The sequence below is a fragment of the Tamandua tetradactyla genome, chromosome 2 (assembly GCF_023851605.1).
Source record: "Tamandua tetradactyla isolate mTamTet1 chromosome 2, mTamTet1.pri, whole genome shotgun sequence".
Taxonomy (NCBI): domain Eukaryota; kingdom Metazoa; phylum Chordata; class Mammalia; order Pilosa; family Myrmecophagidae; genus Tamandua; species Tamandua tetradactyla.
Window position 1 is genome coordinate 68,203,842 of NC_135328.1, and position 144,179 is coordinate 68,348,020.

General features: G+C 36.9%; 1 protein-coding gene and 2 long non-coding RNA genes across 4 annotated transcripts; 1 reads left to right on the plus strand and 2 right to left on the minus strand.

Moving 5' to 3' along the window:
• Positions 1-16,609: 16,609 nt before the first annotated feature.
• On the minus strand, positions 16,610-34,124 carry LOC143660652 (uncharacterized). Its single transcript, XR_013164165.1, has 3 exons — positions 34,030-34,124; positions 17,922-18,205; positions 16,610-16,795 (listed from the first exon to the last, which is right to left on the minus strand). It is a non-coding gene; the product is annotated as an uncharacterized LOC143660652 (long non-coding RNA).
• A 98-nt stretch (positions 34,125-34,222) lies between these two features.
• LINGO2 (leucine rich repeat and Ig domain containing 2) lies at positions 34,223-88,717 on the plus strand. 2 transcript variants are annotated; one of them, XR_013164166.1, is made up of 2 exons: positions 34,223-34,530; positions 40,600-41,927. XR_013164166.1 is itself a non-coding variant. In XM_077133890.1 (2 exons), the coding sequence occupies exon 2, from the start codon at positions 86,205-86,207 to the stop codon at positions 88,023-88,025; it is 1,821 nt and encodes a 606-aa protein (XP_076990005.1). In that variant the 5' UTR covers positions 34,223-34,530; positions 86,170-86,204; the 3' UTR covers positions 88,026-88,717. The 2 variants fall into 2 exon arrangements, 1 of the variants encoding a protein (XP_076990005.1); XM_077133890.1 differs by lacking the exon at positions 40,600-41,927 and adding an exon at positions 86,170-88,717.
• Positions 39,499-43,203, minus strand: LOC143660662 (uncharacterized). The gene is made up of 3 exons (XR_013164168.1): positions 43,041-43,203; positions 41,532-41,633; positions 39,499-40,515 (listed from the first exon to the last, which is right to left on the minus strand). It is a non-coding gene; the product is annotated as an uncharacterized LOC143660662 (long non-coding RNA).
• Positions 88,718-144,179: the final 55,462 nt, after the last annotated feature.

Genomic DNA, 144,179 nt, shown 5'->3' on the forward strand with positions numbered 1-144,179 from the left:
TATTTCTTGATTTTTCTCTTTATTTCAAACCCTAGCCTCTGCTGGTTCACTATCCTTCTCCGACTCCTCACAGCCTCTCTCCTGGGCCACCAGGACATTGGTGCCCCTGCATATACATGCTTGATTTGAAGGAACTCAGGGAACTGTTATATATTCACCTATCTAGCAATCTCCACGAACTAGTTTGAACCATCACTCACTCCCCACCACTTGATCCTGAGTAGAATTTGGGGTTCTTCCAAGTTGAGAAAGGGAAATAGCACTGGGGCTTTCATTTTCTCTTCAACCTACAAAATAATCTCTTCACCCCCTAAAACATCTGCCTGAGAGGAGAGAAATCAAGACACATGTACTTCCCACCTACTTCTCCCAAGTCTTCTTCCTTCTTCTTTGCACTTTCTCCTGGGCCAGCATGGATAAGATGGCCCTTTTCTCTTCCTAAGTAGTTGAACTATCATACTGCATTTCCTGTGTTTTCTGTGCACTTCAAAAATAAATAAATAAATAAACCAGAGGAAAATAATTTTATAAGGCCTAGTTCTTGATCTGAGCAAAGAGGAACTTTGAAATTTAGACCCCCTTGCTGTTCTACAAATGGGACTTTTAGATTGTCTCTGAATATTCTTAAGAAAGTCTCTTTTGAAACTTAAAGTCAATCCATGATATCTGAGGCAGTATTCACAGACTCTTTGCCGGGAATAAGGAACCTCATTGTTCAGCTGCAATAAAATATGATTTAAGGGGGAAATAAAATGTCCATTTAAAATTTTTAAATATTTAACATGTTAAAATGATATTTAAAACACCATTGCATGCTGAGAACTGTGATAGGAGATTTATTGTGCTCTATTTAATCCTTGAGTATCATAGTTCCCATTTTACAAATGATACAATAACGCTCAAATATAACTTTATATAGTTTCATAGACAGGGACTTCTTTAATGACATCATACAAAATATACAACCAAAGGCATCACCCAGCTGTTGTTCATTTAACCATTTCTCCATATTTGGACATTTACACTGCCTCAGTTTGTTTCAAAGGCAGATTTACATCTTCTGTCACAAAGGCCTAGAGCTTAGCATTCAAAGGCTATATTAAACCAAATGGAGAAAATTTACAGATTAAAAGAAAATTGAACAACATATCAACAACCAATTTCAGTATAATTACCTTGGTTGGATCTTGATTCAAACACAATATTAAAGAAGAGAGAGAGAGAATTGGAGAAATTTGAATACTGAATAGGTATTTAATGATAAAAAATCATCATTGTTTTTCATAGATGTCATACCTTTTTAAAGAGTTCTTACAGAGATATACAGAAATAAATGAAATCATGTCAAGTTTACTTCAGTCTAATTCGGGGGAAGAAGATTGGTCAGGGGATAGGGGCATTGAATGGAGCAAAATTGGCCATCATTTGATCACTGTTAAAGCTGTCTGATGGGTAAATGGGGGTTCATTAACCCATTCTTTTGTATATGTTTGGACTTTTCTTTAAAGAAAAGTTTTTAAAAATGGAGTAAGGCTAAAATAGCACCCCCAATTCTTTCTGAATTTTGAGCAAGTATGCATTCTCTTTCTAATGTTATTGTGTAAACATACATGAGTGGTTGCCAGTCCCCGATCCCCCACTCCCTCATCTTCAACCACTACAGTAATCGCTGCATTTCTTTATACACTATATATTACTGGACAAATTCCTATGGGGATCCTTGGCAGATGAAATTTCTTCCTTAGTGCGGAGTAAAGAGAGATTCAGTTCTGCGTGTGTTAAGGGCACGCAGGCAATGCAGTGAGGGAGTACAGTGGGTCTCTGAAAGAGGCTTTGCCGAAGCCTTGTTATCCCACTTTGTGCTGCAGTTTTATCATGCGTCTGGGGAAGCGTTCCCCCTACCAGGCAGGGAGGAAATTTGAAAATAAGTGCCAGCTTCAAATGCCCAGGAGGCATAATTGACATCTTCTCCCTGTCTCATTGGCGAAGCCAGGCTGTCCTGCAGAGTGTCTCATTAGCACTAAGGCCTGGGACAGGCAGGGTGCCCCAGTTTGAGTGTGCATGCTATCTGGGCACAGTGTTTGTTCGATCCATGAGCTGTACTAAAGTCACATTGTATTAGCCCCCCAAGATGTATTTGTTTCCTGTAGAAATGTTTATACTCTTTCCTCCCCCATATTACTGAACCATGCATCTGGCAAAATCAGCTCCTCAGAAATGAGAGAGGAAACGTCTTATTCATTACTCTTCCCCTCTCAACATTATTCCAAATTTTCATTCATCTGATTATTGACATGTGTTAAAGAAGAGAGAGAAGAAGAGGGGTAAAGATAATTTACATGGAGTAGAAGGAGAGGGAAAGCAGATATATAAGATTATTTATTGTAAGCATGAGCGAAGCAAGTACATTATCATCTTGAGATTTAATGGAGTTCAGAAATGAAGACAAAACACTGAAAAATAGATTTAAAATGTAATGTTTCTATAAAGCACAAGATAAAATATAAAGTGTGGAGAAAAAACTCTCTTCAATTTTAGTTTTTAACTCACACCCTGTGCAAGGTAATGCCAGGACTCAGGATGAAAGATGGTGGACTTTATTTATGTCATTTTCTCTGCTATAACTTCTCTGTAACATTCAAAGAAAGCAGGACAATGCTATTTAAAATATTCTCATAACAGTAGAAGACATAACTCATAATTAAACTCCCAGTATATAGTAGTGACTTTTTCATATCTTCTCCCAAAACCCTTTCATCAAAGATTCACAAGTTTGACAAGTTAATAAAGGGCAGATTGATTTCCCCAGGGTAGAATGAAAGGGGGCAAAGGGCAGATGGAGCTGATGGTGAAGTAACAAGAGTTAATGCCATAAAATTTTCACTCTGGTTCTTTCATGAATGATCATTATCAGGATATGCTTCAGAGTTTTGAAGCTGAAAACTAATGAAAGAAATGCAAGTATGGAGTACCCAGAAGCTGACTCATTGTAACGCTTCATTCTTACACGGTTTGGATAGGAACAAACATTTGCACCAGTACTAAATTGGGTGTTTCACACATTTTATTTAATCAAATACTTAAAACCACATAGAGAATTAGAGTTGATTATCCTCATTTTGCAGATGAGGAAAGTGAAATTTTAGAGTTCAGTAACTTACCTAAAGTTATACAACTAGGAAGTCACAGAGCTAAGCTTCAAAACCCCCTCTGACTGTATTCAACATCTATTCTCTTTCTGCTGCAACTGACTCTGTACTGTAAAGGAAATGATGCTAAAGTGGTTCATAGATTGTGGAAGAAGTAAGCTTTTTACTTGTGTCAGATGCCTTATGTGCTGGTTTGAAAGGATATATGTCCCCTAGAAAAGCCATGTTTTAATCAAAATCCTATTTCATAAAGGCAGAATAATCCCGATTCAATACTGTATGTTTGAAACTGTAATCAGATCATCTCCTTGGAGGTGTGATTTAATCAAGAGTGGTTGTTAAGCTGGATTAGGTGATGACATGTCTCCACCCATCTGGGTGGGTCTTGATAAGTTTCTGTAGTCCTATAAAAGAGGAAACATTTTGGAGAAAGGAGATTCAGAGAGAGCAGAGCAGAAGGACATAGCTACAAGAAGCAGAGTCCACCAGCCAGCGACCTTTGGAGATGAAGAAGGAAAATGTCTCCCAGGGAGCTTTATGAAACAGGAAGCCAGGAGAAGAAGCTAGCAGATGATGCTGTGTTCACCATGTGCCCTAACAAATGACAGAGGAACCCTGACCATGTTCACCATGTGCTTTTCCAGATGAGAGAGAAACTCTGACTGTGTTCACTGTGTGCCCTTCCACTTGAGAGAGAAACCCTGAACTTCATCGGCCTTCTTGAACCAAGGTATCTTTCCCTGGATGCCTTTGATTGGACATTTCTACAGACTATTGTAATTGGGACATTTTCTCAGCCTTAGAACTGTAAACTAGCAACTTATTAAATTCCTCTTTTAAAATGCCATTCCGTTTCTGGTAAATTGCATTCTGGCAGCTAGCAAACTAGAACATCTTATGTCTATTCTACTTGTACTAGGCATTAGGAAGTTGTAAATTTTTCCAAATTGCAATAGTTATAACTACAAACTCATATCTTGTAGAGTAAAGTGCCATGGAAAAATATATATATATAAATTATAATCTGACCCTATCTGTGTGGCTCTAAGCAAACGTCTTAATTTTCTAGGTCCCAATCATCTCTGCCAAATATAAAGTGATTCTATTCAATAAATTCTAAATCATCTCCTTCTTTGATTCTCTTTTCTCATTGATAGATGGAAAACCTTGACTATACAAAGCTGAGTTGTTTTTTTTAATCTGAATTTTTCCACTGCACTGGATAAAAAAGTAAATCCTCTTATATTTTCCTTCCACTTTATTCAATACCTCTCTCTTCCCCTTTCAATCACTGTTTCTCTTCTCTCCCCCCTCCCTCCCTCCCTCTCTACTCTCTCCTCCTCTCTCTCTCATTCTCTCCTTCCCTCTCTCTCCCACCTCTCTCTCATTCTCTCTCTCCCTCTCTCACAGACACATATATATCTAGCACTCATTAGTTTTTTTAGAGGAATGATTATTCAGGATAGACTTCATATACAAATCATACAGATGAGTAGTTCCAGGCAAGTTCAATTATTCAGCACAGTTTGAACATTAAGATAATAACCCATCCATCCATCCATCCATCCATTTTCTTCTGCTGCCCCTTTGCCCCTTATGAACTCATGAAGGGTTCTTGACCTGGACCCAAGTCCAGAATTCTGGCTGTTTTTTTTTTTGTGAGCCTGCATGGGCCTCCTCTACCTCTGGGCTGTGAGGAAACAGAGTCGGTGATGTGCAATAGACAGAAGAGAGTTGTTAAATTCAGACAGAGCTGGCTTGTGGTGTATTTGGAGGAACAGTTTTTGAGCCTACCACCATGGTACCTTGTGTTAACCTCACTGCATGTAGATGGAGTGCTATGGAGGAAATGCTGACAGCCTTGGTGAAGTCATCCCTAACACAGACATGGTCAGCATGTAAGTGTCTTTCCTACCAAATAGGGCAGAATCTGCACTGGAGATATCCCAGTGCCTACTGCAGTGTCTGGTGTGTTGTGGGCAGTACAACAAGAAAGTAGCAGGGTATATTTTGTAATGAAAAAAGCATGAACTTTGGAGTCAGATGCTTTGTTTCAAGGTATGACTCCAATAGCAAGTCCGTGTGTCTTGGGAAAAGCTGGTAAAAGTCTCTGGTCTTCAGTTTCCGTATAAGTAAAATAGGAATAATAGAACTTATTTGGAATGTTAAGGTTCAGAGACAGTATAGACAAAGCAGCTTTTGAAAGGAGGCACACAATGTGTTATAGTAACACTAGCAATATTTAAGGGAGCAATATTAAAGTAGGCAGCATTCAGTAAATATTGAAAGAGTAAAATTATTATAAGTAGCTGGTTCATTTACTATGTCACAATAGGGAGAGAAATTGCCATGAACTTTTCAAGGAGAAAGGAAGATTCTCCCAACTATGAAGAAAAGCATTTTAATAATTAAGAATGATCTGTGCTGTGAGGTAGTAAGATACCTGCCCAAAAAAAAAAAAAAAAAAAAAAAAAAAAGACTTCAAGCAGTCTTTGAACAACCACTTAAAGGTGGGAAGACAGTGGCATTGGATAATTTGGTATCTTCTGATTCAGCAAATTTTGAAATCCAGGTTCATTTTTGGTAGTGAAAGCTTTTCAGTCAGACCCCAGTCACACTGTTCAAGACAGATTACTAGTAATTTGCCTTTGCTTGAATTACATAAATTATTTGGGGCAATCGAAGAGACTATAGCTAGTTTTTAATGAATCAATCCATTTTGCTAAGATCAACAACCACAACAACAACAACAAAAAAAAACAATTAAGAAGTCAAAATGTAGTTTGTAAGGAAGGGAGCGGTAATCATTCAACACTTGATTTATATTCAAAATGAAGTGAGTGAAGCAAAATGATTTTGAAAAATTTTCCAGGATGAAAATAAAATAGCTTAACTTATCTCCTGCTGATTAGCACATGGGCTTGGGCTTGGCATACATTTTAATAAAGCCTTGCTTTTAGGGAGAAGGAGAGCAAGTTCAGCACTTTGAGACCGCATGTTGCTGACGCTCTAACAGAAGGCACAAGGGGGTGGTACAGAGATGAGCACAATCCAGGAGGAAAAACAGCAGAAGTGGATCTTCTCATGAGTTCCAACAGAGATAAGTGGGGTGCTGGCATTTATGTCTATTAAGGAGCTGAAGAATTTTAATTGGGAGACTATTTAAAGACTACATTTGTTGTGTCTGGTCAAATGACATCAAATTGAGACTTCCCATGATGAGTTACCCTTCACGCAAAATACAAACCATATAAAGCTTCAAAAATCCTCATTCTTTCCTTCTCAAAGGTTAACCTTGGGACCATCCCCCTGTGAAGCTGTTTACTTACAGAACTATAAAGACTGAAATGAATTCAATGGAATCTTGAAATTACATTTTATTGTGTCGTTCTCATCATTTTACATGCATACACACACCTCCTACACTTAACCTTCAAGACAGCCTAGATGGCATTTTGTCTGTTAATGTCTTTTCTTTTATTTCTAAAAATTTCTTTTATTTCTGCACCCTACTTCACCTTTTATTGGGCCTCTCTTATGAGTTAGAATGTGTATGCAAAAGTGTTTTCTTGTGTTATGCCCAAGTGAAAAACATCAATCATACTGCATTACATCCTTCTAATGTGAAAAATCCAAGTAGTCTGTAAAATGACTTAGCAAAGTTTCATTGGGGATTGATGAACCCTTGTTATGGTCAGTGATAGAATGGCCACTTCCCTGATTACAGTGCCACTACGGGCGTTGATCTTCAACAAAATTACCACCTTCCATACTGTATATGAGGGATATCGTTAGCGACAACTCTAACAGGAAGAAATCTAATGTACCATACCAAAAGTGTTGCTTTCTTCAACAGATCAAGATGTGGATTTATATTAAGTCAGAAAGAGCCATATCATTTGCTTTCACATTCTGCTTTTTTCATAGAGATGAAAAAGGCAGGCATGGATATAACTGATGTGAAAATACACAGTCTGTATCAAGACACTTGTTATTTTAAAAGCACATCAAAATGTACACTTTCTCTTGCTACAAAAGTTATATGAATAGGGTACACAGGTAGTTCAGTGGTAGAATTCTCACCTGCCATGCAAGAGACTGGGGTTCAATTCCTGGCCCATGTACTTCCCCCCAAAACATACACACATGCAAACAAAAATACACATGAAAACAACAACCAAAAATTCAGCAAATGATGCTGCAATAACAGGATACTTATGTGGAAGAAGAATGAAATGTGATCCCCGCCTTACAGCCTATAGAAAAAAAAGATACATGAATTGCACCTGATATTTGAGAGCCCATCTCCAAGTGCAATAGGTTTGTTAATAAGCCAGAAAAAGATTCAACATTGATTTGTGACAGGGAGATACCTACAGAATTAACTTTTATAATTCAAGGAGTTCTGAGTCTTCATTCATTCATCCATCCATCCATTCATTCATTCAATCAGCACATATCCCTTCCCCAACACGTGGCAAGCCCTCTGTTACTACAAACATACTTAGAGGAATGAGGTATTATCTCGACTCTCAAGTTGTTTAAAGCTTCCAGTTGGAGAGTCTTAACATGTCCTGGATGACTGACACTGCTAAATGTTGTAGTTGATCTATTTCTACCACCCATACATAGGTTTGGCTTTAGCCAATAACCATTCAATTGGATGTTTGGTTTAAATTTTTCTCTATATAAATAACACCCTGAGGAACATCTTTGTATTTAATTTTTTTTCACATCTCTAATTATTTCCTTAGGATAAGTTCCTGAAATAGGACCTTTGGAGCTAAAGAGTATGAATATTTTAGGACTCTTGATATAAATTGCAAATTGTTTTTCAGGAAGTGTGTATAATATAATCATATTTTTCACAGGTGATATTGAATAATTTAGTATGGCTATCAATCATATGAAGTTCTTATTTTCTGGATTGTTTCATCCTATCATTTAACCATTAATCTGGTGGGCTTTAGTTTAGTTTGTTTTATTTTTAATTTGTTCAGTAAACTGAATAACCTTTCATATTTGTGGCATATATTTTTGGTTTATTTTTGTACTCAAATTTTAAATGCAGAACTTGAAAAACTTCTTTTTAAGTACAAAGTCAAATCTATTGCATTTTCCTTTGTTCGTCTAATTTCTTGAACTTGAGGATACAAAATCTATCCCTTTGAGAAAGATTTTGTAGAAAATTATGTTTATGAATATCCAGGTTGAAGAGTCCCAGAGATAGCTTACACTTATTTTGCAATTTTCTGAGGTGAATGAACAATTGTGACTATATAGAGGTCCACTAAAAGGATTCTGACTTTACCCTAAATTTCTTTTCCTTCTTTGCCCTCTGAGAACATTCTTGTATGTCAAGCTCCTCCTTTGGAGTTTCATAGTTCAGAATCAATAAGAAAAGTCATACAGGAAAAGGAAATTCAGTAAGGTCATTCAGAAGAAATTTGAAGAGAAATGCTAGGGAGCAAACAACCATAGTGTGTAAAGGAAGTGAATATGGAAAACAAACATTAGGATTTTAAGAATATCATTGTGGTTTGTGAATATCCTTAATGGTGTTAGAAAATGCAAGTAAAAGACCTGCATTTTTAAAAATACTTTTTTGTTTGTTTGTTTTGGAAGTACTTTTCTTTGATCGTAATCCTGCTGTGGTCTGCTACATGTGCTATAATGCTTTTTAAATATATGATTATGAGTATGAACACATCTCTATAATTTTCTATGACATAGATTGCCAATACCTCAAACTCTTGGTTTCCTACATCCTTTTGTTTTTGTTTTTGTTTTTCTCTCATTAGAGGCTTCTTCTGGTCTTAGATTGGTTTCCTTTTCCCTAACAACTTAATGAATAGTTACTTAAATGAGCCCATGTAAATGTCTGTCATGGCATGGTCCCAAATTAAATCCATTATAAATGTTGGACTGCTGAGACTTAAATGTCTCTTATCATCCCAGAAAATGAAATTATGGGGCTCATTTTTCAGAATTAGAAAAGAGAACCTATATGCATAAATCTTCTTATTGCAAGATAGTGTAACCTGGTGAGTAAGAGCTCAGCTCTACAGCTCACTGCTATGGTTTGAATACTTTTTAAACTGCTTATTGACTATGTAATCCTGAGAAAGTTACCTAAACTCTCTATGCCTCATTTACCTAACTGCAAAGGAGAATATTAATGATGCCAACTTCACAGGGTTGTTGATGAGTTAGTTCATTTAAAGGACTCATAGTAGTGCCTGGCACCTACCACAGTAACTTCTGCCAAAAAGGAGGCATTTTAAGAGGTTGCCCTACAAATATGGCATTACATATTGTTAAAATTGTAGCTGACCATTCTGATGAGTGTTTGAGTTCCTGGATTCTGATTCATCTATTTACTGACTTGATAGTGATTCATTGATCCCCTGTCATGGCACTATTGACTTTTGCCAGCGACTATGACACAAAGATAAGTAAGACACTAATTTCATTCTCAAAGAGTTCACAGTCTACAGAGGAAATAAGCATATTCTGAACAAATAAAAATGTAGTGAAAAAAGCTGTGTGCAAAAAGAAATGATTAAGACTGTACAAGAGCTCAGGGAGAGGAGTTTAAAGCTAAGCAGAGTTGTTGAAGGATGAGCAGGAATTCACCAGGTAAGAAAGGAGAAGAAAGCAATTCTGAGAAAAGCAAATAGTGTGAAAAGTCATGGAACAGCAAGCAACTTAGTCTTGGGTAGAGCAAAAGCAAAAGATGTTTCTGTGGAGGTGGGCAGAGGGCATAAGGACATTGTGGGCCCTGTTAAAGGATAGATATAAGTCAGAGATGGCTGTTCATTGCAAAACTAGTATTTGTGTAATTAGGGATCCAATTCTGAGTTGCCTCCATACCCTGAGCAGATACCACTTGTGACTAGGCTGTTTCACCAATAGTCATAGTCCCTATATCAATACCATTTGTGTAGAGTACTTGAGCTTGGAACCCTGGAAACAGAAATTCATCCAGATTAACAAAGTAGCATTATGGATGAGTTACATAGATATATCAAGATGTTTGCAAAGGCCCTTATATAATTAATATCAATAAGCATTATACCTCTCTCATTTAAAACATATACTTCATTTGTAGAAATTAATAATGTTCTATTTTCCTGGCCCAAGTTTTCTTTAGGCCTCCTTGTCCAGACTGAGCTAGTCATTATTTTCTGTCTTGAAATATTTTGGCTTCTTACACATCTGAATTTTCTTCAGTTAAGTTGCTAAGAAGACATACCTGAAGAAAATTCATCTAACTTTTCTTATCTTTTATCTTATACCTGTCAATTTGCATTTTTATCACTCATGACATTGAAAGAGAATCACTTTCCTCCATCTGATTATGACATTTTAGATGGGCTAAAGTCTTCTCTTTTCCTTTGTCATTCTTTGTGGCTTTCCCAAAGAAAAAAAACTTTTTCTTCGGATCCCTTTCTAAGGAAAACCACTTTTTGCCACAATATTATTGTCCCTATTGATTACAAACTCTGCCATCTAGACTAACACCCGTGGCCACAGGTCTACACTAGAACTAGATTGATGACTTCAGTCTTTCTGGGTTTTCTGGCCATCATGATTTGACTAACCAGGACCCACTGAAAAATCTGGCTATTCAGCTAAAATTAGTTCTATTCTCAATGTTACATGTCTCTGCCTGTTCTGATAATCCCTGTCCATTCCCATAAGTCAGGGTTCAACCATCCTCTTGCTTCAGGGAAGAAGAAATAAATAATTAGCTAATTGCTAATAAGAATATTATCTAACTAGGAACAACACATCATTTCCACATGGTCTTTGTTTTCCTTTCCAAAATTTTCTCTCTTCCCCTACAAATAGTGAGGATAAGATGAAGTAGCCTTGCTTAATATGTGATGCTTTGGCTTGTAATATAATTACTGTCCCACCAATGGAAAACCCCTTTGGGGCTCACTTAAATTCTTTAACTTTTTCCTGACATTCTATAGGGAAGTTTCCTAAGTTTTGAAGCACTTTACTAAATAAATAAATGATTTCCCTACCTTTGTTATGGTATTGGTCCAACAGTGAATAATTTTCAAATTTGACCGATTAGATATTGAATAACCACATTAGTTCAGCTATTTGATGAGTTAGTATTAAATTATAATTGTGTGTGATGCTTAGCTTCTGCTGTTGTTGTTTCTTCCTTATCTAAATAATACAAAATTCAAAGCAAGAGGATATATGAAAGTCAATAGAGATAAGCTTTTACATCCATATAATGCCCTTCCAACTAACAATAAATAATAATACATTTTCAATATACATACCCCCTACTGTGATGTCAGTTCTATATGCTTGAAAGATGGATTTCACTTCAAATGTATTGGCCTAAGAAATTATTAGAATATTTAAAATACTGTTACCCTTGAAATACAGTTACTATGGGGAAGTCAAGAATATACTTAAAATAAATGTTTCTATTGAACCTTCCTGTATAATATTTATTAATATTTATCACATATGAATCTTTAAAAAGCAATAAATTATAAGGCTAATTAGAAAATTATGTTGAATTTAACAGAAATTCTACTATTACTGTTCATAGTCACTCCCTGACATTCGATTCTATTACATATGGTAGCATACCAGAAACACTATTATAATTGTCATGAGGTAGTTATATTAACTGTGAAAGGCCTTCATAAATGAGACGCTGCCCTTGAAATATTTATTGGATTGTTTTGAGAAAGGCATTGGTACCCACAGTGAAAATACAAGTTCTGAATTCAAAATAATGTCATTTAAAATATGTCCTATAAGGAAATTTATGGCTTTTTCCATTTTGCCTATACAAATCCCTCTGAGGCATAAATCATAAAACAGAGAAAGAGCACGTATCAACTGAATAGCAGTGTGCTGACAAGAACCAGGAAAATAAAAGCAACTCCAGACCATTATACCCAAAGACCCTGAGGGTTGAATTTTCTAGAGTGCAGATGCTGCAAGCTAATACAATAATCTTTGCTCTTTCAAGAAGGAATTTGAATGTCAAAACAGACACATTAGTTAAGGAGCTGCATCAACATTGTTTACTCTGTGCTTTGCCATAGCTATGGGCCAGGGAGGGCCTGCAGTGATGGGTTCTGCTGACCTGATGGGTTCTGCTGACCTACACATATGCACACTTCTCACAGCCAGCCAGTCACCTTATACACTGTAAATCTGCAATGAATACTTATTAGGGATTCCTAACAGATCCACCCAAAATGGTGGTTTAGTTCTGCTTCAAAAGACTGAAGCCAAACAACTGAGAGCAAATAAAGGGTCTCATAAGAAGAGATAATAGCAATTAGCTTAAATATAGTTTTGAACCCATAAGAGAAAGTTGGCAGGACATCAAGTGTCATCTCTGCGAACTTGTTTCCCAGGATAAATCCTTGGTCTCCAAGCCAGGATGAGATGAGTTTTCATAGTTTGTTCTATAGCTGAGATACTATCATTGTTTTCTCATCTGATTTGCAGAGTCCTATCCTCCAAGTATCACACATAAGGGTACTTGAATTCTTTATGAGTTGCTAAAATTTTGGGCTTCTGGGATACAAAGACAAATGAGGCTGAGCTTTCCTAGCTTGGATATATGCAAAACCTCTGACTAACTGCCAGGTATATGCACATTTTGGAAAATTGACAGAAAATATTCCCTAGCAAGAAAGCTAAATGGAATGGGCTTCTGGGGAAACATTCTAAGTAGGAACAGAATCCCAAAACAGAATTTCCAAAAGAAAAAAAAAAGAATAGTCAGCTTTCTTCTGCCCTTCACAGCTGCCCCTCTCCTTACTCAACAACGGGCAAAGGAGCTGTGTTGTTACAACATGCACGCTGGGGAGCAGAGCGGCAGCTGGCCAGCAGCAGCTGAAGGAAGCCCTGGCCCCAGGAAACAAACACCTGGGAGACTCAGGGTAGAGAAAAAGGGGAAATGAAGCTGATGCACTTAGGAGGAGTCTCCTACACTGGGGAGAGAGCCAGAGACCTCCAGAGCAAACGGAGCCTCATTGAGGCAGCTCTTAGGAGGAAGACCTACAAAAGTTCATAAATATGAACTGCCCCTGCATAGAGAAAGTGCTATTTGGAGTTGTGTTTACCAGAATAGAACCCACAAGGGCCCAGGGGAAAGTGATGAACTGGGGCAGTGGTGAAATCAATATCTGCCAAACAAATGCCCTTCAAGGCAACTAAGCACATGTCTTAGGTCAAACTCATACCAAGCGCTAACTGAACACGGCAAAGTCTTCTGTTGTCAGCTTTATAAATTTAGCACATGGTCCTGGTTATTTTCTAATACTTCTTAGTAGTTTATATTCTACATGAGCCCAGTAAGATCAGCATTAATCCCAGGTAGAATGACCATAAAGGAACAATGGAAACACTTCAAAAATTTTAAGCTAATTGTCTTTGTTCTTGCTGTTGGTTCTTTGTTGCTGTTGTTTGCCATTATAAAAGTAATTCATCATCCAAATATAAGAAAAAACTAGGAGAAAAAAATCCGCCCATGAGGAAACTACCTAATTGACATTTTGCTGTTTACTTTCCAGGAGTCTTTTAAAACTATAACATAGCATAGCAATCTTTACCCCTCCTGCACTGCCTCCTCCTACACCAGCTGAAGCTGCCAGGTGGGGTCCCTCCTGCACAGGTTTCAGTATGGCAGAGCATGCAGATGGTGCAGGTGGGCACAAACCTCTATATGGCTTCTAATAAGAGAGGCTGCTCCCAGCTCCTAGAATTGCTACAGTGTCTCCAGCACTCTCCTAGGGCACTGGCTCTTGCCCCATCCCCAGCTTTCCTTCATCACTGAAATCATTTCAACTACAAGGACATTATGAGCATAGTCCAGAGCACATGCAAGAATTTCCATGAGCGTTTGTTGAAAGAATTAATGAAGTTCCAGTTGGTATAACATGTTGTGCTCAGCTCTGTGGATGTGTTCAAAGGGAACAGACACACTTGTCCCCAAGTAGACAACTGACACAACTGAAACTACTAAAGGCATCATGGCAGCAAATGCAGAATGGTGAAGATTTTGTAATGATTAATTGCGATATTACTAGCCACTGGTTGTGCTGTATTTTCTAGTTTACAACATATTCTTCTCAATTGCAGGCTGTGGGAATTTTGTTTAGATGAATAATCAGAGAAAGGATGAGACCAGTTAGGATACTCTTTCTTAAAACTTTCAGGCTAACTCACTTTCTCAGACAAGACAAAAAAGACTGTAGAAGACCTTAATTTAAAATTAAATCCCTTTTGCTATACACATTACCTACTGGCACCACTGAAGGAAGAATTCTGCCATGACTCAGCTAAACCAACGCAGAATTTTTGGAAGACTCAGTGTGCATTGTTTGAGTCCTAAAAAGGTGAAGAGTGTTTCTAGCAGGATTTGTCTATGTCAGTGTATGTTTTGTAGAGGGTAATGGGCTCTCACTCCAGGGTTTCAGGTCTGTCACTAACTAGTTCTGTGACCGTTGGTGGATTTCTTGACCATTGTGGCTCTCACTGCTTTCACCTGTTAAAGGGACTAAGGAAATGCAATCTGTCTGCCTCATCAAGCTGCTTTCAGAACTGAATGGGAGTGCCCAAAGGCACTGAGATAGAAGGTATTTCTACTACTTGACTCTCCATAAGTTATAACTAGATACACAAAGAGTTGAATGCCTGGAACCATGATACCTGTGCAGTTAGTTATGTGAATCATGCTTTCTTGTTTCAAGGGCAGTGCTTTCTCTGGTTATCTGCTGGTCAGCATTATTTCTGCAGCCTGGAGGCTGAAGAAGGGGTTGGGTAGCAAGGAACAGAGAGCGGTGTGTGCCCTCAAACCGAGTGCCAAGAGAAAACAGCTTACACCTGAACACCTGAACCTGGGTTTTGTCTTTTTTTAAGAATTGGATTAGGGCTTCTGTGGAATTGTGAATGCTCACATACCTACTACATAACAGGATAGCACAGCAATTTGTTTTCAAAGGCCATAGCTGTTTTCATTTTCTCCCAACTCTGTGGTTTTTCTCTCCTCTCTTCATCTCAGTGAGGCTTTTTTTTTCTTCATCATTTTGAGTCAGCAGCCTGCTGGTGACAAAGGTAACCAGCTGTTCTCTGAGCCCTAATCCCCAAACAACTTTTAATAGGTACTGCCTGCCTTCCACGCAGTTGGCTGCAGCAATAACACACCAGATTGCAGGTATTTTAAAGAGGATTCGGAGGATTATGGTGAGGTGTGTTTTGCCCAACAGTTTAAGAATAGAATTGCTAATATCTCTCTGTAATGATTTGTTTTCCTTTGATAGATGAGTGTGTGTTCTGGAGAGATTTCTGCAATTCAATCATGAAAGGGAACTGACAGAGTTCTCCCCAATACACCCAATCATCCCTGGACAAACAATAGTCCTTGCTAACCCCTAATTATTTCAACTTATCCCATACCCAAGAATGAAACTGTGTGGCAGATACTTCATTGTTCCCATTTTACAGATGCGTAAACTCGGTTTTTGAGAGGTTAAGTAACTAAGGTCACACACAGTAAGTAAATGGCAGTGCTCAGGTTCAAAGAAAGCGATTTGACTGCATCAAAATCTCCCAGCCACCAAATTGTTCTATAAAAATGTGCAGAAGCACCAATGGACTGTTCAATTTATAAAGACTGGAGGGTCACTGCAAAAACAAAGGAAAACATGGTGGGATAGTTCCGTTTTATTCAATGTCTTTAAAACCTAACAGAGCCTACCACTGATTGGGAATACAGAGAACTTATATATTCTATGGGTCTCAGTCTCCAGGAGTATCACTTCTTCCATTTTAAAGACCCATTTGTGACCAAGAAGAAACTTGGGTTTGGGAAGAGCTTGGTTTAATACCATGAAGCCTAATTGAACCAAATTTCATTGATAATATTGAATCAGATCTTAGAATTGAAAACTTTTGGAAGTAATTCTCTCTCTCTCTCTCTCTCTCTCTCTCTCTTATACACACACACACACACACACACACACACGCACACACACTTTTCATCTCTGTCATCTCTCTCTCACATGCCCAGTGCTGTATCATCCTAGGGAGTTCAGCAGCTTGTCAAAGATGTATGAGTAAATATGGCATTCAGGTTTTCTGCTAATCAGGGCAGGAGGATGGGCTGAAGTTTACCTTTGTACCAGCTAAGAAGGTAGTGCTTGCTAAGAAAATTAATAGGATAAACATGCTTGCAATGAAATATGTAAGCTACTTAATAGAATAAAATATTTTCAAGCACCCATTCACATGCAAATGATTAATACCTTAATTAGGAATCATTCTTATATTTTCATTAACTCCTGCTCCCTGAGGACCTCCATTAGGTACAACTTCATTAAGTCACCATTCTTGAATATATAGTAGAGCCTCTCTAGCTTATGAAATCAAAGGTTTTACTCAGATTAAATATTTTACCAAGAAACAGGCATTGAGTGCATCCTACTTGCCAGGTATTGTGCTAGGCTTTGGCAGTGCAAAGGTGGGTAAGAGATGATTCCTGTTTAGAAAAGGCCCACAAGGTTTCATTCTCTTCTTTTCTTTCCTGAAGGTCACAAGTTTTCCATTCATGAATGTTTAAGCAGAGGCTAAAAGCCACTTGGGCAGCACTGAAGTGGGGAGAGGAAATTAAAGAATCATCAGATATTTGTCCTTCTGAAGAATATGACAGATTAATCTGTACTATACAGATTAATGTAAAATGAATGGGTTTGTAAATAAATTAAGAAATTTATTTTTAATATCCATGATTAGCATTGTAATTCAATACCACATAGAAAGATCCATTAACTGTTAAAGGGAAAGAAAGGTCCTGATTTTGAATAACAATAGTGGTGTGTCTTCTGGTCAGTACATTTAGGAATTGAGAGTGAAGGTTTTCTATTTGCCTGAATCAGTTAGCCCTTTAGGAACCAAACTTTTTTTATGATATCCATTCTGAGTAGGAATATTTTTCAATGGACTTCCCTGCATTGTTGAACAACAGATACTGACTTCTATCCTTTTGGTAGCTCAGGTCAAAAGCCTAGGCATTAAACTCAAGTCCTCTCTTCTCAACTGCCTATTAGTTCTCCCTCAGCATATATTCCAGGATCTGACCACTTCTTGCCACCTTCACTGCCACCACTTGATGCGAGCAAACAATCCCTTTTCCTCCAGATTATCCTAGTAGCCTTCTAAAACTCCCTGTTTCTTCCAGGACTTCCTTACACTCTCTTGTGATTTTAAAAATGCGAGCCAAAACCTCTGTCTTAGTTTGCCAGAGCTGCTATCACAAATACCACCCAGTGGTTTGGCTTAAACAATGAGATTTTACTGGCTTCCATTATTAAGGCTAGAAGTCTCAAATCAGGGTACCAACAAGGCTTACTTTTTCCCATAAGTTTGTAGCATTCTGGTACTGGCTGCAGACACTGCTCAGGGTTCCGTGGCTTATATTTCTGCCTCCCATCATATGGCAGTATCCTCTTCTTTCTGGTTTCTGGGACTTTTCTGGTCCTCTTCATAAAGCCTCTGGTAATATGGCTTAAAACCACTCTCATTCAGTTTGGCCACACCTCAACTAAAATAACATCTTTAAGAGATCCTATTTACAATGGGTGTTCACTTAAAGGAAAGTGGATTAAGACTAAAAACATGTCTAAACTGGGGCATGTAACCGCATGCTCCAATGATTTCTTAAGGCTAAGACAAATAGCCTACAGAGGCCAGTAGGATTTAGCTCATCCTTCTTACCTCCTCTCCTGTTGCTTTTCTGCTCATGCCGCCTTTTTGCTGATTCTCAAACATGACAGGCACTTCTCCATCTTGGAACCTTTGCATCTGCTGTTCCTCCTGCAGGAACATTCTTCCTCCAGTTATCACTATAGCTGCTTTCTCACCTCCTTCAGATCTTTGTTCACGGTCATTTCACATTGAATGAGGATGGGTGTTAATCCTATTACTGGAGTCCCTTATGAGCAGAATGAAATGCAGACACAGAGAGAGAAAGCCACAGAAGGAACAACCAGAATCTGAGCCTAAAAGAGAAGCCAGAAGAGGCTGCCATGTGCATTACCATATGATAAAAAAGGAACCTCCCAAAAACCAAGAATCCCAGGCAGCCAGGCCTAGATCATTGAGGTTTTCTGGGAAAAAGCATCACCTTGATGATGTCTTGAGTTTGAACTTCTCCTAGCCTCAAAAGTGTGAGCCAATATATTTCCGTTGTTTAAGCCAACCCATTGCAGGTTATTTGATTTAGCAGCTGTGAAACTAAAACACTGCCCTTTTAAGACTGCAGCCAACCCACCTGCTACTCAACTTTCCTCCTTCTCTACATCATTTTTTTCCATGGTACTTATCACTAGCACTATCTGACGGACTCTATTTTGCTAATTTATTTTTTCATTGTCTTCCTCCCCCAACTAGAATGTAAGCTCTGTGAGTTCAGAAATTTTTCATCTTTTGTTCACTGCAGTGTTCTCAGCCTCTAGAATAATCCCTACCTCATAGCAGGGCACTTATTAAAAATGTGTTTCATCAATTAATCCATGAACTGAGGGATATTACTACTAACTTTTAGCTGAGTCCCTAAAGTACCCCAAAATATATGAATCAGAATCTCTGAGGGTACGCAGGAAATGTGTGTCATTTGCAAATAAGGCAAAGCTATGGCCCATTGCTTTGATTCGCTTTCACATTTATAAAAAGAAAATATGAGTTCATAATGTTTTAGAAATTGTAACTTACATGACCTCACAGTGTCATTTTTAATCCATGTGTACCTTTTACAATTTTTCTATTTCCTCCATCATTATTAGATTAGTACCTGTTACTTCTTACCATTGCTTGTATGACCTTCTAAAAGTACATTCTAATCTTTTGCTTATAGCATGTGATAAGGTCAGAATATATTAGAATTTCATCTCAAATAATGTTGCTTAGTTTCTGTGGTCATGTTTGAGTGACACACTTTATGACTGAAATGAAGATGTGCGCATCACTGCAAGACCACTGTGATACCAGGACCTGGTGCAGCTACTTGCTATCTGCTGCAATACTTTATGCATGGTAGCTATCAACGTTTCCTTTATTTCCCAGCTCCAGTCCAGTTTGTATATTTGTCAGTACCAAATATTTATCACATGGATGAATGACATATCTCTAGACCCGTTTTTGTTTCATCTTAGTGGTGGGATAGTAAACCTTTTATATTTCTTAGGAATTTTATAAGACATTATGAGGTAGTGGCTTCAATACCAGTGAGTCTAGGAGTTTAGTATATTATAGCTCTTAGTATATAACTATCAGCTTGATTAATTAAAATTCAACACTGTATGAAAAGGGAAATTAAGATAAAAGTAGATATCCACTTGGTTTTATACACTTTTATCTCAGAATCCCAGAAATGGTTTCACCCAAGGAAGGTATTTTCTCATGTCCCAGTTTGTACTGAACATGAGTCATTCCTGCTCAAGTTCAAACCTACCACCATTTTTTGATTCACCTGCAACCTCAGTGATGGCAGCTATGGCATGAAGTATCTGGAGGAGCTCACAGACCAAAATGCCTTTTCCTTGGGGATAATGTTTACCTTTGCTTTCTGATCTCTGGTGATCTTACATCATCCTCTCTGATTTCTGAGATACCAGGTTCATTTTCCTGTGCTCATCACTTGTGATGTGTTCTGTCCTCCAACCTAAATCGTGCTACATCTCTACAGACTGTGGGGAATATTGTGCCTTTAAGCTTTGCTTAATGACCTATAACCTTGATCCAACCACAAGGAAATAAATTCATGTAGTTGCATATTAATAATAATAAATACATTTTTTGAACGATTTCCACATTCCAGGAATGGTACTAAGAGCTTCTCACACATTTTTGTATTTAATCCTCACAGCAGCCATGAAATTTTTCCTCAGACTCTAAAACAACTAACAATCCCCATTACCCAGTGATGAAATTTATATGAAACCTATTTAAGCATCTGTTTGTGTGTATGTATATGTTCATATGTGAAAAAAAGGCTTATTTAGACAACAGTAAAAATATATTTATACTTTTAAATGTGAAAATAGCCCCCCAGAGAAGGTTTGAAAAAAAATATCTAAGTAACAATCTAGTATCTATTTTCTAATCATTATTGGCTTTGACTTATCTCAATATATGCTTTTTAAGTTTATCTCATAATATTATTACTATCCCCTCCTTCATCTTATTTTTGACTGTTCTTTGCATTATAAATGTGGTTCCTTTCCTAGCTCCTCCTTTTGGCACTTGGAGTGCTAAATTTCTCCAACCTGCCTCTCAATTTCGAACCTCGCCCGCTTATACCTCTCCTGCAAAAGAGGACAAGGCTTACATCTTCTTTCTCCTTTCTGTATTCTGAGTAGCTCTGAGCAGTACCCTGCCTGGTTTTAATTTACACTTTACTGTTTCTCAGTGTGTTGACCATAGATCAAAGGCAGCAGAACTGTGGGGATGCTTGTTAAAATTCAGATTCCTGGATCCCACCTTCAAGAAATGATTCAGCAGGTCCGACCTTACATTTTTACAAGAGTCCCTAGTGATAGTAATAGTCCCTAAAATTTGAAAATCTCTGTTCTAGATGAAAAATTCTACTAACACTTGACTTCTAAATGAGGCCTTGTTTTTGGGACATTTAAAAACCATCAAACAAATGTATGGATTAAACAAGCATCTTCTTAAGGAAAAAGGCAAAGTGCTGGAGTTACTCTGCATAGAAAGGGTTTATATACTTACTCTCATGCAGGGCTGCCAGTCTATTTCTGCATTTTCTGTGAGCTTTTATAGCGAGCACTAGTAAGTACTTGTCTGTACAGTGTTTGACGGTTGCCTTGGGGCCTGCTGCACAAAGATTAAATTGGTCCCACAGACCCGGAAGAGATAAATTTTGGATGATTACAAATGTGTGTGTGTGAGTGTATGTGTGTGTGTATACACATATTTACATATGTTTGTGCATATATATGTACATACAGATGTTACTTTCAATGATTATAAGTATATATTATGGGTGTTCTAATTTGCTAGCTGCTGGAATGCAATATACCAGAAACAGAATGGCTTTTACAAAGGGGAATTTAGTAAGTTGCTAGTTTACAGTTGTAAGGCCGAGAAAATGTCCCAATTAAAGCAAGTCTATAGAAATGTCCAATAAAAGGCACCCAGGGAAAGATATCTCGGTTCAAGATGGCCTATGAAATTCAGGGTCTCTCTCTCTCAAGTGAGAAGGCACATGGCGAACACAGTTAGGGTTCCTCTCTCATCTGGAAAGGCACATGGTGAACATGATTAGAGTTCCTCTCTCATCTGGAAGGGCACATGGCAAACACAGCATCATCTGCTAGCTTCTCCTGGCTTCCTGTTTCATGAAGCTCCCCAGGAGACATTTTCCTTCTTCATCTCCAAAAGTTGCTGGCTGGTGGACTCTGCTTCTCGTGGCTATGTCATTCTGCCCTACTCTCTCTGAATCTCTTTCATTCTCCAAAGTGTTCCCTCTTTTATAGAACTTCAGAAACTAATCAATACCCACCCAGATGAGTGGAGACACAGCTCTACCTAATCCAGTTTAACAACCACTCTTGATTAAATCACATCTCCAGGGAGATGATCTAATTACAGTTTCAAACATACAATACTGAATAGGGATTGGAAGAAGCAGCTGCCTTTACAAAATGGGATTAGGATTAAAACATGGCTTTTCTAGAATACATGCATCATTTCAAACCAGCACAATGGGCTTCTGTGTGTGTTATATATAAACATTTTTCTGAGCATATATAGTATATACAGAAAAAACATCCATATACACCAACTCATCATAACTCTATCGCTATAGAAGGCAGAATAGCTTGAAAAGCTGAGAAAGTGAAAGATGAGGACAGATGAAGTGTAGTCACTTATGACTACATTGTACTGGCCTAATTAGAAGGGCTATGTCAGAAGCTTGTCCACTCAAGCCTTCCAGATCTGTTCAAAGGTGAACTGATTCGTATGGATATTTTTTTTACTTCTATACTTAAGTTCTTTTTTAGTTAGATGTTACTCATTCCTTCTATTTAGCTTTTGGGGCCTGCACTGGACATAAATGGTATCTCATTTTAGATATATTGAGACAACTGTTTATAATAACTAAATTCCTAGTCCTGGAGTATCACTGTCAGCTTTTCTCTCTTGAGCTATATAGAAAGCTTCTTGTGGGCAAGGACAAGATGATAGCTCTCATCTCTTAAAGAGGCTCTATGTGTTTGTCACTGTGATAAGTGCTTTATATCTACCCTCACAATTAATCCTGGCAAAAATTTTAGGAAAAGGATTTCCTTTTCTTCCATTTTGTAGATGAGCAACAGAACACAGAAATGTTGAGTAACTTTCCCAAGGTCACAAAGCTAAGAAAACAATGGAAACTGGGTTCTTTAACTTCACACTATCAGTAATACTTGACTGCCTCCCACCCAAGAATGCTTTTTCCCTGGCATCAATTATGGCTCCCTATACACAGCATGTGCTCCACAAATTATTTTTTGTGTTAATATGTAGCACAAATAATTGGTGCAGTCACAGCAGATTCTTAGTGCTCTAAGTCATGTAGGTGTCATTTGGGCCAATCTTCAGTCAGCATAGCATGGTAGGTAACATCATGAACTTCTACAACCAAATCACTGGGGGGCAGTGCCTCCATTTCAGAGACCTTGGTCAAATTACTTAACCTCTCTGTGCCTCAATTTCCTTATTTGTAAAATGGGGATGTTTATTGTAAGGATTAAATAAATCAAGTTGTATAAAGTATATAGCAAGCCCAGTTTAAGTGTTTGCTAGGATTACTATTAGTGTGCAGAAGGGAAAATCTGGAGTGTTCAGTGACTTTCATCTGCTCAGTAATATTATTATGCAACAACAATCACACAAGTTTATGTTAGGCAGACAGGACAGATGTGGTGCATTCCTTAATGCAGATAACAGCCCATCAGGAAAGACGGACAATTTGGTAAGTGTGATAAGTTATGAGGAGTTTCGTGCTGAATTGAAAGCAGGTTGGCAGGACACATAACAGGAGGTTCAGGCTATAAAAAGCTTTGAATATCTCCAGCAAGAATTTAGATAAGGATATGACATGGCCCTAATGTTCTCTGAGGCACTTAAAACTGGCAATTAAATAAAAGGAGGATTCAAGGGGGCAGAGAACAAAGAGAATGAGTAGAGTTATAGTAGTCTAAATGTGAGGTTATAATAGCCCCACTTAGAAACATGATGGAGGAGAAGGAACAGAAAGATTCAGGATATCTCTGAAAAGAAGAATCAACAGGATTTATTGGCTGACCATGAAAAAATAACAAGTTGCACATGGACTCCTACCAGGTTAATTGAAGAGATGGAGCCACAGCACAAGTTTCCTGAATGTAGTTGCCGTGGTTTGAGTGACAGTGAGAATATTTCCCTTTATTCTGTGATTCTCAAAAAATCTGGGAATTCTTTAGGATTGCAAATTCTCAGGCCCTATGTCACTGAATCAGAAATTCTCATCCTGAAGCAAAAATAAGTTTCCCAGGTGTTTTAGTGTGTATGCTGCCAGAATGCAATATATCAGAAACAGAATGGCTTTAAAAAAGAGAGTTTTTTAAGTTGCAAGTTTACAGTTTTAAGGTTGTGAGCATATCCATATTAAGGCTATAAAAATGTCCAACTAAGGCATCCAGGGAAAAATACCTTAGCGCAAGAAGGCTGATGATGTTCTGGGATTCTCTCTCAGCTGGAAAGGCACATGGCTACATCTGATAGCTTTCTTTCCAGGCTTCTTCAAAGGTTTCTCTGGGGGGAGTTTTCTTTATGTATCTACGAGGGTCTCTGGCTGTGTAGGCTCTGCAGGTTCTGAGCTTTTCCCAAAATGGTTCCCTCTTAAAGGGCTCCAGTAAATAACCCCACCTTGAATGGGTAGGGACACATCTCCATGGAAACCATCTAAGCAAAAGTTACCACCCACAGTTGGGTGGCTCACATTTCCATAGAAACAATCAAAAAGCTCCCACCCAGCAATATTGAATAAGGATTAAGAACTTGGATTTTCTGGGTATGCAACAGATTCAAATCAGCACATCAGGTGAAAGTATGCTGTTGTGAAGAAGCAAAGGAAGATTTTCTACGTGGCTGGACTACACAATAAGGAAGGACAACTGGAGACTTGATGAGGATGAAGTATAAGTTGAAATCTGATCATGTAGCTCCTTTGGCTATTATCTCCTATGAAATGGACTCATTGAAGGGTTTTGGAGAGAGGAGAAGCTTGATCAGATTTGCATTTTTAGAAACCACTTTATCTCTATTTGAGTATATTATATTTAATACCATTGTATCTGTATGATATAAATTCAGCCATCTTCAGCAGTGGCCTGATACTTACAGAAGCTTCCAGTTTGTTAGGCCCCCTGCTTTCTGGGTCAGAAACCAAGTCTGATGTCCCTCTTACACTTTGTGACCCTACAATTCTCCTGGCTAGTTCAAAAGCAATTATTAGAGTTTGAGTTTTAAACTGGCCTCCAACCATGAAACCACCAAGAGTTTCAATTTAATTTCCCTTTCATGCCCATTCACAACTTGACTCCTTTTGAGAAAAACCAACTATTGATACTGATAATAAGTTCATTTTATGCTTTAGAGGAAAAAAAATGCTCAGCTGAATTCACCATTAAATACACTCCTCTCGTGATGGAGTCTCCATTTAAGTCAGGCTCCTATTAGCTGAGAAAAGAGTGTCCACTGAGGTATGAAATGTTTATTATAGCTAGTTTCTGCAAGCACTGCCAAAAGAGAGATAGTATTTTCAATGGCCAAAAGCCGCAATGCACAGGACATGAATTATGTATGACTGTCTCTTTAAAACAAATCACCATAAATTATCCCATAGGGCAGACTGCAGGAATTGGGGGCCCCTGAAAGAAATATTTTGTCTTGGTCTTCTCAGCATCAGAAACTTTGGGATGTGAAAGTGGTGACTGAATGAGACTCTAAATCACAAACTTCAATGTTTACAGGGACAAAAGGGAAAAAAAGGAGCAATGACCTGCATTTTTGAGCATCATCTGTCAAGGTATCAGTAATCAACACGTGATTATTATCCTCATCAGCCCAAAGCATGAAAGTAATTGAGTGAAAAAAATCCTCACATTATGTGAAATGATTACTGCCTTTGAGCCATAATAAACAATGATCTTGCTGTGGTGCACGGCAGCAAAACAAATGAGAACTGCTTGCTGCTGGTGCAGTGCCAGGATCATTACCAGATTCTATAACCATCAACTCCTCCCATCTAGGAAGGACATGATTTAATTATCAAGGCTGGGGAGACGCTTCACATATCCTGTTCTTAGATGCCCACTTTGACTCCACACTGGGAAGTTGACTGCTTTACATGAAAGGAGCCTCCTCCTCTCCTGAACTCAAATTCACATTCACCCCTTGATGCACCAGAGCTATGAGGGTATCCGTTACAAGGCAGCAATTGTGGAGCATGGGGACATACTTCCTGCTTTCAAAAGTCACTGGTCAAAGCAAGAAGGCAGATGGCAGAGTAAAGGTAGAGGAACTATCAAGGGGGGTTCTGGCCTTCCCGGACAGTGAGGTTTGAGATTAGTACAGAACCTGAAAGTGTTCTCTACTGGTAGGCCGGTTTGGTCAAGGTTTCAACAAGGTGAAGGAATTGTGGGAACATGTCTAGATGTACCCCGTTAACTCAGCTGGGCAGTGCCACTGGAGAGCTTCATAGGGAGGTAGAATTGATGAGATCAGGCTTGGATCTCCCTTGCGCCACCTGCAAAGCAGAGCCAACTGTTAGCTGAGGTCGCAAGGCAAATTGTCATTCCCCGAACCTAGAAAGACAATTTCATCCAGGGAGACACAGCCAAGATCTGCTTACTTGGAGCACACAACTGCTGTAGCCATAAACTGATAGGAAAACTTAAATGGTAGTTTTGATGAAATACAACCTAACAAACTGGAAGGTTGTATGTGGACTAACTAGAGAGTAAGAAACAACTAGGGCCCCCAGTCTTAGGGGAACTCCTATACTTCCATGGGTTTTACCTCCAGAAAACCAACCAGGTTCTCAATGTGAAGAGCCAAAAACGATTCTCTCAGCGCTCCGGCACAGGGAAAGGAAGAGTAACCATTGGGAAATATGCCCAGAACATTCTCCATAACAAAGATATACCCTCAAGGGAAAAAGACTTTACCTGAGCTTTATCCTCTGGGGGAAAGTACATGTCTCTAACTCCAATATCCTCTAGCCTTCCTGTTACCTGGGTTATATATATCCCAGGGATACATGCCCGCTAAAAGAGTGAGATTTAATCCTAAACTATAGAATACCTCTCCCTCCCCCAACATTTTACCAATGCACCAGCAGGGCTCCAGAATAATTACAGTGGATTACAACGAGGACAGCTGCAAGGTACAGACTATTTAAGGAAAAGACAAAAATAAGCATACTAGAGAAATTTGAAACTTCTCATACCTGCAGTTACAGCTAATATTAAACAGGGCCCAATTGCTAGCCAAAGTGTAATGAGTCTGCTTTTTTTGAAGTTTGACTGTTGATAGCTTTTGAGCCCCACTCCTTCCTCTTTCCCTTATTCCCCATAACTGGCAAATCTGATAAGAAAGCTGGATGCCCCCTTATTGGGAGCTATTGGGAAATTTAAACCATGCAAGCCCTTATCCACATGTGGAACTCTCAGCCCAGTCTTACCCTCTAACCATAGTAAAAACCCAAACCAGTCTCCTTCTCTTACTTTCTCAAGCCACTTCAGACCTGCTTAGAGGACTCCCTTGCTTTTCCCAGAGACCTCAATCACTTTAATAATAAATGCTTTCACACTTTCTGTGTGTGTGCATGTGTGTGTGTGTATGTGGTACCATTATTCTCCATATCCAAACAAAATTTTGGATGAGTATCCATCTGTCTTTGCATGTGACCATAACACAGAAAAACGTAAAACTGATAGGTAAAGGCCTGTTGGTCTCAGTTCATATTACCTGATTCATTGTGTGCACTTTTCACCAAAACAATTATAAGGCATGCTAAAAGGCAAGTGAAAAGAGAGTCTAAAGAGACAAAGCAATCATCAGAATCAGCAGTGGTATGGCAGGTTTTGGAATTATCAGGCAGAATTTAAAATAATTCTGTCTAATATGTTAAAGACTCTAATGGTAAAAGTAGAAAGCAGATGACCAATGTAAGCAGAGAGATGAAAACTCTAAGAAAATATCAAGTAGAAATGTGAGAGATCAAAAACCCAATAAAAGAAATGAAGTATGCCTTTGATGATGGGCTTATCATAGACTTGACAAGACCATGGAAAGAATCACTGAGCTTAAATACAGGTCAATATAAAATTCCCAAACTTAAATGCAAAGAAAAAAAAGAATGGAATATCTAAGAATTGTGGATAATTTCCAAAGATATAATATGCACATACTCTGGTATTTTGATTGGAATACCAGAAGGATCAGAAACAGAGAACAGAGCAGAAGAAATAATTGAAAGAGTAATTATTGAGAATTTTCCAAAACTAATAGCAGACACCAAACCACATCTCAGAGTAAACCAAGCAGAATAAATACTAGAAAATATACACATAGACATATCATATTCAAACTGCAGAAAAACAAAGTGAAACTCTGGAAAGAAGCCAGAGGAAAGAAATACCTTACCTGTAGAGGAACAAGATAAGCATTATTTAGAGCTTTTTATCTGGAACAGTGCAAGAGAGAAGAGCAAAATATTTAAAATATTGAAGGGAAAAAACCCCACCAAACTAGAATTCTATATCCAGTGGAATTATCCTTCAAAAATGAAGGAGAAAGAAAGGCTTCATTAGACAAACAAAACTGAAGGAATTCACCACCAGCAGACCTGTCCTGCAAGTTCTTCAGGGAGAAGGAATTTGAAATGTCAGAAACATGATTCTAAATCATGAAAGGAAGAGTACAGGAAAAGGAAATGGAAATAAAATAAAATTACTTTTCTCATTCTTAATTGCTCTAAAAGTTAGCTGTTTAAACTAATAATCATAATATATCGGTTGATTATGGCACCCAGGTAGGTGAAATGAATGGCCATATCATAGGGGAAGTTGGGATGAACTGGGGATAGTCAGATATAAATACCTGCGATATATGTGAAGCAATATGGTATTAATTGAAAGAAGACTCCCATTCATTAAAAACATATATTGCAAACTATTGCACAAACAAACTTTTAAAATAAAGTATAATCATATCTCAAAGAGAGCAGATAAAAGGAATCATATAAAATGTGCAGTTAAATCCAAAGAAGGCAAAAAAAAAAAGGACAGGGCAAAAAAGAAACCAAGAGCAAATGCAACAAATAAAAAGCAGTTACAAACATAGTAAATTATTAGTTCCACCAAATCAGTACTCACATTAAATGCCAGTGAGTTAAATAGGGCATTTGTAAGACAGAGATTATTAAAGCGGATTAAAAAAAATCCAACTATCTATTGCCTACAAGAAATCCATACTGAATAAATAAAAAGACTTAAATAGGGTTAAAGGTAAAGGGATGGAGAAAGATATACCATGCTAACTGACAATAAGTAATATAGGTCCCCTAAATTGTAAAATGATGTTTCTCAATATGAGTTTCTGCTTCTAATTGGAAGTGTCCTGTTGTCAGATACAGATCATATTTTCTTACTATTCCTAGATAATACATCTAAAATTTGTACTCTTCTTTCAGGGAATCAAAGATAGTACCAAAGAGGGTTTGGCCTGAATGTATGGGAGCAATGAGAACTTTACCAGAAATCCTGAGGATAATATCAGGCTTCTGCTCAGAGCCCCACCTCAGACCTTGTCATTGTTTCTCTTGCCAGGTTTTAATGCAATTTTAGGTCCCCCTTGGAAGCTAAAACATTTACTCTGAGATTACTACTCATGGATATTAGCTAGAGTGAGGAAGAAAAAGGAAATTGGAATCAGGATATGCAGGTTATTGGTCACAAAATTAAAATCAAAAGGCTACTTCCCCAAGGAAAGCTTCTTTGAACTTCAGAATATATACCATCCCCTAATACATCCCTGAAATTTCTTTTTTAAGTTTCTTTCACTTTTCTGTTAAAATAGTTATAACAATTTCTAATGAATTATTTGATTTATTTTACCGCCTCGATTGTTAGATCACAGCCCAAGTCTCTTTTGCTTTTCATTGAATCCTAAACTTCCAGCACCGTTCATGATCCATATTTGTTCTAATTATGTTTATTAATTGAATAAATGAATGACTGAATGAATAACGATGAATTTGTATGTCTTCCCATCTCCTCTCTCAACCCACATTAGCCTAGGATAAGCGGGGTCACCTGAGAGATGCTCATCCTAAAAGCACAGAAGGGGCATAGATAGCGCCAGATTTATGATTGTTGCTATTTCTTGAAATGCATATTCTGGCTTATTTTGTTTGGCATCCCTGCCTTTCCATGGACATGATCTCAGGTTCTTACTAAAACATGGGTTCTTAATATAACAAAAGCTTTGAAAATTGCCCACATTACACGTAACACTTCCTAGAATAAATTTGCCAGCCAATATTGAGCATTTAGAATTTTAGAAATAGAAGAAAAGATTAGTGGGCCACTCCTCTTATTTAAACTTTGAACCTTAAAATCCTTTCATCAATGTTTTGCTACTTAGGGGCATGGCAGAAAAGAAAATCTGATTTAATTAAAATTTCTCAACACTTTATTGTCCACTATGTGCTTGTTCTATGAATTTTATAATTAAAATTTTAAATAATTTTCCATTGGAGGCCAGAAAGCTTGTGGGCTCCCTGTGCAGAAGTGAATACTTTTCTCAATTTTACCAGAAACTCTTTTTGTTTTTTTAATTTTTATTTATTTGGCTATTTTTTATTACTGCAAACTCTCAATGTGAGAAATGCTTTGACTAAATCTTGGTGAGAGAATGAAGAATTAAGATACATTGTCCAAGAAAGAGGGGCTTTTTATCCTGTCTTTCGTCCTAGCACTATTCCCAATGATACAATTCTATTTTGTTAAAAGGCCTTAAATAGGCCTGAGGGTAGAATGGAAGGACTCTGTTGCATTTCAGGTCAAAGAATTTCCCTGACCTGTAATTTATGCATAAGTTTACACATTGGGAGTTATTACTCATTTCTGGAACTTTTTTTTCACTGCATATTTTTTTAACTTTAGTTTCTGAAGTACTAAAGGCATCTCGATATTCTATGTAATAATTTTAATCAAATGAATGCAACTTATGAATGTGCTGCATATCATCTAGAAAATTTGCCAAATTATAGCATTCTTAACTTTTTCATTTACATGCAATAATATTCATTTTGGGGGGCATATAATTCCATTTGCAGTAGCATAAACCTAGATTCTTATAACCACCATTAGAGACAGAATCATATCTTGTGAACTCTTTGAAATCAGACCCTCCCAACATGTAATTATCACATGTTTCAAAAATCCAATTCTAAACCTGGAGCCATGAAAACTTGTGTTCACATTAAAACCAGAACACAAATGCTTATAGAAGCACTATTCATAATCATCACGATTAAGAATTAAAGTATTTCCATAGGCTGTTACATTTGTTATGTTTTGTTCCTTTTTCATCCCAGGATAAAACCATTATCCAATGTAGCACTTGGAAGCTGCTTATCATTTCTCAGACTCTCAGCATTTGCTAAAAGGAAAATGGCTAAGAGTGCCATTGAATTGATCTAATTCGAGGCACTTGAGTGCAGTTAGATAATATTCTGATGTTCTTTCTTGTTCTAGTCAAGGTGTTTGCACATGTATGGAGGGTCCTAATGGATCCGTGGCAGGAATTATCAAAGCCATGAGTATCACTTGTATCAAGAGACTGTTATGCAATTATAATTAAAAACCATTAGCCATTGGAATTTTCACTGTTTTTTCCCCCTTTGGTGAATGTTCTTTATTTTCTTCCAGCTCAGTATGCTAATTCTAAAGAATAATTTTCCGAATGTTCAGGTGTACCAACTGTGCTCAAGCACATTTCTAAAAATGGCTTAATAAGGCCTGTAGATTAACTTGTTAAGATTTCTGGGTGATAATCACATCTTATGCTGTAGTGGTGAGAAGGCTGCGCATGCCACAAATTATGATTGACGTGGACTTCACTTCAGAAATACCAGAGTAGAATACAAGAGCATGGTCCTTTTAACCTTAGCAATGCTCAACTAGTTTCAGTCCTTTTAGGAATTGAAGAAAGAATTGAAAAGGAAATAAGGGCAGTGACTGCCCCATTCTTTAGCTTAAAATCTTTCACCTAACCATCAGAAGACTAGGGAGAACTCTATCATCTCCCAGTTTTCTGTGCTAAGAGGACAAAGGTAATAAATAATCTTGAACTTATTGATTTCCAACACGAAATGGAGAGACTAAGTACAGAAAAGAATAATCAGAAGTCCCTTTTTTTTTGTGGGGAGCCTCTACTTTTTAATGAACTAGGGCCCTAACATAGAGCAGGCTTTCAAAGTGGAAAGCCAGCACAGAAATAAAAAAACTAAAGGTAGAGCTACCATCAGTATCTTCTTATCCTTTACCCAACTTCTCCACAACCCTCTGGAGACTGGACTTGACAGTTGAAAATGCTGATAAATGGATGAAGCCAAATGTTTGCAGGATGTTTGGATGGTTGAATGATTGATTCCTGAGTGAGTAGGCTAGAGGAAGGAATGAAAGCAGCAGATTAGCTTTTCCTTGGTGCTTCTTTCTCACACCACTCCTGTTGTACATTTCAGTCATCTGGAATATGGGAAGCCCTTCTTTTGACTCAGACTTGGGGTAGAAAGAAAGGTAGAATAAAAGAGTCAGAAAAGAAGGAGGACGGGAGGACCAAGAGTCAGAAATGGCAGACATAGGGGAAACCGTATGTCAAAATGTCTTTATCACCACGCCTAAAAACGTGATTGGGGCTAGAAACTAAGGAATCTGAGGTGTCTTATGAGAAGATATAATTGCAAGAGTTTACAGGTTTAACATTTGTAAAGCAGTAGTTCTCAATATGCTCACCTCTGACCAGTGACATCAGCACTACCTATGAACTTATTAGAAATGCAAATCCTCATACCATACGATCCATCCAAAGTGTACAAACAATGGCTCTCAGTACAATCACAGAGTTCAGAGTTGTGCATTCACCACAATTTGAAAACATTCTCATTGTTCTGAAAAAAAAGTCCTATACTTCTTATACCCCTCTATTATTGATGCTTAGCTTTGGTATAGTAACTTTGTTACAAAAAAGACTATTATAATATTATTGTTTACTTTTTCATCAAAAAAGACTATTATAATATTATTGTTTACTATAGTCCTTAGTTTCCATTAATTGTATTTTTCTCATATACCACTCTATTATTAACACTTTGTAATAGTGCATTGTTCTAGTTCATGTAAGAACTTTCTTATATTGGTACAATTAACCACAGTCATTCTCCATAACAGGTTTTGCTGTAAGGTCCCATGTCTTATCTTCCAGCTTTCCTTCTAGTGACATATATAACCCTAAATTTCCCTTTCAACCATACTCACAGTCAGCACTGTGTTTACATTTACAATATTGTACTACCATCACCTTTATCCATTTTCAAACATTTACAACCAACTTTTTTAAAAATTCTGCATACCTTTAAGCATCACCTGTTCATTCTCTACCCTCTTACTATCTCCGAGCTAACTGTACTTCAGATTTTAACTCCCAGAGTCTGCTTACTATAATTAGTATGTATTGGTGAGGTCGTACAATATTTGTCCTTTTGTGTCTGGCTTATTGCACTCCCCATAATGTCCGCAAGTTTCACTCATGTTGTACACATCAGGACTTCATTTCTTCTTATAGTGCATAATATTCCATCTTATGTATACCACAGTTTGTTTATCCACTCCTCAATTGTTGGATACTTGGGTTGTTTCTGTCTTTTGGCAGTTGTGAATAATGTCTCTGTGAACATCAGTGTGCAAATGTCTGTTCATGTTTCTGCTTTCAGTTGTTCTGAGTATGTACTAGTCACAGGATTGCCAGATCATATGGCGGCATACTTAGCTTCCTGATGAACCACCAAACTGCCTTCCACAGCACCTATACTAGTCTACGTTCCCACCAGTGGTGGAAAAGTTGTTCCCATTTTTCCATATCCTCTCCAGCTGTGGTAGTTTTCTGTGTTTTGGGTTGTGTGTTGTCTTTTTTTTCTTTCTTTTTTTTTTTTTTTTTTTTGACAGTAGCCATTCTAGAAGGTGTGAAATATCTTCTTGTGGTTTTTATTTGCATTTCCCTAATAGCTAGTGATATTGAGCATCTTTTCCTGTGCTTTTTACCCATTTGTAGTTCCTCCTTAGAAAAAAATCTATACCTTTTAACCATTTTTTTTAATTGAGTTGTTTGTCTTTTTATTGTTGAGTTGCAGGATTTCTTTATATATTCTGGATATTAAAACCTTATCAGATATGTGGTTTCCGAATATTTTCTCCTGTTAGGTAGGTTGCCTTTTCACTATCTTGAAAAAATCCTTTGAAGCATAAAAGTATTTAATTTTGAGGAGATTCCAGTTATCTATTTGTTCTTCCAAAATCTGAGAACTATAGGAAAACAAGAGGAATTTACAGAAGGTGGTATCTGCTTTAATAGTCAATTACACATTGGCAGTGTTTGATGGCGATCTTGTAAACAAGAGAAAAAGAAAGTGGACCCCTTGGGAATATTACTGCCCAGGGATGGAGAAGCTATGAGCAAAAGGTCACTATGCTGGTTTGAATCTGTTACATACCTCAGAAAAGCCATGTTTTAAATCCTGATCCTATCTTGTGGGGGCAGCTGTTTCTTTTCATCCTGATTCAATATTGTAGGTGAAATCTTTGATCAAATTATCTCCAAGGAGATGTGGCATGCCCACTTATGGGTGTGGCCTTTGACTAGATGAAGATGTGACTTCACCCATTGTGAGTGGGTCTTGACTAATTTACTGGAGTCCTCTAAAAGAGGAAACATTTTGAAGAGAGCAAAGCTGACAGAGATACCAACACACAGAGAACAGAAACACAGGTGCTTGGAGACTAGCAGATGTCACCAGAAGATGTTAAGCAAATCAAAACCTAGAGAGAGCCAAGGGAAGCTGAGAGATTAAAGCCAGCCCTGGAGAAGCAAAGTGAGGGACAGGAACAGAGGCTGAAAGCAGTGGGACCCAGGAGCAAGAGATCAGCAGATGCCTGCCATGTGACTACCCAGCTGACAGAGGCATTCTAGACCCTTTGACCTTCCTTGAATTAAGGTATTTTTCCCTGGGGGCCTTAGTTTGAACATTTTTATAAACTTAGAACTATAAGTTTGTAACTTATTAAATTTCCTTTATAGAAGCCATTCCAATTCAGCTATATTGCATTCCAATAGTTTGCAAACTAACACTGTTGCTTTGGAAAAGATGTGAATCCCAACTAAAATAACTCTATTCTTGTTGTTCAGTAATGGGCTGTGGAATAAAGTGACTTGTACAGGCAGTATGAACAACAAGAGAACTGGGTGACAACAAGGAGAGGCTGGTGTCTCTAAGGGATAAATAAAAAAATTCTATTTATTTTGTAAATACAGGTTCAGGCTGAGTAAGTCACATGAAGTTATATGAGTTAGCATGGCACTCTTTTCACTGCCCTTGAATGGAGTTGGTGAAGATAGTAGAGAAGGCTAGAACCTAGAGACACCAAATTTGATTAATAAACCCTCCATTTTTTTTTTTTTTACCCTTTGGTGGGAAATCATGAGGAACCTCTAACTCTTTTGGTCACAACTAAATAGCAAGGAAAACCAACCTTTCTAAAATTCTCCTTTCACTCAGGAAGGGCATTAAGTCAGCATAAGACCAACCCATCCCTACCTTCACAGTCTACTCATGGGTGAACTAACATGTGTTAACTCACACATACATCTCAGAATTGCCCTTTTCCTCTATTCCTCCCTATTACCATCCTACGGTAAGCAAAAAGAAGAGAGAGGAGGTATCGTGCTTTATTTTGCAAGGTAGTAAGCTTATTCCAATTCCCTTTTATGAGGTTCTGACACAACTCACATAAAAAAGGAGGGTATTGTATTGACACTAAGCCGGCTTAAAAGAAAATGGTCACCAGTTTGCACTGGACTCTAGAAAAAGAAACGCATTTCATAATCCTCTGAGCGTAAGAGTGGCTCACATGGTGTGACTATCGTTAAGAGGGTAAGAGGTTTGGGATTGCCAGATGAGACATGAGACCTGCATTAATCAGGGTCCTCCAGAGAAAAAGAACCAACATTAATCTATAAAATAAATAAATCTCTTAATATTACATATAAGAACTGGCTCACATGTCTGTGGGGATTAGCAAGTCCTAATTCTAGAGGGCAGGCTGCAAGTTGGGAACTCTATTGAAGGTTTCATTGAATTTCCTGGGAGAAACTGACTGGCTGAGTTAGAGATAGAAATTCTTTCTGACTGCTGAAATCATCAGTTCTCCCTTTAAGGCCTTCAACTGATTGGATGAGGAGACTTCTCTCATTACTGAAGGCAATCTCCTTTGTTGATTGTAGACATAATCAGCCATAGATGCAATCAACTGACTAATGATTTAAACCTATGAAATACTCTCACAAGACAATCATGCTAGTATTTGTTTGACCAAAAGCTGAACATCATAGCTTAGCCAAGTTGACACATGAACTTAATTATTATCCCAAGACCCAAGTTCCCCAGGACACACAAGCAATTGTTGATACAAACAAGCTGTCTTGGATCTGAGTTCATGTCCTTCCGTGTCTTCTTGACCATTTACTACAGGAAGCATTCCCCTTATCAGGTCACCTCTCTTGCAGAGAATGACATCAAAAATGCTTAGCCTGAAGCTTGCTCAGTTTGTGAGCACAGGGAGGTTATTAAAGCTCGCTAGCAAGATGCACAGATCTCAGCAAGCCCTTTGGTCTTGAAGCTTCTAATCATCCGATAAATGAGATTTATCCATCAATTCTAATGCAAAAGAGTGTAGAAGTGGCCTATATAACCTCACCTATTTGCCTGACCTTCTACCACTAAAACACCGGTACAGCAAAATTAAGTCAAGATTTGGGGAGACTGGAGAAGGGTTTATATCACAGAAATACAAACTTCTTCCTCTTCTTAAAAGTTTTTTCTGCTATTCATCCATAATCCCAAATCAGGGTTTCTTATTCCTTTCTCTGCATCTATGTATTCCCAAATTCCTGCTCCTCTCTAAGATAGAACAATTTACTTAGTATATGATTCCTTTCCTCCAGATACTTCTAGTTTTAGGGTCTCACTTTCCATTCCCAAAGGACCTACAAAGGACTTTTCCTAATTAAATAAATTTGCCTACCTAAGAGGAATTCTGGTGCCAGCAGCTAATTTTTTTTCATGCCACAAATTTTTTTGTTCCTCACTGTTAATCTAAAAATCAATTTGACCCAACTCCTTACTTTTGACTTTAATCTTTACTCTCTCGTGTCCCTCTCTACTCATGCCCTCAACCCCCAAACCAATCAACTTCTTTAATGTCCCTAATCTTTACCCAGCTCTTTTCTCAGAATAGGTTGTACCTGCTTGAGCACCTGACCTCACACGGAATCACAGTAGGCAGTGGACATTATCATGGTCCATTATAATGAGCCCCTTCAGGCTGTTTTTTAAATAGAATTCTGTGGAGTCCATGGTGTTTTGTGGTTACTTGGGGATGATGCAAGGATCAACGCAGAGTACAATCCTGAATGGGTGGGATCTAGAACTCCTAACCCTATTTCAAATGGGCATTCTTCTGCTTTATACATTGAGCTTCCATGTGAGACTTTATTTGATTTAAATTAAAAAAAAAAAAAAAGGTTACTGGATTACTCTTCTTGAAAACTATTCACCTGGTATAATGTTGTTGAAAAACCAGGACCAGAGAAGTAAGGTAAATTGTCCAGGTTATAACCCATATTAAGGCAAAGTTTTATTGACTTGTTTCTCTTATAACCCAGACAAACTACCTCCCCACAAATCAGTTCTACTTAACTTTTGTTTTTAATTAGAACAGCTACTGCCAAAAGTTTTTTTTTATTATTAGAGAAGTTGTAGGTTTGCAAAAAAATCATGCATAATATAGAGTTCCCATATACTAACCTATTATTAACACCTTACATTAGTGTGGTACATTTGCTTCAATTGATGAAAGAACATTCTTATAATTGTACTAATTAACTATATACATGGTTTAGTCTAGGGTTCACTGTGTTGTACAGTCTTATGGATATTTTTAAAATTTCATTCTAATAACATAGATACAACCTAAAATTTCCCCCTTTTAACCACATCAAATATATATTTAAGTGCTATTAATCTTGCATATATATATATATATATATTCAAAGTGAACAATTTAATGGTCTTTAGTACATTCACAGAGATGTACAGTCATCACCACCATCAATTTTGAACATTTTTATCACCCCCAAAAGAAGGCTTGAACCCTTTAGCTGCCACTTCCCAACCCTCCAACATCCCATGCTCTGTCAAATACTAAGGTATTTTCTGCCTCTATGGATTTTCCTAGTCTAGGTATTTTGGACAAATGAAATAATGCATTATGTGGTCTCTGAGACTGGTTTCTTTCACTTGGCATGTTTTCAAGGTTCATCCATATTATAGCATGAATCCATACATTAGTCCTTTTTACGTCACTGCAGCTTGGGCCTTCTCCATCTTTACAGGGTGTTCTCCCCTGGTTCTGTCTGATTCTATGTCCATATTTCACTCTTTGTATGTGGATACCAGTCATATAGGATCAGGGCCCACCCTCATCCAGTTTAGCCTCATCTTAAATATTCATATCTTTTAAGACCCTCTTTCAAATAAGGTCACATTGATGGGGCAGGAATTGGGACGTGACATGTCTTTTTTGAGAGATGCAATTCAACCCATAGCATTCAACAAATGTCCATTGAACAATCTGCCCCATTCATGCACTGTGAAAGGTGCTGCATTAATGTTATAAGCAGAGAAAGAGTGATCTGCTGAACTTTCTGGTTATTACATGGTTTGTGAATGGCACCTTGATGAAGGAGAAAGACCAATCCAGGATCCCAAAAAAAATCTGGTCTAGAATTTTTATTTCTTTTGTGACTTTGACCAAATCACTTAAGTGTTTCTCATCAGTAGATTAGAAACCTGGGTGGTTGCCCATCCAAACTCTCAAAGTCTTGTTATGAAATGAAAATAAAGTTTGATAAAGCTTAGGAAGCCATGGATTGCTCTGTAGGTCCTGGGGATGACCAGTTTCAGTTGTATGGGCACTTAATAGGTGTGCATTAATTTGTTGGAAGTTAGCTTTATGAATGATAGAAATCATTTCATTTCCATTGTCTCTATCATTTCATCCCATTCATAACAGCATTTAGTGACTAAGAAAGGATCCACCAGGGGCATTTCATCTTAACTTTCCATAGAACCATTTCACTATTCCAGAAATAAAGATAGAAAAAGTTACCTTTGTGTAAACAAAATAATTAAAAGAGCAGTTTCACAGTAAGGTCTACTGCCCATTTTTGGAGTAGTAATCTGAAGACTGTATTTGGTAATGGACAATTTTTCTGCTATTGTCATACACAGCTTTGTCTTTTTCTTACCTGCTCCCTCTTCTACTCACACGTATATTTTCAATTCTTCTGAAAAGGAATCTCTTAGATTTCAGTTATAATTTTACATTTAAATTTACATTTACATTTATTTCCTGAGTTTTAGTCCTTGTTGTAAAACAGACTTGTGAAGCCCTGGACAAGTGATTCTAGATTTTACTTTCTTCCTAAAGTTAAGAAATGTTGGTGGATAACCTGCCGCTGAGCTCCTTTCTATCTAAACAAGTCCTTTACTCTATGCTTCATAAGTTTTTTGTTTGAAAAAGGAGTTCTTTGGCTTTAAAAAGAGTTTAAATACAAACTAGTGAAATGCAAGATTGCAATACGGTGGGGGTAGGGGAGAAGGTCCTTTTGTATGTTAGTTCATTTCATTATCCCCAGTACTTAGTCCACTGCATAACACGTAAGGTATACAAGAAGTAATTATTGCATGAATGAATGAGTGGCTGAATGAATGAGACTAGCTAAGTACACGTGAATTTGTTCAATCAAACAACCATTGCTGTTCAGTTTTAGTGAAAGGTATTTCTGAGACAAGGAATCACGAAGACTGATGTATGATAAATCATTTTAATATTCTTTGGTCTGTTAATTAGCTCCTAAGCTGGTTGATTCATTGAGATTTTCATTTCAGACTGGATGCCCATAAGAAAGAACACATAGTAAGACGTATTCCCTATTAGCTTTCATCTGTCCTTGAGAAACCATTGTAGACCCATTGAGGCAAAAGATAGAGTGGGTGGTTTGTTTGGAATTAATATGCATCAGCATCAACTTCATAATTGAAATTGCATCCCAAGGACAAGTTGGATTTCTTAATAAAAAATCTTGCTGTGTCCCTGGAGTTGAGCTTGTGCTCTATTTTTCAATGTTCTTACCTAATGTAAGCCATTTTGTGCAGTTTCATAAATTTTCTAGCTCGCTCTCAATGGCTGAATACAAACTGTATAAATTATTTCAATCTCAAATCATTTCTAAAGGTAATGTCTGCACTATTCCTTCCTTTCTATTTTGATCTCTGATAAGGAAACTTTTTTAAACTCTTAAATAATGATTTCTTCTTTTTAATTCTCAGAAGGTCCATGTTTTCTGTGACTTTTCCCCTTCATTTAAAATTGACTTTGCGATTGTGATTCATTTTTGTATTCAGAGTTTCTTGTTGGGTAAATGTTTGAAAGAAATATAATCTCCCCTTATACTTTTCTCTTCCTTTTCTTCTTCCAAGAAGGAGTTTTGTATGGGGAGCAAAGCTCTCCTGAGAACACTGGAAATAAATCTTAATGTCTTTGCCCTGTGATAGGTCTAGAACTTATCTTTCTTCTTTTTACCCCAGTGATACTTGCTTATCAGTACATACAGGCCTGTTCATGATTCTGATGCCCCTGGGGTGTACATCTCCAGGAAGGTACAGGAAAGGCAGTCCTCCAAATCCATTCTTAATGGCTTTAATAGAAATCAAACAAAGAAGGAATACTGGGCCAGTTTTAGTATCTCAGAATGATAAGGCCATCTATGCATTTTTGGATGCTTTTTCCTAAAGCTTTTTTCCCTCTGCTCTCAGTTTGCTGCCTTCCATAGTTGAGGATTTGAAAAATGTATTTCAAAGCTACAATCAAAATAAAAGATTAGGTATTAAAAATATATTCACATACATATGTCCTAACCTACTACCATTTTTTACTTCCCTCAGCATCTGAAAGAAGTTTGAGACAGAAATCACCTAAACATAACATACTCAAAATAAACAAGCCTACAGTCCAACTGGAAGCAGCCACATTCTTGGAACAAAAGTTTTTAAAAATTAAAATATTGAACTGTCTACATGCAAAACAACTTTGTACATTGGACAGCAAATGTCCTGCAATGTGTGGAGAATTAGATATAAACTATAGAGACCTGGCAAGATAAAGGGAAGAAGAAGGAGAATGGAAGACATGAAGGAAATATTTGTTATTGCTATCTCATTTATTCTCATATCATCTCAGAGAAGTTGAGAAGCACACATATGATTGTTCCTGTAACAGCCCAGGATAAAAAACATAGTTTCCAAATCGCCTAAGGCAAAATAGCCATACATGTTTGAAACTTCTAATATGTCTGTGTTGAATTCAGAACGTTACAGAATAGTGGAAAAGAGTTAAAACGACTACTGGGTTAAGGACCACAACCTTCTGGGCTGAAAACTGTTTACCCAATTTAAAAATCACGTGCTATTGGAAAACCTGGATACATTTTTTTTTCCTTTTTCCAGGGGAAGGAAATAATAGTAAGTTGCCATTTTTGGAAACACTGCCTAATTATGTACATTATGGAAATTTCTTCTTCTAGTGTAGTGAAGGCAGCCTAAGTCTGTAAGTATTTTTAAAAGCCTCCCATATCCCTGACTGTTCAGTACTACTAGGCATCTTGATGTTTCCTAAGAATAATGTCAGATAAATACACAAACCCATTTCTGGAAGGAACTCCTGCGGCATGCATACCTGCTACCAAGACATGAGGACCCAACTCTGTTAAGAATCCCTTAGGGATCTTCCCTAGTATTTCTGTCTCTATCATATATCCATTTCAAATTATCACCCTATTTGGTGCCCTTTTCTCATTCTGCTAGATCAAATCTCTCACCTGTCTTCAAAATGCAGCTCAGTTTCTTCTTCATTAATTCAGACTTCATTGATTTGTTCAGCTGCCTCTTAAGTATCTACAGACCAGAAACTGTGCCAAACTCTGATGATAAAATAGTACACATAAAGACTTGAACTCTGCTCTCATGGTCTTTATAGACACTGAGGGAGATGCACATTAATCAGATACCCACACAAATAAATAATTACAGAGGGGGGGCAAGTGCTATGGGGGAAGGAGTCTTCCTAAAGGATATAACAGGCAGAACTCACCTCGTCTAGCATTCTTCCCTGATGTGGGTATTATATAAGCCATGTTCTTCATAGTGTAAATGAATGTGCTCACCTCAAATTCCAACAAAATGATACAATAGAAAGGCCATGTGTTCTAAATCCTCCTGAGTCAGAAACTGACACAAAGTTCAAATTCAATAAAATGAACTTTCATTGAGCATATGCTATTTGTGCAATATTGTGCTATAAATTGTGAAGGAAACAAAAATGAATCAGACAGAACTCCCTATCTTTATTAACAAAAATGTTAAATTTAAATAATATGCTTTAATTTATCCTGCTTGGGATTTTATTTAAGAGAAATACAAATAAAGGGTGAAAGAAGTCATTGTGTTAAATGATTAATTCCTTTTTAGAGAGGATTGGTAAATACTTCATTTTTAAAAGACAAAGCACTGTATCAAAAAGCTAGATTAAGAAGCTGATTCAGATGTTCCAAGACAGATATTATATAAGTTGTAGTTCTTATGCTAAAGACTAATTTAGAGTTTTTCCATTGCTTTAAAAAGGAAACATGTTACCTTTGAGTTAAATTTTCCATTCAATGAGCTCACATTCTCATTTTTATTCAGATGGCTAATTTAAAAAGTACTTTGGAAACATCAGTGTTTGAATTTCCTCAGTGTTTGTATGTAGGGTGCTCATAAGAGAGAGAAACTTGGGACCAGTCAAAAAAAACTAGCGTTCAGGTACTTATATCTCTCCTTACACATTGACTTTGTTTTTAGTCTCCTGGCAAAGGAAACACATAACAACATAGACAAAGGCTTACAATATGCAAAGGAATTGAAACAGATCACAGGCTTACATGGCACAATGTCAATTATTTTAAAATATATAAGCATATAAGCACAGATTGGATGAGAACATGGGCAAATGGAAACAGTGATATAATGATAGAAAGATGCAGATGAATCTAATTATGTTTCCTTTTTGGAGAAAGTGTCATAGGCTTCCTATGATATCTGCCAGGCTTCCATGACAAAAATCACATAATTGGTTAGTACAGAAAACAGGATTTCATTAGCTCATGGTTTCAGAGGCCAGAAGTCCAAATCAAGGCATTGGCAAGAAGGCTTGTGTTTTGGTTTACTTAAGCTGCTGCAATGCAGCATGCCAAAATGGGTTGGCTTTTAATAATAAAGATTTAAAAAGTTACAAGTTACAATTCTAAGACCATGGAAATGTCCAAATTAAGGCATCAACAAGAGGATACCTTCACTAAAGAAAGGGCGATGGTGTCCAAGGTTCCTCTGTCACATGGGAAGGCACGTGGCAACATCTGCTGGTCCTACTCTCCAAGATGTCTCTGTGGGCATCTTCTTTATCTCTTAGCTTCTCTTGGTCCAGAGCTCTCTTCAAAATGTCTCTCCCTTAAAGGACTACACCAAGCAGATTAAGACCCACTTTGAGTAGGAGGGGGTCACGTCTCCATGGAAACAACCTAATCAAAGGGTACCACCCAACAATGGGTCTGTCCTCACAAAATTGGGTTAAAGGAGCATAGGCATTTCTGGGGTACATAACAGATTCAGAACAGCACAGCTTGTTTCCTTCTGGCTTGGTAGCTTTCTGGCAGGTCAGCAATCCTTGGGTTCCTTGGCTTTCCTATCACATGGCAATGCCCTCTCTTTCTCTTCTGGATACTGTTGACTTCTAACTTCCAGAAGCTTTCCTCTGGCTTCCAGTCCCTCTCTTTCTAAGACTTCCAGTAATAGGATTATGGTACATCTTGATTCAATTAGCCATACCTTAACAAAAAAATAACATGTCCACAAGAACCTATTTACAATGGATTCACAACCACAGGAAAGGGATTAAGATTAAAAATATGCTTTTCTGGAATACATAATTCAACCTACCATAAAAAGCTCTTTAATATCACTACTGTGGGTTTTAATAGAAAAATAAAAGTATTGCCATAATTAGAAAAGACTGCTTCTGGTTTCCTATTCCTACTTTAGAACCACTTGCTAATGAATGACACTTAATAGGAATGGGTACACCACTGTCTTATATATAAGCAGATATTTGAATAAACTGCTATTAAAGATTAAGAAAAAACGGTGAGTTTCTGTCTAGTTAATATGTAAACATAATGTGTGTATATGTATATGCAATATATGTACATATACATATATAAACAAGTTAAAGGGTGAAAGAGGGGTGAAAGGAATGGAGAAGAGAATGTGTATCAATTGACCACTAACTGTGTAAGTTCAGGGTAGATAAAGGTCATGCTGGTATATAAAACTGCCCTCACTGTGTGTTCCCAGGACTCATCCATCCATGTTCGTGGTTCACATTGGCAGTACTCACATTGTAAGACTCAGTTTGATCGATGGGGTTGGTTGTGCCTGACTCAGTTTCTATGGCTTGTGAAGCAATAGAGGACCCCTTCCAAAGTGTGTGAAACTTTTTCAATTGAGCAGATTTTATAAACGTGATTGTCAGATTATGATTTAAGCTTTAATTTTTAACTTCCTATGATTATTGAAGAGCAAGTCTTCCCTAAGGAACTGTATAACTTCTAAATTCTTTATCAAGATTTTAGGACTTTTTTTATCACTTGGAGTTGGTTTTTTAGAACATCACAGAAGTGGTAAACATTCCTTTTGCACATCACTGATTTTTCTAACTAAACTATAAGCCTCTTTTAGTAGTGACTTAGCTCCTACTCTTTTTGAATTTAAGATGGAACCATTAAGAGTTAAACTTTGCTTGTCCTTTCCTGTTTTCTTCCTTTATCCTACTATGTCTTCTCTGCTGCATACTTTCCCTTTAAATAATTCATTTTCAACATGTTTATACCATTTTCCCTGTATATAGTATTTCCAAGAGACTTGTAATAAGGAAGGAGCAGCATTGAACTGTGATAAAGGAGCCCTGATGGATCTAAGTAGCAATGGGAGTGAGGGAGGGACAAGTTGGAAAACCTGCTGGGCCTCAGTTTTCCTATCTGTGAAATGGGAGGGACAAACTGGTCAATCTCTAAGATACTTCTTGCTCTGAGCATCTGTAATTTGTGATAGTCTCTAAAATACCTTCTGAATTCGAAATTCTGAGTTTATGATTCTGTTGGATCAGTGAATGTTCAAGAATGTTCTATGGAGCCCTGGTAGTGTGTGGAGGTGCCTTGTGGGCTACTGGGGTATGGGGAAGAAGGGAAGGAGAGCCAAGCAAACAGCTTTAATCAGAGCAGCACTCTTTGATCTATTCTAGATATTGGTCTTCCTGGGTAAGGCTTCATTTGAAGAAAGGATTCTATGGCTTAAACAAAAAGGTCCTCAAAAACTTCTATACTTGATTAAGAAAATTTTCTTTTAAAAATGTGTAAAAAAGGGCAGGACATGGTGGCTCAGCAGGCAGAGTTCTCGCCTGCCATGCCAGAGAGACCTGGGTTCGAATCCCAGTGCCTGCCCATGTTAAAAAAAAAAAAACGGTGTAAAATATATCAGTGGTGATTATGGATCCCACACAGATAATCTATATGGATCCCACACAGATAATTATGGATCCCACACAGATAATCTATAAACAAGAAAGATTGAATTGATACTTAACAATAAGTTGTTAATCTAAAATTTTTAATAAAAGCAATTTGAAATTGCTTTGAAAGGAATATCACCTTTAGTCATTATTTGGCATGTCAGAAGAAGGAGACCTGGGAATATGTTTTATATTAATTTTAGGCATCGCAATTCAGTGGTTCCCAAATGGGAGTCTGGATAAAGTTTCTACCATGTAAAAGAATAATTATGAGAATAGGTGGAAGCTACATTATTTTTTAGTGCTTTCTTGGCAAATATAAAAGAATTGTGAACTTTTATGATAGTGCCACTACTTTTAAAATTTGTTAAGCCTGTGAAAATCAAAATCTCAGTGCTGTGAAAATCAAAATCAAAATCAAAATCAAAATCTCAGTGCTCTACAACACTTAGCACAGTATTAGGCATTCAGATAATGCTCAATAAATGCTTGTCTGATTTCCTAAAGTGTCAAGAATGCATAGGTTGTATTTTAGTAAATAAAGTTAACCATTTGACAAGCATAAAAGCCTTGTGTCTAAAGAAGGGATCTTCCATAGTAGCTTTATTAAATAATTCAATCAAGCATTATTGACTCAGGTATTTTTAAATTCATAATGAAGGGCCAGAAGGAAAATCAACTCTCGATCCCCCTTCTTTCTTTCTTCTTCCTTTTTCTCTTCCTTCTATTAGACTTATTAATACTACTGTTGACTCCATGATAATTTAAATATATTTTCTGAAGGTTACCCTGCAAAGTTAGACATCCTCTATAATGTATGTCATTTCAGTGGGAAAACATTACAAATTACAAAAAAAGAAGTGACTTATCAGTGGATTTTGGAATAGTGCCATGAGCGTATGCATGCCCCCACTTCTCATATTTTAATACACAGCCCTTTAAAGAACTTCTTCAGTGGAAGTACGGAATACAGGTTCTCTTTCATTCATATATGGCCTTCTCATTGAATATATCCTGTTAAGTATCTAAAACCAATATCACACCATTGTTTTATATCTGAGTTAGAGGTTTAAGGAAACAATCAAAAGTTTATTTCAAGTATCATAATAACAATTATTTGACATCATTTATAGAGAAGCTGATATTGGGTGAAAGAAGAATTGTCATTTAGAATCCATTTTGCCCTCCAAGTATTTACATACTATTTTCATAACTCTGTTAAATAACATGAGAGTTCCTAAGTCCTAGAAATCAGCATCTACCTCCCTCTCAAGGTATAGTATTCCTTTGGACAGTTTGTCTTTTATTAGACTTAGAGATATACATCATCATGTATACTGATTTCTCTGATATTTCAAAGAAAGACCTCTAGTAGAGAACCCTAGAAGCCTGGGTGGCAGCTTTGCCAGGGAAATATCAGAGGGAAAAAATTCACCCACCATAAGTTATTCCCTCCAGAGCAGAAAGCCACTGAGTTTCCTTCACATCAGGTCTCTCATACCCCTAAATGGGCACTCGTGCCCAAGCATGTGCATGCACACATAATATACACATGGCCTCGCAATCACACACTGGGATTGAGTTCTAAGGGGTTGTGGAGTAAATGTGCCGTCGGTCTGTCAGTAAGCTGGTGGTTTCATTTGTACATAGAGTGAATCACTCTCCCTTTTCCATACAAATCTTTCATCCAGATATGCCCCATTCTGGTTTATGTGACTTATGCTTTCAGATTATAGCTTTACTGAACTGTTTTGGCTGCTCTGTTCTTAGTTTTTGCTTTTCTTGTTCTAATTTCTGGGTCCTACCTGGGGACTGAGGTCCAGGGCCTGCTGTATCTTTCTCTTTCTAGGACATTTGAGCTTGGATTCAATGATTTCTGCCTCTTGATTATGCATTTCTTGGTGGCACACAAATTCTCTACTTTGTGAGGATGTTAACCAGCACAAAGAGTATTAAGGAATGACCCTCCAACTTGTACCCTCTAGTGGAACCTGAGGTACTTAAAGCATGTGAGAAATAAGTTCTAACTATTGTGACCTCCTGACCCAAGTGGAGTTTTATTTCTCTAGTGTGACATAACCTACCACTCCAAAACACAGTGGGTTAAAACACTAATTTAATCTTGTCTCTCATGGCTCTGGTAGTTGTAGGGCTTAGCTGAACAATTCTTGCTTGGGTCACTTATACACTTGCAGTCAGATGGTGGCTGAGACTAGAGTCATCTGGAGGCTTCTTCACAGGGTCCAGATTAGGATGCTGGAATAGCTGAGAGCTGGTCATGCTTCTTTCCAAGTAACTTCTTCATGTGGCTAGCTTCCTTAAAGCAGGTGGTCTCAGGACAGCTAAATTCCTTACACAATAGCCAGCCTCCTCTTAAAGTGAGCACTAAAAATACCTAAGTGGAAGCTGAAGGACTTTGTATGAACTCACCTCACAAGTCACACAGTGCCACTTTCTTTGCATTCTAGTTATTATATTAACTATCTAGTAGTTATAGGCCAGTGCAAATTCAAGTGGATAGAAGAATAGAACTTACTTCTCAGGGCAGAATGGTCTGTGTATATAGAGAAGAAAGGCTGCCATCTTAGAGGCAAGTTACTTCAGTAGTTATCTAATGAATTTTATTATAGAAGGCTAACATTATAATTTTCAACATAGCAACTAAATCATAACTGACTTTGCTTCAGAAAAATGCTTGTGTAAACTTCCTTCCCAAAACACATATAGAATATATACCTTGAAAGTGATAAAATTAATTTTTATTGCAATTTAGAATGTCAAATAACTTTTATTGAGCAATTCATGAATCGAGCAGCATCCCATTCAGAAAGTAGAAGGGAGTTCCACCAAGGAAGTAGAAAGGGGAAGCTCATACAGGGCAAATGCAGAAGCAAGTGAGGAAGTGTTCTGATTGGCAGACATCAAGTTTCCATTTTACATGGGGGGGGGGGGGGGAGTCTTACTAAGTGGAGAGCAGATATGTATTGATCCAAGATGACTTATTGTCTGCCTGGTTCACAGTGCAAACTCATAAAAGACTATTGCCTGGCACATAAGTGTACAGTAAAAATTATCTCAAAGTATTGAATTAATTGATAAAGAATCATAATCTGAGCAGAAAAAGTATTAGTGATTCAGTAGTAAAACCTAACAGGTTAAAGATAGGAGTCTGAGGATCAGCAAGGTAAAGGAATCTGCCTAAGGTCGCACAGCTTTTAAGAGCAAAGCTAAGATTGGAGCTCATCTATACTCAAATTCTCTCCTTTAGGATAGAAAGAATCACATTTCAAAAGGCCTAATGCTTAGGAATTTTACCTCAAAAAGAATGCCATTAAATTTCAGCTGGAGTTTGTTGAAATCTACAGAGAACAGAATTGACCATGAATTAATAAACACATGCACATCTTAAGTTTTTCACCTCTGCCAGGTGGGTGCAAATGTGGGTAATTAGGCCTGACCTTGAATACATTTGGCCCAATTATGGATGTTGCAAAAAATTATCTTGGGCTTTGACTGAATTTGATATAAAACCAGCCAAAACCTTTATGTGTCAGCTGTAACTATAATTTTACAAAGATTTTGCTGAATATGTGTATACAAATATTAAATTCCTCTTTGGGAGATTAAAAATTGAGTTTGGCTTATCACTGCATGAAAGGTTCTTTTAAACCTGAGTCAACTAAAGCTGAAAATAATCGGTATATTTGTGTGTATATGTGAAAATAGAAATCACAATCTTTAAAAAAAACTAAGTATTTATTGAGCTCCTTAAATGTTGTGGCCTATTCAAGGACTAAGTGGCAAAAGGTAGAATTACCTCCCTTTAAGGAATTTATAGGTAACTAAGGTAGATTGATGCTCATAAATACTTAGACACCAATAAATTATCAATTTTCAACTGTGCTTAAAGAAACAGGAGTTAAGAAAAAGAGAAAATAATCCATTTAGAGTTTGTTGTTGACAGGAAAGATTTTGTGTAAAAGGTGCAGGTCAATCTGGACCTCTAGTGACATATACAGGATTTGAACAGGTAGAAATCAGAGTTTCTATCAATATTCTCGTTCATGACGAATGAAGGATATTACTAACACTACCCATAATCCAGTCTCAAAATGTTACTGCCACCTAAAAAGAAAAGAGAAGCTATTTCTTAACCTAGGACACGTGTGAAATGACAAAGTATTAAGGAGTAAAGGGAAAGAGGAAAAAATCACCAAAAATAAGGTAGAAACATTAAATATGTAAGGAAGCTGTCAGTTTGCTTTTTTGCTACCTCTTATTTAGTCAAGATCCATCTTAAGAAGTGATGCTTTACACAAGGCTCCATTTACCTAGCTAATGTTCCCTCACCAAATTTCACTTATTACAAAAAATAAAGAGAAAGAACAACAGCAAAATCAATCACATATCCACCACCTTAACATATCAACTTCATTTTCCCTCATTGCCATCCAATGCTTATCCATATGTAAACATAATTATTACATAGCTGTGTCTAAAATTATTACTTTTATGGCCACCCTGATCACTCCTTCTATTCTCTCATAGCATACTATTCTACTCATTATTATAACATTGTATAACTTTTTAATTTTTTTGCCTTCCTTTCCCTATCCAGACTATTTCCACCAATGGTAATTCCCTTTGCCCCTGCTCTACCAACTTGGACAAGGCACATAGATTCAACAAATAATTGTTGAATAAATTGTTGAAAATGCATATATTACATTGAGTCAATATACCTCAATTTAAGTAGCCATTCTTTCTATGGCTGAGAAATAGTTTCTTTTGTCATCCCCCCCCCCACCCGCCCACAACACACCTGTGTATACTCCTTTTCGGATTACTGTTCAAATATTGGAAAGTGTAAATATTTACTAGAGTATATAGAGTAAGAACATTGTCAATGATAGATTAGGGCAGAGGATTGGAGGGCGTTTTCAACTGAAAGCCATCAAATTGTGACTTATTTGGGATTATAGCCTACTGTGCTGTCATCACTCTTGCCAGTAACTTGACAAAAGCAGCAACATTATAGAAAGCGATATGAATACCCAGAATGGGAATTTCCCATGGTCAGGATGTGGGTTTCATGGTGATAACAGCAAAAATAAATGTTTGGACTTGGTGTCAATATAATCTTGTGGAAGTTGAAAGGCAGGTAAAAGATGATTTGGGGGCCAAACACAAATATTTTTAAAATGGTACATGGGTTAGTTAGATAGCAGCAGTCATTGAAACACCTAATATTTTAATGTGAATGCCTATTCGCCAACAAAATAACATAAGTAACTATGGGTATTTACTTTGACTTAAAGAAAATGAGATGTGTTCCTCAATTTTTGTCTTCTAAAATGTTCTGTTATCCATGGAGTTCTATGCGGTGGGAAAGAAACCTACTGGCAATGTCTACCATATGTGAAATTAAATGATCCCTATATTTGCAAAATCAGTATTTTAGTTGTGATCTTACATGTTCAAAGTCGCCTCTCATTTTGTCTGCTCCTCTCTTACTGTGTCTATATCCCTTGCAGGGAAAACTGACTACTATTTCTAACAATAAGGATGCCTTGGCACCTGGCCTTTCCTGGGCCTTGAGAGAACTGTTCTAAATGTGGTGGTGGAGAAGGAGAGCATATGTGAAGCTCTAAAACATCATTTTTGTTGATTTATCACCTGAGCACAGATTTTTGAGGGCTTTGCAGTAACCTTGGGCGGTCACCTAGTCCAATTGCTTGCTCTGAGGTGCAAAGACTAAAACCACAAATGAATTATCCTAGAGAAAAAAATTACCCTCTCTCTAAGATCTTGAGAGAAAGCTGAAGAAACCCTCAATAACTCACCTTGATACTGAGGAATCTTTTATTTTGTTGGGTATGTCAAAAACCAAATTTCTTACATAATGGTGAGTACCTGAATATAAGTACTTTGAGAAAGAAAAACAAACTTAGAATAATCATTAAGGTTTACATTGCTTTTCCTTGTTTTTTTATGCTGTTGTTTTCAGCACCCCTGCTCTTTTTTGTTGTCTCCTCTGCGTACCGTGAGGTATATCTGTGGTGACCTTGACTTGCCCAGTAGTATTGATAAGAAGTAGGCTGAGGGAAACTTTCTCCTGTGTGGGAAGTGGTTCTTTACATAGATGTCCTGAAGCATTTGGCTGTTCTGCTTTCTGCTTTTAGACACAGTAGGAAAATGGATAGCAGAAAGCAGAGTTAGTGTGTGATGCTCATTTTCATGACAGCCTAAACATCTTGCCCATAGAGGGAACAAAGCACTTAATGCCTTTTGGCAGAGATAGCGTAGTGGTCAGAGTGGTTAAGCTTGTAGACTTTGTGTCACACAGAAGTGAGTTTTAATTCTGGTTCTTTCACCCACTAGCCTTGTAACATTGGTCAACTCAATCTCATCTATGAACTGGGGATATTATTACTCCTTCTTGCTGGATTGTTATAAAGACTCATTGTAATAATATATTTACAGTGATATCATAGTGCCTATTATGCATAGCAAATGGTGCATATTGGAAGTCTCTCTTTTCATAACTGTTTTTACTTCCAACTGTTTAAATTAACTACTTCATATATACATTTCTGGGAAACTTCAGGAGGTGAAGTTCTCTATTGAAATAAAATAAATAGGGATAATGAGGCAGTTGATGTGGTACTTTTCAGAGACACTGAAGCCCAGTAACGTTTATAAAGTATACTTAGTGTGCTGAGAAACATAGGTCATTGTGCCTGTCCATCATCTATTTATATGAGGGACAATTACATATCCATTATCATCAATCACAAACAAATACTGATCAGCCAGAAACTAATAGAGGCAAAGGGACATAAGATGTGATTCCTGCCTTCAAGGAATTCTCATTTTATTAGTTGTACCACATTGAGTTACTATTTTTAGAGGTCAAAATTGATAAAATGCTGGCAATTTCATAAGAGTCAACCCAATAATTGGGCAAACATTATATGTATAAATAAAAATCCATAAGAGTAGAAGAAAGCAGATGCTATTTGCTGAATGAGAAGTACTAGCAACTAATTCAAGGAAAGACTACTTAACATAGGCTGGAGCAATAAAGGAGAATTCATGTAGACGTGGGCTTGATAGGGGCCCCTAAAGTTGGGATTCCTCCTCATTCTTCCTTTCTTCTCTTTCCTTCCATTGAACTTGCCTAACACAGGTAACAACATATAAGCAGCAAGTTTATGGAAAAAACAATAGACTAGAAGTCATAAAACCTCTATCACTTTCTTGAATGAACTTGGTCAAATCATTTAACCTTTCCAGGACTTCAGTTACTCATCTGGAGTGAATTAGAAAAATATCAGTCTTGTTGGGTAGACAACTAAATGAGACAATATATATATATGAAATTGTGCAGGTCAGTGTATGGTGCATATTTATATTTTCATTTTCTGGTCATAGGTCTTGGGTTCCAGCTGCACATAATTATGATGCAGTGCTGCATAAATAATGATGATGATGATGGCCTCCCAGAATGACCTCATATCTTCCCAAAGCATTTCATCCCCCAGAGTCTTCCATTTGTGGTGTATTTCCTTCTCTAGTTCCAGTTATGTAGGTGCCTGCATGTACACACCCAGTTCACTCCTTCATTCATTCAACAAATACTTATTGGGTACTTTAGTATGCTGGGCACTGTGTATGCCTTGAGGATGAGCTGATGACTAGGATAAAACTTATATTCTATACAGAACTAGGTAATCAGTAAATAAACAGAGGCTCTGAAGAACAACAAAGCAGGGTGAGACTGGGACATGAGAAGAGCTGGCTCTTCATGGAAGTCCTGAACTTAGTGAGGGAGCAAGCCATGCAAAGATCTGGGAAGAACTCTCTAGGAAGAAGGAAGAGAGATGGCAAATGCTTCAAAGAGGAGAGAATATTGTCAGGTTTCAAATGACTCTCTACATAAGAGGAAATAAAGGAGAGAACAGGAAAATGGGGAAATAAGCCTTGTAAACCTGGTAAAAATTTAAGAGTTTCTTATGCATAATTGGAAATAATGGTGGGGTGAGGAGTGAGGAAATAGTGGCCCAATTGTTCTAAATGCTGTATGGAAACTAGAAGATCCTGGTTTATGAGCAACTGTGGAGTCAGGAGATAAACTAAGAGTCTATTGCAGTTGTCTATACAAGTAGTGATTGTGATTTGGATTAATGTAGTAGCAGTGGAAATGATGAAAAGGAGAGTCTCAATTTTTTTTTTTAAGATAGAGCAATTGCTAGTCAGAAGAAGACATACCTAAAGAGACATTTACCCACTCCAGAAGAGGTTTCAGGGCCACCAGCAAAAGTATGACTCACACAGCTCTGGGGGGAAAGAGATTTTACTCACATGGAGAAGAAACAGAGCAAGGTCAGTTTCATTAGTGAGTCAGTTTTCCATAGTGAGCAGATATCAAATCCATGGCTGATGCAGGGAGATGTTCTATGCACAGCACTCCTCTCTTGTGTTCCTGTGCTGCTGCAGTGGAGGAACCCCGGACCCCCTTCACCAGGGACATATATATCACTGGAGTGTGAGCTAGAGGTGAAAAACATGCCATAAGAATCAGACTGTCTCCAGTCAATATGGTTGAGATGATAGGGGAAGGAATGCACTGGCAGTCTCCTTATCTAATAAGGATTTGTGTTTTATCACCGCTAGGTGGACATACCTGGTCCTGAGCACAGACTGTATTTGTGGTCCTAAGGAAAGGTAGCAGGCAGACTAGGACTGCCCCTGCCACAGCAATCAATCCAGTTACTGACAAATTGGATAAAGGAACTGTGAGAAAGGATGGAATCAAGGATAGCTCCTGAATTTTTGCCTTGAGCAATTGAATGAAAGATGGTACCATTTACAGAAATAGGAAGAGTGAGGAGACATCAGTTGAGTTTGAGTTTGTTGTTTTGTTTTGTCATGATCAAGAGAGTCATGAATGAATCTGGTTACCTCATTCCATTGCAAGTGAGACTTTATGGAATCCTTCTGAGTCCATAGCCTGGGCAACAGATGATTCATTCATATATGAAGTCAGGGAATTGCCTGTAGATATAACTGTACTTCCCCCTGGCTGAATGATTTGCTTCAGCATGCAAAGAAAACAACTTCAAAGCAAATGTCCAGTTTATTTAATATAACAGTGATCCAGAGCTATTAGCTCAGCTGTTTGGGTCATGGTACTTACAAAGATGAAATTGAAAGTCTAATCCATACCTACACCAGTTCTTTTTCATAAGTGAAACTCCCCTCACTATAGACATACTCAGCCACCTTGCAAATTTGTATTTCTCTGATTCAAAGCTAAGAGCTACCTATTAAGAAGGTTGACATGACAAATTACATTCATTTTTAAAGTCCTCTCATTTTATCCTTATAAGAACCTATGAAGTCCTCTATTTCATCCTCTAGGAGACCAAAATGGAGTAAGGTTTGTAATTGTCCCATACTCATAAAGCAAGCTTATCATAAATGATATTGAGAGGAAAAGTAGAAATTATTATTCCTCACTCTCACCAAAAACAGCCCAAAGAGCAGCAGGTCTTTCTGACTCTAAACTGAGAACATGATGGGGGGACAGCTTCTCCAAAAGGTGCCACGCATTTTCTACTTTTCTATCTATTCTCACCATCTTCTAGTTCCTTTCATCACCACCCTCTAGTTCCTAAAAATCACGTTATATGTTGCCTTTTAAAATGTTGATTTTAGTATATATGCTTCTGAATCATTTGGAAAAAGTTTCAGAGCCTTTTTGGAGAAAATGTTCAAGGAGAAACCTTTCCTCACTGCCCCATTCATGCATCTGCTCCCACTCCATTCTGTCCCCTGTCAAAGTTAGGCCTGGGCCTGAACTCTTGTTTCTTTCCTTTGCATTTCTCCACTCATAAGCACTCTGGTTAAATTTTGTTCAAATACCCGATCTACAGAGTAGTGTGTTAAACTCTCTCCCAGTAACAGCTGTGAGGCTTAGTTACTTCCTCAGACCTCCTTGTATCAGTGACCACCTTGGTTGCTGTCTCCAAGATAACTCAGTCCTCCTTGCCCCATCTCTGTCAACTACTTCTTAGTGTTTTTCCTTTCTTTTCCTTTGAATTTTTGGAAGACATACTGAATGTAGTGTGTATATAGGTGTTGAGGGGAGAACAGAGTATCACTGGAAGATGTCACACCAGGCCATGGGCTACCTTCTATTCTCTTCTCCCTCCAAATGCTTTGGCTATTTCTTCTCTCCCTCTCCTTTTTCAGAAGCCCATTGTGTGGCAAAATACTTTTCCCACCCATGCAGTTTTCCTTTCTAAGAGGGATCCTGGATAATAAAATTGACTTTCCTCTGTTGTAAATTTGGTTGTAAGTTTCCCATTGAAAAGTTTCTCAAGCTAGAAAGGAAATTGAAAATCCTCAGTTTTGTCAGTCAGAATGACTCAAGACCATGTTCAGTTTGATATTACCATCAGCCTCTTACCAGTGTACATTTCACTTCACTGCAATCTATCTGCAATTGATACGCTATCCACTTTTCCCCCACACTGTTGAATATTTCAGATGGATTGAGAGGTGCTGGAAAGCTGCAAGAATGTTTTCCATATGCAGACTGCTGTTTCCTCTCAGGCAATAGATATAATACTAATACTAATCATAACAATAATAATAGTAATAGTTAACACTAATAGAGCCATAAAATTTTTAAACGTACTATGTGTTTTACATTGTGCTAAGCATTTTCTCAAATTTTGTCACTTAATACTATAGATTTTGTCAATTAATACCTCCAATACCCCTGAAGTTTAGGTATTATCCTTGATTTACAGATGAAGAAATAAAGAGTCAGGAAGTTGATATCCTCACATTACCCAAAACGGTACAGCTACTCTGATGGACAGGATCAAGTTAAGGGCTTCCTGAATCCAATCACAGTGTCTTTTCTGTATATTAGAACAAAGGGGAAAAATTGGTGGGGGGATTATTCTTTTTATGCTGGATGAATACTGTGAACTTCATGTCTAATGCCTTGGTGTAGAGCTGCTAAATTTCGAAATACTATTTTGGCTGACTAAAATTATCACATTTTCACATCAAAGCAGATTCAGAACCAAAAGAAAGTGGGAGAAAAATAAATACATGTTGCATATACACGATGCACATGGCTGATGTGTTATGACACTCGTCTTGAGGAGTGAGAAGCTCCTGGTTAGACCCACCCTCTCTTCTCATCAGAATAGAAGAATGTCATAACAGTTCTGTTGTCTCATTTCCATGTATTTACATCACACCTAAGCTGTCAAACTAAAATAATCCAGAGTCAAAAGACACATGTGTCTAGTTTACTTTTTAAGACAGAAGCGCTTACTCTGGTTGAACCTTTTCCCACAAAAACTCCACCACTTATCATACATATCTAATAATCAAATATTCCAATGTCTTCTCTTGCTTAACATGAACCATGACAAATGCAACTTACTATTTTCGGCAAGCCAATTAAGCTTTCTAAGTTTTTCCTCATGTGTAAAATTGGGGAGATAGCAATATTATCAGATGGAATTGCTGAAAGGATTTAAAACAATAAAAGATGATGAATATAGAGTGGTTGGCACATAGTAGATCTCAGTAAATATCAATCTCCACTCCCTTCTCTCCTTCTAGAATGTAAAATGCTAAAGGATAGCATCTAGCTATGACCACTATTTCAGAGCTAAGAGCCTAGAAGTGAATTAAATGTTATGCAGATTTTCTCAGAGTCCTAGAATAGAATTTCATCTCCTTAGCCCAGAAAAGAGCAATAATCTTTCCATATTCCTCCCAAACCCTTCCCCAGAGCTCATATAGCGCAGGCCTGTTGATTGCTAGTTTCAACCACCAAGGGGTATGATAGTGGAATGATAGGTGACAGGTATGCTTCCTTTCTAGCCCAGTGCTTTGAAGGAAGTTTTGAAGTAGGTAGTTGTACTTAAAAAAAAGTGTTCAGAAGTCCTGATTCCATTTGCTGAAACACTTTCCCTGGAAGATTTCAGCTAGTTGTGCTGCAGCTTAGTGCTCACCTATTAAAGCTTATTTGTTCTCACATCCAAAATGCATTTGGAAAGCTTGTGTATAGCCTTCCACAGCAAATAGGATGAAGTCATCTGCCATTGTAAGCTGTATAAACCTGTGACCCTCAAAGATCAGTTTCAGGACAGTATTGTGCTTAAAAGACCACAGTCAAAGACCAAGAATAATTTCAAAACAACCCAAACTAGCATTACTCAGTATTAGGAAGGGGACAAGAAATCTCTCAGCAATAAATCCTAAAATCCTTTCTTGGCTTCTTTCCAAACCACTGCCCTACACACTTCAGCTGTCCTCAATTCCCTGAAAATTCTTGCAGCCCTTGTTTTTGCTTCCTCCTTATTGCCCTCTACTCTGTTTCCTTTCCTGCCATTTCTCCATTGGACAGCCCAAGAACTGTTCAAGACTAGACCAATCTTGGAAGGCATAGAGGGGAGGGCGTTGATGCTGACCTCTACAGAATTTCCTCATGTGTAAATGAAGAGGAAAAACTGAGAAAACTTTAAAAATCATAATAATCACTTTCTCTCATCATATTGTAGCCAAACTCAAAACAAATGAAAGAAACTGTGCCTCCAATGGCAAAAGTAATGATGAGATCTAGTAAGGGAGAGCACTGCATTGGAAGACTGAAGTTTCATTCTAGTCCTTGTTGTGCCACCAGTTAGCTGTATGAACTTTAAAAATTGACTTGGCTTCTCTGATTTTTCCTTTTGCTCCTGTTTAATGATATGATAGAAGGATGGACTAACTTGAGGTCACACAGATAGTAGGTGGACAGGTGCGCTCTAAGGAGGAAAGGGCCATGTCTTTATATGCTTTTGTATCTCTGCTGCCTACCTGATGGACAGTTTGGACATGGAAACGTTCCATACCTTTTCACAGATAGATGACTGGAACTTCATTTTTCTGACTCCAGAACCAGTTCCCTGTGGCCTATCCCATTCCATCTGCTTCTTCACTGTGCCTCTTTTCTGTTAAGGCCCTACCCACTTCAAAGGATTCACAATCATTTTTTGCCTGTGCATTTAGGGTACAGAAAACAAGTCTCATTGTTTTGCTGATGCTAGTATCTCTACTATTAACAAATTTTTTTTTAGTGAGCCCTAGAATTATAGAACCTCTAATCTATGTATTTCCCATTATACATGGCAACATTTTTACCCACTGCTCTGGAATTATTATATCCACGTTCTCTGTGAGATGCAAAATGTGGTTCTCAAACAATTATTAGTTAGCATTATGATTATTAAAAATATTTCAAGGACCACTTAGATGTAGTTAATCATAACTGTCAGTTTTAAGTGTTATGGGTTCTTATGTTTCAGCCCATCATGTGGAGGTGAGGGGAAGGGCAGCAGGAGAGAACAAAGTGAGAAAGACATTGTATATTGTGTGCTGCCTCTACAACTGATTGATGACATTATATAGCACTTTACTTGCGTTTTCTCATCGACTCTCCTCAACCATCAGATGAGGATGTTATCAGCTACAGTTTTACAGGCAGGGAGCCCGAGGCTAAGCTTCATTTAAGTGACTTGTCAAAGATCACAAAGCTGAAGTTGAGATTCATAACAGGTCCTCTGCTCTCACAACAAATCTTGAGTCAGAATAGCAGAGTGGGTGAGAGTATATCCTCTTTAATTAGGTTGTTCAGGATTAATATCTCAATGTTGCTATTTATTTGCTGTATGACCTACATAAGGCAAGTTACTTAATTTTTGTGTTTCTCAACTTCCCATTAGCAAAATGGGATGATGATAGAACCTGCCACATAGGGTTGTAGGAAGATTATGTTAATACCCACAAAGTTCTTAGAACTATACCTGATATGTAGCAAACATTTTTAAGTGAAAAGTCTTGTGTGTGTATATGTGTATGTACATATCTGTGTATGTTGTCACTACCCTGAACAGTTTCTTACTCATCTGGGAATCTCTAAGTAAATCTTATTTCTTTTTTTTTTTTTTTAAAAAAAGAGCTGATTCCTGGTGAATGCCCGATCTCTGAATTATAAGTAATGTATTTATGAGGAGACTGTGAACTTGTCTGTGACTGTTCATTTGGCAACAGAGCTCAACCTGTAGAAGAGGAATAGAGACAAACCTCTGATCTAGAATGCAATCTTCATTAAAGTGTTTCTCTGATAAAACCTGTATACTTCAGGAGCAGATTGCCACATAAGCCCTGCAGCCCACTCACCATAATGTCAGCTGCAATTTAAAATTTCAGGTCGTAAGGAAAAGTTATAGTCTTCACAAAGACACTGTAGATCAAATACAAGATGAGAACTAAGTATTGTCCAGTGCATGAAGCATGGAAGTAGTCAGTGTGGCTTTTTTGAGTTTTTCCTAGTCATTTTTATTGATTAAACCTCAAACTCTCTAACATGGTACATGTTGCTTAGATGTCTAAAACCTGCCTTTGAACAAAATGCGGAGACACAATCCAAACAGTCAGGGAATAGAAAATTTCAAAATACTGTTGTAGTCACTTTACAACTGCTAAAAAACAATGGGCCAATCTGACTCTCTAAAGATCTGAGGCTCACATAAGCAAAAATCTATCACTTCCTAATCTAGATAGGCATGAAGCTCTGCTCTCTGAACAAGGCAGGAGCAGCAGCCTCAGGGCCCTCGTGGGTGAGGTAAGATAACTCCTGGGCAGCTTGTCCAGGTACATGCCTTTGTCCTCTTCATCGTTCTTCCTTTCTCATCATCTTCAGCCAAACAAGGCCATACTACACAACTATTCTGATTCTGCCTCCGGGAGACAATACGGGGCTACAGAAATAACATAAACTTCAGGGTCAGAGAGAACCGGGTGTGTTTGATTACATACTATGCATTTTATGACCTGTATGATAATGGGCAATTTACTTAGTTGCTGTCTTCCTCAATTTCCTTATCTGTAAATGGTGATAAAATTATTATATAACAATTTCATTGTGAGGATTCAATGAGATAATTATGGGAAAGTGTTTGGCCATATCAGAAGCTTAAATTTTAGTCATTTTCTCAAAAGAGAAAGAGAGAGAAATAGAAGGCAGGAGTATCAACTGGCTTTTGAAAAGAGAGAAGAACTTCTGGAAAAATACAGATGGGTGTCTGACTTGTTAATAAAATTTTAATTTGATTAAGATCAATGAAAGGCCCATGTGTTGACTGCAAATATATACTCATCAGTAATCCCAAGGAAAATCTATCAGGTTATTTCCTTTCATTAAAGAGTAATATAAATATTGATCAACTCCCCTAATTGACCTGTTTGCTTTCATATAGCGAATTTCTATTCCACGCAGAGGGCACAAATCTTCCAATTACTTTTAGTTCATAATTAATTACGTCACATTAGAAGCTAAACGTGAACATGGGGTCCTCATCAAGAAAATATACCACATAAGGAGCACTTTGATTGCCTTCATATTCCCCAAAGCTGTTTGAGCCTCCTCAGTGCTGACCTGTACAAAGGCTAAGGGAATACATTCATTCATCCCAGACATGCCAACTTCTTAACATCTATACTCAAAGCAACTGCTTGGCGGGGTCAAGAAGCAGCCCCTTCACTGAGGACCACAAATGAACAGCACACCAACTAATGAGAAATGAATATTAGACTTGATGACATGAGGAGCGCTGGAAAAATGCCAAAGCAAACATCTGTTGTCTCATAAAGATGGCTAAAGCCATGTTAATCATGTTGTTAGTGGTCAAAACATTGAAGTCATTTCCTTTAGAGACAATGGCAACATATTCTGCCTCGTGCACCTGAAAGCAAAACAAAACAAAAATGTCTACTATCATATGCCCAGAATCCTAGATGGTGTGCCTCCAATGGCTATCTCTTGCTATGACTCTCTGATAAGTCAGTTTACCCTCTGAATGCTGCATATTTTACCTGCAAAGTATATTATTAATGAATGATTATCTGGCCAGTTCATTGTCAGGAACTGAATGAGTATTTGGCATGGATAGCATGTGGCATACCCTGCAAGTTTGAGGGCCTTATAACTGGAGCCAGGCCTTTTTTACCTCTGTTTCATACTGGCTTCATCAATACACATTATTATGTTTCTCCTGACTACACATTAACCCTTCCTTTGCATTTTTGCCTTGCGACATTAAAGCGAAATCCCTGCCACCAAGTGGAATGTAAGCTAAAGCACTCTGAATAGCTGGTGTTGGAGAGAGGCACTGGGTTGGTCAGGCCTTGTCCACCTCCTATGTCAAAGTAAGAGGGAACTGGAATCCAGCCTCCCTAATAAATGAGAGATAGTGACTACCAATATGAAATTTGATTCCTCCTCTAAGAAACCACAGTTTTATGGATGTAAGATAATACTGGTTTTCATTGGTTCCCATTTACACTGAGTTTGATTTGCTTAAATCTGAACAAGAGTCAGTTTGAATTACCTCCATTGTAAGACTTTGTCCTTTATTATGTGATGACAGAGGCCTTCCATTTCTTGAAATAATATTTTTTGTTTATTTTACCATGTACCAGAGTACAACATTAGGTGGCACAGTATAGGTAAGCTCCAGTGGAAGAAAGGATTCTGCTTTATATAAAGATCATATATTTTATTGTACTTCTATTTTACTTTCCTCTTAATTTTGGTAGATTACTAGGAAGGACTATAAAACAACTATTCAAAAGATAATTTTTTAAAAATATTCTTTATGTTTAAAGAATTTTAAAAATTCTTTAATCATGAAGACCAACCAATTTAATTACATCAGGTCATATTTATAAGACAGAGAAAGAAAGTGGCAAGCCCAAGATCAGCTGGTAAAATAGTGATCAAGAGTTACACAGAGTTCTAGGTCTTCCCACTTTACTTGCCTCCCACAGAAGTTAAACTCCTAGGAAAATATAATAAGATACAGAAATTAGCAAGTGAGGGACAGGTAAGTGGAAATAAGAAGGCTAGCACATCCTGGCACAAGAGCTGCCTCTACCCTTCCATAGCTAATTGATCAGGCAAGACTTCCTGGTCAGTTGATATATTCAGCCTAGCCCTCCAGATGGCCATCCCCATTGATGAGAGTTGGTATACAAGATAAAGCATGTTCCCTATCTCTCTGGTTTAGCAATTGAGTTCACAGGGTTGAGTACCTGAAAGACCTAAGTCCAAATTGCAGTACCACCATTTACTAGGTGTATAAGCTTGGAAAGTGACTTAACGTCTCTGAGCCACAGGTTCTTTAAACTGTAAGTGATACCATTTTCCTCTTAGAATTCTTAGACAAGTACTTAGCATGGTGCATGGCACATAGAAAACTCTCAATCTATAGTATCTATTATTACTCCAAAAGAATCAACTACTTTATATAGTTTTCCACTTTACAACTTTGCAGAGTTAGGTTCAGTGAAATGTGGTGGTAGTGATGAGGGTGGTTTATAGAGCTACCTGATAGTGCCTTGGTCCTTGGTGCTAGATTCTATATTAGAGGTCACTGTAAATTAGTCTAGGAGAGACCCTATTTAGAAATAAGACCTAGATGTTTAGAACAAGTTTGGTCCATTTTAGTCATGTGTTTAATGTCCCTCCAAGGTATCTGTTGCATTGAATTGCAGTTCTGCTAAAGATTGCTCATTTAGTCTAAAGATGCCTGAAAACTTTTTAGAATTCAGATTGGAAGTGATGTTAAAACTGGAGAGGAAGTGCTTTTACATTCCATCCTAGGGGCAAAAAGTGCACAGGATAAACACCCACGGAGTGTATCCAGGTCTAAGAGGTGCTTTTGTGAGATATCCTTTCCAGTAACATCATCAATGAAGAGGGAACTAAAAGCAGTTAAGCATACACTAGACTGAACCAAAAATGATATTTTCATTGAAACCTATGGGGGCTGGTTTGCAGTGCCTGAATCTGGGGCAAACAGCTTGCTGCATCTCAATTCCTATCCCAGCAATTATTTGAGATCTATTTCTTTCCCATTAAAAATAAAAACAGTTGCAGTCACTTTTTGACATGAATGGTTTTCTGGAAAGCATTGTGCCAACATGAGATTGTCAGACTGTTGTTCCGGATAGTGACATATTCAGGCTCCCATGTGAGGAGAGAAAGAGTTCAGATAATTGGTGTAAATATTTTACTGACACGGTAGTAAAATATTTAAAAAGTGTGTAGTGATAGTGCTGCTGTTTGCCATATTCACACTCCCTTTCTTCCTAATAAAACTTGTCTTCTGAGGATATGCAGTCAAGCACTCTCCCTAGATTATTATCATTTGTAACAGATGCTCTTACATAGTTTATTTTTATTTATACTAGTAACCAGGGAGTCAAGGTAACGTGGAAAAGTGCAAAAGCAAATAAACCCAATAATTTCTATTGAGATAAGGATAAGACACACACACAAAGTTTATTGGGCACCCTCCAAAGTTCTCTATCTCCTAAAGTAATTAATTAGTCATCCAGAAGAGTGTGAATAGTCCCAGCAGTTGAAGCCTCCCTGCTTGTTTAGGAGGCTTAATTCTCAGATATTTACCATTAGGAGTGCCTCTCCCTCCCTTTGTCTCAGTCTGTGGTTTTGAGCTTCTTTTCTTTCTCCTGGTCTTCTACTTTTTGAAAGAGAAAAAATGTAGGCAATATACAATCTTTGGCATGAGGCATATAGTCTGTTTCTATGAATATTGCATAACTGTTGAAAGAGATTATCTTATGAGTTTTCAGGTATTTCTCCAGATTCTTTTTTATCCATTTGCATTAAAAAAATCAGTTGGAACAAGAATTTTTGTTGCCGCCTCAGTAAAATCTTCTCATGGGATTCCATGCACAACTTCGTACGCTTGGAACCCAACTTAGATAAGAAAGATATACAGACGGTTTTGCAAAATATCATGGGAGTGGCCCAGCTCATAGAATATTTCCTGTCACATAAATAATTTCTTTCCAGCTAAGCTGATTCCTGGCCCAGCATCCACTCTACTGAGAACTGTATAAAGGGTATTTAACACTTAAAATTTTACCTTCCTGCAACTTAATCATCTTCCTACAGCCTAAACCATTTAAAAAAAAGTAGAGGTGTTATTTCTGAATATCACACTTTTAGAGAGATCAGATAATATTCTGTAGTGGTTAAAAGTACAGGAGCTGGAGCCAGAACTTTAATAACATGTGACATTGAACACGTTTCTTAGGGCTTCTTGAGAATCAGTTTCTTCCTCTGTAAAACAACGACAACAGTGGTATCTCCTCCATGAGTTGTGAGGAGTAAATGAGGTGATGCACATAAAGTACCCAGCTTAGTGCCTGGCATCTAATATGCAGTCAATAAATTATAGCTGTTTTTTTTTTTTTTTTTTAATTATTAAGGGGTTCTCCTAATCCAGGCCATTTGGTCTCAAAAACTATATTATGGAAAAGCAAACTCTGGAACTGTCTGAGGAGAAAGAAGTAGTTTAAGTGGTAAGGCAGCAATTCTGTCACAAAGAAAAGAAGGGTCTCTGTTTCAAAGCTGGAGAAGAACTTAATGTCTTGGAAGGAGTTCACTTTCCTTCCAGAAGGCAGACTTCAAGCAGAGGTGATGAGGACAGCAGTCAGTGTGGTAAAACCAAGCAGCTCTCCAGGAAACATTCAAACCCAGATGCCAGCTTCATCTGCTGCAACAAAAGGACAGTGAGGCAGGCTATGTGGAAGGAAGGAAAAGTACCTTCCCCGCATGGCTTTATTTCATCATTCAATCACTTCATTGACTTTCCCCTTTTATTTGGGCAGGTTTACATGTGGCAGTTTTATAGCCCATGGAGAGCTAATTAATAATTCAGATAAACTGAATGCTTTTCTTTGGGGGAGGATATTGTAGATCAATTTAACCTGATTGTATCCAGCTCTGTTGGGATAATAAACTTTTTCTCAGAAATTGGCCACAGAAATTGGCAAAAGCTAGAAAAAAGGGCTTTTTGTTTGTTTGTTTGGAGAGTGGGTTGTTAAACATTACCAGCATATCACTGTTCCGGTGGGTTTTAAATCCCATCCCAAACCAAATACACAATATTCTTCTTAGTAGGGACTTTTTAAAAGAAAGGTATTTTAATAATACATTACTAAGGCTGGAACATTAAAGAGAATGGTAATCATAGTACTGGCTTTTTAACTTTAATCACTGATTTCTTGCCAGTAATCAAAAATGTAGAATAGACATAAAATTTTCCTCTCATCCCTTTGCTATTAAGAAACTAAATAATTATTCCTGCAGTCAACATCCCTAAAGCTAAACACATGATGAGGAAAAAGTCTCCCCCAAGTGTTCATTCTGATAGTTCTAGAATGCAAATCAGAAGTCTAGATTTTTAATAACTCCTCTGGCAATGGAATGAACAACATGGGGTATATGTGGGCAGGTTTGATAAGTGAGTGTAGTGCTTCTAAAATTCCTGGCTTTGACTTTTCTAACAAGCGTTTCCTAAAAGCAAACAGTGTTTTGGAATTTTCTTACATTAAAGAGGCTTGGCATTCTACCAAACAATTAGGTTGGGATTGTTTAGACATCTGTCCTAGTGACCCTTGCTTTAGCTGAAGTGATAAACAAAAACTTCATCTTTAACTCACTTTAATGATGGCTGTAGTTTTCAACTTTGGAGCAAAATTAAATGTCTTTTATGGTATTTCAATTACTTACTCATCATTTGTAAAATTCAACTACCGATGATTGAAGAATCCCATTCAGTAATCAGAAAAAAATACTATTTAACCCTGACAACTCTTTTTATTAAAATTATTTTATTGAGATAAGTTTACATAACCATACAATCCAGCTAAAGGGTACAATGTCTTCTGTTATACTCACAGAATCGTGCATTTATCACCACAGTCGACTCAAGAACATTTTCACCCTGAAGAGCATTCACTATGTTTTACACTCCTACGTTTCATAATCTGGCTTTCCTTCAAGTGCCATATATGACCCTAAAGTTTCCCTTTCAACCACAATTGCACCCACACATCATCGCAGTTACACTCATGATCATGTGCTCGTGTCACCTTTATCCATTTCAAAACATTTACAATCAATCTTATTACATATTTTTCAAAAATTAAGCATCAGCTACCCATTCTCAGCTCTCATCCTGTTTTCTGGTGACCTATGTTCTAGATTTAACACCATATGTTTGCTAGTTGTATTTCCTTCATATTGGTGAGGTCTTATAATATTTGTCCCTTTGTGTCTGACTTATTTCATTCAATATAATGTCCTCAAGTTTCATTCATGTAGTCAGATTCATCATGACATCATTTCTTCTTAAGCTGCATAATATCCCATTGTATATATATATATATATACCACATGTTGTTTATCCATTCATGGGTTGTTGGACAGCTAGGTTATTTCCATCTGTTGGCAAATGTAAAAAATGCCACTATGAACAGTGGTGTGCAAGTGTAGGTTTGAATCCCTGCTTTCAATTCTTCTGAACAATACCTAGTAGTGAGATTGTTGGATCATACAGGAGTTCTATACTTAGGTTCTTGAGGAACCACCAAACTTGTCTTCCATAGAGCTGCACCATTCTATATTCTCTCCAGCAGTAAAAAAGTGTTCCTATTTCTCCACATCCACTCCCAACTTTAGTTTTATTTTTTCAATAGTGGACATTCTAGTAGTTGTGAAATCATACCTCATTATCATTCTTATTTGCATTTCCCTAATAACTAGTGAAGTTGAGAATCTTTTCATTGTGCTTTTTAGCCATTTGTATATCCTCTTTGGAAATATGTCTATGCATGTCTTTTACCACACACACCCCCCTTTTTTTATATATGCTGTATGGTAGGGTCACATTTCATTCTCTTTCCATGTAAGTATCCCTTTATTCCAGCACCATTTGTTGAACTTTTATGTTTGTTTTTGTTGGTTTCTTTTATTTGTTTGTTTCAGAAGTGCATGGTCTGGGAATTGAACCCATTTTGCCCATTTTTTTATTTGGGTTTGTCTTTTTTACTGTTGAGTTGTAGGATCTCTTTATATATCATGCATATTAAACCTTTATGAGATACATGGTTTCCAAATATTGTCTCCCATTGAGTAGGCTACCTTTTCAACCTCTTGACAACATCCTTTGAAGCACAGAGGTATTCAGTTTTGAGGAGGTCCCATTTATCTATTTTTGTTACTTGTGCTTTGAATATAAAGTCTAAGAAATCATTGCCTACCACAAGATCTTGAAGAGGCTTCCAAATTCAATCTTTTTTCTCAACATGGTTTTGGCTATAGGGGGCCCCTTAGGCAATTCAATGCCCAAGGCTGCCCCTCTGTACCTTTTCTGTTGATGCATTTCCTTCCTTAAGTGCTTTAGGACTATACTCTTACAACCCTTCTCAAAAGTCAGAAAGATGACTCTACCTGCTCCTATGCAGTGTGAATTCCTTGGATCACCTGAAAATACTTGTTAAAAATGAAGATTTGTGGGCACCTCCCTGGACCTGAGGAAGCTGGATAAACACTTTTCCCTCTGACAGATGATTCCTAGGTGCACTAAAATTCAGTAACCCAGTGCTTTAAGCCAACATGCATAATTCTGTGGGTGTCCCTTACAGCAGTGCTGACGAAGTGAAGAAATTAGCCAAGTGGAAAAGACCTGTTTGATCCCCACCCCCATAAGCCTGGAAGCCTCTCTATATGAAGTACCAAGAAATTTCCATTTTTATGAAAAAGATAGTGAAGGTTTGTATTCTTTAAATGGTCCCCACTGGTAGATACATCTAGGATTGGTGGTGGTGGTGAATAAAGTACAAATCCCAAGGTTCCCATCACTGCACAGGTCAGTGTTATTCGAAATGTTGCACTACGAGGCAGTGATGTGATGGACAGAATTTGTTAGAGGACTCGGACGTGGAGATTGAAGTGGAACAGGAGGATTGTGTAAGAAAGGGAATCTTTCCCTTGGTAAATAAAATTGCAGAGAATCTGGCTTTCTTGTATCCCAGGTTTCCAAAATGTTGCTGTTCTCCTTAGGCAATTTTATCTAATTAACATCTATTTTTCACTTTACACAGTAATCCGTATTCAATTACAAGAACCCAGATGCTGATGCTAAAACTGAAAAATCAAATGCATACAATAAATCTTTATAACCCATATCTAAAACCAAGACAAAGAAATGTGATTCTCCAACTACCCCCTCCTCCTTCTTTTACCTACATGCCATTCATTCCCTTTTTATAAATGCTTTTGGTACTTTGGTTCCATTCCAGAAGCATTATTGAACACCACAGGAAAAGGGTTAAAGAAAAGAAAAGAAACCAGTATGAAAATTAACATAGTTTCCACTTTCTGAGGATGGGTCCTTAGTGCTGCCCTCAAATATTTACATATTACAATATTTTTTATTTGCTTTAAATAATGCAATTAATTTTAAGAGAGCTCTAACCAAAATTAACAGAAAGATTGTTCAATTGTCTGTTTGCTACAAAGAAATTTATCCTCTAGAGGAAAAATGTTAAGTCATCACTTTGTACATCCTTAAAGTGTTGATTTTATAAATGTGCTCATTGAAATTCTTCCCCAAAGGCCTTATAAACAAATTTGACTTAGGCTTAATTAAATGGCTAATTATTTTGGTAATAAAGATTAATTTTAAAAAGGTCAAATTTCTGATTCAGTCAAATTAGTTGTCATGCACATTATGTACATTTTATAATACTTTACCCAACTTAAGTCTTTGAGTAAGAAGGAAAGAAGAGAAGGGAGGGTGGGAGAAAGGGAGAGAATGAGGACCAGAGAAAGGAAGAATAAGAAAGAAAGAGAAGAAAGATGGAGTGAGGTGGGATAAAAGAAAGAGAGAAGGAAAATGGAGGGAGAGAAGAAAGATAGATTGCGACTTATATGGTTGATATGAAAAACACAGTTTACAGTGTAGTTGTAGAACTCAGAGTACGACTTTTCTGTAGAGGAGAAGAGAACTAATATTTGTTAAGCACTTTCTACATGTCAGCTACGTTATTAATTAAGTGATTTAACCATCACAACAAATAGTTGAAAGATAAAGATATTATCCTTGATACTAGGAAACTGAGGTTCCATAAGTTTATGTAGCGTGATTAGCATAGCTTTACAAACTGCAAAACTAAAAATTAAATGCAGATATGACTGTTCAAAAAGTTTCCATTCCATTCGTATTATATCATATTATCTTTTCTCATGATTACATCTCTATTTCCATGGCATTCTCATTGTATCTATGATGTCTTGATTATTAATTGCTGATTCTAAGTCTTTGATTAGGAATTCAGCCTCAATTATAATATCACCGATATGAAAATAGTACAGTCCACTGCATAGCAAGTTCTCGCACTGGAGTTCAGAGCAAAGATTGTGAATCAAAGGCAAAATCTTTCCTCAGGTGTTAATAGAATTCATAAGTATCATTCCTCCCAGAGCAAAAGCGGAATGCAAAAATCAATATCGTGTCTCAGGGTTAAAGTATAGACTCCTTAATGTTAGTTTTCTTGCTGCAAAAATACAAAGCTCCTGAAAGGCAGGAAAGTCTGCTCAATTTTATTTATCTAAAATTTATCTTTCAAATATTTGTTGTGATGGTTAAATTAGTTAAATAATGACGTAGCTTACATATAGAAAGCTCTTAACAATTACACGTATTTTACTTTATCTCAGATAATTTTTTTCTTAAAACTAGATTAACCAATTGGGATCAAAGAAATACATTATTCAGATTTCTGTTCAAAGCACTCAACTGACTTTGAAAGCAGCATTCAGGATAAGAATAGTTAGAATGCCGAGGCCAAGGAAAACACCAGCCTGTGAATATCAGGAGAGAGACTCTGTATGTCCCAGAGATAGTGCCAAATATCCCGGTGTGCCTAGACAGTCCTTATTTTTCACCTGGCACTTGGCATTATTATGAATAGCATCTTCACCACACCTTCACAAAGCGGTCTCTGTTTAAGTGGTATCGTTTATTATTACTCCAGCTGTGGAAAACGTAGATCACCAGAGCAGATACAAATGTCCTTCCTTCCTATCTTGGGTTTTTACTGTGATGAGAACATGCAATAGTCATAGACTACTATAAGACCTTTATAAAGCTAAAACTAAAAAATATAAATGATGCTTATGTGGTTTTTAAGATGTGTTGAGAACACTTCGTTCTTTCTCTGCCAAAGTAGATCTTCATTTTGGCAAAGATGGCTAACAAGAGCTCAGACCATGGAGTCAATGGCAGACCTGGGTTGGAATCCTAGTTTTACAACTTAATAGCTGAATGACTTTGATCTAGTTTTTCAGATCTTCTTAACCTCAATTTTATGGTTTGTTACAGGGATAGGAATAATGCCACCTACCGTTCAGTGTTGATTTAACAAACTAGGGCTTTAGACCCAGATATATCTGAGTTTTAATCCCACTTCCACCACTTCATCACTGCATGATCTTGTACAATTTAATTTGGAGACTCAGTGTTCTCATCTATAGAATGGCAACAAGAACAGTTTCTACCTCAGGAGAGGGTACTTTGAGCACTGAATAAGATAATAAATATAAAGAAAGTAAAACAAATATTTTATCATAATTTTGAAATATAGAAAATAGCTAACATTGCCTTTTTTTCTGGCTACACATTGTTAGGTGTCAATGGGTCTAATTTAAATCAGTTTTCTTATCTGAAAACCAAATTAGGACTTTAAATACTTAAGGAAAGATTTCATATAAGCATAACCTATGAATTATACCACTGAAGTAGCTAAGTTACTGCCTCAAATAACATTGTTTTCTATTAAATGCAGTTAGAATTGCCAGGATTCATTTCTTTATGGGAACGGTTTCATACTTTCTCAGAGCTCATACTTTAAATTCACACTTTATCTGTTTTTCACCTTCAGTTTTATTCATGACTATCTCAGTTTGCTAAAACATTTATTGGTTTTCTTTCAAGACAATTTATCCAGATGAGGATAATTAGCTTGTATATTGCATGACGGTAAACATAATAGTAAAGAAAATGTGATTTCTTCTGATTCCAAGAATGTTTACCAAAATTCAAATAAACTGGCAAAATAGATGTACTTGAGCTTTACATACAGATGTGTGTGTATGTGTAATATACAATCTATATATCCAAGGATATATATATGTGCCAAATTAAATTCAAACATATATACATGTGTATATATTTATTAAAATTTTCATCTACATGTGTATCTATATATGTTTTTATTTTTTTGATATACTTTCAAATTTAAAGGACAGTTACAAAAGTAATTCAGACCCCATACAGAAAATTCCAACATATTTTTATCCCCCTGCCAAGATACCTAAATCTACAACATTTTGCCACATTTGCTGTATCTATATTTTTACCCATTTTCTGAACACTTGAGTGTAGGTTGCATATATGGCTCTTCTTTTTTTTTTTTTTTAACATGGGCAAGCACCCAGGAATCGAACCCAGGTCCTCGGACTTGGCAGGCAAGCATTCTTACCTGCTGAGCCACCGTGGCCTGCCCGCTCTTCTTGAACACTTAATATTGCCATGTACATTTCCAAAGAACAAAGATATTCACCTATATAACCATCAGAAGTGCAGTTATCAAGGTCAGTAAGTTTAACATTGATATGAAACAGTCTACATCCCAATAATGTACTTTTGAGATTTTTCTCCTCCCTTCTTATATCACATATTACAAGCAATTGTCAGTCTCTTTAGTTGCTCCCTTTTTTAAAATTGTGGGAACATATAAACAATGTAAACTTTCCCATTTAATTACTCCCAAGAATACCATTCAAGAGGATTAATGGCATTTACAATATTGCAGTACCCTCACCAATTTCTATTCCTAAAACTGTTTCATCTCCCAAAACAGAAACCCGATATCCATTATGAATAAATTCTCCATTTGCCCTGACCCTGCCATCCTGTACTCTAATTTTTGCCTCTATCAGTGGTCTATTCTCTGATATTTTCTTTGTAGTTATCATTGAGCTTACTAAATCTATAAAACTCTTATTTGCTTTGGTATACCAATTTATGTTCCTGTACCCTTCTATCCCCCCCACATTTATATAGTTCTTGTCACAAATTACAGGTTGATACATTTGAATCCAAAACCACTGATTTATCATTACATTCCATGCTCTCACTTTTTAGATCCTATAGGAAGTAAAAGTAGAGTTACAAACCAAATATTCAACAGTACTGGCATTTATATTTATCCATGTTGTTACCCTCACCAGACATTTTTACTTCTTCATGAGGCTTTAATCTCTTGTCTATAGCCCTTTCCTTTCAGCCTACAGAACCCCCCTTAGCATCTCTTATAGAGCTGGCCTAGTGGTGACAAATTACCTGTTTTTGTTTTTCTGGGAATGTCCTAATCTCTCCCTCATTTTTGAAACAGCTTTAGGTATTTTTTTTTCTTTCAGTCATCCCCTTGATCTGTTGTCTCCATGGTTTCAGTGAGAAATCAGTACTTAATTTTATTGAGGCTCCCTTGTGTGTGACACAGTGTTCCTGCTTTGAGCTTTCAGAGTTCTCTCTTTAGCTTTGGCATTCAACAGTTTATTATGACATGCTGTGGCATGGGTCTATTTGGGTTTTATCCAATTTGAAGTTTGTTGAGCATTTTGGATGTGTATATTCGTGTCTTTCATTAAATTTGGGAAGTTTTCAAGCCATTTTTCTTTGAATATTATCCTGACACTTTCTCTTCTCTCCTTCTGGAACTCCCACATATTGGTATGCCTGATGGTATCCCACAAATTACTAAGGGTCTTTTCATCTTTCTTCATTCTCTCTTTTCTGCGTCTCATATAGGATTATTTCAATTATCTTTTACCTTCAAGTTCACTTATTCTTTCTTCTGTCAGCTCCAGTCTGCTGTTCGCCCCTCTAAGGAATTTTTAAATTTCTATCAGTGTAGTCTTTAGCACTGTTTGTTTCCTTTTCATAATTTCCATCTCTCTATTGATATTCTCTTCATGTTCATCTATTTTCCTGATTTCCTTTAGTTCATCATCCAGGTTTTCTTTTTTTTTTTTTTTTTTTTTTTTTTTTAAGAGAGAGGGAGGAAGGGAAGGAAAGACAGAGAAGGAAGGAAGGATGGAAGGAAGGGAAACATCTTTAAACATTTTCTTGTTTTATTATATTTTGTTTGTTTGTTTGTTTTTTACATGGGCTGGGGCCGGGAATCGAACCGGGGTCCTCCGGCATGGCAGGCAAGCACTCTTGCCCGCTGAGCCACCGCGGCCCGCCCTCATCCAGGTTTTCCTTTAGTTCTTTTAAACATATTTAAGACTCTTTTTACAAGTTTTTGTCTGGTATGTCCCAGGTCTATTTCTCCTCATTGATGGTTTCTGATGCTTTAATCTTCTCCTTTGCTGGGACTTTGTTTTGTAATCTTTTTTTTTTTTACATGGGCAGGCACCGGGAATCGAACCCAGGTCCTCTGGCATGGCAGGCAAGCATTCTTGCCTGCTGAGCCACCCCCGCCCTGTTTTGTAATCTTTTATGGAAATGTAGGCATTTTGATATTGTAACATGTTACCACTGAAATGTAGACTCTGAGGTATCTGTTCCTTAAGCTTGTATCCAGCTAGTGTTATGATAGCGCTTTCTGTATAGGCCAGGAACATTTTTTTAAAAGAAAAATAAAAAATAAAACACACTTCCTAAACTTAGTAAATCAACCTGTGTGAGTGCTGTTCTCCAGGGCTTACCCAGGCAATGAGTTTAGAGAATAGCTTGAGAACAAATGTAGGTGCCTCCATGATTCTTTCTGTACATGCATCTTGTCTTAGCTATGCATTTGTGGCTCTAGAAATTCTCCATTTACATCAATATGAACATCCCCTCTTACATAGAAAACATTTTCTTTATAGTCCCAAGCATTGCACTGTATGCCCTACAGCCAGCAATTCTTACCCCAGGCAGCTGCGGTTTGACTGCTGTCTCACAACATTTTATAGGAGAGTTCTATGCACTGCCTTCTACACACAGAGTAAGTTCTGGAATGGTGAGACTGCGACCAATGTCTTGGTTCAATCCCTCAGTCTGCTACCAGATCAGAGAAATTGTACCAGACATAAAGGCTCTCCCCACATGTGCATGGCACGTGGGTTACTCTGTTTCCTCTGGAACCAAGACCAGGGACCTTCCCTGGAAGCCCAGAACAGCATTATCCCAATCTAGTAAGCGAATGGGCAGGAAACCAGCTGGAACACCATAAGATTCTACCATTTAAAGTTGCCTTTTTCTTGGTTTGGTGTTCTCTGTGCCCTGTTACTGTAGTCCTTTAATTATTTTCTGGAGTTTGATAAAAATGTTTCTGCCAGTTCTTGCTAGTTGTTCAAAGTTACTGTAGGGTAATGGAACCCTGAAGCTTCTCACTCCACCATCTTGATCAGAGCAAGATGTATGCATTTTCTTAACTGAAAGAAATAAATCAAGAAATCAATTATAATGTGATTTCTCTATACCCATATTATAAATGGCACAATTGAGAAGCAAAAGAATATTCATTAATGCTTTGTCTATAGTGATTTATGTCAAGTGATGATATGAATTAAAGATAAAGAAACTACATTGAGAAGAGAGAGTATTAGAGGAAGGACATGGGAATGATACAGTGTAAACAAAAGTCTTGCATTTATGTCCCCATTCCAGCATTTGTTAGCTATTTAACTTTAAGAAGTTATCCTTTCTCTATTATTGTTTTCACATAGTTCTGGTAAATAAAATATTGAAAGTAAAAAGCCCATTGAAACAGTCTTTAATTGTGTATCCCAAAGAATGGGGTGCAGTCATTCCAATGTAGTACTCTAATTTTAGATGGTGGGAAGTGTTCAGGGACACTGAAGCAATGAGGAGAAACTTACTGACTTGTAAATTTACTTTCAGTTCATCCCTCTGGTCATACAGATAGAGAGTAAATTTCTGGTTCAGAATCTTGGAAGAGGAATAATTAGCTTAGACTTATTATTCTGTTACCACTATTCATATTATGTATTAATGGATTTATGGCAAATGAATCTGGTTTTCCATTTAAAATAGAACATAAAATTTTATTTTTAGTATAAGTTTTTACATTAGTTGATTAAAAAACATTAAGTAAATAATAGTGTAGGTATCACACAGATTAAGCAAAAGTTATAACAGTGGTAAACAAAGAGCTAAAGTTTGGAGACACTGTGGTATTATTATTGCAAACTCAATAAATAATTATTGCCTGTTTTGTGTGAGATATTGAGTTAAGCACAAGAATTCTGTCCTCCTCCACCTTTCTTCCTTCTTTAGGACCACAAAAAAAGGAGCTAAAAAGCACATTCGTATATGAAAAGAGGCTGAGGCTTATATGCAATTCCTTCATAAATCTACGACTTGATTTATTTCCCACTGATTTTCTCTACGCTTGATTTTTGGGGCACCATGGTTGGGAACTACTATTCCAAAGAGACACATAGGTCCCAGTTCAAGAGCATAGACTCTAGTAGAACAGATAAAACATGTACATAAATAATACATTGTAGGAAATCATAAGTTACTGACAACATATTACAATATTCACAGGGAGAATAAAAGTAGTAAACCAAAAGGAAACATATTCTGTGCTAACTTTGTAATGTGGCTGATTAAATAATTGATTAAAGATATAACGGGTCATATCAAGATACCAATTATCCATTCAGAACAGAGGTTTAATATGATGAAGTTTCAAAGACTTTCCATTATATTTTTTATAAATGCAATCCGATGCACATTTTAAAAATATTAAATACTAAAAAAAGGAAAGATAATAGAACACCTAGACCTGAATGCTTAATATTTTGGTAGATTTCCTTCAAATCTTTGTTTATTGTCTAATGACCTCTTTTTTCTTTAGCTATACTCATGATATACATAAGAATTTGTATCCTACTTCTTTTACTTAACATTTTTTCACTTATATCCTTTCCAAGTTATTAAATTTACCCCATAACCATCATTTTAATTCTCTTGCAATTATTGATGAGATGAGTCATAGATAAATTATTTCCACATCACCAGGCATTGTTTTTCACAAATTTTCACAATATTAAATAATGTAACAATGCACATCTTTGCTGTTTGTACTTACAGTTTGATTCCAACTTGGGCAAACCAAATTAGTAGCAATGACTTGTACACTGATCTATAAGTTATTTGAAAACAAGAATTATATTTACTCAGCTCTATGTCCCCAGCTCTGCCTTACATATAGAAGATGCCTAATATGTGTTTATTGAATGACATTGAATTGAATATACTTCCTTCTTTGGTAGTTTTCCACATTTTTTAGAGGAAATTCAAGTTAATTAGTTGGCAGCCAAGTAAAATCAAATTTCCCAAGCAGCTGCTAACATTACATGCAAAAATCCAATATGATTCTCTGGGGAAGTAAAGAATTACATACTCTTGCTCACCTTGATTGCTATATAAATATATATATATATATGTGCCTTATAATAATGTATATTATTCACTATATATGTATATACACACACACATATATAGTGCCTTTATTTTCTTATTCAGAAAGTGAATAGAAAATTGAGAAAATTCCTACCGCCTAGGACTTTATTGATGATTTAGAATAAATTAAGAAGAAGCATATAAACAGGAATTTTTTGTGCAGTTTTTTATCCGGCAAAGATGTCTACATCAAAAAAAAAAAAAAAGCTAAGCTTTTTGCAAAATTTAATCTTATTTTGGCAAGAAATAATTGTGTCTTATTTATTTCTCCAATATTCTTAAAGAAAAACCTAAATATAAAATTGCATCAGGAATAACTTTAAATAAACAAAAATAAGAACTTAAATATATACATATATGTTAGATTCATACTTAATATCAATTTATATTTATTTTGGCAGAGAATGACTAGCTCCTCACAAAACCCACTTATTCGTCTTGGGCACTTAGTTAAACTAAATTTCCTAGCCTTCCTTGCCATTCTATATGACCACGTGGTAAGTTCTGCCTAATGAAATAAGAGCATAAATCATGGTGCTACCGTCAGGTCTGATTCAAGAAAGCCTTCTACACGTGTCAGAAAGCCTCTACACGTGATCCTCTTTGTCGCTCTCCATTTGGAATGGAAAGAGGGTCAAAGGGTGAAGCCATAAAATAGAATCCAAGTCTCTCAGTGTCTTCATGGAGTAGAATAATGAATTTCTACTATCTTAAGCCATTAAGATTTCAGGATTTATCTGGCAGAAATCTTTATTTGTTCATTTCTATAGTTCCAGACAGGATTTAAGGCAATTGTCTTGTCTGCACAGATTGAAAGAAAAAGAAGCAACTATTTAAAACCAGTTAATCTCCAGAGAGTCCCCTTTATTTGTAAATACCCCACACTTCAAAGAAAGAGGAAAGCATCCAGTTTTTCATGGAGCAATTGATAAAACTCAGGAAACTGCAAGGGAAACCACTCAATAGAATTCTTCATGTGATCTTATTTTCCCAAATAAAATTTAATTAACATCATGCAGAGGAGTACCTGTCCACTGTGGTCACAGGCTTCATGCAGATTACCCTGGGCGTATCTTGAGGACTGAGAAATTGCCACGGAAAGGCAGCCAACCCTTTTGGACTCCAGTCAGAGTAAGGCATGTATTTCAAAGCTTTTCCTGACCCTGTCATCAGGGGGATTTAAGTAAATGTTGGCAAGAATTTTTGCCCTGGGTATGATTACCTCAGTTTTGGCATCTGTAATATGAGATAGTAAACAGGCCATCATACCTACATTAATAGACCAATCCAGTACCCTCCAGTCTGCCTTCTCCTGAGGTGATTATAGCAAAACAGGTTTTAATACTTGCTTCAATTGAGAGATTTCATATGCCTAACATTGTTTGCAACATTTCCCCTAATATAGATGGAGTGTTGACTTTTATATGCTATCTCATTTCATTTTCATGATAATCCTGTAGGGTGAATTTTATTGTTCCTAGTTTGGAGGTGAGAAGACTGAGAATCAGGTAGGGTTAAAATATGAACATAGTTTTATTGTTGCATATCTGTGTTCTCAGCCATTAGCCTATAGTATCCTACAGGTTTGGGACTTTCTGCACCATATTTGTGAGACCATCAGCCATTTTAAGCCAACTATCCTTTAATTAATAATATTAATTTCAAAGAAACCTGGAAGCTAGACAAAAATCACATTAATCTTTAAAAGGTTTAAATGGAATAGGCATATTCTATATGTACAACCATTTCTATGAAGGCCAAAAGGAGACTCAGAACTGTAGGAGAGGAGCAAATAATTTACATTTCAAAGAGATCAAAATAAACACAAGAACAGAGGGCTCTCCAGTTTCAGGAAAGATTAAACAGAAACTATTAATTAATGACTTAGGACAAGCTTTGCTAATTGTTCACTATTCACTTGCATATAAGATGAACTCATGTTTTGAAATAGATATAGTCCAGTGGAAAGATGATTCAGAACCATGGAAAAAGATACCGAAGCATAACCCAGAGGGAAAATGAGGAAAATTTTTGTTTTACACTATTTTTAAAAGGAAAAGTTATTATTTTTTAAAAAATCAATTATTAAAACATATTTATGGTTGCTATCTATTTGAAATGAGCTGTGTTCAGTCATAAGGTGTGAAGAAGGTTGGAGGAAGTACAGGGTAAATGTCAAGGGCTCTGCCTTTGGAGTTAGGAAATCCTAGTAGAAGTATTGGCTCCATTACTGAGCAGAGCTATAACCTTAGGAAAATGTGCAGTAAACAACAAAGGTGCCTCCTTCCCTGAAGTCAGAGAGAAGTGCTTCAACAGGGTTATATGGAATGCTTAATCATCTTCCCCTTATAGTTAAGGGCAGAGCATAGACATCTGTCTGATGCCTTCCTTCCTAGGAAGCGTAGGGGACCTACATAACTGGGCAGCCTCTTTGGTGTCAAGCAAGGGAAGTTGCTGCTGGATTGGGATTGGTCTGCCTTTCCAGGTTTTTTTCTGGGCAAATGATGAGGACTACAAGTGTGAGAGAGCTAGCATGGGGGGTGTCTGAGGTCTTTCATAATAAAGTAAATTGGAAGGGCAATGGGTCCTCAGCAAATGCAGATGGACCTGAACTTCTCTATCCTAGAGATTGTGAAAGACTACTCAGCAAACGAGATTAGAGAATCAATCAAACAGATGAAGAAAGCCACACATGAGATATTCCTTCATTGCTCATCACCAAAGAGCCTTAGAAATTGCCCAAAAAGCAGTCAGTTTAAAAATCTACCAGTCCCAGAGAACACTTGTTATCTATGACAATGCCAGTTAAATAAGTACATTCCTGATCCCCTTAAGTCTCTTGAATAAATTATAAAGGGACAATGGAAGAAAAAATAAAGATGCCCTCTGAGTATATCCATGAGTCCTGTATGTTAAATTCATGAGTTTTATGCCCATTTTATAAAATCAATATAAATTTTTATTACATTAGATATTAATAGCTAATTTTCATACTGAAGGCATTTCACATCATCTTCAAACTAAATCATTGCCAAGCATCTAGCCAAGTAAGTACAGATCAGAATGCTATCTTTAGTTGATTCACAGAGTTGATGATACCTCTCAATTAATTATATGCAGATTAGCAGTAACTGTCTACCCACCTGCCTAAACCATTGAGTAATTTTATCATTAATTGTTTGGTTAGAAAGCAGTTATTTTATATTACAAAATATGCCAGATTGCTGTCTGGCCTTAAAATATTGGAAATTCCCTTTCCTGCCTTGAATGCTCTCCAGGTTCAGCCTCAGAATCGAGAAGAATTGAGTTTCCAGTTCTTCCTTAACAAAAACAAAAGGACTAGAGAGAAAATGGTACAAATGCAAAGTTTTGGGGGATAATCGAAAAACACATAGAAGGATATAGAAAGAGTTCAAATCCAATGTTTCTGGCCAAGTTTGGGATTTGGGGGGATTCAATCTCAAGTTTTGGGATTTTGGGGTTCAATCTCAAGTTTGTTTTGGTCCTTCAAAGAACTGAGGTAACCCTCGTGAGTTTCAAGTCTTGCTCACGTGAAAATTGATTTCTCTTAGTTTTCAAATGTTTTGTTCTCTTCTCACAACTCTTCAGGTATCTGATTTTGTCACAGATCAGTATTTTTGTACCTACAGTTTTAGATACCTGGAAATTATAACTCCAGGTGCATTTTGGACCCCTTTATTCATTAAATCCTTTGCTTTATTTTCTTTCCTACTTTGTCCCCCTCTACTGCCCATCCCACCCCATTTGGGAAATAGCTTTACTAAAAAATTCTTATCATTTCTAGTGTGAAGTTTAAAGAAATTTCTGTGCTATCCATTTATTGTGTTGTGCCCTTGTCAGTCACCAGTCAGAGAACTATATTAATCATAGAATTCCCTGGCTAAACAATTTGTCATTACCTTATCATCCATCAAAGCAGCTGTTCTCTTCTAAACTTTTTTTAAGTAACATACAACCATCATCTGTTTCCTTTCTTGTGATTTAAAAATGTTTTTTTTTTTAAACTCTCTATTTCTCTTTATCCATTTTACCAATCTCTTCAGTTCTCCTTATCATTGTACCTCTTGAAGGACCTCTTCTCCAGTTTTCACTGAATATGTGTTCAGGGAAATTCATGTCATTTGGGGGCATGCTTTCTCTTCTGAAGGACACTTTCAACAAACCAAACCATTACGTGATAAATACGATAATACTGACAGCTATTATTTATGAGCTAAGCACTTTACATAAATTAACTTTAATCCTCATATTTACTATATTTTATTATCACAAATTAACAAAGGAGATGATGAGAATTATAGGCATTATCAGCCTATCCACATGTCACAGCTAATAAGTATCACATTCAGAATTTGAGCCAGGTATGTTTGAGCCCAAATTTTTGCTTCTTCTATTCTTCCATGTTGCTTCTTTAAAAGTCTACTCCCTGATGTTTTTGTTTGTGTTTCTCACATTTATAGAGTGAACAGGGAATAAATACCCAGTGTATAAAAGTGTAAGTATGAAAATATCCAACTTCCCACCCTAGGTTTAAAAAGGTACTAATCATGATGTTTGAGAGTCCCTTTGATCAGAATTAATGGAAAGGCTCTAGTCAGCTTCCTATAGATTTTAGTTTCAGGCTTTATTCTTAATGAAAAGAAGTTCATCTTGTCAAACCTTGGTCACAGTCGGACATTACAGGCAAACTTTGATTGTAAGACTTTTGCTGACTGTGAAAGCTAAATGGAGCCAGCAGTTTGCCCTTCTGAACAAAAACTGAAAAATATTTGTGATGAGAGTAATAAAGCACAACTTTCCTCCATAGTTCCTAGACAACATCAGAGAACCGGGATGAGATATGGCCACAAACTATCTACTTCTGTCTAGCTGAAGAGCAGAGTGGAAGAGGTGGCCCAAATCTGAAGGGGAGCACACCCGCAGCCCACTTGCTCATACTTGTTCATCTGCCTTTTTAACAGCCCTTCACTTTGGAGCCAAAATAACCACATTTGAAAGAAAAAGAAACAAAAATGCAAATAGATATTATCCCCCTTCATTGAGCTCCTTTATCGTTTAATTGTACTCAAGATTGAATCGAATGTTGTCATTTTCTACAGTTGATAAACAGCCAGGTTAAGGGGGTTGGACTATAGGAACCTTCCCTAAATCATTATTGAAATAAATCAGAAATAGGATGCCAATTATCTTCTTATTTAACTGGTAAGATATAAATTGGGCAAACCCTGTCAAAGAAGACGGTACTCTCTAGTGGAGTTTTTTAAAAAATAACTCATTCCTTCCTAAAATAAGCCACCAAATAAGCTAAAAAAAAAAAAATACAGCATGTAATAAAACTTTTATCTTAAACATAAAGATCCATATAGTTGTAAAGGAAAATACATTTTCCCTGCCTTATGGAATAAATTCTAAAAAATAATTTGAAAATATTGTTTTCAAGGAGTGGCACATTATTAATCTACCCATGGAAACAATACCAGTGCTGGACACATTTGAAGGAATCAGGATATTCCTTGTCCTGTTAATTGCTCCTAAACTCCCCATCTGAGTGAATGGTGAGACGTCCCACCCAGTTGCCAAAAACCTGAAAACTCATCTTTTTCTCCTCCACCCCTGTATTCCCTACAGTGAATCTGTAACTACACTACTTCTATTCTGTCTCAGAACTCCTCCTGAGTCCATCATCTACCCTCACCCAGACCACTCAATCACTGGTTTGAAGCAATGCGCCAGCCTCACGACAATTTCCAGCTTCAAGTCTTTCCCCTGAATGTCTGTTCTTCACGCTGAAGTCGGATTAATCTTCCCAAAATGTAAATCTGATCATATCACTCTTTTACATAGAATAATTTAATAGCATACCATTACCCTCAGGATAAAGTGAGAAGAGCTTTAGGCTAAGTTTACAAGTTTCTTGTAAATCATTTCCCTAGCTACCTCTTCTGCTACTTTTCTCCATTTTTCTCCTCAGCTTTTGCAGCAACAATGCTGAACTACTTTTAGAACCCCAAAATGAACCCCAAAGTGTTCCATTGTTGCTGTGACTTTGCACATGCACACACACCATTCCTTTTGTATGGGACTCGCTATACCTCCCCCAATCAAGGATCTGAATGGAAATAAATTGTTGCAAGGCTCCCATATTTTACCTGACATAAGTAAACATTAACTCTAAATAAATAATGACAAGTTAAAGATGCATAATGTAATCCCTGGAGCAACAATTTTAAATAATGTAAAGAAATATCTGTAGGACATCAATAAAGGAATGAAAATGTAATAACAAAATTAAATTAGAAATCATGCAATTTCTATGTTTTATTGTAAAATACATCCATGACTTCTAAAGTGTCAAAACAATTTCAAAGTAAGATAGGTTTATTTTTATATAAAAGTAATACAGGCATACTGTAGAAGAAATTTAGGAACACATATAAGCTTATAAGAAGCAAGTACAAATCACCTTTAATCCACACCTGCAAAATAATTACTATCAACATTTTCATGTATACCCTTTCAATTTTATCCTTGCATATGTATAAATATTTATAGAGATGTATATATATTCATACATATTAGTACACACACAATGGGAATATATATCATGATTTCATCTTTCCACGTTTATAAATATAGATCTAAGTCTTGAGTTTTTAATGGCCATATAGGATATTATATGGATATATACTAATTTATATAAACAAGCCATAATATTTATGAACATTTATGTATATTATTTCCTTATGATAAATTTATAGAAACAGAACTTCTAGATCAAAGGGAAAAACATATTGAACTTAGATATATTAACATTTTTTATATCAATTAACCCACTGAAATGATGTGTCGGTTTATAGTCCTTGTATCAGTATATAAATGTTCTTTTCATTCTATACTTTTTAACTTAGGGTAAAATAAAGTACTGAACTTTGTCATTCTGACAGGAAAAATTGATATATCACTATTGCTTAACTTGCATTTCTTTGATTACCAATGAAATTGATCATCTTTTCATATACATTTTAGCTATGTTTAATTTTTATTACATCCCATTGTCTACTTTTCTATTGGCATATGCCTGTTTTCCTTATTAATAAGAGCTCTTTATTTAGTAATATCTCCAATTCCTTTTCTATTATGAGTTTAAAAGATATTCTCCAGTTTAGCAATTGCTTTTGTGCATTATGTTATTTTTTATATCAATATTTTAAAATTGGCCATCTTTTCCTTCATGGTTCCTAGCTTTATTCATAGAAAGGCTTCTCAATTTGAATATTATAAACATATTTTATTGAATTTTATTCAAGTATACTTTTCTTTTTACATTTTAATCTTTGGTTCACCTGGGTTTTATTTTATTGGAAGGCATGAAATTGATATTTGACTACCCCCCTAAATATCTAGCCAATAATTTATACTTTTCTCACTGACTTCAAAAGCCACCTTGAAGATAAACTCACTTTTCAAATATATTTGTATATAATTCTTTAGTCATTGTTTTATTACCTGCGTTTTTTGTGTCAGTATCATGCTGTTTTATTCTAGTATTGCACCATATATTTAAATATATCATAGGGTCTTTTCTCGTTGGCATTTTTTAATGCTTCTGATTATTTTCATGCGTAATCTTCCAAATGAACTTTAGAATAGACTTTTCAAGTTCAATAATAGTATTTCTTTAATGTACAGCTGTACTGAGAAATGATGAATATCTTTGTAATATTGAGTCTTTCCAACTTGGTACATAATGTATCTCTCTTTTTAGCAAGTCTTGTTTCCTCAGTAGAGCTTAAAATTGTGATAGTAGTTTTGCACATTTCTAAGGCATTTGATATTTTTAGTGATATTACCAGAATAAATTTTTGTAGTAACATTTTCTAAATGCTTTATTTTCGGTGTATAAGAAATTATTTTAGTTTTGTAAGGTACTAATTCACTAATTCTCCTATTCATTTAAGAGTTTTTCAGTTGGTTTCCTTCGGTTTTCATGGCAGACCCCAATTTGATCTGTAAATGATAGTTTAACCTCATCCTTTCCAAAAATTATAATTCCTATTTTAATGTTTCTATCTAATTCATTTGGATAGCATTTTTTTGAGTCTTTACCTTGTTTCTACATTTTGGGGGAATTTTTCTAGTGAGTCAACATTAAGTTTAATCGTAGTTGTCACTGTTGAGTTTAATCCTAGTTGTTAATTTTTATGGATAGATTTGTTTCTCTATAGCCATAGCTATAGATACAAAACATCTATAGACACTGTGATTGAGAAATGTTCTTGTTTATTTTGCTAGCCATTTTATCAGGAGTAAGTGTTAAGGCTTGTCAAATATATTTTATCTAAAAATAACATTTGAAACTACTTAACCTTGAGTAAAATAGTGTTTGAAGATTAATTGTCCCCTGAGAACCTCAGGTTGAGAAGCACAGCTCAACAGTAAATCTCTTGCTATTCAGTTGCGCTGTGAGTTCAGTGTCTGCTTTTCTCTCTGCCTTTATAATTCACTCATTTCCAATCTCATTTGGGGCCTACTTAATTTCACTTTAACAGTTCCACTCTGTTTGGATTTGAATATAAGAGAATGATAGTTCATGTCTCACAAAATTTTTTTTTCTTAGAATCTGTCTCTACAACTCTTCAATATTTAACCATAAAGCTTAAAGAAAGCATTTTCATCATAGCCGTCATGGTACCTTGAGTCTGCCTCATTCAAAAAAGCACAAAGACAAATTTTGAGGATTTTTGTTTGCCTCAAATAACTGCACTGAATTCTGAAAAAGAACCTTAAAATAAAAGATTTTACATTAAAGAAAATAGATAATTCATATGTGAAAGAAAAGATATGCTAACACTTCGTATTGAAAGTATTTGGAAACTAAAGGTCTGATGTTGCATGTAATGTCTGCTAGCTTCGTTTTGAACAGAAGAATATCCCAAACATTAGAGATGCAGTCACTGATTCCAAATGACAGGTTTCCTCTTAGCCATTGACCTCTGTTTCTCTCATTTGAATCCAAGATAGACACTTTTGTGAAGTGTGTGCTGTTTTGCCTGACAGTCTGTGCCAGATACTGTACTAGGCTCTCTATGATTATCACGTAGTAAAATTGTCATGACAACCCTAGGATGTTATTACTATTATCCCCATTTTTCAACCAAGAAAACTGAAATGCTGAGAGTGACATAGCTTGTTCAAGAATGTACAGTAATAACGGTAGCCCTTGGTTTAACCCAGAGCTGATTCCAAAACCAGTGTCCCTGCCTTATTCAGTCCCTTCACCCATCTCTATCCTGACTCAACTTCTCTCCCTCCCTCCTTTCGCCCTTTCTCTTGCAGGCCCGTGACCGAGGTGTAGACTAAGAGGTGGAGTCATGCTTCACACGGCCATACCATGCTGGCAGCCATTCCTGGGTCTGGCTGTGGTGTTAATCTTCATGGGCTCCACCATTGGCTGTCCTGCTCGCTGCGAGTGCTCTGCCCAGAACAAGTCTGTTAGCTGCCACAGAAGGCGGCTGATTGCCATCCCAGAGGGCATCCCCATCGAGACCAAAATCTTGGACCTCAGCAAGAACAGGCTGAAAAGTGTCAACCCTGAAGAATTTATATCATATCCTCTGCTGGAAGAGATAGACTTAAGTGACAACATCATCGCCAATGTGGAGCCAGGAGCATTTAACAACCTCTTTAACCTGCGTTCCCTCCGCCTGAAAGGCAATCGCCTCAAGCTGGTCCCTTTGGGAGTATTCACAGGGCTGTCCAACCTCACCAAGCTCGATATTAGTGAGAATAAGATTGTGATTTTACTAGACTACATGTTCCAGGATTTGCATAACCTGAAGTCTCTAGAAGTGGGAGACAATGATCTGGTTTATATATCACACAGGGCCTTCAGTGGGCTGCTTAGCTTGGAGCAGCTCACCCTGGAGAAGTGCAACCTAACAGCAGTACCGACAGAAGCTCTCTCCCACCTCCGCAGCCTCATCAGCCTGCACCTGAAGCATCTCAATATCAACAATATGCCCGTGTATGCCTTTAAAAGACTGTTCCACCTGAAACACCTAGAGATTGACTATTGGCCCTTATTGGATATTATGCCTGCCAATAGCCTCTATGGTCTCAACCTTACATCCCTTTCCATCACAAATACCAACCTGTCCACTGTTCCCTTCCTTGCCTTTAAACACCTGATATACCTGACCCACCTAAACCTCTCCTATAATCCCATCAGTACTATTGAAGTAGGCATGTTCTCTGACCTGATTCGCCTTCAGGAGCTCCATATAGTAGGGGCCCAACTCCGCACCATTGAGCCTCACTCCTTCCAAGGGCTCCACCTCCTTCGCGTGCTCAACGTGTCTCAGAACCTGCTGGAAACTTTGGAAGAGAATGTCTTCTCCTCTCCTAGGGCTTTGGAGGTCCTGAGCATTAATAACAACCCACTAGCCTGTGACTGCCGTCTCCTCTGGATCCTGCAGCGGCAGCCTACCCTGCAGTTTGGTGGCCAGCAACCCATGTGTGCTGGCCCAGACACTATCCGTGAGAGGTCATTCAAGGATTTCCATAGCACTGCCCTTTCTTTCTACTTTACCTGCAAAAAACCCAAAATCCGTGAAAAGAAGTTACAGCACCTTCTGGTAGATGAAGGACAGACAGTCCAGCTAGAATGCAATGCAGATGGGGACCCGCAGCCTGTGATTTCCTGGGTGACACCCCGAAGGCGTTTTATCACCACCAAATCCAATGGGAGAGCCACTGTGTTGGGCGATGGCACCCTGGAAATACGCTTTGCCCAGGATCAAGATAGTGGGATGTATGTTTGCATTGCTAGCAATGCTGCAGGGAACGACACTTTCACAGCCTCCTTGACTGTGAAGGGATTCGCTTCGGACCGTTTTCTTTATGCGAACAGGACCCCCATGTATATGACTGACTCCAATGACACCATTTCCAATGGCACCAATGCCAACACTTTTTCCCTGGACCTTAAAACAATACTGGTGTCTACAGCCATGGGCTGTTTCACATTCCTGGGAGTGGTTTTATTTTGTTTTCTCCTCCTTTTTGTGTGGAGCCGAGGGAAAGGCAAGCACAAAAACAGCATTGACCTTGAGTATGTGCCCCGAAAAAACAATGGTGCTGTTGCAGAAGGGGAAGTGGCCGGACCCAGGAGGTTCAACATGAAAATGATTTAAGGGTCCACCACTCATACTATTGCTTCTGTGTCATTGTTGGTTACTAATGACACAGTCTGGCACTGCAAATTACTAGGTCAAGAGGCAGCACTGTGCAGCTGCCCCTGTGTCAAAGCAGGGTCCGTGGACTCTGGAGGACTTCTTAAGGAAACTTTCTACCTGGAGGCTAGCAGGCCTCTGTGTGGAGCCCTTCACACAGTGGGACACTAATTGTTTGCATTGCAAATACTGGCATTCTGGGGATCTCAGTAATGAACCTGAACGGTTGGCTCACGCTCACGGACAGATACTCAATATTTTCTACCACTGCAAAAACAAAAGAAAAATTTAAAAAGAACAACCTACAGTGTAGGATTTACATATTAAAAGGACACATTTGCCTAAAACATACTCTACAGAAAAATTTGTACCTATGATTATCATTTGTTAAAGCCTTGCATCATACCATATTGTTGGTTCAGCACCACAAAGAAATCAATATATTCTTTACTTTTTTTGAAACATATATGCTGTATATGTTTTAAAGCAATATGAATGAGAGGTTGTGCTTTTAGTTACTCACCACTATAGATTCAAGTGTGATTTCTCCTTTCTTTGCATACAGATAACTCTGAGACTAGATCCCTGGAGTTATGGGTGGAGATACGTGTTTGTCTGAAGTAGGATGCCGAGAAACAGGACCCAACGCAAAACTGCTCAACTATGTTAACTTCTGTTACTATAAATAAAGGCATGTGCCTAGTTTTGATACAGAATGGAATATTTTTTATACTTGTGATATTCACAATGGACCAGTTTACTGTAACAAAACCCTTGGTTTCTCCAGCAGGTGGTGGGCCACTAGACATAGTTGACCTGTAAAATGCAAGGTAGGTGTGAATAAAGAAAACAGTCCATTTAACCACAACTTGCTTTTGCTTTCATCAGCCCAGGCTAATGTGTTAATAGAAAATGCAAGAAGAGGTGATGGTTATAAAATCATAGTATAATAGCTACCTTGTAGCTAAGATCAAGAATCCATTAGTCAAAAGGTCTCTAGATAAGGAGTTCTTCTCAAATGCCGACACAAACCAGGGTGATCCATGCATAACATGACATTAATGCAACTAATGATTTACTTAAAAGGTGATGACTCCCTGAAGGGGCTGCTGCCAGTCAAAGGGAACATTCAGCTGCTGCACACTCTGGTGTTGTCTATTCAATTACAATACACAGCAGTAGTACCTTGAATGGGCAACTTCAGGGTTTCTCCCTGCTTCCTTATCAAGCAGATAATATTTCTATTTTGAAAATTATCCTGGGTAGACAAGAGGAAACTTGTTTTCTAAAGAGGTAAGATTATAAAGCACTCTCAGATTTTTTTCCACGCCAAGGAAAAACTATAGTCCTATAAATGTGTTAAACTATACTGACTCTTTTAGCCCTCTGACCCAAAGATATCTGCCCAATTTGTATTTATGATTATTACTCAAAGTTGAAACATTCTAGTTTGTTTTTTTTTAATGGCATCATACCATTATCACCAGTGATCTTGTTTCAATAATGGATTATTTCATTTAGCTAAATGTTAGTTAATGACTTTCAAAACATATTCAAATCATCTGAGAAAGCATTGAATTTGAGCATATTCATGAAATGGGACATATATAATCAGCATGGAACAAATAGGAAATTTCTATATTTCTCACATTTTGAGAGGGATCTAAAAATCAGTTCCTTTTTAGATAACATGCAAATGGGAATAGAAATTCCCTGGATTTGCTATTTGACATAGCAAATTGGAGATCTGACTTTCAAAAAACTTGGCATTTTTTAGCATTTGAAACTTTGAGGAACTTTAACAAAATTAAATTGACCTCAATGATATAGTGACAAGCCCAGAAATTGTTTTTGCCAATTGGATAACAGCAAAGTTACACCCTTTTCCCCCTTACTAATGGGTAGAAAATTAGATAGATTGAAGAATTGCCTGTTCCATCATTTTCATTTGTTTTTCCTAATTGTTATCATAGAGCTTTTAGAAATTCATTTCCCACTTGTGGTAATTATGTAATTTATATCTAATAATACAAATGAAGCTCTGCATTGAATTCTATCACAATTCCAACTGGCATGCAAATGGAATGGGGTCTTTCAAAATATAAAGAAGGACAAAGTTAAAGTAGAGATAGTCTTTCAAAAGTAAATAGAAAATAGTTCCTCTTAATTTTGTAGCATATTATGGAGCATTTAACCAATACAAAAAAATAATGAGAGAAATACTGAATAGAAGGAATTTGTGCTTCTAATTTTTTCAAAATAAAAGTTGACCTTCAATGAGTGAAATGCAATTGGATTGAAATTAAGCCATTTAAGAAAACATTCAGTCAAAAGATTTAGCTATTACTCAATCTGGAAGAAAACAGTATCGAGTCTTTCAGGGGTTTCCATACTCTGATCCATGGAACACCAATTCTAAAATACTAATAAATGTTCTTCCAAAGTAGATATTTTCATCGACTAATAAAGTTGGGAAAATGCTGCATTCTATAACCACATCTTGGCAGGGCAAAATGCATATGAAACCAATTTTCTGAGAAGTCTTGTAGAAAACAATCCTGTTTAATATTGTTTATCTTGGGGGTTCTCTGAATTATTTTGTGCATGAAGTACCTCTTTCCATGATGTAGCTATTAACATCCTTAGGAAAAACTAGAGTTCTGCAGCACCCAGTTTGAACAACATTCATCTAGAGGACTTCACTGATGTATTTCTAAACCTTATGTTCTAAGAGACTACAAAAAATATATCACCTGCATAAATGTTCAGATCATAAAAGTGGCCTGATAATTCCATGCAAATCAATTACTTCTTACCTGAAGCAGCATAATAATGAATTTATAAAGGTCATTTAATTTTCTACATTCTCACTATTGGTGCAGATCTTGGGTTCATTTTTATACCTGCAAAGCTCTGGATTCGATTGACTGGTAGATCCATGGTCCACCATTCAGTTTCATAAAAGAATCACTGGCATGAATTTCCCTTATGACTTCAAAATACCTCTCTTTAGATCAAACTAGAGCATAGTAGAAAATAAGAGATCAGTCCAGCTTTTCCCCTTAGTCATCATCACTGAGTTATTAAATCTCTAGAAGGAATAGCTCCCTGACTAGAACCCCCATGGTCTGAGAGAATTTACTCATGTCCCCAAATGCCTCTATGTACAGACATTTGTTTTTAACTTCAGGGATTATGCTCAGAAACTGTTCAACAACAAAAAATGTGTCTTGAGGCTTTCTTGGAAAAAAAAAAAAAGATACATTGTTTTCAGCTTAGAATGTTAAGACCTGACAAAAAAAAAACATACCAAGAGTTTAAAGGGAGGGTCAGGAAAACACTTGTATTCATTTTAAACCTATTTCTTTTATTGCTATTTTTATAATTATCTTTCAACTGAAGAAGAATAAGAAATTATGCTCTTTCATTAATTCTCATCAGTGTCTTTTTTTTATCACTCTCTTCTATGGCCTGGTCACTTTACATAGCTCACATGAGCTTTTCCAAATGAATTTTGTGGCATGTAGGGAACAGAACTTTTGGGGCTACAGCATTCATTCTATTTGGTGCCTAGGTAAAGATGTTTTATCTTTCTTACTGGGATTACGTTCCTAGAAGCATTCTCAGACTAATATATCATGTGCCTGGTGATTTCCATTGACTTCATAAGCTCTATCCCAATTCCTTTTTATTTCCCCTAACCTCCTGGATGTTTCTTGTTTGAGAAGTTTTGGAGTTATTCTGCCTTTGTATTGAAAGCCCTGAAGAATGAAATGTTATCTGACTTCTTAATTTTAGAGTAGCATGTTTGGGTTAGGCAACAGAAGTTGCTTCCTGGTACTTTAGCAAGCACTTGGCATGAATCTCTTAGTAACTCTCCCCTTTATCCCCTCAAAAGCCATTACAAGAGAACCTTCTCATTCTCTCGCTACCAAAATATTTCTATATGGAAAGGACAGGTTCAGAACATCTGTTTACAAGATCAAAATAATTGCTGATTTGCCATATTTAGCAAAGTTTGCCCATTTTAAACTGCGTCCAAGGATCAGAGGCCTGTGCTGACAAGGCTTAAGTCAAGTAAATTATGTCTTAAACCAACAATTGATGACAGGTTTTCAGATCTGAAGTTGGTTTGTCTGTTTGGGAATCAGTAATTATAGCTGGATACTTTCTCAGAAAAAAGGTGGGGACTGGAAACTGCTTATCTCATGTCAGCTTTTCAACAGAATGCCTATGATAATATGTTTGCCAAAAGATGTGGTTAAGAATTTTATAAAAGGTTTACTTTTTGAAAACAGGCTTGGAGCTGGGAAATACGGGAAATTAATCAAGACAATCTTGCCTGTTCCCCAGACTGCCCTTCTCGAGTCTGCCAAGGTCTTTAATACCAACCACTCCTGTCAGTCCATTTCCTTGGAGAACACCTGAATAAGGGGGAGGGAAAGAGCAGGGACTACCAACTCCCCTGGGATGGCCCATAGAAGAAAGCTTTGGTATTCCCCTACATAACTGTCTCCTTCCCTGACACCACAGTTGAAATGAACCCTCATTCTCCTGCTCTCACCAATGTCACCTCGCAACTGCTGTCAGGCATCATCAGTGAATGCTTTCTCCAGAGACAAGTCTGCTTTCATTGGAACTCAGAAAGTTTTGGATAATTGTTAAACTGGAAATTGCTTTAAAAACAAAAAAACAACTCCACATAACACTGTAAAAGTTAAGACTTACCATTCACATAATCACAAGCTGACAGCAATCTGCAGGTTGAGTGATTCTGAATTTTTTTCCCTCCTCTATGAGCAGGTGGGTTGATATAATGCCAGCCTTAAATAGAAAGCTTTATTTATAGCCTTAGCAGAATGAGAAAAGAGCTGGTGTAATCAAGAAAGCCCTTCACATTTTAAGGAAAGCTGTAGTTTTAGTATGCAAAGTAGCCATTAAAGGACAACAAAAATGCAAATTTATAGTCTACTGAATTGGTTAAGTACATTAATTCCAATAAAGATCAAAAGCAACTGTCCATAATGAAATGTGTTAAAGTCAAAGATTTTGTATCTATTCTAAAAGGGCCAAAAAAATGCAGAACATTTTTGCCATGTTTACTTTCTACATTTTGTTGCACACCTCCTATTCTAAATTGCTTTAATATCTAGAGTACACTGCAACATAATCATCATATAATGATTAAGTAAGAGACAAATTCAGACTGGCAAAAAAATACTCCCAATCTTTACAACATATGTCCAGCATCAAACTGATTCGCTTAGGTGTTAGTTGTGTTACAACAAGAGATCAGAAATGAATCAAGAACAAACTTTGTATAGAGGCTATTTGGAAGAAAAATATGTTCTTTTCCTCTCCAGTTATAAACTCAGGTGTGCTACACACACGGGGTGCTTAACTTGCAAGTCAGCTGTCTTCTCATGCTTTTACCATAGGTATGGAATGGCCCAAATCATAATTAATTTTTAAAATATTGTTTATATATACATATATAAATATATGAGGTGGTAATTTGATTTTAAGTGTTTAAAATGTAACTGTTTTAAAAGTTGATAAGCTTGAGCAGGAGGGGATAAAAAAGAAACAGAATGTTTGTATTTTGTTTTCCTTTGTGTTTTATCACAATCGTACTCTGGGAACATCCACGATTGAAAGCTAATCAACAGCTTCCAAAACATTTTTCTTTTTTAAAGCCTGATAGCCTTTGTTCTAAAAAAAATTAGTGTTAATGACAAAAATATCTTGATTTTGGTCTGTGTCTCATTGAGTGTTACTATTGATTTGTGTTGTGGGCATGTTGGTTTCTTATAACAAGTAAAAACAAGCTAACTTATCTTATTAATATGCAAAACAAGTTAAAATAATTCTTTGGTTTATTTTTACTGATGAAAAGGGCCTAAGCATCTGACATCTCAGTTAATTTCAGTAGGGTATTATTCAATGAAATGTAATAAAAGATCATTAGAATCACGTAGAAAACATTTCCATACTGAGAAAGGTATGAGCTTCACAAGGGGCATGACATTGTTTAAATCACACACTGCATTAGTCAAATAACCTATAAAATGGTTCACGTCAAGGAGATGGCAGTTCCGCTGGCATTTGATTACAAAGCTGGGGTAGGTGGAGACTACTCAGAGGTCAGAGGCCAGGCTATCAGGTTCTCCATATGTAAAATATCCAAGTCTATGTAATATCAAGCACACTAAAAAGTTATTCTGTTAGTGAAGATAAATCCTGTATCACTTGTAAAATCCTGTCAAATTCACTTGATTTGGTTACATAAGCAAAGTAATGGACAAGACCTTAGATATGAAGTATACGTGAGTAAGAATGAAAGGGTTTAGAGTAAGCCATTCATACAATGCCATCTAGCTTTTTTCTCTTGAATTATCCTTCACCCAGCCAACTTTTAATGATTTAAGACATCAAGTTAGATAGAAAGGCACAACTAATTAAACTAAAGAAAAATCTCTTATCTGCAGGCAAATTGGTAACAAGGAAAAGAGAAGGTCATCTAGTGTTAAAGAGGAAAAGAATAAAACATGAAATAAACTCCCCTAGCACAATCTTTCTGCTGGGAGTGAAGTTCTCTATTCTTGTCTTCGGTAGTTAAGGGAATGGGCTTTAGGGAGATGTGCTCAAATAGCTGCCAACCTCAATGGTATCATCTTCAGCCGCTGTAACTCTTTTGATGCTTCTGGTGAAGAGCAAGTAGGCGGCACAGTCAGTAACAACCTGGAAGCTATGCTGTTAAATGGCAAGGAAGCCCAGCATTCACTTCCAAGCAGCAGCAAAAATATAAGTTTTGAGGCTGCTAGTATGAAATTCAGCAAAGAACCCTTTGCTTGTCTTCAATTGCAAAGCAAAGAGTTTGCCACCAGAGAGGGGCTTCCTTGTCCTTGAAGATTTCCTGGTAATGCCAGAGCTGCCTGAGTAGGAGTCCCATCTCTGACAATGGGCTTTCATTTCATAACACTAAACGAGTGCAGCTAAAACAGAGGTTTTCCTTAGACAGTTCTGAATGTGTTGGCTATATATCATTGCCAACTAATATCACAACTTAGACTGTCCAATAATCTCACTGTTCAGGGGGAGGATGGCTCAACACTTCAGGCCTTGTTCTTCATGAATAGGAAGAACATAATATAATGGAGTCAAGATTTTAAATGAAGCTGAACATACGCTGACTCAATGGACTGGCTTCTGGCTTTGTACTTATAAAGATATTCTGGTCATGTGCTGCTTCATAAATGTAGAAGACGACATAGTTCAGCATTTCCATTTTGGTTTTGTTTTTTTTTTCTCTCATTTTCTCATCATGAGGATACTGTTCCAAATAACTGGCTAGCTATTGTTTCTGTATCATTTGATATATTCTAAATAAAAGTTATGATTTCCACCTACTCCCTTTAAAACAACTGAGCTTATTGTAGAACCCAATATATTTTTCCTAATTACCTCATTGCCAGACTCCAAATATAGGCCACGGAGACTGAATGTGGAATAAAGCCAGTTCGGGGAAAAGTTGAGAAACTTTAGTGGGTTCCTGAAGGGAAATTCATTTTAGTATTTCTACTTCTGATTGCCTCTAGGGTTTGTCACCTGGGTGCCTTTCATCAATTCTTATAAACAACTAAGTGCAAAAAAAATTCCCTTCTATTCTCTATTAAGGAATTTAGATTGGGAAGGAAATCCTTCAATTATAGCTACATAGGTATTGTTTCATTCCATAATACTCTGAGCTCAGTTTATCAAAGTGTTGGAATTTGTAAAAAATTTCACTAAATGTTTCAATGTTTTATATATATATATATATATATATATATATATATATATATATATATGATACTAAGAACCATCTGGAGAAAAGGCAGAGAAACAGAAAAGACACATGGAAATATGATTTATCTGAGGATTGGCCTCTATAAAAAAAAACTAAAAACACAACTCAACCACTGAGGAGTCAGGGTCTGAGAGAAGAAAATTCAAGGAGTGCTCCTCCTTCCCCACTCCCCCTCCACAAAAAAACCCCACTACTAGAAAGGTTAATTTCTCACTTGAAAGACCTAAATTTTGTATGTGATTTTAAAAGTTAGAGCTATAATGAATAATTTTATCATTTTTATTGTCATATTTGGAGATAAACTTATTTACCAGATACCACTGTAAAACAAAGGAAACATTTTTATGTACATTTTCTAACCACAGAATCACTAGTCATTATTTCTAAGCATAAGAAATCAAACATGCTAGTACCCTAGCACAGGCCAATTTCATTACCTGTAATTGATTCCTTTAGCCATAGGGTATTAGCTGGATGTACAAAAGACTAATAGGTTGAGTCCATTATATACTCAGGTCTCTCATAAAAGCTATATCAACACTCCATTAAGCATACACACACACACACACACACACACACACCATGGCAGCAGGAGTTTAAGCCTCACAGTTCAAAAATCCTACAGGGAATTAATTTGCTGAACACAGAACAAATGAGTAATGCAGAGATTATCAAGTCAACTCCACCATTCCACCACCTTGATTTATATAAACTCTCCTATTTTAAGAACACCTAACAAATCCAGCTGCCTTTACTTCAGTGATCTCAAGAGCCTGATACTAAAGCACTGCTCTAAGAAACTTGTAAGTATTAATGTAGGACTGGGTTCAATACCGGGTAGCTGTTTTCTGCTCTGTCTCCTGGAGTGAGAAATGGGCTCATAGAAATGAGACACAATTGAACAAATGTAGCCTGGCTGGTGAATCTAGAGAAGTGTAGTTCAATGTATTTTCAAAATAGCAGTTGATAAGAGAGACAACAAGCTTTTCAAATGAATAGCAATGAGTGAATAGGTACATACAGGAAATGTTCATTTTAGAGGGAAAGGACGGTGTTTAGATATGTGACACTGCCTATAATGTTGATTTTCAAGGTCTGGGTTCCAAACTGATAAGTAAAGACATTCTATATTAACAAATATTTTAAATGCCTGTATATTTATAACCTTATCAATGCTGCCAATATTAGCCAAATATCTACCCAGAGAAAATTCAGGAACCTACTTAATTATTTCATTTTCATCCTTGACTAGCCATTGGAAATCAGAGTTTTTAAGCTTTTGTCTTAAAAGACGTAGGAAATTTTGTTTTCCCCTTATCCAAGCACAATCTCCTTTCATTCATGCATGCATTCATTTAATCATGCAACATCTACTGAGTATTCATTATCATAGTAACTTAACAACTCGTCAATAAATAAAGCACTCATCAAATTGTGGTCCAAATTCTTATCCTGCATTTCTGCACAGTAAGTCTTTCCATATCCGTGTTGATCACAGCATGGTTTTCATTCTACCATCCAAACCACATGGTTTAGAGATGGGCCTTAGTGTTCAAATGGCCAGACACAATTCTGCCCATAAGGACCTACCTGCTTTAATGATCCACTCTCAGGGAGTCAGAATAGTTAAGTACTAAAAGGACCAGGATCTGGAATAAGAGTTCCCTGGGCTCTCTCACCAGATTCATGTTTCTTTTTTGGCAAGATACTTAACATCTCTGCATCCCCATATCTCAAAAATACCATAAAACAACCTACCTCACAAGGGTGCTGTGAGGCTTACTGTGAAAAGGATGAGGGAATGGTACATGGAATTGGGGGTCTACTACAAAGGTACTACAGGATTTTGAGTAGCTAGAAAGAGTTACTGAGTATGAGCCCCACTCCTGGGAGCCCAAGTTCTACCAGGACATCCCTGCTCCCTTTATAGCTAGAATCTAAAATGGCATTGGCCATCAAATGACTTGGTTCATCCTTGATATCACTGACCTCTACAAAACTCCTAACAAATCCCCCCGCTCTTTGAAAGATGCTGGCTGCAGAAAAATCACTAAATTAATTTTAGTAGAGGAGAATAGAATGATTCACTTTCAGGTGTTGGGTGTTGGGGGGGGTAGTTATTTCAATATGAAAAAGAGAGTCTAAATGGATGTCTTCAAGGGGATGCATTTTATTGGAGAAATTTATTGCCTAGGGCTTTCTGTTGTTTTCAGTCTGACTCCCCAGCTTTCTGTGTCATTGTTTAACACACATTCCCTTTTCCCTTTTATTGGAAGAGAAGCTATAATTCTCAATTCATGATGATTCTTTCATTCAGTCTGTTTTGCTCAAAGGACAAATTCTTTTCAATAACTATTGTAATTATTTTCTTAGAGGGCCATTTTAATTGCCATATTGTTTAGCTAAGCCCTATTGTCTTGGTGTCCTTCAAAACTGTCAGTTGCTTTAAAATAAGGGGTGGGAGGGGGGAGCTGATAAGCACATTGTTGTAATTGATTTGTATGTTTGAATTGTCTTATCAGAAAACAAGGTTATGAATTTCATCTGTTGACATACAAAAATAAAATACTTTCCTAAAAAAAAAAAAAACTGAAGTTGCTTTTTGAATGTTCTAAGACCTCATTTATTCTTCTCTTCATCTTTTCAATGTTTCATTATTACTGTTGCATTATTAATCATACTTAATAATGGAAACCTAGGCTTTTCCTACATTCATTGTTATAGCACAATTCTTACACTTAGAAAACTGTAAAAAGAAATTATTCAGGACCAAGAATTGAAAGAAATCAAGAAGAGTCAATTCTGAGGGGTCTGCTTTCAGGCCTAACCATGATATCTGTAAGATAGATGGGTATGAAAAATTGGCTTTCCAGGGCATTTGGTAACATCACCTCTTTTTTTTTTTTTTTTCAGTAAAAATATCATTGCAAATGATGGGGAGAAGCCAGAAGATATTATTTCTATCAGTCAGAAAACTTTAAGAAATGAAATGAAAATAATGGAACTGAATTGAAACATTTCTCTGGGATAAGATTCAGCCATAGAAATTCAGAGAAAAATTTAAAAACGTTATTGGTTAATGCACATTAACTGAAGTGCTACATCATTTTTATTTACTATGAGCATTAGAAAGAATATATAAGGTTAGGAAAGCAAGTTAGAGAAGTTGATATAACCTAAGAAAAATGGGATGAAAAGATTATTAAAAACTAGTAAACATTCATCCCATTGTTTAACTTACCTGATTATTGCATGCCATTTTGAGACTTCAGCCTGGCCATCCTGAATTTTCTCCAATTACTTATGTCTTTTTGTTCTATATCATAAATGTCCTTAAAAAACTGTCTTCTGATTGCTCATAGTGCATCCCCAGGGATATGTTATCATTTCTCAAAAATAATTACATTTAAATTTCTTTCTTTTTTATTCAATATCCTTAGTCAACTTACTTCTTTCTGGAATACTTCATATCTAATGCTCCTTTCAAACACTTCCTCAAGTTTCTTCTACTGTCTCCACGTCCCCAGTCAAGGAAATTTTGTCCCCATCAAAGAAAGCATCATACAGATTCCATTTCAAGAGAAAAGAGGCTTCTCATGCTCAGAAGTTTACACAAATTCCATGTCAGCTGTACTATTTCCAGCCTATGGTTTTTCTTACCCAGGTGAGTCCACTGATGGGCTATTTGCCCTTCCCCATAGTCATTTTGGGGTGGAAATGATAATAATCAAAGCCTTCTTATTTAGAACACCACAGAATTAACTGAATCCATTTCCTTGTCCAAAAAGGTCCTGATACATGAAATCCAGAGTCCCAAACTCCCTGTTTAAAGGAGATAACTGCCTAAATTAAACATTCTTCAAGGTACATGTTTCCCTTTAGCTGTTTTCTTGGGTTTTCTGACTTTACAGAACCTCAGTGTGATAACCTATATTTATAATGTTACTTAGACTTACTTACATTCCCAGACAATGTAAAACGCAATGTCAGCGGCTAGGCCACAAGGACTTTGTCCCCACACTAGAATAAAATATTCCAGATATTTTATTGGGGAGACAAACTGGGGAGAGGTCAGGGAGAAAAGAGAATCCTCATTAAAACAATATCACTCTTTCCAGAAAGAGGACATTTGTATTTGCTAAACTAGACTCCTATATTTGCCTTTTATGAACAGCCGTGTCTTGACTGTGGTGATTTCTTAGGCTGGAAAACTTGAAATTTTAAATCCTTCTCCTCCTTGTTTATGTGCATCTGACCTTCAGTTAACTAAGTTTCTCAAGCCTAATGCTTTCAAAAGATACAGAACCAAACATGTGGCACTGATGGAATTGCCAAGGTGGTTACTTAATTTTTACTTAATAAAAATGGGTATGCCTGCTCAATATAGAAAATTTGGAAAATAAAGAGAGGTCAGGTAAAAAAAAAAAAATCTATCATGCTCCACACTTCAAAGACAACCATATTAATTATTATAGTGTAATTCCCTTCTGTTAAAATAAAAACTAATTTTTTAAATAGAAATTTAAACTGTTTCACTGACACCACGACAACTTATTGCTCCTGCTGCTTTTTCTCCCCCCAAGCTCCCCTTCTCCTCCTCTTCTTCCATTCCTTCTCTCCATTAAACAATTAAACATTCTAAGACCTCTTACCAGATACCAACCAATCACTCCTGCTCCCAAAGCAGAAATAACATGCCTACTCTCCCACCCATGGCCACAGAAAAGATTCCTCTTTGGAATGTGAATTGTCCCCTTAAAAGTTTCATATTCTTCATAATTTTTTTTTGTACTGTTCTATTTTAATTCATATTCTTCAAAAATTAACTCTTACAGAGTCCTCATGTCTAACTCTCTGACACAGTATTTTAAATTCTCTGGGAACTTCAGTAAGCCCAAGCACCTCTGATAAATGCAGGTTATTATACTTCCTCTTCGAAGTTTATGAACTGAAACTAGAGGCGATGACCACCAATTGCCAAGTGCCTACCACGACGTACTGGGCTCTTTATAAAACCAGTCTCATTAATCTTTCCAGAAGCATTAAAGATTAGCAACATCTTTCCCATTTTATACAATTTTCACCTGGTGCTAATTCGAAAATCCATATTTTTTCCACTCTGCCCCACACTGCCCCTCAGCTGCAATTCTTTCCTAAGTAGAACAAAACCTTAAAATCATTTCACAAGGAGGACTCTGGTTTTTGGTGTATACATGTACGGTTCTGCTTCCAGAGCTCCCTTTGCTGTTGAGATTCATTTCTTTCTTGTGCTCTCCCTTGACAGCAGTCCTGGATTTCTTAGTCATTTCTATAGTGTTCTTTGCAATAACAGCCATCCGAGTGAGCTCTCTTACTGCTAATGTGTACCTAACGAGGGCTGCTCTCAAAATGCAATTGTAATTTGGTATTAATTAAAATCTAAATGATAGTTAGTTTGGTTGCCTGATTGTAAAAACCCATTGACTGTCTGCAAGGGCAAAGGGCCACTTTTCTTCCACTCGCGTCATCATTCTTATGATCGCCATCACAGCCACCACAAGGGAAAAGTTGTCCTTCCTCATCACCTTCAACCTCTCCTGCCCTCATGTTAATAAAGCCACTTTCTATTAGCTAGCTTGGAAAACTGATTATGTAACACAAATGCAGCTGAGTAGCCTGTTTTTCTTCTGATATATTAATGCAAGTAGGATTTTCTTGGAATGGAAGATTCCAGAAGACAACTGGATCATGCTACCTATGTGTCGAAGGAAACCATATTTGCTTTTTTTCAAGAAATCACCTATGTCCACCCTCAAGAACTTCAGTGTTATATAGGACGGAAGTAGATCTTGGGCTAAGTGAAACATAGGAGTATATTTGCCTAATTTGGGGATATTGGGAATTCAATAAGTGTGGAAATTTCCCTTAATTGGGAAAGGAGAGAGGTAGCGACTGCTCTCCTTCTCCCCAGAGGTTACTGATGCAGATGGACAGGGTATGCCAACTCTGGACCAAGCATCACAGCATCTCCACCACGAGAATAAATGCGCCTCTCCCACGAGAGTAAGATCATTAACAGTGGTCACCGGCTGGTCTTGGATAAAGTGATCTGAGCATGCCACTGGACCTTCACCTCATTCAGGGACAGATAAGCCAATGGCAGAGAGTGCTTCCAACACAGAAAGCTTGATATATTATTTAGGTTTCCAATTAAACACTCTCATGTTAAGCAAAGACAAAGCCAACTGTCCGTGTGTGCGCTCACAATCTTTACAATGCAGCACGGATTATTTATGCTCTTTCTCATTTCTGTATTTTGCCACAGCATGCTTTCATTTGGAAGGGTTATTATACCCACAGTACCCTTTCCAGATTCCTTAAGTTTTCACATGTCCCTATCCCTAATTTGGGATGTGGAGAAATCCAGATAAAGGAGCCTACTCTCTGGTGCTTTCGGGGAGAATAGAAACAAGTGAGCTGACACCTGGCCTCCTTTTGCATCATTTACCCAAGCCTTTTTTTTGAGTGCCTCCTCTGTGTCAGGTAATAGGCTTGACTCTGGGGATTCCCACAGTAAACAAGATACCTGGTGAAGAACTCATTGAGCTCCTGACTGTTCTTTAGCTGCTGCTCTGTCTGGGAGTCATTAAGCAGGTTGCCTTATATTCAGCTTTCTGTCAGCCTTGTAAAGTGGAGAACAAGGTAAGCATACCAGCCCTACCATGGAAAGCTCAGTGACACAAGGAGGAGAAGATCTCAAATAAACCAGTTGTAGGCCAAAGGTTTGGTTTTGCTACCAAAGAGCAGCTTTCTTGTGCAAACAAACAATCAAACAAAAATCACTTCAGAGTGGGACTGTCCAAAGTGAAAAGCCTTGGGATTGGATGAACACAGACACTTTCCATTATAGAAATACTTACAATGATGGTGAAGGATTGTGCGAAGTCAACTTCTCTGTGGTGAATGGAGGCCTCGTACAGAGCTTGACATGCAGTAGGTGCTCAGAATACACAAATTTCAAAATACAGACCTTAAAAAGACAGGATGCATCAGGAGGAAGTATGGTCACAGATAAAAACGGAGCATATCCACATGAAATTAATACATCATCCACTTTTGTGGGGTTTATTTTTATGTATTTTTAACATTAGAAAACAAAGAGAAGAAAATCTTAAAAAAATAAATTTCTAGTCACTCCAATACCAAGAGATAAATACAGTTAACATTTAAGTGGTTAAATCTATATACTCATAGGCCATTTTAAATATATATACATATATAGAATTTTTAATTGACATGTATATGTATTAAGGTTCTCCAGAAAAGCAGAACCACTAGACTATATAATATTATATAAAGATATTTATTATAAGAAATTGGCTCATTTAACCTTGAGGGCTGGCAAGTGCAAACTCTGTAGGGTGGCCACAAGCTGGCAAAATCATAACGTATTGCTCAAGTCCTTTTCCACATTCCCCAGGGAAAGCTGGCCGGCTGGAAATTCCAGCAAGAACCAATGCTCAAGTTGAGGCAGAAATTCCCCTTCTGATTCCTGAAATCCTCAGTTCTGCCTGGTAAGATTTCCAGCTGGTTGGATGAGGAGACTCCCCACAATGCTGAGGCCAATCTCCTATATTAACTAACTGTAGATGAGTTCAATCAACTGATTATAGGTGAAAATTCCATCTACAAAATGCCCCCACAGTAACCAACAGACCAGTGCGTGACCAAACAACTGAATGCCATAACCTACCCAAGTCGACACACAAAATTAAACATCACAATATTGTTTTGTAAACTTTTTCATTTAGAATTTTATTATGAATCTTAATTGACTATACAGAATTCCATTTTCTGATTCTGCTGTACTTTAACTAACCCATGCCCTATTCTTGCATATTTAGGTTGATTCTGATTTTTTTCTTACTATAAATGCCCATGTACTAGATATCTTCAGAATTAAGTGTGAACATGAGTAAAGATTTATTTTCTCAGGATAAATTATTTGAAGTTGAATTGCTGCGTTAGAATGAATGCAACATTTTGAGGCTTTTGAAAGGTAATAATAAATTACCTACCAGAGAAGTATCAATTTACAGATTGATCAATAGGACATTAGAAGTCTCTTTTCCCTGAAGCCTCCTGAGCTAACCTAGGTTTTGATGAAATCATGCAGAATAAAGACTTTCACCCTGTCTTTTATGTGACGCACACTTAGCTCCCACCTGATCCTACATCATTGTCCTAAAATTGTTGTCCTCTTTGTTTACAATGCATTTCATCATCCTGTGTAATTTCCTCACAAGTGCTTACATTGAAAAGGCATGTACCCAACATGTCCCTCTGAATTAACTCAATAACTATAAAATCCAAATACCAGAATTCACTTGACTGTAGGTCAGAAGCTTCATTTATTCATTTATTTAATAAATGCATATGGAAAACCTCCAATGCCCCAGGCACTGTTGCAGTCTTGCTATAAAAACATTGAACCAGATAGATAAAACTCCTAACCCAAGGAGACTATATTTTTTGTAAAGGAAAGAAATAATATACAAACAAGTAAACAATATAATATCAGTTAATCATAAGTGCTACCTTATATTGTAGATAGGGTAGTCAGAAAAACCTCCTCTAGGAGATATCTAAAAACAGATGCCTAGATGACATGAGTGAGCAATCCGCAGGCTTACATCTGGGCTAAGATATTTTCAGAAAGAAAGAAGAGTAGGTGCAAAAGTCTTGAGAAGAAAGTCAACTTGACATATCCAAAGAACATCAAGAATGCTTGTGTGACTGCAGCAAAGCAGGAAAGGAGCACATTGGTATGAAATGAAGTTGAAGAAGGGCCAAACCAAGCAGGATCTGGTAGGACATTTGAGGACTTTGGATTGTCTTGTAAGCGATAGGAAGCATTTGATGGTTTTGAGCAGGGGAGAAAAGTGATCTGATTCACATTTTCTAAAGCTCTGTTAACCTGCTTTGTGGTGATTAGACTGGGGTCAAGTGTGGAAGCACAGAAACCAGTTCACAGGCTCTTGCAATAGACAGGCAAATTGGCATTTCAAACCCTTGAATCTTGTCTTGGAAGGAAGCAGGACGTTAAATGATATAGATACTTACGTTTAGAAACAGAAACCAATCATTACATTACTTGGCTCAGCAACTAAAAGATAGCTGGTCATCTCTGCAGTAATTACTTCTACTGTCCAACCAGTTGATTTCCATGCAGAGGTGTCCGTAAAGCAATTTATAAGAATTGCTAATGTGTAAGAGAACTGTCAGCACATTTGGTACATGGTCTAGTATTGTATAAAGTTATAAAAAGCTTGAACCAATATATCCTCCTTAGGAAGAATAAAGTGGTAATTGAGCAGAATTATGAGCTGTGCTTCCCCATGACATTAGGTTTATCTTGCCACTGACCAAGCTGGGCTTCAGAATGAGAACTGAGTTGAAAGCAACAGAGTGTCTAAGGTCAGAGTGTCAGTTATTGATCTATATGCAATCAGATACCTATTAAAAAATGTCATGAAAGAGCTAAATCAAGACTTTGTTTCTATTTCTAGAATCCTGTTGGCTGAGTATTATCTAAGCCTTGGGGTGGGGGGAGTGCTGAGATTACCTTTTTTTCATCTTAAGACATTGGATTTCTAAAGTATATAAAAATGGGGCATATTTTTCTTTTAAAAATCACATGTGAAAATTAAAGGAACTACTGAATCCACAAGGAAATACACTCAGCAAAAGTCTGGGAAAAGCAGTCTAGGTCTCTGTATGTATGTCTTTTATTTTAAGTTTCTTCTCTTAATTCCTTCTAACAATATGTAATGCTAAGAATCTATGCTAATGAAGAATGTGTCCAGAAGACGTATAATGGATGCCTTTAATTATTTCTGCTGCTGTAATTGATTAACATTTTGCCTGTGCAATACTATTACAAAGGATCAGGAGTGAAACACCGTATGTATCTAGTCCCCATAGGGCCAGGAGGAAAAAAACACACTGAACATTGCCATTTTACAACGTCTGCACAGCCAAAGTGAGCCTCCCTATTCTTATTGAAAGTTTGATGGAAGGTGCTTTAAGCAGCCTGGAAAGAAACAGCAGAAATAAAAGACAAAATGACAGGGCAAAAAGCCCAAAGGAGTGAATATGGAGAATGTTACAAAGGGGAGGAAATGAGATCAAGAAAAACACGAAGAGTGTGAAAACAATCATAAGTCCATAAGGAATCTGGGCAGATGAAGCAGATGGAAGTAAAAGCTGAGAAACAGAGAATGCAAATTGTGTGTATATATATATATGCATGTGTATAGGCATATGTATGCATGGATGTGTATCTGTGTACATGCATATATGTAAGTGTGTGTAGGATAATAATGACAGAATTTAAATACAGAAATATAAGGCTCCAGCACCAGCACAGAGTTTGCCGATTCAGTAACCTTACACAGGGCCAAATCCATCTGATGCAGCCTCTCTAGCAATTTCTTCCTTCCTGCCCAAAGTCAAAGGAAGACCCATTCATCATTCACTCCCCAGCTACTTACAGAGTATGTAGTATATGTCAGCTGTGTGTCAGATTCTGGGGAGACAGTACTAAAGAAGGTGCATTTCCCTGCTTCAAGTTGCCTACGATCCAATGGAGGGACATGGCAAGCACTGGAAGTTTGGGGGCTGTGAGCACAGAATAAGAAAACAGATATATATAGATGCCCGATATAGAGTTTGGGTGATTCAAGGAAGACTTCTTGCCATAGATGCTATCTATCCTGAGACAGTCTCATGAAAAGTACGTGGGGAGAAGGGTGTTCCAGGCTAAGAGAATATTTTCTGCAAATAACTTCAGGAAAGAAGGGGTTGGGCATTATTAGTGAAATGTAAAAGTTCAATCCATCTAGTCCAGAGGAGAGTGCAGGACAGAAGACTGGCAAATGGCAAGGTTGGCAGGCAAAGGCCAGATCATGATGGTGTCTCTTAGAGGAATTAGTTTAAATAAAGTTTAGTAAGTTTACTCATCTTAATAATTATCAAAGATCACACAGTGCAATGAAGGTGCATCACGAATTTTCCAAGGAAGGGAGACAGGAGGCAGAATTCCTCAGGTTTGGTTTTTTCCTCCCATGCTATTCATTTTAGCAAAACACTTATTTACATCTTAAATATTTTTAACAAAAGACCTGCTATATAGTGTTTTAGTTTACTTGGCTACTTAAGCTAATACTATGCAATGGACTGGCTTAAACAATGGGGACTTAATGACTCATGATTTTGAGGCTAGGAAAATGTCCAATCAAGGCCTCCTTGAGGTGATGCTTTCTTCCCTTAGACTGGCATTCTGAGGTTGGCTGCCCAATCATCTTGGTCCTGTGCTCCCCTGTCACATGGCAGGACACATGGCAGCCCTCTGACCTCTCCCTTCTGTTCCATGTTCTGTTGACCTTCAACTTCTTGATTCCCACAGCTTTCTGGATTTCATTTTGATTGAATTGGACCATACTTTAGAGTAATCTCATCAAATATTTCTAAATATGATGGGTTCACACCCACGGGAATGGATTGTTTAAGAACACGTTTTTCTGGTGTGCATAGCCACAAATCACCACATTTTAAGAATCTTTGGCGTAGATAAATGCATTTGAACTTAGTCCTAGATTCTCCATAATCTTCCCCTTAGTTTATCCGTTCAAACTTTTTTTATCTGTCCCTTTCATAAAATCCACACATTATTTAAATGTTCCTTATATATACCCCTTAGGAACAGCTTTAAATAAATAAGAAAGAAAGAAATGAAGTCAAGAACAATTTTAAAAAGCAAAAGCAAATAAGTCAAAGCCCAAAGATATTTCTTTCCTTCTATGTAAGTCTAAGCAGAAGACTGATTCACCAACAGAATCTTACACAGAGCCTTTGCACTTAGTTCACTTATCAACATTCGTCAAATAAAGAGTAAAATAATTTAATGAACAGTACCTTTCTTCTGTGTTGCTATAACAACATAATCTATTGCTCTAAAACTGATACCACTAGAATACCAATCCAGCACAGAACTTCCTTACTGCTTTGTTTTATTTATGCACCTATTTGGCAAAACCCTAGCCCTAGATGAACAAATCTATCTTCATTGATCAGCTGAGGGTGGCTGGAAAATGAAGCAAACAGATCAGCTTGTCTATAAATTCATAATCACCATCACTACCAAAACCCGACCACGTTTTTTAATTTTTCACTATCACCTCACACTAAGATTTCAAATCTTTTCTACTCCTCTCAAATTACCAGTCCTTCCCATGTCATTATTTACATTGAACAGATCACCTTAAACTTATTTACTTAAAAACAAAAACCTGACTATTTTAGTTTTTCAGGCTGCCATGACAAATGCTACACAATGGGTTGGCTTGAACAATAAGAATCTATTGGCTCATATTTTCAGTCTAGAAGACTTGCTTCCTGATACAGTCCATACTGTTCTGCCTGGCTGGCAGGCAACCCTTGGGTTCCTTGGGTTTTCTATAACACAGAGATGTCCTCTCCTGTCTCTTCTGGGTCCACTGACTTCCAACTTTCAGTTTCTCACCATGGCTTTCTCTCACTATTTCTGAATTTCTACTGCTTCATAAAGAACCCTACTGATCCAGATTAAGACCCAACCTCATTTAGTTGGGCCACACCTTAACTAAAAATAGCAACTTCAAGAGATCCTATTTACAATGGATTCCCACCCATAGGAATGAGGATTATGACAAGAAAATATACACATTTGGGGAACGCAACTTAAGCCACTGCACCAGCAAATAGAATCTCTCTCAATTTCCCACATCTACATCCACCCTAATTTCTCCTATCACAATAGAAAACCTGTTCAGCCCTCTTATTAGAATTCTTTCCCTCTATTATTTTAGTAAAATTATACATCAAGTATCACTTCTTATAAGAATCTCCCTTTGAAACAATACTACCCACGAAACTACACTCTTTCCAAGCAAATGATCTCTAGTCTCCCCTTCACAGAAGAATTTCTCAAATAATTTGTCACTTCACTTCCATTTCTTCACTTCCCACTCTTTCTCCTACCCACTTCCTTGACCCAAGCAGCTCTTGCTAAGGATTATTAAAATCTCTCTGACACTAAATCCGAGGGACACTTTTCAGTTGCTCATCCTATTTCACCTCTCAGTGGTATTCAACAGTGTCAACCACACTTATCAAGTGGAAACATTTCTTCCCTTGGTTTCCATGCAAAAGTTTCCCCTGGTTTCCTCCTACCTCTCTGAAGGAACTACTTATCAGCCTGTTTACAAGTTTATCCTCCTCTATCCCACAATTAAACGTTGAAGTTCTTCCTGGCTCAACCTTAGTCACTCTTCTCTACTTATTCTATACTCTCTTCTGGGAAGTTGTATCTATTTCTACATCTTCAACAGCATTCTGAAAATCTTTTGAATTTCCTATATACAATGCCATCTCCAATATTACCAAGGTCCCACCATTTTTTTCTCACACGATTGCTGTGGCCCCTCAACTAGTCTCCCTATATCCATTTTGGTATCCTTACAATTTGTCCCCCTTGTCACTGCCAGAAGTTTTGAAAAGCAGATATGATCATGTCAGACAAACACTTCTTCCTTCTATCCTCCTCCACCACTCCCTGATATGGTGAACATTTTAAAAACTTGCTATTGTTCCCAGGATAAATTCCAAAAATATTTAACATGCTCTGCAAGGCCCTGTATGCTCTAGCCCCAGCCTATATCTCCAGCTTCACTGTACTTATCTCTTCCCCTCATTCTCTGTACTTTACTCTTTACATTTAGGTTTCTCAAATGTATTATCCTCTCTCCCACAATAAGTAATTTTCATATTGTTCTTTTTGCTTCAAATACTCTTGTCATTCCCCACACCCTTCATCTAGCAAATACTTACCATGACTTAGCTAACTCTAAGCTCAATTAAAAATCCTTTAGGGAAACTTTTTGTGGCAAGTAGTCTATCTATCCTGAACCCTGCTTGAAGCTACTAGTGTTCTCAGGTCTTATGTTCCTCAGCATCCTAAAGTAAGTGGTTGTGCTGGTTTGGAGTTGTTATATACCACAGAAAAGACTTGTCCTTCTAATTCTGATTCAATATTTTAGGGTGGGACTTTTTAATTTAATTGGTTCCATAGAAATGTGAGACACCCAATTGTGGGTGTTACTTTTTTAATTAGATAGAGATGTGACCCTGCCCATGCAAGGCAGCTCTTGATTATTTACTGGAGTACTTTAAAAGAAGAAACAATTTGGAGACAGCTCAGAGGCAACAGAGCTCAAAGAGCCAACATGAGACCCAGATGTTTGGAGATGCCATTCCATGTCTGCTATATTGCATTCTGAAAGCTTTAGCAAATCAATACAGCAGTATTTAAAAATATTAAAATAGACCATTGAAAATGGATCCAGTCTTAGGCAGGAGAAAATCTTTTATAGAGTTTGCATAGTATCTTATAACATGTGGATATGCCTTGAACCAATGGTTGATATATCATGCCTCTTCACCCACAGCCAAAACAACACACCTGAGAAATAAACAGTGGAAATATGGGTGATACCTTTCAATATTCCATTTAATGGTTCACTCTCAAAATGTTTGCCTCTTTGATCCCATACTCAGTGCTCAGCTAGTCCACAGATTCTATATGCAGGGAGGAAAATTTCTACTAGGGCAAAGATATTTCTACTCAATGAAAGCTGAATTGCACTATGGATATTTGCCTTATGCCTTATTCATAGAAGGGGGTTACAGGGTTGGCTTGGTGATTGACCCTGACAATAACAGGGAAATGTTGCTGCTGCTTGTGCTGATTTAAAACTATTATGTACCCCCAGAAAAGCCATGTTCTTTTTCTTAATCCAGTCTTCTGAGGGAAGACCTATTTATAGGGTGGGACCTTTTTATTAGGTTGTTTCCATGGAGATGTGACCCACCCAGTTGTGGGTGGCAACTGTTAATTAAGTGGTTTCCTTGGAGAAGTATCTCCACCCATTCAAGGTGAGTCTTAATCTTCTTACTGGAGTCCTCTAAGAAGGAACTATTTTGGAAAACTCTCAGAGCTGACACAGATAAATATGTTTAGAGATGAGGTAAGAAAACGCCCCGAGGGAAGCTGTTTAAAACCATAAACCAAAGGACCAGCAGATGCCAGCCACATACCTTCCCAGCTGACAGAGGTGCTCTGGACACCATCAGCTTTTCTTGAGTCAAGGTATCTTTTTCTGGGGGCCTTAGTTAGGACATTTTTATGGCCTTAGAACTGTTAACTTAATAAATTCCCTTTATAAAAGCCATTTAACTTCTGTTAAATTGCATTCCAGAAACATTAGCAAACTAAAACACTGCTAAACAATAGAGGTCACAGGAATTTGAACTCAGGGATATCTTAGACCACCTTCTGTATCACTAATAAAATGTCACAGTCAGACTCTCTCAAATTGTGCACGTATATGACTACCGCAGACTTTGTACTCTCAAAAATAAACATTTAAGGTACCACACTGGGCAAAGAACCATGACCACCATAGGTGATGGTTAGAAAGGAAAGGGATGAAGAAGAGTTAATAATAGGGCAGAAAAAATAAATACCTGTTACGGTCTCAAGATTAACTATAGATGCAAGTTGTTTTACCTTGCTGTATGTCCTTTGCTTGCTTCTATTCCTTCTTTTCCCTCATTACTTATATAAGCTGTGTTTTGGGTGGTTAACTTTCTCATTTAGTCCATAAGTTGCAGAATATTGAGATGGAGTCATGGCAGAACAAACAGCTGTGTCAGGAGAAGTGATGCTGGGGTCTTGATTCTTGAGATCCCTCCAGCAAGTCATAGCAACACTTTACCCTCCTCAGGGCCTGGGAACTTTATGTTTACTGAGCCCTTGAGCAAGTGAGGACAAGAACTTCAATGGCATATAATTATATTTCCTGTCTTTTAAATCACTACCTTTTAAATCACCTTTTTTAAATCACCTTTTAAATCACTACTTTATATAAGTGTCATACACTCTGTTTCAGTTCTTGCATGCTTTATAGTTTGTGATTGTCTCTATAAAGGAGGGCAAGTTAGAAAGCCCATGATAAATTCTGGCAAAATTTTTAATAGCAGACTCCAGACAGCAGATGGAGACATGGGAAGGATCAATACATATTTTCCCTGGGCACACTACTACGATCTCCATACATCTAGAGACACTGCCATTCAGGTAACAAGATTTTCTGCATAAAAATTTTATCAATTGCAAACCAAACATGGGTAGTTTTGTTGTTGTTGTTGTTGCGTCTGATGACCTGAGGTTCTAAAGGGAAAAGAATACATCCTGGCAGACCTACATTCCAGTGCCCCTACATTTTCTAACATTGGAAATAGGAGCTGAGGATATAATTCCATGCAAAGCATAAACATCTTTTCTAGACCTTGTTCTTAACCAAAGAAAAGTGAGGGATTTTTATGGTAACTCAGCCCATAAAAGCACTCAAAAATGCTTGGGAACAAAATCAATGGCTCATTTATTGGGCATTTAACTCAGACAGGATCTGGGGAATTTATCCTCAGACTATAATAAAACCAAAAAGCCACACATCTGAAAATATCAATTATAACATTGTGGTGAGAAACAAAATAATCTTTATACCCAACAGTAAGGAAATGGCACAGTAATTTTGTCCTATCAAAACACTAGAAAATAATGCAAGCACTAAAACTGATAATTTTGATGATTACATGGATATATGAATTCATTCATGATGACATGTGTGACAGGAAAGTCAAGGAACCCCAAGGATTTCTGCAAGCCACCACCAGAATGCCAGTCTTCAGGGAGAAAGTAAGCCTTGCCAATATTTTGGTTTGGACTTCTCCTGGCCTCTAAACCATAAGCTAATAGATTTCCACTGTTTAAGCCAACCCACTTTGTGGTATTTGTGATAGCATCCAGGAAATGAGGATAGTTTCTGGTGCTAGAAAATAGGATGCTGCTATTAAAAATAACCGAAAATGTAAAAACAGCTTTGGATTTGGGTAATGAGTAGAGATCAGAATTATGAGGCACTTAACAGAAAAATCCTAGATTGTTTTGAAAAGATTGTTGCTAGAAACTTGGGCATCAAAGGAACTTTTGGTGGAGACTTAGAAGGAAATGATGGATGGGTTTTTATAAACTGTTGCAAAGGCAATCATTGCTATAAAGAGATGAGAATTTGGTGAAAGTGTGTTCTGATTTAAGATGAAAGATTGAATTTGTAAGTGGTGAAGATAGATATTTAACTGAGGAAGTTTCCAAGTTATGCATAGAAGGTGCAGCCTGGCATCTCTTCACTGATTACAATGAAATGTGAGAGGAAAGGAATCGACTGAGGACTAGATTCAAGTACAAAAGAACTAGCAAATGATGTTTTGGAACTTTCTCACCCTATCCAGATAGTATGCTATGAGATGAGGGCCAAAAACAATTCCATCAGGGTCCTCTTTGAGCTCCAGGAAAGAGCGTAACTGACCCAGCATTTCTAAAGATACAGGTCTGTGACTCATGGATATGGTAAGCCATCTCAGAGGAAGTCAGGACCAGGAATATATCTATCTAGGAATGAATTGTTGAAGACCCTTTTGTCTGATGGTTTGGACCCCCTTAAACTGCACACAAAGCCAACAAGTTTTTCTTGCAAAATTTGTATAAACAGAAGCACTGCCAGGCTGGACTAAAAGAGACAGAAAAGGGATTAATTGAGGAGAGAATGGCTTCAAGGGAAGAACCATGGAAGCAGAGATCTGGACCAAAGAGGCCTCATAGAGCCAACAGGGGGAGCCATGCATGTGGAAAGAGTGGGTCTACCTCTGTGCTTGGAGAGAGGGGGCTTCCACCTCATTGGAAGAGTTCAACCACCAGCCAGTCAAAGCTCAGAGAAAGTGGGTCTAAACCCAGGTGTTTGGGAAGAGTTCAGGTACTACTTCAGTGCCAGAGAGGGTGGGATGTAGGACCAATTGTCTAGTGAGAGCATTGAAAGTGCTTGCAAAGTGTGTGCAGCTGCCACTCCAGCAGGCCCAGAAAGCAAACATCAATCAAGAGATGACTCACAGAATTTGAAATCAGTTTGCTTTGCTGGTTTTTGATTGTTTGGAATCCATGACTCATTTTCCTTCCAATTTCTCCCTTCTGGAGTAGGAATGTCTATCCTATACCTGTCCGATCATTGTATAGTGGAAACAGGTAACTTGTTTTCTAGGTTCCACAGATCTATAGGTAGAGAGGAATTTTGCCATAGGACTGAACAAATCCATAAATGATTTTGATAAGACTTTGTAGTTAGAGATATTACTGAAATGACTTAAGGCTTTCAGGATATTAGAATGGGTAGATGTATTTTTCCAGTGGGAAGAATATGTCTTTTAGGGGTATAGATGGTGGACTGTGAGAAATTCAGTTAGGTACCCCAGAAAAAAACATGTTCTTAATATTAATCTGCTTTCATGTGTGCTTGAACCCATTATAAATAAGAGCTCTTGGAGATGCATTTTAAGTTATGGTGTGGCCCAGCACAATGAGGGCGAGCCTTAATCTAGATTACTAGAGGCCTAATAAAGAGAAAACCACAAGAAAGAGTCAGAAACTGGGAGTCAGCAGTAACTGTAGGTGCAAGGAGGAAAGGAGAGGATGTTTGTTATGTGAAGGAAAAGTCAAGGAACTTTAAGAATTGCCAACAAGCCAGCACCAGATGCCAGTCCTCAGGGAGAAAGCAAGCCTTGCTGATATCTTGATTTTGGACTTCTCCTTGTCTCAAAACCATGAGCCAGTAAATTCCTCTTGTTGAAGCCAAGCCATTGTGCAGTATTTTTCATAGCAACCTGGCAAACTCAGATAACACATTAAGGGGGAAAAAGTAGAAATCTGAATGACACATGCAAATGACTACAATGAGATTAGGAGTTTGGGGAGGACAAGTGGTATCAGGAATTTCATTCTACTTTTCCAATGTTAATTAAATATCATTGAGGGTGCATGCACAGTTTAGTGATAGAATGCTTGCCTTCTATGTGGGAGACCTGGGTTCAATTCCCAGACCATGTACCCCCCCTCAAAAAAAAAAAATATATATATATATATATATATATTGAGTCAACAGCTGGTCAATTACAGAATTATTACAAACTACTCAATCATCATAGAATAGTTTTAGAGCTACAGGGCATTGTGATTTGTTTTGAATGTAGAAGGCCAATAAGAAAAGGATTTACTAGGCAAAATTCAACTGCAAAGGACTTTTGAGTCCATAATAAGTTAAAACAAATGCATTGGAAACACTAGTAAATAATACAAAACCTTTGTTACGAAGTTTTGAACACATAGAACAAAAAGGACAAATGTGAATAATAAAGAAAAGCTTCAGGGAAGAGGTTGGACATTACCTGGGCCTTAAAAAGTATGGGAGGTATGGACAGATTCAGGTGGGAGAGAAAGACAGTTCAGATGAATACGTAGCAAAGGCAGTGATGCAGAATTATGGAAGCATTGCCTTATTTTTATTTGCTCTGACAAAGCACAGACACAGTTAATGGAAGAAGAAGGACTACCCTGATCAGAGGAGAAAATGAGGAATTTTGAAGATTAAGCTTCTTTTCTAGTCTTACCTCAGAACTGAACTAAGTTTCTGGTGTGAGTTAACTTTTCTGTTTTCCATCCAACATCACCAAATTCTTATCCAACAGGCTTCAAGATCACTGACATCCAGACAGGTGCTCAATTGATGTTGGTCATCGAGAGTCAAGTTTTATTACAAAGACGATCCATTTCAGTCAAGACTAGCTTTCTGGAGGGTGGTGGATGTAAGGGTGGGCGTGCTTGTAGGGGTGGGTGTGCTTGTAGGGGCAAGCATGTTTGCTGAGACCCACATCTTTCCTCATATTCACAAGTGCTTGTATAAGGCTGGTGTGGCTTTATAAAAACAACCATTAGCCTGTGGACAAATCTGCTGCAAGCTGGCTTATCTTTCCAAAGTCAATATACCACGTGAAATAAAAGGCTTAAAACCTCTCTCTTTCAGTTGCAACAGTTAAAAATGGCAGAACTCTTAAAAAAAATCACTCAATATAGGTTTATATCAATCTGTCAAGTAAAAGCCTATATGGTTCCTTTTTCACATGAATTTCCATGCTTTTTTTATTTATCAAGACCATAAATAACATCTTTTATGTCATATCCCAGTTCTTGACCAAATAAGAGATAGAAAAGAAAGACTAAGGCATACAGAGGCCAAAATGTCACTTTTACTACTATAAAGCTAATGTTGGAGAATATAGCTTAAATCCATCTGCAACAGAGCTTCCTAATAATCCAATCCAGAAGCAGTTTGTCACACATTAAGAGAATTACCCCACACATATATACATATGCAAACAAACATATACAACAACAGTGCAGAATGCAGAGGGATGGTTGAATGAGTGCTCACTGCAAGCAGGCAGCTTTCAATAGGAGAGAGAGAAGAGAGGCCTGGGCCACACTTGTCTCTTTCTCTCTCCAAGCTCACAATCCCTTGAGGAGGAGTGAGTGAGGGCACAGAGAAAGGCCAGTCTTGTGTTGCTGGAGGTCCCTACACTTGAAGAAAGAAGAAAGGATTCCCACTCTTTCCCAAAATACCTGCCTTGGCAAAATTTTACAAGTTTATCTATAGAGTAAATTCTTAGCAAAGGGACTTCCAGATCATTTTTAATTTTCGATTTTGCTAAGTCTCCCCCCAGAAAGGTTGCAGCAATTATTCTCCCAGCAACAGAATATGAGTGCCCATTTCCCACCCTATTAACAAACATTTTTGTTTTGTGCCATCTGATGGGGAGGAGGGAGAAGAGAATAGTATTCATTGTTGCTTTGATTTGCATTTCCTTAATTAAGAAGGAAGTTGAGCTTCATTTATGCTTTGTTTTCACTATTTGCAACTCTTTTATTATAAACTGCTTTTTATGTGCTTTGCCCCGTTTTCTCTTTATGTTAAGTTTGTGCATCTTTTATATTGATTTGTATTAGCACTTAATGAACTGAAGAAATTACATACAATATTCCATTGTATGTAAATACCACAATTTGTTTATCCACTTCATTGGGTAATGGATACTTGGGTTGCTTCCGTCTTTTGGAAATTAATGAATAATGCCACCATGAACATTTGTGGACAATATCTTCCAACTCCTTGCTTTCACTTCTTTTATGTATATAACTAGAAGTGGGATTGCCAGATTTTAGAGTAATTCTATACTTAACCTTCTGAGAAACCACTAAATTGTCTTCTACAGCAATTATACAATTTTATATTACCCCCCAAAATGAATGAGTGTTCCTGTTTCTCCACAATATCTCCAATATTTGTAATTTTCCATTTTGTAATAGTAGCCATTCTAGTGGATGTGAAATGATATCTTGTGGTTTGTTTGGTTTTTTTTCATATGGGGGCAGGCACCAGGAATCTATCTTGTAGTTTTGATTTGCATTTCTCTAATAGCTAATGATGATGAGCTTCTCCCATGTATTTGTCCATTTGTATATCTTCTTTGGATAAACACTGGTTTGAGTCTTTTGCCTGCTTTTTAATTGGGTTGTTAGTCTTTTAATGTTCAGAAGGAGGACTTCTTTATAGATTCTGGATATTAAATCCTTATCAGATATGTAGTTTCCAAATATATTTGCCCTTTGCATAGGTTGTCTTTTTTACTTTCATGATGAAGGCCTTTGATACTGTTGCATGAAAAAAGGGACAAGGGCTTTAAGCCTCCTGGAATGTTATATAGAAATAGAACAAACCAGGCCGAGGCTCTGAAGTTTCAGGAAGTAGGTTTTATTTTCTATGGCCGTAGGGCTCAGCTGAGTAGCCTCTGAAAGCCTGAGCACCAAACAAAAGTTTAACATCAGTTTTTATATACAGGATGACACATTAAAGACAAGGTAAGCGATTGGCGGGTTTAAGTTGAGAAGGGCGCAAAGCTGAGCCATTAAGCGAGGGTCCCCATCCTAGGAATGTCTTATCTTGCCTACTTGCAGTTTCACCCATTCTTGAAGGCTAGGGGAGGGGGTTTGGGGATTTTCCACAGAGGAGGCAGCTGAACTAGAAGAAGCAGTGGGGGAGAAGCCTGCTTGCTACAAAACAAAAAGGTTTTAATTCTGATGAAGTCCCATCTGTTTATTTTTGTTTTTATTATTGCTTGTGCTTTAAATGTAAAGGCCAAGCAGCTATTGCCTAGCAAAAGGCCCTGATGGTGTTTACCTATGTTTTCGTATATAGGCAAATTAATCAATTTTTTTAATGTCAACTTATTTTTTATTACATTTCTGGGGATATCAGGCTTGATCATGGCTCAGTTAGCTCAGGGAACACAGCAGAGGATAGATTTAACTGGATTTATTTCTCAACCTTGTCAATGAATATTCTTTTCTATCTTTTTAGACTGCATTCAAGATTGTCAGAGAGCATAAAGGAGAGAGCAGAGCAGGTCAGAGCGCCTGCTTACAGATGTTTACAGTGCAGGTAAGATTTTATCTGTTTAATGTAACAGTGTTCTCTGTAAAAATTTTCTTGAAAAAAACCAATGCTGCTAAATTAGAAAATAGATTTGAAATTCAATTCTCTATGAAGTTGTGGTTTAGAAAACCAAACAATGACACCTCCAGTCCACTCTAAAGCCAAACTGACTTATAAGGTTGTTTCCCCATTTGCCTTCACTTGGTCCCACCCCTAGCCTTCTACTTCCAGGCCCACCTCATGGTCACTCCCCTGATGGAGGAGGGCACACTAACCCAAGTCTGGTCTTTACACATTCATACACACACTCTGTTTCACCTATCACTTGATGAAATTATAGAGACCATAAGGAACAGAGCTAGAACAGTGAGACAGCCAATTGGCCATCTTTTAGCACCTCCCATTGGAGAATATTTTCTGTCAGGAACAAATGGCCACAAGCCGTTATAAAAGCCAGACACCTGGACTGAAAATCTCCCATGGCAGGAAGCCCAGCTGCTAAGGCAGCCCTCTTAACCTGTTGTTGACCATTGACAGGAAAATGCCTCCTGAATTGGCTCTGTCCACAGGACTACAAAAAGGAAGTAGCAGGTTATAATGACTTGTGCAATGCTTGACAGTTAACAGGACTTCTATGAGCAAATATCTTGTAACTGTACATTGGCAATATCATTCAATTTGAAATCAGGTGACTTGGCTTCTTTTATAATACTTGTATGTCATTTGGAGGTAGGCAAAAGTTTTTCCAGCAGGACACAGGAAATAACCATAAAAGAAAAAATGATATATTAGACATCAACAAAATTAGAACCTTCGGCTCATTAAAATAAATGCTTTTTCACCACTTTTACATTACACACGACAGTTTAAAGTAAAATTTATAGTGTCCTGTCATGGTGGAAAAGTGGATGGACTCATATATAGATGGGTCTTGCTTTTCTATCCAGTCTGAAAATCTCTGTTTTCTAATTGGAATGTTTTGACTCTTTATATTTAAAATAATTATCAATATGTTTGGGTTTAAATCCACTATCTTTCTACTGGTTTTCTATTACCTCCATCTGTTTTTGGTTCTTTTTTTCCTGTTTTTCTGACTTCTTTTGGATTAATTTAGTTATGTCATAACAATACATTTTCTTCACTATTGGTTAGCTGGCAATACCCCTTTATCTTGTGTTTTTAGGGGTGGTGCTTTACAGTACACATCTTTAATATATGTCAATCTTCCTCCAAGAAAACTTACGTGACATGTAAAATGTAAGACTTTTACAAAATATAATTCTAATTTAAGCTATTGTTGTTAACGTTTTTATTTCTACATATGACAGAAACACCATGATACATTGTAATTATTTTTTGTGTTTACTGATTCTTTTATCTTTTAAAGGAATTTTTCAAATGAACAAAATGATTTATTTATATTTTAAAAAATTTAAATACATAAAAATCCTCAACAAAATATTTGCAAATCCAATTCAGCCAAATATAAAAACAGCACTATGTATTCACCAAGGAAGATTTATCCAAGGAATGCAAGGTAGGTTTTAACATTGAAAAGTACATAAATCTAATTTGCCATAATAACAGAATAAGGAGGAAAATCTGTATAATCCACTGAATGGAATAGGAAAAGAAATTGACAAAATTTAATATCCATTCAGAATAGGAGTCCTAGTAGATAGGAATAGAAAGAAACTTCTTGGATCCAATAAAGACATCTATGAGAAACTTGGGGCTCAAATCATACATACTGGTGAAGTATTTAAGGTTTTCTCATTGAAACTTGAAGGATGTCCATTCTCAGTAACACTTTTGTTTAGCATATTATTGATGATCATAATATTGCAATAAGGCAAGAAAAAGAAATAAAGTACATAAAGATAAGTACCATAAAAGAAGTAAAGTTGTCTTTATTCACAGATGACATTATTGTTTATGTGGAAAAGATTGAGTAATCTACAAAACAACTACTAGAATTATTAAATAAATTTAACAAGGTTGCAGAATATAAAGTCAATATTCAAAGACAATTGTATTTCTATATAATAGTAGCACTAACTGGAAAATTAAATTAAATTAAAAGAAGACTTTATATGACAAGCATCAAAAAATAACATACTTACTAATGAAATTAACAAAAGATAGGTAAGATTCCTGCATTAGAAACTACAAAACACTGACAAAAGTAATTAAGGAAAATCTTAATAAATTGAAAGATATACCATGTTTGTGGACTAAAAAGACTTGATTTTACTTAACAGTCCCCAAAATGACCTGTAGAGTCAATTTAATTGCAATCAGAATTCCAGCAGTTTTTAGTAATAAACAAGACAATTTAAAATTTCATCCAGAAATGAAAGTGATAGAATAGCCAGAACAATCTTTGAAAATAAGAAGAATGTTGGAAGAAAAACATTATCTAATGACTTACTATAGAAGGATAAAAAAATTAAATCATTGAAACAAAATAGAGAGCCTAGAAATAGACCCACAATTATGTGATCATTTGATTTTTGACAAGAGCACTAAAGCAATTCATAAGGGAAATCAAGTCTTTAAAACAAATGGGTCAAGAACACTGGGTGTTGATAGGAAAAAATGAACTTGACTTCTATCTCACACCATAATTTTATAAGGTGGATTATAGACCTAATGTGAATCTCTCTATGGCTTCTAGAAGGAAATAGGACTACCACTTGGAGTTAGAGAAATGTTTTTTATATAAGACATGGAAGGCAATAAACCATAAAAGAAAAAAATGATATATTAGACTATGTCAAATTAGAAAATTCTGCTCATCAAAAGACACCATTAAGAGGTGCAAGGGTGGTTTAGTGGCAGAACGCTTGCCTTTCATGTGGGAAACCCAGGTTCAATTCCTGGACCAGGCACCAAAAGAAAAAAGAAAAAGAAGAGACCATTAAGAAGATAAATAGGTAAATCACAGGCAGGAAGAAAATACTCACAAAACATATATCATACAAAGGATTAGTATTGAGGATATATAAGGAATTCCTATAACTAAATAACAGAAATATACAAATAATTTCAAATGCAAGAATGGAATAGAAACTTTTTTAAAAAAAAGTTGAATAGAAACTTTTTTTAAAAAGAAAAGAACAGCTAATAAACCATGAAAAGTTTTTTTCATAATCAGTCTTCAGGGATATATACATATATTAAAAACACAATGAGATACCACTACATACCTACCAGAATGGATACAATTAAAGTGATTAACAATTCCAGTTGTTAGAGAAGATGTACTGCACCTGGAATTCTCATAAATTATAGGTGTTTACCAACGAGACATCGAAGCATATGCTTACAAAAAGTCATATAGAAGAAATTTCACTGAAGATTTGTTTACACTAGCCAAAACTAGAAACAGCCAAGGTGTCTACCAACAGGAAATAGCTATTTTTAAAATTGTAGTATATTCATAAAATAAAATGTTATTCAGTGATTTAAAAAAAAGAATAAATTTCAGAACTACTATGGCAAATGAAAAAATTCTTTCAAAAATGGTTACAGAGTTCCAGGAAGATGGCAGGATAAGGTAGATTGAGCCCAGCTCTGCTTCAAGGAAAAGTTAGAGAAGGGACGGGAGGGTGACTGAGACAGGGATTCAAGAGTGCAACTGACCTACGAGAGCCTCTGCACCACAGAGGGTGACCTTGGTTGCAAAAGCTGAGGAACTGAGAAGCAGAGAACTGGAGCTTAAAGAGGAAGGCAGGAGCCGACAGGAGTGCACAGATGGGGAGACGGGGTCTAGGAAGTAAGTCAAGCTGTGTTCTTTGAACATGCTACCTTCACCAGCTCAGTCCCACTGCCCATGACTCACACCACACCTCATGCATCTGAACCCTGTCACCCACCCACTCCCAGTACTCCAAGTTCCCTGGCCCCACCAACTGTAGCCCATGTCAAACTCTGAAATATGCTCTTCCACTAATTGTGGTGCTGTACTTTTGAATGTATTGCTTTATTGTATATATACTATTTTTCACAAAAAAAGAAAAAAAAGTTGATTGTGATGATAAAAAAATATTTATTCCTTCTAGCCCCCTATATCCTGGAGCAGTTAGAAGGAAAAATATGAAAGGATTGTGTGGTAGCCCATGACAAACTTTGGGATCTGTCCTGTAACTGCTTGCTGAAGAGTGCTTTGAGAATGACTGCTTTTTTATTTCTTTGCTTTGTATATATGTTATATTACACAATAAAAAAGCTTTTTAAAAAGGTTGCATACTATATGGTTCCATTTATATGAAGTTCTACAGCAAACAAAATTTTATGATGGGAAAAAAGTCAGAACAGGCATTGCCTCTGGGCTAATCCCACAGATGGGGAGGGCTACAAGGGAACTTTCTGGGGTGATAACAGTGTTCTATATCTTGACTGTGGTTTAGGCTGCACAGGTAGGATTTTTTGTCAAAAGTTACAGAACAGTACATATAAGACTTGCACATTCCATGACACGTACATTTAGCTAAAGAAAAGTACTACAAATACTGAATGCTAAGATATGCATGCCGAGTTGGATAATATGTACTAATATCTGCAACTTAATTTGAAATATATCAAACATTTATTGATAGACAAGGCCACGTGACCTATGGCAGGGACACAAGCCAACAAACCCCAAGAATTGCTGGCAACCAGACCAAAACCTTCACAGACTTTGAGGAGAAAGCATCACCTTGTTGATACCCTGATTTTGTATCTCTCCTAGACTCCAAACCCACAATCCCAATGTCTCTTGCTCATTTCTGCTGAGTACCACTCATACTGCCATTATATCTGCACATGATAACCTCAATGACTTAAGATCACCTGAAAGACATCTGCTGATGTGTTGTCTTAAATTGTTATCAGGTCTAGAGGGAAGATTGACATTCTTCAGACCTGGCTTGAAAAACACAGAAAATAAAATGACAGACTCAGTAGCTAATTAGAAGTATGAGGCTGAGGGCCACGGTGGCTCAGCAGGCAGAGTTCTCACCTGCCATGCCAGAGACCTAGGTTCAATTTCCAGTGCCTACCCATGCAAAATAAATAAATAAAAAATAAAAGTATGAGGCTGAAGTGATGTCATCAACATGTTTATGTTAGTCAGCCCCTGAAAAAATAACTCCAGAATTAAGCAAATAAGTAGTCAAATCTTACTTGCTTTGAACTCTGGTAGAGCCTGGAAAAGAAATCTACACATGCTGAATCAAAGAAAGAGAAAAATATCAGGTATGAAATTTCCACTCTATCTCAACCTTCCATCCTCCTCATCTGGTTCTCTTCCATCCTCTCAAACTGTCCCACACAGCTTTGGGATTGCTCAGAAATAGCAACCCAGATCTACCCATCCCCCCTACCCCACCCTGCCCCCACACCAAGAACATAAGGCTACTTATAGCAGTGAGTTATAATCCCTTGCATATCCAGTTACAGGAATCCAAGTTCACAGAGATCCAGGGCAGAGCACAAACTGCTGAGGAGTACTGCATACAAAAGGGTCCCCAGGCAAGCTTCCAAAATGAAGGAATAGGGAGAGACAGCAAGAACCTACTTCTCTTCAAAAAGCAGTGAGTAGCCTGACTAAAACTGTCTGAATCATCTGTTTCGGGGATCAGGAGACCAGGGGAGTTCAGTAAAACATCTAAGGAAATGCAGGATGAAGAGACTGAGATGCTGTGGCAAAAGACTGAGTAATTCTGTCTGAGGCCTGGCACCCATCCCTATTCTTGAGGGAAGCAGTAGCAAGTGGTCTTTGCCTGGAGGTTAGCTGTGTACTAGGACAGGAGTTCACCACCCAAGTACAGGGGAGGACCCAATCTAACCCTGAGCCAGATATTGGCTGGTGAAGTGAGAACATGGGATCTTATAGTTTCAGCCTATCCTGGTCAGAGACCACCAGACACTACTGTTTTGACCATGTCAAAGGCGAACTGAAAAACAGCCGTAGCAGCCTACCTTCTGTAGGGCTGAGGGGACTAGGTGGTCAAAAGGTGCCATCTGCTAGACAGACCAGAAAGTTAAGCCTGGTGATGTGAAAGTATAATACAGGGGCTTTGGGGATTCTTTCCAGACCCCTCTGCCAGGGTCCTTTGGATCTAGTTTAACCTCCCTGCATGGATACCTGGCCCTGTTTTGGCTGGGAAATACTGATGAAGCAACTGTCAAAGAAAATCCTTAATACAAACCCAATCAACAATAAATCCTAGACAAGAGAGAAACCAAACTTCAGAATAAACCATCAAGACAGTCAGATACCTAAATAATAGGAAAAATTCATAAGGCATACCAAAAGGAGGGAAGATATGGCTGAGTTAAAAAAAAAAGTTTTAAAGTTAGAGGGGATACAGAATTTGAAAAACTAATCAAAGATGTTCCAAAAATTATCCTAAATCTAATAAAAAAAATTATATTGCTAAAGAGATAAAGGACGTTAAGAAGACATTAGGTAAACATTAAAAAGAATTTGAAAGTATATAAAGAAAAAATAACAGATCTTATGAAAATGGAAGATACACTAGATGAAAGTTAAAATATACTAGACACTCAACAGCATAACTGAAAAGGCAGAAAAAAGATCAGTAAAGCTAGGGAACAGAGCAGCCAAATTCAAACAGACAAAAGAACATATGGAGAAAAGAATGAAAAAATTTGAGCAGGGTGTCAGGGAAATGAATGATAACATGAAGCTCACAAATATACACACCATGGGTGTCCCAGAAGGAGAACAGAAGGGAAAGGGGACAGAAAGAATATTTGATGAAATAATGGTCAAAAAATCACCTACTCTTGTAAAAACACAAATATGTAAATCCAAGAAGCCCAACATACTCCAGACACAGAATAAATCTGAATAGAACTGCTCCAGGACACATATCAATCAGATGTTCAAGGGCCAAAGAAAGACATTTCTGAAAACAGCAAGAGAAAACTGATTCAACACCTACAAGGGAAGCTACATAAGATTAAGTTCTGATGTTTCATCGGACACCATGGAAGCAAGAGGGCAGAGGGGCAATATTTTTAAGATACTAAAAGAGAAAAATTTCTAGCCAAGAATCCTCTATCCAGCAAAGCTGTTCTTCAAAAATGAGGGAGAGTTTAAAATATTCACAGAAAAAACGAGATCTGCCCTATAAGAAATATCAAAGAGAATTCTGCTGGCTGAAAAGAAAAGACAAGAGAGAGAGACTTGAAGGAGAGTATAGAAATAAGGATTAACAGTAAGGATAAAAAGAGAGAAGCAAATATATCTGACAAATAAAAGCCAATGGATAAAATGGTTACAGTAATAACACTGAATATTAATGGATCAAATTCCCCAATCAAAAGACATAGATTGGCAGAATGAATCTTAAAATGAGATCCATCTACATGATGTCTACAAGAGATTCATTTGAGAGCCAAAGATACAAATAAGCTGAAAGTGAAAGGATGGAAGAAGATATTCTGTGCAAGCAATAACCAAAAAAACTGGGGTAGCTATATTAATAATGTAGCGCGAAAACCAGGAACGAGGCCACAGGCTAAGTCACCTCAAAAGTCTGAGCCCCGAACAAAAGGCAACCTTAGCTTTTATAGACTTTTTGACATGTTAAAGACAAGGTACACAATTGCTTGATTTAAGTTGAGAATGGCCCAGGGCTGAACCGTTGAGGGGCCCCCACCCCAGGAATGTCTTCTTTTGCCTATGTGCATTTTTACCAGTACCTGAAGGCTAGGGGAGGGGGGTTCTATACCAGGAAATGAACCTTATCTCACTTGCCTGCAAGGAGAGGGGGTTTGGGGATTTTCCACCGAGAGCACAGCTAAACCAGAAAGAGGGCAAGGCCTGCCTGCTACAATAACAGACAAAAAAAGGCTTTAAATGCAAAAGTGCTATAAGAGACAAAGAAGGACATAATATATTAATAAAAGGGGCAATTCACCAAGAAGAAATTATAATCAGAAATATGTGTGCACCTAATCAAGGTTCCCCAAAGTACATAAGGCAAACACTGGCAAAACTAAAGGGAGTGATAGACATCCCATTACAAGGGAGTAATACAATCATAGAGGGAGACTTCAACACATAACTCTCATCAGAACATCTAAACAGAGATTCAATAAGGAAACAGAGAACCTAAATAATATGATAAATGAATTAGACCTGAGAGAGATATATAGAATATTACACCCCAAAACAGCAGATATGAATTCTTCTCGAGTGCTCAAGGAATGTTCTGCAGGATAGATCACATGCTGGGGCACAAAACATGTCTTAATTTTGAAAGATTGAAATTATACAAAGCACTTTTCTGATAATAATGGAATGAAGTTAGAAATCAATATCAGCTGGAGAAATGGAAAATTCTCTAGCAGATGGAGGTTAAACAACACACTCTTAAATAATCAATTGGTCAAAGAAGAAATTGCAAGAAAAATCATTAAATATCTTGAGACGAATGAAAAAGAGAACAAAACAAAACCTACAGGATGAAGCAAAAGCAATGCTGAGAAGGAAATTTATAACCCGAAATGCCTACATTAAAAAGAAGGATAGAGCTAAAATTAAAGGCCTAACTTAACACTTAAAAAAAACTAAATAAAGAACAACAAACTAATCCCAAAGCCAGCAGAATAAATACCAAAAATTAGAACTGAAATAAATTAAATGGCAACAAAATAATGGAGACAAAAGAGAATTAATGAAACCAAAATTGGTTCTTTGAGAATATTAATAAACTGGCATAATCTTAGCTAGACTGACAAAGACAAACAGAGAGAAGATGCAAATAAGTAAAATAAAAAATGAGAGGGGGATCATTTCACTGAAGTTATAGAAGTAAAAATGATCATAAGAAGATACTATGAACTGTATGCCAACAAATTAAACAACTTAGATGAAATGGACAATTTTTAAAAAACACAAACAACCTACACTGACTCGAGAAGAACTAGAATACTGCAACAAACCAACCACAAGAGATTGACTCAGTCATCAAACCTCTCCCAACAAAGGAAAGCCTAGGACCAAACAGTTTCACAGGTGAATTTCATCAATATTCCTAGAAGAATTCATGCCAATCTCCTCAAACTCTTGAAGAAATTGAAGAGGTAACACAACCTAACTCTTCTATAAAGCATCATCATCCTAATACCAAAGCCTGATAAAGATACAAGAAAAGAAAATTACAGACCAAGCTCTTGAATAAATATAGATGCAAAAATCTTCAACAAAATACCTACAAATCAAATGTAATAGCACATCTAAAGACTAATATACCATGACCAAGTGAGTTTTATTTCAGGGATGCAAGAGTGAATCAACAAATGAAAATCAATTAATGTAATACCCTCATTAACAATTCAAAAGGAAAAAACATATGATCACCTCAATTGATAGAGTAAAGGTATTTGGCAAAATCCAGCACCGTTTCTTGGTAAAACCACTTCAAAAGGTAGGAATCAAAGGAAACTTCCTCAATATCATAAAGGAAATATATGAAAAAGCCATAGCTAGCATTGTGCAGACTCCTATTGGAATCCTTCTACAAAATCTGTATAAGTGGTCCTAACAATTACAGTTCCTACTACATATCACTTAACAAGGATCTTTATTTACACAAGATTATTTACTTCTCACAATTACTTTGTGAGATAAGTATTACTGTACTTAAAAAACAAAAAATTAGGGAATTGCATTTCCTGACAATGTGATCAAGTCATGGAGCTATCATGGGGTGGCGCCAGGATTTTAAACCATAACAGTCTACTTCCAAGATCCATGTTGTCAGCAACTAGGCTTCACTTTTTCTGTTTGAACTTCTGGGAACAGAAAACTCACTATCTTCTGGGATAGTCTGTTCCACTGCTGGGCAGCTCTGCTTGACAGATGGGCTTCCATTCATTGATCTGTAACTGGACTCTGAAATGTTTATAGACTGTCTAATCTACTTTTTACCAAGGCATTCTTCTTGTCAAAGTCAAGCAAACCTTGTCCTTCTAAAGTCCTTTTTATTCATGGGCATCCCAAAAGAAAACCTTCAAGAGAAAGAAAAGGGAAAGGGAGAGAGAAATTGAGAGGGAGATTGAAACAGAGAGCAATTGTGACAGAGAGAGAGATATGGTCCTAATGTTGGTAGAAAAGCAGGTGTCTAACTGTTGGCCAAATGTTAAATTACTAGAGCAATTCAGTTTCCCAATTTGCCATGATACCAGCTACCCAGAATTAACAAAGACCTGCATATATCAGCAAACAGCTGAAGATAATTTTCAGCAACACTGTGCCCAAAGCAAAGAAAGGCATTCTGAAGATCTCATTAAACCTTTGGAGCCTGAATGTTCAACTGATTTCATTGTAAGTCACAGACTTTGCCTCCTGCACTCTCCAAAGTATATCTTGAATCCACATTTTTCTGAGAAAATTATATGATACAGTGAGCAAGCTTACTTGTCAGGCCTTGAAAAATGGATCTGTTCTATTCCTGTCTCAGAGATGTATGAAACATTCCGTTTGTTGGTCCTGTCTGAGGTTTGGTGGGTGTATGTTTTAGGACTATACACTTACAAAAAAGACCAAAATATAAAAGATGGTTTTTCTTTGGACATTAGATGGAGATTTGGTGCATGTCATCTCTGAAATAAATGAGGTCTCTGATTTGGTTTCTCCATCAAGGCAACCAAAGACAAAGGATGTCTTGGCACATCAATTTCACCACCTTTTGAATCAGGCATATCAATACCTCTTTACAGTGTTTTAAGAAAAGTTTAGAGAACTGGCATGAACTTCCTGCAGAAAAAATGAAATTAATTGCTTATGATTGTTAGGCTGACTGGGTACCACTCAGAAATTGATCAGCTTTTAAGCTCTGTTTTAAGAGGCTTGGTGATGTCCCCTCCACTCAAGCCACTCAAATTCCCTCACTCCACATCCTAACATACAGATATCATTCTGCCATGCTTAATTCCTACCCAAGTGGTATTGACTGAACTGTGTACCCCAGTTTGGACATGTTCTTAGTCTTGATTCACATTCTGGTGGGTATGGATCCATTGTAAATAAGATCTCTTCAAGATGTCACTTCAGTTAAGGTATGGCCCAACTGAGTCAGGTTTTAATCCAGGTTACTAGAGTCATTTTTAAGCAGAATGAAAGTCATATAGAGAAGCCATGGCAAGCACACAGAAACTAGAAGTCAACAGAAACAGAATAAAGGAGAGAGGATGCTGCCTAGAACATTGACACATGACAGGAAATCCAAAGATTGCCAGTCAGCCAGAATGCTATGAACCATAGGAGGAAGAGAGCCTTCTAGCCTCTGAAAATATAAACCAATAAATCCCTATTGTTAAGCCAACCCCTTGTATGATATTTGTTTTAGCAGCTAGGAAACAAAAATACAAAATACCTGGGCTCAATGACATGAAGTATTCCTCAGAAAAAGCAGTAGCTCCACCCCAGAGGCACCAATTTCCATGATTCCCTAGAATGTAAAATTGATGGAACCATTTCTTCATCAATTCATGGCTGCCTTTACTCCCTCCCTGAATAGCTTAAATGGGACCCCAGGTCAATCTTAAAGCTACTGTACTTCTATTCCAAATGTCACTTGGAAGATAATAGGACTGCAGAAACAGGAATGCAAAGAAACTTCATTTTGGCGACTGAGTTTCAACTGTGAAGTGAAAGTACAACATTATTAGACACTCTGTCGTGCTAAATTGTAGCTTTCCCAAGCTCTTGGCATTCCTTATCTCAGTTCAATAAACTATTACATTTGGAGTATGGCAAGGGCTGCTTCTGCCCAACCAGTGACTGTAACTCTGAAAAATCTGAATGCCAGATTACTGTCTCCTTTCCCAGCCAAGTGTTATCAACCAGCTACCAGCTCCCCTAGTGTCACATTCAACTTAGAAGATGGGATTTATATATTACTTCAAAAAGAAAGAAACCACTTCTATTAAAGTCAAATGCCATCTGAAAGGTGAACAATCTCAGGCCTGTCTAAAAAACTGATTAGAAAACCAAATATCAATCTCTAAAAGAATTTAAATGGTGTCTGAGGTAAATAGCAAACACTTTATTCACAGAAATAAGAAAAATCATTACAATGAAAGTCATTCCTTGTCTTCCATCAGCCATTCATGAGATGGAAAATAGAAGTTCTTGATTAAAATCAATATTTTTGTTTTTGCTTTTGTTTGGTATGTTTGTTTGCTTTTTGTAGTTTGGTTTTCATGCCTGGAGCATTCTTGCTGCAGTCACAGGCAATTGACTCTTTTCACACAGGTGCCATCTTGGTGCCTCCTTGAAGATTATGATGCTTTAAAGGCAAGAAGGCAGCAGGAAATGACACAATTGCATTTGCCTTTGCTGTTAGCTGAGAAAACTCCCTTTACAAGCATTATTAAAGACAAATTCACCTTAATATTCACAATGCCCCTCCAAGGGTTCTGATGGATCAGAAATTTAGCAACAAACATCCTCAGCAAAACTAATCTCTATGTCATAACCAGGTTTTTTTGTTTAGTTTTTTAGAGTACCACCAATTGAAGCTTTTCTTTTTTTGGGCTGGTCTGATGAGAGAGTGAAGCTATTAAAGCAATAGTCATATAAGCATAACGGCCATGCTAGGAAACCAAATATTTCTTTGAATTAAACTTCAAATGCCTTTTATTTTGAGGGCGGTATCTTGCGTTTCCTTAAAATCAGAATTAAACCACTAAACTTAGGGGTCAGTTTCTCATCAAAATTAATTATACAGTGTGGTAGTTAGATTCAGTTGTCACTTGGCCAAGTGAAGGCACCTAGTTCTGTTACTGCTGGTACGGGAACCTCATCTGTTGCTGATTACATCTGCAGTTGGCTAGGAGGCGTGCCTGCTGCAATGAATGATGTTTGATTTAATTGGCTGGTGCTTAAATGAGAGACTCAGTGTAGCACAGCCCAAGCAGCTCAGTATACCTCATCTCAGCACTTGCAGCTCAGCCCAGGCCTTTGGAGATGCAGAAAGAAATCACCCTGGGGAAAGTTGTTGGAACCCAGAGGGCTGGAGAGAAGAAGGCCAGCAGATATTACCCTGTGCCTTCCCATGTAAGAAAGAACCTCAGTTGAAAGTTAGCTGCCTTTCCTCTAAAGAACTAATGAAATAAATCCCCTTTTATTAAAAGCCAATCCGTCTTTGGTGTGTTGCATTCTGGCAGCTAGCAAACTAGAACATATACAATCTCATTGCTTTGGATTTTCTAAAGGAGTTTTTAAAGTCTTCACATTAGAAAAAATATTAAACATTTGATTTTTGAAGTTCTTTTAAGTAAGAGAAGGCATACCATTTCCAGATTTATGATATTGTCCACACACTTGGCAAAGTTATTATTCTATGTGTTTCTACCAAGAATCATTTTCATGGCTTTCTATCAAAGCACAACCATATTTATTTCTGACAAGACAAATATCCAGAAAGAAAGAACATCTTTTTATTCCTTCTGAATCTGTCAATTCTATTGCCTTCTGTGTCAGGAACTTGAATGATTGGGAGCTTCATTCTATGTGTGGCATAAGTAGGGTGGTACAGTCAGTGAATGAAAAATTAAAGAGCAAGATGGAAACTTGTCAGCTCCAGAAATTGAGAAGTCAGAGTACACTTCTAAAGGGAAAGTGGGTGAAATACAAAGAGCTCTGAATTACAGGTGTTGAGGTTTATGTTCTGATTCAGAGTTTTGAATCTGAAACATTTTCTGGGTCTTAGCTTCTTTGTATATGTAATAAAGTAGAACAGGTAGGAATATTTTGGCTACAAGTAATAGAAACCCAAACAAAATAGTTTAAATGAAAAACTTGAATCGATTAACTTGTATAACCAAAGTTCCAAGTACTAGATTTCAGGAAAGGCTATAGGTGCTTAAGTGGTATAACAGAAAAATGTCTCTCTCCACCCTTTAGTTCTGTTTCTTACTTTTGCCTTCATTGTCAAAAAGGCCCTCCTCAAAGAAAAACAAAGAAGGCCTTTGTAATCTTCAGGCTTATATTCTAAAAGCTTGGCCACAATAATGGAAAGAGAGAAACTGTTTCCCAGTAGTTTAAGCAAATGTCCTAGAACTTGTTCATAAACTTTAATTAACCTGGCTTGAGTCTTATTTCTGAACCAATACTTGTGACCAGGTTGATATGGTATATAAGTTAGCTTGAGTTGAAGTCACATTCTACCAGAAGTAATTCTCTAAAGGAAACCCATGGTGATATTAGAAGAAAAAACAGAAACAGATACTGGTAGGAAAAAAAGCAGCAGATATCAACTACATGAAGAAATGGATTAGAAGACATTAAAGTTCTGTTTATACTCTAATAATCTAAGAATTCCTCATTGCAGAATCCTAATTTTGAAATACTCAAAAATAATGGAGAGTAAAAAGGTTAATTTCTTTATTTGCCAAAATCAGTTTTAATTTCTTTATGTAATAATATTCATAAACCAAATCATTACAAAAACAAAGCATTGTCCCCAAAATGGAGTATTTGTAGTTGTATGATAATGAAAAACATAAACAAGAACAATGATCTAGTAAAATTCGTCAGAATTTTTTCCATAGACCTCCCTCCAACCACCTCAAGAAACATGATAACCACTAAAGGTCAACTGTCTACTGAACTGAATGAGTAACTGATTTGACTCATAATGATAAACAGTTGGAAACAGAATTGAAGGTATGTGTACAAGAAAATCACTCACCCTCCAAAGGATTGAGTAATACTTAGAAATACTCCAAGAGTGATAGGCATAATTCTTAGAAATTTTAGAAAAATAATTGGATTCTGTCTAGGACACAGGTAAGGGGAGTTGATTGAGATTGCAAGTATGCAAAGATCTAATTCCTGGGTCATAGGAGATAATGAAGGGTACACAAATATTACAAAGAGAAGGGGGAAAAACAAAAGACAGGCCCAAAGGAATGGAACTGATGATTAGGATTTTAAGGGATGGTGTTCATGCTTCACTAACTTTCAGTTTTGGTTGCATAAATAATGGTTCCAAAGACTCATTCTGATGACAAACCATTTGATATTATATGAAATAGTCAGCATTTGCCCTTTCTTCCTTAGTTTATTTACTGTAGTTCCTTTTCTGTGACTATCCCTAACTACTTTATGTATTCATTGCATTCTTGGTCTTTCTCTATCAAGGTCATATTTTGGGGAAGCCTCAGCTTTAACTATGAATGCAAGACTTTTTGCCACCCAAAATTCACTTACTAATCTCATGCAACAGATAGGGAAAGGTATATTTCCAACACAAACTCATCCCAGTTCCTTAATAATTTCACCATTAGATATGTTACTGATGCATTTGGTTATTTTCCAGTGCTCTGAGGATCTAAGGATATAGAAATACAGCTTGATAAGGGACAATTGCACAGAGACAAAGTAAATTGGATGGTCCTGAAATTTCTTTTAATATTGTTTGCACTCTGTTATGTATGTACATAAATAATCCATTTTCCTGTTGTTACAAGATAGCCACATCCAGTGGCTATAGCTAAAGTTGATTTATTAGTATGAAACAGAACAACAGTAGCTGAAAGGGTTTCCAAGGATGGGTGAGTCTTCAAAAAACACTCAACCCAAATATTTTTCTTTTCTCTGCTACATATCTTCAGTGCCCATGAAACCTGTGCAACCAAAGGTAAGGGATTTGGCAGAGGGTTTTGTTTTGGAGAGCAGTATGTGGTTTCATGCATATTGCTAGAATTTCTTACATTTTGTGCACATTTGTACAGTGGAAAATAGTAGTTAAAATCCATGAGCAATAAATTCATTTAGGTTCTTATATAGTCTGAGACAAAATGTTCTGTAATTTAAAGAATGAACTTGATGTAAGAGCAGCAGAGATGGAGAGCAATTTATAATTAGCAAGTACACGTGACCTGCATAAGAGATGATGTACACCAGCGTGAAATGTAATACTGCATGGATATTAGTCAAGAAAAGCTAGATTGTGCTACAACAACAATCTCCCAAATCTTAGCATTTAGACAACAAACATCATTTCTTGTATAAATCTCCATCATGGGTCTACAGGGGGACTCTTCCATTACTGTCACCAGGGACCCAGTCTGATGGAGAAGATACCTCCTTGAGTATTGCCAATGGCCATGATAAAGGATAACGAACATTCTGTAGAATTTCCCACAGGTATTTAGATGCTTCTCCTGGAAATGATGCATGTCAATTCTGCTCAAAACTCCTTCATCAGACTTAGTTATATAGTCCCCTTGGGTCACAGGAAAACCAAACAGTACAATTCTATCAAGTGTCTTGAAGGTATATATTCTGTGAGAAGCACCGAAGACTACTACAGAATGGGATTGCAATGACATGAAAGTAATGTAGACTGAGGCCAGTCTAGTGACTGTACTACACATCACATAAAAATAGAGGATCACCTAAACTCTGGTGAGAAGCAATTGGTAATGAACAGCAGACCATACTCTTGTTATAATTGCATTATAAAATCTTTAGGAGCTGTTTAAAATTTACTATTCAGTTTATTCTGTGGTTTCTATGCCTTTCACATTATTTTGCTATCTTTACAAAATCCCAGGCAAAAGCAAAAAATCCCTTCGGGCATATTAAGGAAATACAACTGAATTTCTGAACTAGCATGAACTCTTTTGCATGAGGATATTAGAGAAGGTTAATAACATGGTATCAAATATCACATATACAAAGCATGCTATTCCTTCCCCTCTTAGTATGCAAATTATGAAATTAGATCATTGTTAGTGTCGAATATGTTTTAAGCATGTATTGGAGGAATGTATTATGGGAATTTCTTGGAACTGAAATATCAGACTTAAATTTAGTTAACTAAATTTAAAGAAAGACAAGAGATACTCATTGAAACAGTTTCCTGAAAAATAAACCTATTTCTCTTTGCTTATTATATTAATTAACATTAATTGCACAGGAAAAGCTGATAAGCTAGGTAACTTCAGTTTAATTTCTCTCTGAATTGTTATGTATCAGTGAAGGCCAAATTAGTAGATTTTCACTGGATCTGAAAAGCTAGCTATGATGGGCAAATTTAAAACAGAAGAAAAAGCAGTGATAACTGTAATACTGACCATACTTTACTGAGCATTAACTATGAACTAAGTCCTCTTCATGTGTTATCTTGCTTGGTCCTCACAACAGCCCAGTAAGAAAGGGATTATTATCACTTCCATTTTCAAATAAAGAAACTAAAGCTTAGTGAGGTGAACTTGTCCAAGGTTACAAAGCTGGAAAGTGGTAGAACTGGAAATTCAATCTGTACCTTACTCTAATGCCTGTCCTCGATCATTATGCTCCCCTGCAATTCCAATGCTATTTCTTTCCTCCTTTTCCCCTCTCTTCCTTTCTTTGTTTTGAAGTGAATGAGCTCTTCTCTTCTGTAGAACTTCACCTTCTCTCTCGCCTCCTTTCCTTTTCTCCTTCTTCCACTTGGAAAAAAAGCTTTGTGTTGGTGAAGGGAGCAACTCATTTGATCTTTCTTTCATGCTTCCAGCTCATAATAAAATCTCTATAAAGGCAGCTGTATAATAGATCAAGTCTTGATTGTCAACATAATATATTTGGTTCTGTGGAGTCTGAATCTGTTTTAAGCACTTCCAGAAACAAGCACCTTCATTTTGCTCAAGAGGCTCTGGAAGAATCACAGGAAAAAGCCACAGTAAATGGAGCAGAAAACACCGTTTGATCTAGTCTTATTTGTCTGTGCTCACAGATAAATGCAACGTGAATCAAAACAAAAGTCCAGATGAAACAAAGGATCCCAAAGGGAAAGAAATCCTTTGATCAGCTTTACAAGTACAGGGACATAGCTCCTATTGGCAAGCTTATAAACTTATTTCATCTATTTCAAGTATTTGCTCTGTGATCAAATAGCAGGACAGATTTTGTTTCATTAAAACTTTGGACAGTGCATGTCCTAGATTATAAAAATCATGATTTTGGTGGCATAATTGAACTTCTCGTAAATCCTGATTTTATTAACCTATACTAACTTGAAATGACCTTAGCAGTTACAAATACAAATCAACATCAACAACATCAAACACAAATCCCTCTTTCCCCATCCAAGCAACTGACCTTAAGACTTTTCAGGTGTTAATTCTTTTCTGATTCCTCTCTGTTTAGATCCACCTTGCTTTACTTCAACTAGAGCAGTCTTCAAAACTTACAGTAATAGGGTATGATGGGAGAGGCACCATCACATGGCAGGTTGCCAACTTACTGACTGTGTGATATGGTCCAGTACCTTCAAAGTTCCTGAACCTCAGTTCGTGCATCTTTAAAATTAGTGGTTGAAATAGTTGGCCTTTAGTTACTTTCCAACTCTGAAAAATATGGGATAAATAGCCTCTGAAATTAGCAAGCTTCTTTTTCTCTAATCAATACAATTTATCTCTTCTTTGCATAGAGTTGCATTGGATCATGATGTCTTAATCTAAGTCAGACAAACCTATCAATTGAGAAATGTTTGTCTAACTTCCATCTCGGTACTTCATATAAAGTACAATTTTTACAATATTTAAAATTACAAATGTAGCCATTCTTTCTGTGTGACCTTTGAAAGAACTGTCTTCTGATAGATTTCTAAGAAAGTCTGGTATTGGCACAAAGCTACAGAATTGGATCACAGGAAGAGAAAAGGTTTCCTATAGTTGTAAATTATCTTTACTACAAAAAGGTGATCCTGTCTCCTTATGAAGCTTGTGCTCTGGGAAAAGGGAAAGGGATTGCTAATTTATTGGGCATAGACATATCCAGGTGGTATAGGAGAAAAACAAACAACCTCTCTCTTTTCTAAGCCAACCTCCCCACAGAAAGCATTCACGACAGGACCATGTAATCTTGCCCAGTTTACTTCCTTTGATTTCCTAGCTGCTAAGTGATACAGTCAATGTTTTCCCAAGCTCTGCCAAAAACTGTGAAGGCAAAATTGTTTAAAACTTTTGGAAGACAACAAAGGAACATATCATTATGATGTAAACGTGGCAACATCATCTTAAGACAGACCCTAAAAGTACTAACTGTAGAAAAAAAATTTGATAAATTTGACTACATTAAAATTAAGTGTCTGTTCATTAAAAATCCCCTTAGAGAAATTGAAAGATAAAGCTACCAATTGTGAGAAGATATTTGCAGCATGAATAATTGATAACTATGTACAGAATACATAAATAAATTAAGAATTCTTTGAATGCAATGTGAAAAATGTGCCAAAGAACAAGACTTTCACAGAAGAGTAAACAAAACTTGACAATAAACGTGTGAAATGATGCTCAACCTCATTAGTAATTAGGGTAGTATAAATTGGTACCAAGATGAGATCGCATTACACACCCGTGGGACTGGTAAAATTTAAGAAATCTAACTGTACCAGGGCAAGTTCATAGTCAATGGGGACTCATACACAGATGTTAGCATAGTCAATAGGGGCTCATACACAGATGCTACAATCCTCTTGTAAGAAAATGTGGTGTTTTATTATACAGTTCAACATTCACACACCCTTTACCAGAATTCTAATCTTAAGTATACATCTTAAAAATACTGGGCAGTGCAAGAGTAGCTCAGTGGGTAGATTTCTCACCCACCAGGTGGGAGACCCTACACTTTCCCCCCACACACACAAAAAAAGAAACCTTTTTAGAAAACTAAAATAAGAAGAAAAACAAAGAAAGAAAGAAAAAAAAACTTATTGCATATGGGTACCAGGAGACGTGAAACTGTTCGTAACAGTCTTATTCATAAACACAAAAACTGAAATGGATAAAAGGTGGCATATAAACAACAGCACATTACACAGCAGTGAATATGAATTAACTTCAGCTATCTGCAGCATAATATTGAGTATGTAAACAAATAAAAATAATGACAAACACAAAGTGGAGGAGGAAAAGAGTATAGCAGGGAAAAGCACACAGGTATAGTATGATGGTAAGAATAACGTTCTAGTTCTAAAATTTGGTGGTAGATTCAATCAAGCTCATTTTATTATTTTCTGAAATAATCTATATACATATTTGTGAAACAATTTTATAAGAAATATATGATTTTTTAAAAGATGAAACGTTCACATGTACAAAAGATAATCTGCTTTAACAGATCTATTTTTCTTTTTTTCTTTTTTTTTTTTTTTGCAGGTTTACCTGATCCCAGAACTGACCCATCACTTACTAGGCAATGATCCTTTGCTTTTTACTGAGCACAAGAAACCGTGGAACCTTTTCCAAAGGTAAAAAGGAGTATGTAGTATGCAGAAGGATTAGCAACCTATGGGGAGATATGCTGCAATGTTTTATTCTACAAATTTTGCTTACTGATAAACAGAATAAAAAAGGAGACAAAGACTCCAAAAGGAAAGTGGGAGATTAAAAAAAGAGAAACTGGATTTCTTTACAATTATGTTCAGCACTTGCATCACAAAATACATAAAAATGAAATGTCTGCCGTAGGTTTTGCATGTGTGATACCAGAATTTACTGAAAAACCTGACTACTTTAGCATCCTCGAATTCCATTCAGTTTCTCTAATCTGAATGGGATTTCTTCCAATCCAGTCGCCACAGTAAGAAATAAAAAGTAAGGGAAGATGAGTCATATCCAACCTCCTTCTCCTTTCTCTTTAAAAACAAATTCTGATTGAAAGGATTTTCCCTAAATATCAAATATTTGTTATACTTTCTTTAGATAATTTTCTCAATGCCATCAGCTTTTTCTTTGTAGATATTTTCTGGGATTAACTCAAATTTCCCGACTCTTGTTCAGGTGCAAACCTGCCATGCCTGCATTTTCCCATTAAAAGAAATATCTCTACTGTATCTAAACTTTCCCCTCTGATGTATTTCTGCATTAAATTTTGTTTTCTAGATCTTTCATACTAGAATTCTACTTTGTTTAGGAAAGACTCATAATGCTTATAATCCAGTACTACAAAATATGAAGCAATATATCTGTAGATTCCTAAAAGAAGAAACTGGAAAGGACTCAGAAAAAATGGATAACTCATTGGAAACAGGTCCTATGGGAAATTGTTTAAGGAATTAAATCTAAGCAAGATAAAAGAAAAGGACAACAATTTAATAAAATGTTTTATATTTCCTTGAATCTGAAAAAGAAAAAATAGACTAACACTGTCTGAAAATAATTATTTTGACATATACAGTTTCTCCATTTGTCCATTCTTGGAAGTTCTCAAGAGAATTGTTATTTCAAAGTTTTAACCATTCATGTGCCTGTGTCCAAGGAGGTGGCCAAGGTGACATTTTAAAGTTCAAGATCTGTGGCTCTTTCAGCACTGGCAGTTCATCTAAATCTTTGATCAAACTGCAGTCAGAACATAGAAGGACTTACAATGTCAGCCTAATACAAGGTGTTGTGAATCTCTTATAGGAGGTATTAAAAAGTACACACAATTTTTACATTAAGAGGGGCCAATATTCGGTGACTGTCATGGGTCATAAGCAAGCTGAAGGGTTGCCACTCTGTGATATCTGACAACCTCAGCCCTCTGATTTTTATATGCACTACCACAAATATTGAGTTACCTTATATCTTACCCAAAACTTCAGTATTTTTAAGTTTTGCTACTTAAAGGAGGAAGTCACTCTGATGCAGGGTGATAAGTTATGAAGGCAACATCTTATTAGATAGCCTTAGTAACAAAAGACTATAAAAAGACACCAAATTTGACTATATGAGCATAGCATTACAAAATTTGTCTCAACCTATATGCTGAAGTGTACATTTTATGCACATTTTTATGTATCTATCTATGTTCCAATTTATACCAGAGCTAACTTACAATATATTACACTAAAATCCCATATTTTATTGATTCTAAGATATGCATTTTCACATTTTAAATCTTTTAAATCAGAATGCATCTTGGAATCAATCAATAGCATTTTACTATCTCTGTTGCTCAGAAACCAATTATTCTTGAACTTGCAAACCATTCTGAGATTATTCTGATGGCACAACAGTACTGCTGTAACTGTTTTGAATCACAATCATTTCTCCATTAAAGGTCTATTTTTAGAAGAAATGTGAGTTTTCGTTGTTGTTTGTAAAACCTACCATTGACATTGTCTCGTGAGATCAAGAACATTACATATGGGTGGGCCACAGTGGCTCAGCAGGCAAGAGCACTTGCCTGCCATGCCAGAGGACCCGGGTTCGATTCCTGGTGCCTGCCCATGTTTAAAAAAAAAAAATGGTTACATATCATAACTTGTATAATGAGTGTCAGAAGCTCGTAAATGAAAATCCAAAGACTATTTAAGAAATAGTACATCCCCAACTATCTTGATTGCACAGAGTATGTATGTGGGAAAATATGGTAGTAACAACTTTGGATCCAAATATTAATAGAGAGAACGCTTAACCGAGTAGAGGGAATCTACATAAACCTAAAACAAACATGCAAGCTTAATGGCAAAACTTTGAAGCACTATATGATAAGTTCAAGACATGGAAACCCACCTTCACTTTTACTTTTCAGTTTGCTATTCAAGTGCTGGGCAATGTAATAAACAAGAAAAATAAATAAGAGTTGTAATGATTAGAAGAGCAAAACAGATGTCATTTTTTAAGGGCAATTACTACCTAAAATAGAAAACCCAAGATAATCCACAGACAGGTATTAGAATTTATAAGACAAGCCAGAAGATTGCTAGATTTAATTCCAATGTACAAAAAAACAATTGTGTACTTATACATCGGCAATAATTTAGTTTCGGTAAAAGACAAAATATCCATTTACAGAAGCAACAAAAGATAGAAGATACGCTCAACTTGGTCTCAGAAATAATTTACAAAATATTTATTGAGGAAATCTGAATGACATAAATGAAAATCCAAATCAATGTAGGACTATAAATGTACTATGTCCATAATGAAAACATCTAATACCTTACATGTGTCAATTTCCCCAAATTAACTGATAAATTCAGTGCCATATCAAACAACATAAAAACATTACTTTTTATGAAAGAGATAGACAAATAGACTTTAAAATTCATATAAAATCTGCTGAGCTGGAGACTTGGGTTCGATTTCTGGAGGCTGCCCATGCCAAAAATAAACAAACAAAAATGTATATAGAGAGGAAAATGTGCATTAACATAAAAGATGATTCTGGAAAATAAGAAACACAGGGAGACAGGGCTTACCCCACTAGAACTCATGGCTCATTATAAAGCTATAGTATAAGCGCAACAAATAGGTATCTAAGTAGAACATAAAAGAGAACCACAAAAAAAGAAGACTTAAGAATAAATGGAAATTTTGTATATGATAAATGGAGCATTATCAATCAGTGAGTTTGTTTTATGGTGTGTGTGTATGTGTGTGTGTAAAATGCAATTCAGAAAAAAATGAGAGAAAATTATTTATTCTCAATAAAAGGTATTCAGGTATCCAGGATGTTTGGCTTTCCTTATGGAAAAATTAATTATATTATACTGTACTTATACCCAGAAATAAAGACCTAGTTATGAAAAAAAATCTCTAAAGTTAGAAGAAACTTTAGAAGATTATTCCTGGGAGGTTTCATAAAACAAGACACAAATACCCACACTTATAAAGGGGAAAAAAAAAAGACTCCTAAATTTGACCATATTAAAACTAAAAATTATGTCCTAGAAAAGCATCATAAACAAAATCAAAAAGGAAGCAAGTGACTAGGAAAGCATATTTGCCTCAGGTTCAAAAGATGAAAGATTGTAATCCAAATATATGCACTTCTTTAAAACAATAAGAAAAAATATTTTTTTAAAAAAGTCAGGATATAAAAGGCAAATTGCAGAAGATGAAATCTAAAAGGAACAATTAAATAAAAAGATTTCCAGTCCCCCTAAGAACTTCAATTGAAATAAGGAATGCCATTTTTTTTTACCCATCAGATTGACAATAATAATGAAGAAAAACTCTTGTATTTGAATTGCTGGAGAAAATGTCGCGAAACAGAATTTTTCTTCCTTACTGTAGATGTGTAAATTGGTATATCCACTTTGAAAAGCATTTTAGATATACTGTAATGTTGAAAATGTACATATATTGTTACTCAGTTATATCAGTTTGAAACATTATGTACTCCAGAAAAGTCATGTTTTAACCCTGACCCAATCTTGTGGGAGCAGCCATTTCTTTTAATCCTGATTCAATATTGTAGCACAGAAACCTTTTATTAGATTATCTCCACTGAGATGTGGTACACCTAGTTGTGTATGTGACCTTTTAATTAAGTGGAGATGTGACTCCACTCATTCAAAGTGGGTCTTGATAAGCTTACTCGAGTCTTTCAAAGGGGAAACATTTTAGAGAAACTTTATAGTGACACAGATGCAGGTGCTTGGACAACAGTGGCTTCAGAACTAACAGAGCTGATGTAGACATTTGGAGATCAAGACAGAAATAGCCTGGGTGATAAACAAGGACTCACAGAAATAGACAGAACCTGAAGAGAAGGAATCTCCTACCCTGTCAGATGCTAAGCTAAGAGATGAAACCCAGAGTTTATCCCAGGAGCAGCTAAGTGAATGCTCACAGACACTTAGAGAGGGAACCACCAGCATCAGAAGCTGGAAACAGTAGAACTGGGAACAAAGACCCATAGCAACCAGCCGCATGTCTTCCTAGCTGACAGAGATGTTCTGGATGGCATCAGCCTTGCTTGAGAGGAGGTAACATCTTGTTGGTGCCTTAATTTGGACATTTTCTCAGTACTAGAACTGCAAACTTGTAACTTATTAAATTCCCCTTTTAAAAAGCATCCCATTTCTGGTATGTCACATTCTGGCATTTAACAAACTACTGCACCAATAATTCCACTTGCTGCAATAAATCCTGTTGAGGATTGAATGATGTCCCCCTGTGCTGGTTTGAAAAGATGTATGTCCCCTAGAAAAGCCATGTTTTAATCTAAATCCCATTTCATAAAGGCAGAATAACCCTTATTCAATACTGTATGTTTGAAACTAATCAGATCATCTCCCTGGAGATGTGATTTAATCAAGAGTGGTTGTTAAACTGGATTAGGTGATGACATGTCTCCACCCATTTGGGTGGGTCTTGATAAGTTTCTGGAGTCCTATAAAAGAGGAAACATTTTTGAGAATGAAGGCAATTCAGAGAGAGCAGAGAACGATGCAGCCACGAGAAGCAGAGTTCACCAGCCAGCGACCTTTGGAGATGAAGAAGGAAAATGCTTCCCAGGGAGATTCATGAAACAGGAAGCCAGGAGAAGAAGCTAGCAGATGATGCCATGCTCACCATGTGCCCTTCCAGATGAGAGAGGAACCCTGACCATGTTCAACATGTACTTTTCCAGATGAGAGAGAAACTCTGACTGTTTCGCCATGTGCCCTTCCACTTGAGAGAGAAACCCTGAACTTCACTGGCCTTGAACGAAGGTATCTTTCCCTGGATGCCTTTGATTGGATATTTCTATTAACTTGTTTTAATTGGTCCATTTTCTCGGTCTTAGAACTGTAAACTAGCAACTTATTAAATTCCCCTTTTTAAAAGCCATTCCACTTCTGGTATATTGCATTCCAGCAGCTAGTAAACCAGAACACCCCCCCCAAAAAAACTTATTCAATTCTTAATCTACATTATATGAGTATGAACCTATTGTAAATAGGACCTTTGAAGATGTTACCATTAATTGAAGTATAGACTCCTTTGTGAATAAATTGATCTTTAGAGAGACCAAAT

What these genes read in the sequence shown, in the direction of transcription:
- LINGO2 (XM_077133890.1), top strand. Translation starts at nt 86,205, where the DNA reads ATGCTTCACACGGCCATACCATGCTGGCAGCCATTCCTGGGTCTGGCT.